The 144,179-nt window shown below is 38.8% G+C and overlaps 3 protein-coding genes and 1 long non-coding RNA gene across 23 annotated transcripts; 1 reads left to right on the forward strand and 3 right to left on the reverse strand.

The window, feature by feature from the left end:
- Positions 1-2,141: 2,141 nt before the first annotated feature.
- Kyat3 (kynurenine aminotransferase 3) lies at positions 2,142-61,287 on the reverse strand. 19 transcript variants are annotated; one of them, XM_087213049.1, is made up of 16 exons: positions 61,013-61,244; positions 55,333-55,367; positions 45,835-45,893; positions 44,916-45,060; positions 41,026-41,154; positions 40,134-40,283; positions 36,672-36,758; positions 36,145-36,270; positions 35,934-36,054; positions 29,953-30,029; positions 28,075-28,164; positions 24,899-25,085; positions 17,160-17,233; positions 16,246-16,332; positions 8,472-8,502; positions 2,142-2,690 (listed from the first exon to the last, which is right to left on the reverse strand). In XM_087213049.1, the coding sequence occupies exons 3-15, from the start codon at positions 45,888-45,890 to the stop codon at positions 8,485-8,487; spliced, it is 1,347 nt and encodes a 448-aa protein (XP_087069175.1). In that variant the 5' UTR covers positions 45,891-45,893; positions 55,333-55,367; positions 61,013-61,244; the 3' UTR covers positions 2,142-2,690; positions 8,472-8,484. The 19 variants fall into 19 exon arrangements, with proteins under 19 accessions (XP_087069175.1, XP_087069174.1, XP_012926359.1 ...); XM_087213048.1 differs by having other exon boundaries at positions 8,472-8,547; XM_013070905.3 differs by lacking the exon at positions 8,472-8,502 and adding an exon at positions 54,766-55,000 and having other exon boundaries at positions 55,268-55,367; positions 61,013-61,068.
- Positions 61,288-61,315: 28 nt separating this feature from the next.
- LOC147827643 (uncharacterized) lies at positions 61,316-72,094 on the forward strand. Of its 2 annotated transcripts, XR_015451967.1 has the most exons (5): positions 61,316-61,696; positions 62,854-62,975; positions 64,555-64,671; positions 69,895-70,070; positions 71,848-72,094. It is a non-coding gene; the product is annotated as an uncharacterized LOC147827643 (long non-coding RNA). The 2 variants fall into 2 exon arrangements; XR_015451966.1 differs by lacking the exon at positions 64,555-64,671.
- On the reverse strand, positions 65,122-77,500 carry LOC101700852 (guanylate-binding protein 1). The gene is made up of 10 exons (XM_004841317.3): positions 77,311-77,500; positions 73,891-74,018; positions 73,095-73,204; positions 72,644-72,840; positions 70,946-71,188; positions 69,816-70,096; positions 68,902-69,114; positions 68,039-68,141; positions 67,610-67,803; positions 65,122-66,499 (listed from the first exon to the last, which is right to left on the reverse strand). The coding sequence occupies exons 1-10, from the start codon at positions 77,498-77,500 to the stop codon at positions 66,383-66,385; spliced, it is 1,776 nt and encodes a 591-aa protein (XP_004841374.2). The 3' UTR covers positions 65,122-66,382.
- Positions 77,501-96,208: 18,708 nt separating this feature from the next.
- Positions 96,209-114,439, reverse strand: LOC101699770 (guanylate-binding protein 2). The gene is made up of 10 exons (XM_021255417.2): positions 114,250-114,439; positions 109,821-109,948; positions 108,632-108,741; positions 108,169-108,365; positions 107,229-107,471; positions 106,099-106,379; positions 105,291-105,503; positions 104,612-104,714; positions 104,209-104,402; positions 96,209-97,422 (listed from the first exon to the last, which is right to left on the reverse strand). The coding sequence occupies exons 1-10, from the start codon at positions 114,437-114,439 to the stop codon at positions 97,306-97,308; spliced, it is 1,776 nt and encodes a 591-aa protein (XP_021111076.1). The 3' UTR covers positions 96,209-97,305.
- Positions 114,440-144,179: the final 29,740 nt, after the last annotated feature.

A 144,179-nucleotide genomic window follows, 5' to 3' on the forward strand; every position in this document is an offset into this window, starting at 1 on the left:
AAAAAAGTTCGAAGCCCCACACCTGGGACTAATCAGAAAATGCTATTTTCAATTCTTCTGGCACAAAATCAAGCAAGTTTTTGACAGGATGGCCTAGATCTGACATCAACTTGAGGAGTGAGTGGAAGATACAAAAGACTATGGCCTTGTGGCCACTGTATGTTCTTTCAGAAGCCTGCTCTCACTTTGCAGAGCATATTTCTTTTTCTTCCTTTGATAAATGTAAACCTTTTTTTGTTTGTTTTGTCCAATTCTTTGTTCAGGACAACAAAAACCTGGAATCTCTAGAAGGAGCCCACAGCACCCCAGAACCCCAGTAACAGAAAGCCTGAAAGAGTAGGATTTCTGTTTTTTTGTTCATTTATAAAATGTGAACTCCTAGCTGTACCTGGCACATAGTAGGAGTTCAATGAATGCTTATGTAAGAGAGGAAGAAAGTAAAAGGGAGGGAGGGAGAAAACTAGGAAGGAAGAAATTGTGCCTGGAAGAAAAATAAATAATAAGATAATAGAATTCAGAAAAGGACTTTCGAAGATGGGAAAGATTTGAACATACCTCACTTCTAAGGAATCAGTGGAGGATGAAGACACAAGAGAATGAGTTGAACCAGTTTTCTGAGTGTGTGAGAAGAAATGGGATCCAGAGGACAGAGGGTAGGATTAGTTCAGGGTGGAAAAGTCCAAGGCTACAAAGACCAGCTTCAGAGCCTAGTGACAATCTCAATTCCTCAGCAAGGGTGCACAGGGTAAAACTTCACCATGGGGTTTGTATTACTATGCAAGAATTGGTTCCTGGGATTCTGAGCCTCTCTCTTGATGGCTAGGCTTGGTTTCGACCAACAGTACTCCCCACTGCCACCACCCCCAATTGTCTGCTTTGACAGGCTAATGGATGACCTGTGCAGCTGCAGGGAATGAAGAAAGGCTAGATGCTGATGCAGGTAAGTTACAGGCTTACTGGGAGGACCCCAGGAGGAAGTGCTGCTCTTGTAGCTTGTTTTTTACAGGAGCAGATAAGATCATCTGCTATGATTTAATTGTGCAGCTCATGGGGTGGATTTTGCGGGGGGCGGGGGAGAGCAGAGTTTGGATTTACTTTTATTATGGAAACTAGGAGAATATTAGGAATTGCTCTGTTGTAATAGCTGGTGAAAGCTTACTGAGGGTACACAGGATTGTGTCTAGTTTAGGTTAATGGTGAAAATTTATGGTTACTAGAACTTGCTCAGTTGTGTAATATGGCAACCTTTGGGGCAGGCATGGAGTTTCACCTCAGAGCTAAATTCTTTTCTTTGATCAGGTAGGTGAATTAGAATGATGGGGTGGTCATTCATGGCAGCAAAAGTATCCTGACTGACCAGATGGACAGTGAAATCTAAGCCAGCTGAGAAAAAGAGTGAAGATAGAAGAGAGCCAATAGGATACAATCAAGGGTTCTATGGACTACAGCAGGGCTAGATCCTGAATCACTATTCAGTCTAGGGTGAGGGCCAGAATCTCTCATTTTTAGCAAGGCTCCTAGTTGATTCTGATATAAAAGGGCCATGGAGAATTTTTTGAGAAATAGTGGATTTAAAGTGGTAGTAAATTGCCGTGTGTGGTGGCGCACACCTGTGATCCCAGCACCCAGGAGGCTGAGGCAGGAGGATTGCTGGGAGTTCGAGGGCAGCCTGGGCTACAGAGTAAGTTCAAGGTCAGCCTGAACTACACAATGAGACCCTGTCTCAAAAAAAAAAAAATGGTAGTAAGTTTAAAGAAATGATCTCTTGAAAGAACAAAAGGGAGAAAGAAGGAAAGAGTGTTCTTAGGCATGAGCTAGAAGGACATGTGGTTATAGCATGAGAAAATGACTTTATTACCTCCAAGATGACACAGCCCTGAATAATGCAGGCCCAAGGGAGTGGGTGATTGCAGTAGACTGGAGGTGAACATCACTAGGGCCAAGGGGGTCAAGGTCTAAGGTTGTTCCTGTGGACTTTGAAACCACTCAAATAATGGTAGTACTTGGAATAGAGAGGCAAAACCAAGAGCAAAATTCAAAGGCACTGGTAAATGAGGGGAAGGGATCTACATAGCTAAAGTGAAAAAATGGGACTGAGGGTTGTAACTGGTTATGAGTTTGCACACAGTGGAGGAAACGTGAAACTTTCAAGTGAGTGTTTATTGTTTACTAGGCTTTACAGAGATTAGGCCATTAATCCTCACAGACCACCTTCCTATGAAGAAGTGCTGTTTGCATTCCCCATTTGTAATTCAGAAACTGAATCACAGAGAGGTTAAGCTTCTCACAGTTCTTATCCACTACGCTATGCTGACTTACATAAAACAATAGAAGCATTTCATTTTTCCCCTGTGGTGTTGGGCATCTAACCCATGGTTTCAAGCACATTCACCCTTAAACTACATTGATATCTTAGGGGAAGCTGTTTTAATACACTTCAACTGAAAAAAAAAAATCAAATTTCCTGAAGACTGTTAGCAGTGAAGTGAATTAGAAAAACAACGGAGAGAGTTACTTAAATTTGTTTGTATTGAATTATTTGTTGCTCAACATCCAGCAGGTGGCAGCACTGAGTTATAGGGCCATACTAGGCCATCTAGTGGAAACAGTCACACATTCTGCCCACTTTGAGATCTCTGTCTATTCCAGGTCTTGATGATTTCCTCAGCAGCATCCAGTGTACTGTCTTTCTGTAAATCAATGAAACAATTGCAATCATTACATAGAACACAAATTCAAGATGAAGATTTACAGGCCATAATAACACTACATGAAGATTTAAGTGATCTTAGGTGAAGAAAAATTTTCAAAGTGCAAAAGGCAAATGCAGAAGCAAAAAAATTTAATAAAATCAATTATAGAAACAAGTCAAAGAGTACAGAAGAGGTTAAAGTGAAAAAGAAAAGCAATCTGCTCCAATCCTGGCATCATTCCCCATTAATCCCCTCATTTCCCAAGACCTTTTATGTCAATTTCCATCTAAAGAATGTACTCATGCTTCTACTTTATTTGTGAATTTCACAGATTAGTCACTGTACTTTGCTCTGTACAAGGAATATTTAGTTCATTTGAAACATTAGTCTGCCCTTTCCTATCAAAATTTCAATTAGTTATTGAAAAGTGATCTACTTAGTTTTTGAATAGGTAATGCATGCCTACGATATAAAGTTAATTAAACTGAAGGGTAAAGAATGAGAATCTAGCCTTGTGTTTTCCTCTTTTGTTTTATTTTTTTCTTTCTTTTCCCTGTCAAATGATTCAGTACGGAAGCCACTAGGTGTGGCTGAGCAAAGTACATGTCCAGGCGCAGAGGCTGCCTGGTGCAAGGTGTTGCAGTCCTAGTGGAGCAAAGATGCCCAATGTGGGTAGAAAACGCTGGGTGCACTTGTAATCACAGCACTGTGGAAGGCTGAGGCAGGAGGATCATAAGTTAGAGCCCAGTTTGAGCAATTTAGCAACTTAATGAGAACCTGTTTAAAAAAAAAAAGGCTGGGGATGTACCTCAACACAAAAGCCCTAGGTTCAAAGCCCATTCTGCCCCCCACCAAAAAAATAGAAAAAAATAAAGGTGGTAGAGGTGGCAAATGATGACACTGACTGGAAACAGTGTCAGAGCACAAGTATGTGACACAGCCGTGTGGTAGGGGGCCTCAGTCAGGGTACTGGACTCTGGCTTGTGCTGTCAGACCCCAAAAGGGGTGAGGTTTCTATGCAGCGAGAGGCAGAGGTGGCCTGGAGCGGGGTGCTGGGGACTCATGGGGGGGCACCACCACTGGAGGGTGAGAGCAGATAGGCATGGGGGGCGGAAGACAAGGCAGGGATAAACTATGGTCACATGGAGGTGGTGGAAGCAGTTTGGTTCAAACTGTCCAAGCCTGGGTGCAGGAAAAGGCATCCGCCCAGAGATTTGGGTGAGTGGGTGGGGAAGCACTGGCATCGATGGGAGATTGATCATATATAGAGAGAAGTAGTGATCAATTACATAATTAAATCATGGGCACCAGGCTTTCCACTGGTGAAGAAGGGAGTTACAAATATGGAAAGGGAAAAAGCTAAAATAAAACCTGTTGGTAGTTTTCAGTATATTTGGATACTGTCACATCAGAGGTGAGCAGCTAGCTGGAATTTGAAAACAGCACCAGTACTGAATTAGAGGGATGGAGTTTAAGAAAGGAAGAGGATTTATTTATAAGGAGAAAAAACCCTAAAAAACCAGAAGATAGAAACAAGCTGCCCTGGAGAGAGGGCAGGGGGGTCCAGAAAAAGATAGGGACCTTTCCTTCCAGGTGGATACTGGGAACTTATCCCAGTCTGATTGGTTCCCTGGGCTGTCTCTGGATGAGTCCCAGGCCTCAAGACTCAAACCCAGGCACTTTTGTCTACATGGATATTCCTTTTGGTGGGCTTTGTTTGACTTTCTCCTCCCCTTTTGTCCTTGTTAGGGCCTTACCTCTAGGATTTATAGGTTGATTAGGAGGAGACTTATAGAAAAGGCAGCTTAGAGCTATTGATTAAGTAGGGGATGCTTGGGCATCTAGTGCAGTAATAGTGACCCCAAAGTTAGGTACCCACTCCTTATTTCCTTTGCATTTTATTGAGGTCAGGGGTTATCCTGGTGTTGGGCTCCTGGCTTCCTTCATGCTCTGCCTATCAGCTCTTCCTCTGGTTAATCTCTCCATTAGAGAGCATTCCTTCCTTGGTTTTAAGTCCTTATGCTACTTGGGCTATCTGGTGCCTTTCTGTGTCTGGTTTCTTTCTTTCTCTCTACCTTTGTCCTTTCAATTGCTTCTAAAGGAATTCCTCAGTAAAGTATTATCTTCTTTAGCCAGGATTAGCCAGTGAATCTAACTGCATAGGCAAAAGCTGTTTTTAGTAAGATTTTCTACTAACTTCTTTTATAAAGTTTAATGAGGCCTTTATTCTATTTTTTCCCTCCTCCAGACCTTTCTCCCTACAGATACAAATAAATACAGAAGTAAATTTGTACACAATCAGTCTTCCAAGTCCACTGGTTCTGCATCTTAACCAACTGACAATTAGAAATGTTTGGAAAAAGAAATTATAGCTTGGCATGGTGATGCACATTTTTAATCCCAGCACTCAGGAGGCTGAGGCAAGAGGCTAGCCTGGGTTATGTGATAAGTTCAAGGCCATCCTGGATTACATAATGAGACCTTACCTCAAAAAACAACAACATTCTCAGCCAGGCAATGGTAGCGCATGCCTATAATCCCAGCTCTTGGGAGGCTGAGACAGGAGGATCTCCATGTGAGGCCAGCCTGAACTACATAATGAAACCCTGTCTCAAAAAATAAAAAACAAAACAAAACCCAACAAAAAATAAATTATGTCTGTACTGAACATGTACAGATTTTTTTCTTTGTTCTCTAAACAATACAGTAAAACAACTATTTGCATGGCATTTACATTGTATTAGATTATAAATAACCCAGAGATAATTTAGGTTTTATATGTAGATAAAGGACTTGAACATTCACAAATTATGGTATTGGGGTGATCCTGGACTCCTTGTATACAGAGGAATGACTGCAAGATCTTTAATGATGATGTGTCAACTTGACTTGATTAAGAAATTCCCAGGGGGTTGGTAAAGCACAAGTCTGGTTGTTTCTGGATGGGTCATGGGCAAGTGATCTCAGGGATTCTGTATGGTCCCTGGCCCCTTCCTCCCTGGTGCCTGCTTAGTGGCTGCCATGAACTAAGAAGCTTTCACCATGACATTCTTGCCTTGGAGCCAGCAACCATGGACTGAACCCTCCGAATCCATAAGTAAAAATAAACATTTTTTTCTTTATTTTATTTTATTTTATTTTTCTGGTTGCTTGAGACAAGGTCATGCTATGTAGTCCAGGCTGGCCTCAAACTCACAGTGATCCTCCTGCCTCAGGCTCCCAAGTGCTGGGATTATTGGCATGCACCACAACACTTGGCCATTTCCTCCATTAAATTGTGGGTATTGGGTATTGTGTTCCAGTGACAGAAAAGTTGCCTAATACAGGCTACATTACATATAAATGTTTGCATGCCTGGATATGCATTCCTATATTCCCCATCTCTGTCTACAGGGAGGGTCTGGGAAAGCAACATCCTAATAGCAGTGAGTGCTCTTACTGTTTAGATGTTGGTTTGTAAGCATCACTTGTATTACAAATGGCTGATTCTAATGAATAAAATAGGGATCAATGACTCATTACTGGTACTAATGAACAGGTAAAATGAATAAACTGGTTTATGTGACATGGAATATTTTCATAGTTTCAAAGTACTTTGCCACAAAATATCTAATATTTTTTAATGGAAAAAGTGTAACTTTACAGTCGAAAGGCCTATCAAATACCACTTGATCCATTTATACCAGTAAGAGCAAAACTGAAATCACGTATCCCCTGATGTAATAAAAAGAAGAAAGCGGTACCTCTGTGTTTTCCTGCCAAAGTGCATAACCTCCATTCAACCGTGGGAAAACACCAGACTTAAATTCAGGGGCTTTCTGAGTTGGCTGATAATTTTTAAAAAGTATCAAAATCACAAAAGTCAAATCAAACTGAAGAAACATTCTAGCTCCAAGGAGACACGATGACTGAATGCAATGCATAATTCTGGCCTGGATTGAGTGACTGACTTGATCCTGGCTTGGGTTGACTTATTTGTTATATAAAGGACATTATTGGACAATAAGTGAGAGTTGGACTGGATTTGAGGATTGACATGATAATAGCAAAGGAGTGTTAAGTTCATGATGTTAAGGGTTATACTGTGGCTTTGGAGGAGAATATCCTTGTTAATAAAGGACTTGGGGGGTGGGCATCCATGAATAATTAAATTGATGATTTACTCTGAAATGGTTTTTTTTTTGAGACACGGTCTTGCTATACAGCCCAGGATGGCCTTGAACTCACAGCAATCCTTCTGTCTCAGTCTCCTGAGTGCTGGGATTACAGGCATGTACCACCACACCTGGGTTGAAATGGTTTTTTTTCCTTTTTTATTTTGGTACCTGGGATCAAACTCAGATCCTTGCACTTGCGAGGCAGGCGGCAGAACCACTGAGCTAAATCCCCGGCCCTTGAAATGGTTTTTTAATTTAAATTTTTTGGTTCTGGGGATCAAACTCGGATCCTTGTGCCTACAAGGCAGGCAGCAGAACCACTGAGCGAAATCCCCGGCCCTTGAAATGGTTTTTTAAAAAGTTCTTGAAATTTTATATTGAAAGCATTTCAAAATGCCTTATAAACTGGGCATGGTGGCACCAGCCTGAACTACATAGCGAGACCCTGTTTCAAAAAACAAAAAATAAAAAAACAAAACAAAAAAACAAAATGCCTTTTAAAGTAGGTCAGCCTCCCATCTATGTCCCTCAGCTTTTCTCTCCAGAGATAACACTGGGAGCTTTTTTTCCCACCTAGGGCAGTCTTTTTTTTTTTTTTTTTTCCGGTAGCGGGGATCAAACAGGACCTTGCATTTTCGAGGCAGGCACGGCACCACTGAGCAAAATCCCCAGCCTGGGCAGTCTTTTAATTTTTTAAATTTTTCTTTTTTTTTTTTTTTTCAATACTAGGAATTGAACCAAAAGTCTTTGTACTGAGCTACATCTCCAACCCTTTTAAAAATTTTAGTTCATTTTTATTTTATTATGTTTTGGTACTGGGGATTGAAACCAAGGCCTTCACACTGAGCTACATCCCCAGGCTTTGAGAACTTTTTTTTTTTTAATTTTGAGATAGTCTCACTAAGTCACTATGTTGCCAAGACTGGGCTCAAACTTGCAATCCTCTTGCTTCAGCCTTTCAGAGTGCTGGGATTATAGGAGTGTGCCACCATGGCTGGCCTCAACACTGGGACTTTATGATATAATCTTGGTGAAATACTTCAGGTATTTGTAAGCATCTATTCATCACTTATCTATTGTTTCCTTTATACAAATAATAGTGTTCCATACGAACTCTTCTGTTCCTTGCTTATGGGCCATCATTACTTGGAAAGCTGATTCATTCTTTTTATTTTTTTGTGGAACTGAGGATCAAACTCAGGACCTTGCACTTGCCAGGCAGGCACTGATGCCACTCACTGAGCTAAATCTCTGGCCTGATTCATTCTTTTCTTGATGTGAATGTACTGTAATTTATTTATGCAGACTTCACCGCTAAATATTTTAGTTGTTTGCAATCATTTACTATTAAAAGCAATGCTTCCATGAAAAATCCTTGATCATTTCAAAATAAGCACGAAAGCATATCGGAGGGTAGAATTCTAGAAGTAGGTGCATTTACATTTTGATGGAAACTGTCAAACTAACCACAGTAGAGACTTCACAAATTATATTCCTACTCTCAGTGTGTGAATGTTTTATAGAACAATTTAGTTCTTTTAGTTGTTATCAATTGTATTAGTTCTGAGAGAACACTGTTCAAGACACCCACAACTTAAAGGAGATATTTAATTTAGCTCACAGTTTCAGGGTCTTCAGCCCATGGTCCGACTCTACGGCAGAAACATCATGGTGAAAGGGTGTGTGGACGAAAGATGCTTAGTTCATGGAGACCCGGAAGCAGCGTGGGGAACAGCACCAGAGAAGGGACAGGGACCAGATATAGACCTTAAAGTCACGTCTCCATGACTCGCCTAGACACACCCAGAAGCTCGCTTTACTAATCCCCAGAGCAAATGCCAAAGCCAGTCAGGTTGGCAATCCACCTTAACTGTCACACCAATCTAATAAATAAAATAAGATTTTATTCTGGTACTATTTTTTGTTTCTCTTATTAGGAGTGAGGGTGAGCATCCATTCATAAGTTTGACAGCAACTGAGGATTTTCTTTTTTTTTTTCCCCATTAACTTTATTGGTACATTTTATGTATAAAATACAGGTACATTCATCATTGAGATCTTGTACCATTACATGAGTCTCTTGGTTCTTATTTTTTTCCCCTTTCCTTGCCCTCCCTTCACCCCCTCCACACTTTCCTATTTGCAAAGACCTTGTTTCCTTTTTTTTCCTCTTCTCATATTTTTTCCTTTCCTTTTTTTCCCTTCCCCTACCCCTCCCAATTCCCCTGCTCTTTTAGACCTTTTCTTCCTGTCACACAATATCAGTTATACATTTTTTAAATTACAATATTGAGATCTAGGAGACATTACCACAGATTTTATGGAATTTAAAAGGATATAGATAGAAAGCATATTACAAAAATCTTTTTTGAAATAAATTTGACAACTTCTAAGAAGTAACTTAGAAGACAAATTAATGAAACTAACTCTGGAGGAAATATAAAATTTGAATAGCACCTATTAAAGAAAGTATATTCCTAGCTTGAAAACCTACCTATATGACAACAGCAGGCTCATAAACATTTTAACTGATAAATTATATCAAACAATTAAAGCAGAAAAAAGAAGGAACACTTCTCCCCTCATTTTAGGAACTCAACATTGTGCTAATCCTAAAATTAGATAAAGATAATAGAAGAAAAAAGTATGAACATAGATAGAAATTTGTTTAACAAAACAATTAGAAGTCAGATCTGGCAGTATGTAGAAAGTGGTTTTGTTATAGGGATGGCAGTGTTGATTCAGCTTTGGAAGATCTACCCCCAAAAGTCATCATTTTAACAGAGGAAAGGAAGAAGCCATATGATCCTGTCACTAGTTGGAGAAAAAGTATTGGACCAGATTCTACAGCTGTTCATGGTAAAAGCTATCAGGAGCCTAGAAGTAGAACAGAAACTTCTCAACAGATTAAAGACATGTACTCCATACTTCCAGCGAGAATGCCTTGTATGAATGGAGAAGATACAATGCTTTCTCCTTAAGGTGGGGAACAAGGGCAGATAGGCTTACTCTTTATCTGTCCATTAAACTTTGAAACCTAGTCCCCACCAAAATAGTCTGGCAATAAAATGATACAACTAGGATAGGATTGGCATGGCAGAAGCAAAATCTTTATATGTAGATGAAATGATCATCTACAGAGAAAATACTAAGAAATCTCTAGGAGTCCCTAGAACTTGTACTTGAATTTAGCAGGATTAGAAAACATAAGGTATATATAAAAATTCGGTCTGTGTATACTTGCTACAAATGAAGAACTGGATATTGAAATTTAAAAGTTATGTAGGAGTACAAAGGACCCAGAAAAGCCAAAAACAAAAACAAAAACACAAACAGTGCTGGAAGATGTTTAGCACCCAATTTTAAGACTTCTTCTAAAGCTACAGTAATCAAGGCAGTGTTGGTGTAAGGAAAGACATATAGATCATTTGAATAAAACAGAGAATCTAGAAATAGAACCACACATATATGGTCCACTGAGTTTTGAAAGATTATTTAACATTAGTATTTTGTAGAATATAAACTTGATTCAAGAGCCAAGGAAGAGATAGAGTCTTCAGCAAATGGCACTAGAACACCTGGTATCCATATATAAAAAATTAACCTCAACCCTTTTTTTCCATACATGAAAGTAACTTGAAGGGATCTATGAACCTAAATAAGAAAGCCTAAAAGTATAAAACTTTAAGAAGAAATTATAAGGGAAAATGTTTATGAATTCACGGTAGGCAAAAGACATAATGTATAAAAGAAAAAAATTGATAAATGAGATTCCATCAAAATTTAGAACTTTAAATGACATCATTAAGATGAAAAGTAGTCCTTAAACAGACCATATTTACAATGCATATAACCTATGACCAGAATATATAAAGAATTCTTAGAGCTCATTAATAGACAACCCAATTAAAATGTAGACATAAGAAGATGATAAATAGCCAGTATAGCCCAAGGAATGGTGTGCAACTCTAGAATTAGAAAAATACTAATCAGTACAATAATAAGATCGAATTATACACTCATTAGGGAGATGAAGTCAAAAGTTTTAAAAGCCTTGTCATGACTTTTTCTTTTTGTTGGATTCTCCCTCTTTGCGTTTAATTTGTCAGGCCCAATGGATTCATTCTGCTGGGCTTCCTGGGGTTGTGATCCTCATTGTCTTTTCCTAGGGTATTGTCTAAAATTTTTTGGAGTGCCGGTTTGGTATTCATGAAGTTCCTGAGGTGCTCTTTATCATGAAAGTATCTTATTTCTCCATCAATTTTGAAAGATAGTTTTGCAGGGTACATCAATCTGGGTTGGAGGCTGTTTTCCTTTAGGGCTTGCAATACATCACTCCAAGCTCTTCTTGCCTTCAGAAGTCTGCTGTGATTCTGATGGGCTTTCCTTTGTATGTGATTTGTTTCTTTTCTCTCACTGCTTGTAGAATTTTATTCTTCTGTTGGATTTCTGGAATCCTAACTATTATATGCCTATGTGTAGATTTCTTTTGATTAAGGCTAGCTGGAGTCCTATATGCCTCACTTATCTGTATGTCAAGTTCTTTTCCCCTCCTTGGGAAGTTTTCTGCCATCACTTCTGTGAACAGTTTTTTTATGTCGTCTGCACTCTCTCCTGTTCCCAATCAGTCTTATGTTATTCTTCTTTGCATCATCTAGCAGCTGCTGGATTGATTTCTCATGTTCCCTTACAATTTTAAAGCAATTTTTCTTTTCCTGGTTACTAATTGCAATCTTATCTTCTATATGTGAAATTCTATTCTCACATTGGTTCATTCTGCTGCACAGACTTTCCATGGAGTTTTTAATCTCCTGGAAATCTGTTTGTATCTGTTTTATGGATTCCATTTGTTTCCTATGTTGGGATTCCATCATATTCCTCAGATCCTCTATTTTTTTTTTTATCTGTGTCCTCTCTAGATTTATTAATCATGTCTTGCACCATGAGCAAAATCTTTGCTGTTATCTGAGTAATTATTTCTGATTTCATTTTTCCCAGATCCTCTTTTGTTGCCAGTTCAGAGAGTCCAGGTGGTTGAGTATCAGAGTGTTCCATCTCATTTCCCTTTGGAGTTGCTGTAGGTGATCCAGAAGTCTGTTTTTGAGGCTTGTTTATGTGTCTTCTCATTTCCACGGTGGTGGTGGGGGGTGCTTCTGGCACCCACGCAGCTTACCTTCTCTGCCCTAGGAGCTTGGGATGGCAGCAGGGGAGCTTCCTTCTGGGTGCTGGGACTGGCTCACCTTCTCTGCCCTAGGAGCTTGGGATGGCAGCAGGGGAGCTTCCTTCTGGGTGCTGGGACCAGCTGAGCTTCACTGCCCTAGGAGCCTGGGATGGAGGTGGGGAGCTTCCTTCCGGGTGCTGGGACCGGCTCAGTATTTTCATAGACAACATCATGAAATGCTGCTTTTTGCCTTATTATGTTCATCTTTTTGTCCTGAATTCAAGCTGTTTTCTCTAGATTTCCACTTTCTTGTCATTCTTTTGCCATCCTTTTATTTTTCAGTTTTTCTGAGAGGTCAAGTTGGGTATGTTATCTTTCCTAAGGATGTCCAGCTACTGCTATGCTATCTTCCAGTTTCAGATGTTGATGTAAGAGACCTTCCTATCCTGGCCCTCAGCAAGGTTTTGATTTTTTTGTCTAGGTGCCCAAAGGAGGATTATTTCTTCATCTCTGAAGTCAACATATCAAACAAGATATAGGCCTGTGCTAATTGTTCTGTTACAGATTTTTCCAAGACAAGGAGTTGCCTTTTAATCTTAAGGTTTGTATTCTCTCTCTTTCTCTCTCTGTCTCTCTCAATACAAAGCATTCTGAAAATAATGTTATATTTTTTTCTGGGTTCCATTTGTCCTACTTTTTTTTTCAGGGATTCTATATATTTCATTTTTCTTTTGCTTCCATAATTTTTCTAATATTATAAAATTCTGTCTTCCTTTCTACTTTATTTTCCTCAATTCCTAATACGCCCACAGAAGTATTTAGTGTCCTTGGTACTGTTTCCAAAGCCACCATAATTTACAATAGCCTTAGTTAACCCTTCAATTTCTTACTTGAGCTTTGACATGTCCTGTTTCATCTTTTTATATTATCTTACCTACCTTCCCTGAACTTTAAAAACTTCTGTTTTAATCTATTATTTGAGAAGCTTGGAATTCCAAATATCACAATTTTTATTTGTTCCATGGCAAGATTTTTTTTCAGTGAATATTCTCTGACATCTGTCTCTCCCTACATCTTTCTCTTTTCCTTGTAGTTTCCTTTTAAAGGTTCATAGGCAGTTCTTTTTTTATTATTAATCTTTTTTTTTGGTACTGGGGATTGAACTCAGGACTTGTGTTTGCAAGGCAGGTGGTGGAACCACTGAGCTAAATCCCTAGCCCCTTATTAATCATTTTAAAAAAAGTAATTCCCTTTGTAAACCTGTTCCTCTTATTCTGGGCAAGGAACAAGCTGCTTACTGGCTCTTTGATTTGAAGATGTATAAGGAAGGAGTTGGGCAGCACTAGAAGACAGCGGAAGTTCTCCCTGGCTCTCAGTCAGGTTCAACACAATTGAAGCAATTAGATTTTATTTCTTTCGGACTCATTAAATGCACTATACCCAACTGGATGTGTCTCCTCTACATTTCCCCAACACAATGGTCGGCAACAGTGGCACGGGTGAGTGAAGAAGTCTATAGCCCAAGCAGTGTCTGCTTTCCACTCCGCCTTACAGATGGTTTAGATGACATGACTGTATACTTCTACCATTTCTTTCTCGAATCTAGAGAAGTCTTCACTGCCAGGGTGTTCCCACTGTTCTTGGTAAAGAGCAGGCGACCTGCTGGATTTGTCCATGATTTCAAGATGTACAAGTAGGATCCTTTTTAGGCATCTTCCCTCTACCACAGCCTTCAATGTAACTGGCAGCCCTTCCTCATACCCTGGGAGAATTTGTGAATTAGTTTGCCATTCTACAGGTTGTTTGTAAATAATTTCCAAGAAGAGAATACAGTGAGTCTATGTTTAGCATTTTAAAACTCAAGTCTTATGTTACTTGTTACTTCTGTGGTTCTGTTTATAGTTTCAAATCACTTACTTATAAAAATGGTCCCTGGGGCTGGCGATTTAGCTCAGTGGTTCCGCCACCTGCCTCACAAGCTCAAGGTCCAGAGTTCAATCCCTGGTACCAAATAAATAAATAATAATTTAAAAAATGGTCCCTGACTTGGAGTAGCTCGACTTACAATTTTTTGAATTTATGATGGTGCAAGAGCAACAAGCCTTCAGTAGAAACCGTACTTTAATTTTGCTCTTTCCCTGGCCAGTGAAGTATGGTGAGATACTCCTCCAGTGTGGGCTACAGCAGTGAGCCCTAGCTCCCAGTCAGCCACATGATCATAGGGTAAACAGCAGGCGCTCCGCAGTGTGGTGTGTTGCTAAGCTACGCCAGTCAGTAGGTTAAGATATATTAATGCACGTTCAATATATGATATTTTCAGCCAGGTTTATTTGGAAAGAACCCCATTGTGAGTGAAGAAGCACTAGTATCACTATTTCTAGATCCACTGTAAGATAATATCATTAGCCTTACTTTTTCTTCTGAATTTAAACTGATTGAATACTCAACATTGCCAGGTTGTTAACATGTATATTCTATTCCGAGTAGGCCTTCCCTAGTTTGTTTATAAATTATTTCTAAATGTGAAAATAGTGTTCACATTATTCTGACAAGGTTTTTGGAAGAACAAGTTGGTGTTGAGAGTGCCTTTATCTCAGAAAGACTGTTTTTAGTGTCAGTAACATCTTAAAAATGGCAATAAGATCTTCAGAATCTTTTTAAATACAGGTCTGGTGGTGATGGGTTCTCTCAGCTTTTGCTTGTCAGGGATGTCATTTATTTTCACTCTTAAAGAATACTGTCACAGCAAGAGAATAGTAGAGACTGATACAGCTTTTTTATGTCTGTGCTTTGAACATGCTTTTTCATCATATTCTTGTCTCTTTTGTTTCTGATAAGAAGTCAGTTAACATTCCTGTCTTTGTTCCTGTGCACAGGATGTGTAGTTTTTCCTCTAGTTGCTTTAACAATCTTCTCTTTACAAAGATTTCAGCAATGCAGTTATGCTGGGCCTAGAGTTTTTTTTTTTAAAGACAGGGTCTCATTCTGTAGTTCAGGCTGGCCTGGAACTCATGGTCCTCCTTGTAAGTGCTGAGAGCCACCACCATCTCCAAATTTTCTTTCTTTTTAAAATCCTGTTATAGTTTACTAAGCTTTTGAGATCTTTAAGTTGCTTTTCAGCATATATGAGAAAATTTTGTCCATTATTTCTTTTCTTTTTTCTTTTTGAATTTCTTTTAGGGGGAGGGAATTTAAGACAGGGAGTTGTTGTGTAGTACAAGGTGGCCTTGAACTCTCTATGTGGCCCAGGCTGAGCCTGAATTTGCGATCCTCCTGCCTCGGCTCTCCAAATGTTGGGATTACAGACTTGCACCACCATAGCTGACTATTTCTTAAAATAATATTTCTGCCATATTTCTTCGTTTGTTATTTTTTTTAAACAAAGTTTTAAAGTTAAGAAAAGAAACAGGGCTGGGGATTTAGCTCAGTGGCACCATGCCTGCCTTGCAACCACAAGGTCTGAGTTCCATCCCTGATACCAAAAAATAGAAAAAAAAGAAAAGAAACAGGCTCTGCAGAGTGAATCTGGGCTGAGTAAAAGTATGAAAAGAAGTGCAGTCTACAGAGTGAGGGTGAGCCACCATGCAGGATTGAACACAGCGGTCCCTTTGTTATTTTTTATTTTTGGTACTCCAAGGGCATGCATTTCATCACCACTTGATATTATCTCTATTTTGAAAAAAATTCTCTTTCATTTTTTTCAGATCAGACAATTTCTATAGATCTACATTCAAGTTGACCCCCTTTTTCCCTGATAGCTTTAATTCTTTGTTAAGTCTGATAAATATTGCATATTATGTATTATATCTTTGAGCTTGGAGTTTCTCCCTATTTTTTAATAGCTTTAATTCCTCTGTCACTTGACCATATTTTCCTTAAATTTATTGAACATAGTAATAATATCTATTTTAAAGCCCTTTTCTGCTAATTCCTACTTCTGTGTCCCCTTTAGGTATATTTTTATTGAATACTTCTTTCTTTAAATATAGGTCACATTTTCTTGTGTTTTTAGATGTCTAATAATTTTTTATTGTATGCTGGACATCATTACATGGTAAAGTATCTAGATAATGTTGTCTCCCCTGAAAGAGGTTCAGTTAATTTCAAGGCAGCAAACCAAAATTTAGAAACTGCATATGAGGTTCTAATTTTTAGCAGTAGAAAGAAAACGGTGCTTTATAAATCAGAAGGAAGGATATTATAAATGAGTTTATGAGTGGATCAGGGAACTTACTTTAATGAAGCAAAACCTCACAAACTTCTCAAATTGTGATTTGGTCTCTGAGTTACAGAATGCTGACACAGGGATGGCTGCTAGTTTCTGAAAAAATAAATAGAATTAAATAATAACCAAACCACTTATATTTAAAACACTAATTTTGAGGCAACAGACATTACATTTTTTTTTTTTCTTTCTGTTTTGAGGATTGAACTCAGAGGCACTATATCCCCAGCACATTTTTTATTTTGAGATAGGGTCTTGATAAGTCACTAAGTTCTCCAGGCTGGGCTTAACCTTGAAATCCTCCCACCTCAGCCTCCCAAAGTGCTGAGATTACAGGTGTGTGCTGGATTGCCTAGCTTGATATTTTTAAATATGTGCAACCATTTCTAAAATAAAAAATGTTTTTAAAATCCCCCCAAAAGTCACAAGTGGAGTATCATGTAACAAAGCTACAATCAATGTTGTTCAAAGTGAAGGACCCTAGTTAGCAAGACAGGCTCCATATTGCTGCTGAACGACCCACCTGCCTGCCCTTTAGATGAACTCAAAAGGTGGAAGCTTAGAAACCTCCTCCCCTTAGAGAGCCTCTTAGAAACAACAATTAATCAATTATTGTTTTACAAATGTTCTAAGACAGGACGTTCTGCTTCTGTACCTTTTGCTTGCTTTGCTAGTTCTATCCCATAGGGGGGCCTAGAAACTGCTGGCCTCAAAGGTGTATAAAACATGTTAATCTCCCCCAGTCAGGGCTCGAGTCAGATGCTCGGCTCTGGTCCCGGCTGGTAATAAACTCCTGTGTGGATTTAATATCGGTCTATGGTTGGTTCTTTCTCACTGGGTGCAACACAAAGCACGTGAGCAAGTTTCCTTCATAAATCAACTACAAAATATAAAACAATAATGCAAAGGCCAATAAACATTACCTTATTTTTAGTCATCCATTTCACAAATTTATAGTCATAAGGCTCATTGTTCATCATGTCAGAGAGGTCAGCATCTAAAACAACAATGAAAATTGGGTTGCTTTTGAGTTATATCTTTTTTTGTTGTTTTCTTTTGGGTACCGGGGATCAAACTCGGGTCCTTGCACTTGCAAGGCAGGCGGCAGAACCACTGAGCTAAATCCCCGGCCCTCTTCTGAGTTATATCTGAGATGACACATATTTCAGTTAAGTCCATCGAGATTCAAAATTTTCTCCTGATTTAATCTGACATAGCTTAGAATTTTCTTGGAGGATGTTTGCAACATGCTGGAGTCTCACATTGTATTGCACAGGGAGGCATTCCCAGGAGAGGTATTGATACCCATGGTGATGCTCACACATACACAGACATGCCTGGCCAAGCATGCAGAGGGAGCTGCTAGCACAGGAAGAGGCTAGGAAAGGGGAGGAAAGAGCGAGTGTTGCCTCCCCCTCCAGGAAAAAGGGCTCCATGAGGATTATTAAGGAAATAACAAGTACATCTGTATTTTTCAGGAATAATTACGTTTCTTAGACATTTTAACCTCCATGAGGGTAAAGTGTTTAGTTTGCAACCTATTGCATCCCCAACTCAGGTCAGCAAGTAATAAAAAGCATATATGTTGAATGAATAAAGTAATACTATTTATTTTTTATAAACAGAGAATGTTTATATCTTTCAAATGTTATACTTGTTGTTTAACTGCTGCTTCCATATACTATGATGTTTTAACAATTTTTTTTATTTTGGGAAAAAGCTGCAAATATATATTTCCATTATTATCATTTTCATCAGTCTTGCTTTAAAGTCTTGGCAGGATATTTTTCTGGCATTTACTTTCAACAATCTATATTTCATATTGTTTGAAATTCATTGGCTTGTGCTCTTATATTTTTTTAGAATGTCCCCAAATACCCAATGTTGATGGTTACTGTAATCAGTGAAGTTTGTAATTTATTGCTCAGAACAAATTAAGGCAGATATCTCCCTTCTTTGACTAAATACTAGTGGGTGCTCTTCAAACTAATCTTTTAAAAGCCTTGACACTGAAGATATATATATATATATATATATATATATATATTATCATTATATATTTTCTCTCCAGTCTCTCCATACTTTATGGAGAAGGTAAAATTTCCATATAATAACACTAATACTACCACTTTTTGAGTATTTCCTATTTGTTAAGAGTGTTGCATGGTTCTCTCATTTAGTTGTCCCAACAATTTTGAGATATAGCTACAATTCTCTTTATAGATGAGGAAGTTAAATTACTATTTCAAGATATATGTATGTATGTGTGCTTAATTCAAGTTTGGCACTAACAAAATAATAGCTTAATAGTATTAGAATCTAATTGTAAATTGTGTAAGAACTCCATGTGACAAGTACACCATAGTAGTGAATTCAAAATATAAAGATAGCCCAGGGAAAGGCATGATTACCTATGGGTGTAGAAGTCAGAACAAGAGGTTACTAACTGTAACTGACACACTGCACTACTCATTTATTCATTTTTAAGCATTTTTATAGTACATCTTTGTGATAGCTTAGAAAAAAGGAATTGATTGCCATACCGCTGAAAAGGAAGGGAATAAATACAATTATAAAGGCTTTGTAGTTAGAAGGAAGTTGGAATCTATTTCTTTTGAAGTGACTCAGCTAGAGGCACTTAAGGGAATGAAACAAAGTCATTCTTTGTTGAAAGTGAGAGTTTAAACCAAACGCATTAGCATATTTAAGCAGTCAATGAAAATCTAACTTGGCTTTTGAATTTCCACTGCCCTGAATGCTAATTATCCCAGCAGACAAAAGTAATCGGCTACTTATTTATCATCTTTCCTTCTAATCAAATGTTCCTCCTTTTAGTTCTAGGATGAAACTCATGGGTCTGGAAAAGATTCTTAGCAGACAACAAATTAAGTTCACTGGTCAGGGCATAGGTGTCTGGGCTCAGAGCCAACCAAGTTCTGGGGCTGATTAGTTGGTTAACTTCAGTAACGTACTTGATTCTCTGCTCTTACCCATCAACCAATGGGGCACAGAACCTATCTCATGATTTTCTTGAGAATGTGATATTTGCAAAGGTCCTAATATAATACTTACTATATCACAAATGCTCCATACATATTAACCAGTGCACCACTATTAGTTTATAAAGGGAAATAATTACTATGTTCACAAATGTTATGGTTTATTTTTATTCTGAAGCTAACATCAAGCCGAAGCTTTTCTTTTTATCTTTAAGAATGGATACCAACAACCTTTAGTAAATGAAAAAATACAGAGACTGCAAATTAATAGAAACAGACAAAACAGTAAAATAAAAGTTTTCTTCCTGTGTTAGTGGGATTTTACAGAGATGAATATTTTTCTCCATGGGGGAAAAAAGACATAAAGAAGGAACATTTTCCCTACCCCATCCTCATCATCAAAAAAGGTTTTCTAACACATGTCTTTTCTGTACCTATTCAACCAAGATCTAAAATCTAAACTAGTACTGTATAAAGGATGAATTGACTGAGGAAGGAATAGGAAGTGAATTAAGATCTTAATGCAGTAATTCAAGTTGGATCACTGTCCTGTTTTGTTTTTTTACTATCCTTTTGATAATGAGTATCACAGTGTGATAAATCCTTTTTAGAATTTACTATCTGGAAAATTTTAGACCCAAAATGAATTGGTTTTATGTAAAAAGCTGTTAAACTTCCTTTTTCCATGAATTATTTAACAAATTCCCATTTTTCTATTTGTATTTGCTGTCATGAAAGTCTCAAGCTAATGCTAATCATAAAACTACATAAACCTAGGTAACTAAAATATTGTTCATTTACTTCTTGTGTGGCATGATTTTTATTTATATATAGTTATTTCTATTTATATATTATAGCATAGAAGACCACCCCACCCCACCCCCGCCACTAGGGACTGAATCCAGGAACTTTGGATTGAACTACATTCCTAGGTCTTTTTATTTTATTTTTTTAAATTTGAGACAGGATCTTGCTAAGTCTCTATGTTGCCTAGGTTAGACTCAAATTTGCCATTCTCCTGCCTCAACCTCCCAGAGTGCTGGACTTATAGGTATGCAACAAGACGTTTGGCTCATAGAGGATTAGATTTTTTTGGAAACATATGAAGAGTAAATCATTTTCTTTTCAAATGATTCAAAGAGACCAAGAGATGGGGGGAGAGGAGGGGTATGTAAAAAGAATTAACGTGTTGTGTACATGTGCCAACTCCTATCGTGAATGTAACCATTATATACTGCACATATGTTCTGATAAAAACAAAAAATTTAAAAAAAGAACTTTAAAATGATTCATGTGGAAAATCTTGTGGACTTGTGATTCAAAGGCAAAATATCAGTGACGAAAACTGTCTCAGTCACTTTCCTGTCACGGGGACACAATACCCAACAATCACAACTCAGAGGAGGAGTGGTTTATTTTAGTTCAGTTTCAGCCACGGCTGACTGGCTCCGAGGCAAAAACAGGATGTCAGAAGGGATGGCGGATAAAAAGATGCTCTGCTCATGGTGGCTCGGAAGCCAGGAGGGAAGGGAGGGGCCAGAGAGATGCACCCTTCTAGGGCTCCCCCCCCCCCCCCCGCGACCAGTCTCTAAGCAGGGCCCCTGCTAACAGCATGCTCAGCTGCTGAACTGGTTAGCTGCTAAATCCACTGATGGGTGCAGGGCCCATGACCCTCCCCATCACCTTCCAAAGCCCTGCACATGAGCGTTTAGGGTGACATCCCAGATCTAAACCACAACACTGTGCCTTATCATCTCATAAAATGAGGGGCACGTTTAGATCAGATGTAGAGAAAATGCTTTTCAAACCTCAGGGTATAGAATACCTTGCTTCTTTTTTGTTTTTTGATGGTGTAGAGTGTTTTAAGGGATTTTACATGCGTGAAACTTGGGCCTGGTGTGGTGGCGCAATGCTCTTGAAATCCTAGCTTTCAGGGGGCTGAGGCAGGAGAATCACAGGGAGTTTGAGGCCAGTCTGGGCTATGCATTGAGACCTTGCTTCAAAACAAAACCAAACAGGGCCAGGGATTTAGCTCAGTGGTTTCGCCACCTGCTGCGCAAGCGCAAGGACCTGAGTTCGATCCCTGGTACCAAAAAAAAAAAAAACCAAACAAACAAACAAACAAAAAAACCCAAAAACAAACAAAAGAGTTGGACTTGGGATTTTGGCAAATACAATACTTGGGCAGTAGGACTGGAAGAACAGCCACTTCCTGTAGCCTGTTCTCTCATAACAAATTAAGAAATGTAAGAGAGAAGCTGGCTTCAGTTTAAATCAAACTTTACGTAATAAACTCTTGTAATTTTATGCTGCTTCAGTGTCTTTACAGGGATTAGTCACCCTTGTAGGAGAAAGAGGTCTGTAGGCAGAGAGAAAAATAGGATAAGGGCCTCATTAGTTTTTCTAGCTAACCCTGACTAGAAGTTAAAATTTTACTAGAGAAATTCCCCTCGGAACAATGTCAAGGAGGCGGGTAGAAAAAGAGAAAATGAGATAAAGAAAGACATCAAATGGCCTTGGGACTTGCACCAAAAGACCAGAGAAAGAGCTCACAGGCAGAGTACAGAGAGAGCCAAATGCATGAAGCCAAGTTGAGGCAGTCGTCCCTCCCCATCTCCAACAGAATCCAGGGGAAGCAGAGGCGGGGGGACCTACTAACGTTGGGGACAGCTCTTATTCAGTATGTACTCACACTTATGCACTAACACATATACATATACACATGTATTCACTCTAGGGTCACTATATCATCTGCTCTAGGGTATGTTACCACAACAGATATCCACACAGCCCCTCACTAGGCAGCCCCTCGCCAACCAGCTGCCCACCCTGGAGAGAAGTCCCCGCCAAGGACAAATAAACAAACACAGAAAGAAGTTACACCTAGACCACCAGGAGAAATGACATGGCCAAGTGGTCCCACTCTAATCCAAAGAGCCCAGGAAACCAATCAGGTCATGGCAAGTTCCATGTGGGGGACACAGACCAGGAGCAAAGGGTCCTTGACAGGTCCTGAATCTTTCTGGAGCCTCCTACCCTGATTCTTACCAGGGTAGCTATTTAGCTTCTCCTTTATCTTCCTTTCCAATAAAGTCTCTTCCTTTCTAAATTTTGCATCTTTAATTCCTTACTGGTACTGAGTTTAGAATCATGGCGAGCTGCTCACCTCAGTGGAACAGTGGCACTCATCCCCAGGCTGCGACACCCTGGACAGTTTCTAGCTCTTTGCCTCCTTGGTTCCCCTTAGATGTATTTTTCAATCGACCATCTCGTGGTGACCACCTTCCTATGGGACAGCCGGATACACTTACTTAATTTGCTCCAGTGACCCCACATGCCTCAGGGGCTGCAGAGACATGCCACACTGACCACCTCTTATAAAAACCCTTCTCCACAGAGCTTGCACCTGCTTGCTCCAAACCCACCCGTCAGGTCTGTCTATGGACACCTGTGTGGGTGATGCCCTGGAACCTCATAAGGCTTTGGCTCCCTTGTTCTCTCTCTCTCTCTCTCTCTCTCTCTCTCTCTCTGTCTCTCTCGTTCCCCAGGCCCTGGTTAGGTGTCATTACCCAGAGGACTCCTTCCTTCCTGTTAGCCCTATCAGGCCTGCTGCCCTCTTCTCTCTGGGATCTGCCAGTAACACAATGCTCTCATCCCGGTGTTTTGTTGTCCTGGCTCTGCTGTGCCTCACCTGACCAATACAGCCGAACCCGGCACTCCTGGGCAGAGACGAGAACCACCAGGGAGTGACAGTGCAAATGTTTCCCGGGAGAGGGACGCCTGGTCATGGGCAGCAAGCTGGTCACTGGGGTAAGGAAGAATTATGGGAAGGCACACAGTGAACACTACAGCCACCTCCCCTGCAGCCTGTTAAGACTCTAGAGCCTCTCCAGAGAGACTTCAGGACAAAAGGACATGCAAGTCAGGACATTTCCTTTCCCGAGATCTGTGAGGGGGGTCGTAAAATACTGTAAGAAGTAGAAACTGTTATGTCAAATGCTTGTGTATTAGAAAAGTAAAAACATATCCACTGTTTTGTTATAACAATTGATTTTTTTTTTTAACTCTTCCCAGTTATAGAAAGTTTGGTATAAATAAAAAACTCTAGCTTTTCCAGTGACATATTTGATTTATAGTAAATCAAATTTTAAAACTATATTTAGAATGGCTGTTACTTGTCAATAAATATGCTGTAAAGTTTATTATTATAAATAGTACACATACACACACACACATATATATAAACCATTATCACACTTCTAACTTCTAGATTGTTGGTGGCATGTCAGAATTACATCCATCAGGGCCAGGGATTTAGCTCAGTGGTTCTGCCGCCTGCCTTGAAAGCTCAAGGACCTGAGTTTGGTCCCCGGTACAAAAAAAAAAAAAGCCAATGAATTACATCCATCAGCTTTAAGTAAGATAAGACCATGGCTTTTTGGAGACAGAACTATTTAGAATCTAGCTGTGTGACTTTGGGTAGGCTATTTTTTTTTTGGTACCGGGGATCAAACTCGGGTCCTTGCGCTTGTGAGGCAGGCAGCGGAACCACTGAGCTAAATCCCCGGCCTTGGGTAGGCTATTTAACACTTCTAAGTCTTCTTGTCTGAGAAGATGGTGCTAACACAGCTTTTTCAAAAGAGAATTTGAGTGTTTGGTATATAGTAGACTTTCAATACCTGTCATCTATCTTGTTTATTTCATTTCAGTGTGTTCCCAAAGGGCATCATTTCTTGATGGGTTCAACATTTCTAGAAATCTTGTAACAAAACAATGTAATTTTTTTTGTTAAGCAAAAAGGAAATTAAAATTTTACCAAATGAACACAGGGCATATGTATTATTTCATTTTTAAAATATATGCCAGAACAGAATGACTGCAATTCAGTGTTTAAGAGAACAGCTACACAGCATCGACTCCACAATAATTTAACAACAGCCACATTTCAGGTAGAAATCCTGAGAGTAATAATTGTAGAAAATGTTGATTGTTGAAATCTACCCTTTTTTACAGAAAAAGGCTGTGATGGCTGTGATACTAACCTTTCCTGCATAATTCTGTTATAACTTTACACAAGTTTGTGTATATTTGAAATAATTAAAAACCCTTGTTTTGCAAAAACACTCATAGAGCATGTTGGTATGAAAAATCTGAAGTCCTGGGCTAGTGTGAATTGGGGTGCTATTATTCTTTCGAGCCTTCTACAAAGTACTGACCAAGAAGTTGCAAATAAAGTCAAAGCTGGACTGAAGAGTTTGATTCCCACATTGGAAAAAATAAAAACATCAGAAAAGGAATAGAAACTCTACTTGAAAAACTGGCTGCATAGGTGGAAACAGTTAAGAATGGAATGGAAAAAAAAAAAAGAATGGAATGGAAGCAGGCCCGGGACTCAGCTCAGTGGTTTCCGCCACCTGCCTTGAAAGCGCAAGGACCTGAGTTTGATCCCCGGTACCAAAGAAAAGAAAGAATGGAATGGAATCATTTTTCCCATTCTCTGTACTCTTTTCCCACTGCAGAAAAGAAGGGTAAAGGTCCACCTCATTGGTAATTTGGGAGCTCTGTACATTTCTTCTTTTCATAAGAATCCATTTACACACACACACACACACACACACACACACACATATATATATTATATATAAAACAAAACCTTTACAAACCTATTGAAGACACATCAGCAATGATGAAGTATCCTCCATCAGGAACTATGGGTTTCAGGCCAACACTTTCAAGTAAATGTACTATCCGATCTCTTTTTACTTCCAATTCTTTTGGCAAAGAATTAAAGTAACACTCTGGGTCATCCATGCGCTTGATGTCAATCCAGAGAGCTTGAGCCAAGGCTTCCTGTATATTAAGATTGAAAATGTGGAAAAGAAATGTGGTAATATCAGTCATTGCTTAGTTTATTGGTATAATAAATAAAGATCATTTCAGTTAAATTTTGGGCAAAAAGGTCGCTCAAGAAATTACAGCTGCATTCCTGTAAACCTATATCAAACCTCACAGATTAATGGAGGGACCAGTCACACATACACGATTAAATCTAATGTGATGAGCTGAAAATGAGTCATGAAAATCCAAATGCAAAAGAGGAATTATATAAAGATGACTTACTTGGTAACAAAAAAACACTAAGTTGGTTTTTACTGAGGTAAGCTGTAGAATGACTCGCTAAAGCTAACTGTAGAAAGTGACCAGAGGAATCATGAATAGTCAGCCTTCCCCACTGCCTTGGTGGATAGAATGAGAAGCAAATGCACCTCCCTCCCTCGCCCGAGGGCACAAATCCTTGCTATAATCGTTCATATCCCAGGAAGGTGGACGGAGAAATAGGAGGACATAGTGAAAAGGTGCAAAGGAAGCAGGCCATCCTGACATGGAATCTGCCAGTGCTTCATCTGGGATTCCCAGCCTGCAGAACTGTGAGAAATGTATTGCTCTTGTTCACAGGCCACATCATCTAGGATTCCTTAGCAGAGCCTGGGCAGACAAAAACATTAAGAATCAGGGAGGTGCCTGGGAAGGTGAAAGATCAGAATCAGGGCGAGCACAGAGAACAGAGATCTGCACAAGCATGGGGGCAGAAGCTGGGCAGGCAGTGGACACAGGGATGACCTGAAACAATGGTAGCAGGGCAAAGTAGGAGAGACCCAGGCAAATAACTGAGAACTTGGAATGAGAGACAGAGGGAAAGGGCAGACTGGTCAGACTTAAAGAAATTGATGAGAAGTGAGAGATGTCAAGAAGTGAAGGAAAAACTGATTTACTCAGTAAGTCCACACTGAGTACCCATGTTAAGCCTGCCCTTCAGAAGAAGAGCCAGAAATAAAACAATTAAAAGGCAGATGTGGGCTAGGGATTTAGCTCAGTGGCACTGTGCCTGCCTCACAAGCACAAGGTCCTGAGTTCGATCCCCGGTACCGCAAAAAAAAGAAACCTTCGTGGAGCTTATTGAAGGGGGCGGTGAAAGAGAGAAAGACAAATGCGAAGGGCCGGATATAATTTATTCTGCTGGAAGAAATGAGAGGAGTCCAGAGTGGCTGATGAGGAGCGAGAGACACAGCGTGTCAAGAGATGAGACAGAGGCCAAAGGGGCAACACAACACAGAAGACTTCATGGCAGAAAAATTCTGCAATAAACCAGAATTAATAGTTTCCCATTCTAGGAAACCAAGGGCCAATTTCCAAATGTGGTTGTCTGAGGTCAAAACAGGGCATCTTGCTGAAACAGAGAGTAAGATGGTTCAGAAAAGATCTTCTAGCTTTCCAGTTGTATTATTATTATTATTTTACCAACTTGTTCACTCACTATAGCAATGTTCAGCTTGCTGCTCAGAAGCGACAGTCTCAGTGAGGCTTCCGAAGGTTATCCTATGTAACATCACATATTCTCCCCTCGGCACTTTATATCCTTCTATTTTTCTTCTTTATATCTATTAACATCTGATATATTATATTTTAAAATATTATTTGTGTCCTGCAATGAGGTGCTAAGCTACCCAACCAAGTGCAGGCATTTCTGTATGCTGTATCTCCAACACTCAGTATTGTGAAATAAATAAATGAATTTATTTGGAGAGGACAAAATGAATTTAATATGTAATAAAATACATTAAAAAAATCAAGTGTCAGAACTAGCCTTTATCACGGTATTACTTTAGAGTAGAAATTTTTATCCTATTAGGTAGGTATTCTTTTTTTGTTTTTGTTTTTTGAGACAGGGTCTTGCTTTGTAGCCTGGGCTACATACCCTCTCAAGCCTCTTGAGTCATGCATCACCATGCCTAGCTCTAGGTAAGTATTCTTAATAGGAAACGAAAAATCAAGTTCAGTGTAGCCAATACACTTTACTCTTTTATCCTATTAACTGCCTTTTCAGTATTTTGGTTATTCACAGAATGGTGATAAATAGATCCTGCTTCTATAAATACATACATGAATAGAAACAATTTGTCTCTTCATATCAGTAATTATAGAATTTTCTTATTCCTTTTCTATTTTCTTTCCTTTTAAACAGCCCCTGTGGTAGAATATCTTAAAACTCATAACCTGTAAACACATTAGCTTGCATGGTAAAAGAAATTTGCAGATGTGATTTAAATTAAAGATCTTGATTTCCGGAGGTTATCCAGTGGGCCCAATATAATCACAAGGGTCCGTGTAAGCAAAAAAGGGAGACAGCTGACTTGGAGTCACCGAGAGGAGCTATATTTAGAAAGCAGAGGTTGGAATGATTTGACTATCAGCCAAGGGATGTTGGCAACCTCCAGCAGCTAGTAAAGGCAAGGAGCCTCTGGAAGCAGTGCAGGAAGCCTCAGGGACCAGTTCTGGACTTCCAACATGCAGCTCTGTAAGGTAAGTTTGTGTTGCTTTAAGGCATTAGATTTGTGGGAATCTGTTACAGAGCAGTAGGCAACCAATACAATCATAATATTTCAGTACTTGGCTAGATCATGGTTTATTTAACCAACTGTCTAGAGATGGGTAGCAGGCCATACTCAGTAGTCTGCAGCAAATGGCCACATACATAAGTAACTTCTTACACTGCACGTATTAAAACTAAACAAGACTTCTAGATACAGTGAACATGTGTCTGCTCCTAAATTCCCAGTTGTTTTAGAAGGCCTTTCTCAAGAAAGACATGAAGGGAGGAACTAAATTCAAATCCATGATATAAAAGTGACACTGCTGGGCTGGGGATTTAGCTCAGTGGTTTCGCTGCCTACTGCGCAAGCGCAAGGACCCATGTTTGATCCCCAGTACCAAAAAAAAAAAAAAAGTGACACCGTTACCAACACATCATGCTCCCATCTCAAGTCACTAGATCACCTACCTGTAAGGGAGTTGCACAAGTATAAATAGTGTTTTGTTGAACGGTCTGTAAATGTTTTATCAAATGGTGAGGACCAATGCTCCAGCCGAGCTGGGAAAGAAAGAGATAAAAACACATTTCAAAACTAAATGTAATAAAAAAACCTAAATGTAATAGTATAGCAGATCTGAGGGAGTAGTTAATATAATTGTTAAATATAGGCAGTTCAGAAATGCTCACTTTATGAAAGCGGTGCGATGTTAGTGTTAGAATCTCAATGCTATTCTCTTTCGTGGAGAAGTGGAGTCCACTAACTCAGCCTTTATCACTAAGCTCTGTCTCTGGAAGGTGAACAAAATCTGCAATCATTATAAGCCTTTCCTCCCTCCTAATTTTCTAGTTCTCCTATTCTGGAGGAAGAAGAGCCAGTAGCAAAGCTGGTTTCAGTTGCAGACAGAGGTGACTCTGAATGAAGGCGCACCGTAGAACTCTTCAGAAATTAAAACATCTAGACTTGGATTCCGCAGGCCACCTTCTGATGCTCCCTCACGTTAGCCATGTTCAGTAGAGGTGAGGCTGGAATAGGATTCAGTTTCCACTGAGCAGATTGTTACTGTAATAAACAGTACAGTGACCAAGTGCGTGGATTCTGAACCCACGCTACTATTCTGGCTTGAATTTAATAGCAGTGTACACTCAGGCAAAACACTCAATTTTTCTGTTTTAGTTTTTTTTTGGTACTGTGGATCGAACTTGGGACCTTGCACTTGCACGGCAGGCACCGGAACCACTGAGCTAAATCCCTGGCCCCTTCTGTTTTAGTTTTATCATCTGCAAACAGGGATAATAATTGTACCCACATGATGATATGGTAATGAGAATGAAAAGAGTTAGCAGTATATGTAAAACATTTCGAGAATGGCAAATAGTTAAGGGCCAAAATATTAGCTATTATTATTTTTCTTTTTATACTATTATGCAGTAATCTGAACCTTTGTAAAATAAAAGGACAATTAGTCAATCACTTATAAAATGAAAACATTAGCTGGGTGTGGTGATGCACACCTGTGATCCCAGCAGTTGGGAGGCTGAGGCAGAAGGACCATTGTGAGTTTGAGGCCAGCCTGGGCTACATAGTGAGCTCATGGTAGCATGAATTACATAGCAAGATCCTGTCTCAGAAAAACAAAACAAATCACCAGACATGGTGGTGCATGTTTGTAATCTCAGCACTTGAGAGGCTGGGGCAGGAGGATCACCATGAATTCAAGAACAGACTGGGCTACATAGTGAGACCCCATCTCAGAAAACCAAAACAAACAAACAAACAAAACAAACAAAAAGTAAACAAAATGAAAAAATTACCTAGCCTTTCTTCCTTTTTTGTTTTTTGAGACAGAGTCTTGCTATTCCAGGTTGGTTTTCAACTCACTATGTAGCCCAGGCTATTCTCAAACTTGTGGTGATCCTGCCTCAGCCAACCAAGTGCTGGGACTACAGGTGTGCACTACCACACCTGGCTAACTTTCCTTACTTTTCAAGAAATAATTAAATCTCAAAAAAGATGAAGCTCAACATGAAAGCTGTATAAGTCAATAATTAAAAGATGCAGATCTGTGTAAACTAAGTATGTATGCATTTATTTTTATCTATCTATCTATCTATCTTTTGCAACAGTCCCATTATCTAGTCTAGGTTGCCCTTGGACTTGTGCTGAGTATATACACATTTAAAACACAAAACATTCTACAAAAACAAACAAAAACACCATCCTATTTTTAAGCAAACTTTTTCTTCCTTTTTGATTACACCCAGGCCTTATCTGTGCTAAGCACAGGGTCTCTCCACTCCCTACCACTGAGCTACACCCAGCCACGACTGAATTCCTAGTCCTCTTACCTTCCAGCCAGTCACACTGAAAGTCTTCCCGGCACTTCCTATGGTTACTGTTCTCTCCCACATACCTGGGAAAGTGGCTGAAAAGGGGGGGAGGGTGTTAAGTAATTGTTTTCCAATCAATCTATATTAGTATAATCTAAAACCATAACAAATGTTATATGAATGCAATGAAAATAAATATATTAATCATAGTACATTTAGTATGAATATTTCAATAGTTAGCCAAGGCCTTCATACTGAGCTATATACCCAGCCTTTAAATTTTTTTTTTTTTTTTTAAATTTTGAGACAGGGTCTCACTAAGTTGCCCAGGCTGGGTTTGAAGTTGCGATTTTCCTGCCTTAGCCTCTCAGAGTGCTGCAATTATAGATTTGCTCCACCACACCTGGCTTCAATAGGTTTTTTTTAAAAAAACAATATAACTGTAAGCCCAAACTTAGCTGAAAATGCTGCAATGTTTTAAAACACTGCAATGTTTTACCAAAACAATATATGAATAGATTTAATAATTCTAAGTGAAAAAATTGTCTGCAAGGTCAGGACTGGCCGTGGTATCGGCAGGCAGCATTCCAGGCTGGTTCCAGTGGTAGGAGTCACGCTCGCTGTGCTTCCAGTGTTCAGCGCCGTGGTGTCGGTACAGACAATGATCCCGTGGCAGGGTTTTGGTTGTGGTCCTGATGACTGCGAAGCACCCCACCCCTTTATCCTGCCCCCTTTGTGAATCTGTTTCTCCAAGCTTCCTTCCTAGAGCAGTGGTTTTTAATATGTCAGCAACATCAGCAACACTTAGGAACATGTAAGAAAGGGAAGAGTTGGGCCTCATCCCAGACCTACTGAATCAGAACCTTGGTGGCAGGCCTACTAATTTATATGTGTGATGTTTTGCTACAACTTTATTGATATATATCCCAAATCTTGTAATTCACCCATTAAATGCAGTGGTTTTTAGTATACCCACAGAGTTTTGGGACCATTACTACAATTTTGGATCATCTTATCCACCCTAAAAGGAGCCCTGTACTGTAGGCTTCATCTCCTAACATCCCCTAGTAAGCTGTAGCTGCATGAAGCTGAAACACAGACACATTCTCTGAGGGACATGTGGTAGCCTTCCTGTGCTCAGGAGCACAAGCACACTTCAGCACTGGGCCTGGGGCTGTTCTAAATGGCCAAATCACCAGGAATCACAGCCTTACAGTTGGAGCTAAAGAAGTGGAGTGTTGGGCTGGGGACTTAGTTCGGCGGCATTGTGCCTGCCTTGCAAGCACAAAGTCCTGAAGTTGATCTCTGGTACCAAAACAAACAAACAAACGAAGTGGAGTGTGTTCACCCTCAACTGGGTGCATGTGTAGGGTCAGCCAGAGTTTCTGCTCCTCTTTCAGGTACCATGAGCACTGATTTTGAGGTCACAATCATATTTTAGGGACCTGATGCATTTGCAGATGTGGAATCTATAAGAAGTGAAAATCAACTGTACAAAGGTTGTCAAGTTGATTGGCATCTTTAAAAGTCATTCATTTCATTCATTCACTCATCCATCAAATACTTATTAGCAACAACCAAGGGCCAGGGACTAAATTAGATCTAGAAGAAATAGAGGTGTGTAAGAAATAGTTTCTGCCTCCAAAGAACTTAATTCTAGCATGGGGGATGAGATCCAAAGAACTGTAACCCAGTGTGATGAGCGCTGGAATAGCTATAGTCATGGACAGTTTGGAAGGATGGAAGAGGGGGTTGCGGATAGCTTCTTGTGGGCCTGAAGCTGGGATGATATGGAAGATCTTTTAGCCTTAGCCAGGCAGACAAGGGGAGGAAAGGTGTTTGCTGCTCAGGGAATGAAGGTGGCAAAGGTCTGGAGGTGTGAAACTGAAGAGTTTATGAATTCTGATGGGAGACCGGTATAATGAGAAAATGACTGACCTGTGAACCTGCTGAGGACACCACTGTAACACCGAGGCTGGATTCTTCAAGTATTTTAGCTGTTAGTTTCTTATCATGCAACCTCACAAGTTCTTCCACTTGTTTTTAGAAGGGGGACTTTTATACTGCTTTAAGAGTGGTAGCACACACAAAGGGAAAATATTCATTTCTGGGGGCCTGAACATCTGATTTTTTAAAGTAATTTGCTCATAAGCAAGTATCTTCTTACTGAAATGTAAGGCAGCTAGAGAAGTTTTCAAAATGATGCATAAGCAATTTCAATCTATTGTGAAATATCTGCCAATATTTTAACAGTAGGAAAACTATATAAATCATGTTATAATTATAGCCTTTGTGGAATATAACAAAATCCAAAAAGATAAATGAGGAAAATATTTAGAAGGTCTGTTTGAAGAAGGATTATTCTAATATTTGATAAAACTATATCCTCTGAGATATTCTTTTCTTTCCAAAGTATTCTGGAAGAAAACTATGACACATGCTCCACTCTTATTTTACTAGAGGTTAAGTCTAACCTATGTATAATGCAGAGGATTACTTCCTTTAATATAATAATGTACAAGTATATCTCAAATCAGGAAAGCCTATGAATAAGAACACTATGTAGAAAAATTCTTTGAAATAAGAACTATCCAGAGAAATTAATAGAACTCTTACATGCTTTTACTATACATTATATATAAGGGAAACCAAAACTACTACTTTAATATCAGACATAAATTTCATTCACAAAATATCAAATCTAGTCATAGTATTTAGAAGCAGAGCTATATTATCGATGACTATTTTAGCCATATAAAAAGTGGATTTCTTCCTCCCCTTTTAAGACAGTAAGCTGATCAGCTGAATAGCTTATGAAGGATTTTTAATTAATTTTGCAAATATCAGTGTCTTTATATAAGTTGAGGCAAGGGAAGAAGTTTTCTGATGTTGACTGAAATGTCACTTTCCCAGTCAGGAAATATCATTTGAATCAAGAATCTGATCCAAAAAGAGCAAATTTTACCATTTTATAAAAAAAGAACCTTAAGTAACGTTAAAATATCTAGAAGCTCATGTTCCCTCCACCTCAAGAGATTTGGGGACATGGAAGTACATGTAGATATACAGGCAAAAGAGATGAACACAGTTTGGCAGATGAATGTGGTAATTCAAAGACAAAACAAAACAAAACAAACAAACATAAAATCTTCAAACCAAAAAACTCTAAAACTTTCCAGGTCTGATGATTTTGGAAAAGTAAATTATAGTTTAAGTTCAGATTGAAGTTATAGCTGAAAGGAAACTAGTCTTTGTACTTCCATCATTGACAAATAATGCTTAATTTAGCCAAAGTGGCTCTGTTATTCGTAGATGATTTAGACTTTAACGGAAGTCAGATAAAGATTAGAGAAGCAACAAAGAAGCTGTATCAGGGAAAACTGCCTCCATAGCAACACGCAGATGCTGCTCATGTCATGATGTGTCGCTAAAGGGCCTCAGTGTGTTATGCAGGAAACAACTGCAGCACTTTGCAAACTGATGTGAGAGCTATTTTGCATGTTTCATGAACAGATTATGACAGTTAATAGACTTCCTATGTTTCAGTAATGAAATTGTGCTTTCTAAGTAATTAGTAAACTTATTTTGTTCTTTTTAAACTACATAGGCAGTTACAAGTGAAAAATAAAATCTCAGTTTAAAATATGTATCCTGCATATCTTTAGCAAATAGTGCTACTACACTTTACCGTGGTGAGCTTGTAATTCTTAAGTCTAAATGATACATTTCAAGATCATTTAAAGTGATCAGGAATATTATTACACTGAGTTAACTGCCAAACAATTCATTGTTCATGTTGGACTGACTTTTTGAGTGGGGAATAGTCCAAATGATCTGAGACCCAGGTCATCAACAAAATGGGCAATGATGGACTCTGATGTAATGTGGACACATAATATTCTCCTTGAGAAAATTTATTCTTTACTATGGTCCACCTTCCACCAAGATTTTGATGACTGCCAAAAAAATATGCCTTTGTACTCTGATCCTGATCCTTAGGCCTAATAAGTCTACTTACCTCCAGGTATCACCTCCTCTATGGCTCAGTGACACTCAAACTTAAGAAGAGTTTACACCATGAGAAGTAGGAGTGGCCTTGGCTGAACTCCTGCCCGCAGACCTGCTCCTCCTTTCCCTATTGCCCCTGGGTAAGAGTTTTATCACTGCCCAGCAATCCAGGCCACAGATCCCACAATCAGAATTACTTGTCTCCTTCCCACCCACAGATGCTGTGCTAGATGCCCTACAGCTCCTAATTCTAAAGCACTCCACATATCAGTTCCCCTGCCAGGGCACATGATCTGCTAAAGATGAGGATCTGCACCTGGCTCTTCATAAAAAAAAAAAAAAAAAAAAAAAAAATCAATCATGGAGACAACTCTCCTGCCTTGTCTCTTCTTTGCAGTAGTTCCCAAAGTGTAGCACTGGCACTCCAGTGACCAAATTCACATACAGAATTTAAAAAAAAATCAATTCTGAGTTTTTTTCCACACAATTTTCTGAAGCTTCTGGCAATTGCTGCCACTTATCTGCCAGTGAATGCTATGCACTGTGAAACAAATGAGTCATGACTAAATGAATATTAATGGAAATCAGAAAAATTCAAATGTGTTTCTTTCGATTGCTCTTTGTTACAGACAAGTATGAATAGAATTATGATTTTTACACTGATTTTGAACTGTCAGATATCTCAGGAAAAACTGCTTCTAATTTTGGGATAGAACTGCTTCTAGTTTCATTACGTCACTATTTCATGATGGAGAATATTGTGGATTCAAGATGCTCTATTCAGCAAGTTTCAGAACCACTGACCACTGCAACAAAGTATATATCCTTTGTTCTCATATACAAAGTCCTTCAGAACCCCCCTGCTTTCTCATCCTCATTGGTATCGGTTACTCCAACACACTCTTCCAAAGCAAACCACTTATCTTTCTTAGGTAAGTGCCTCCATACCTAAGTACTTGCTAGCTTATTTGATAGGAATGTAGTTTGCATTTCTCTGCCTATCATTCCATCTTTTGCCTACTGCTTTTCTGATGCCCTCAACCAGTTGCTTTCTCCTCCTATTTCTACAGGCATTTGTAATGTACTACAAGAACAATTATGGTTCATGCAGCAAGTATATGTATACATGCACTAATTTTTAATTTTATCTCCTCTGCCACAATTCTTTACCATCCTTCCCTGTCTATTTCATATTTCTGACTCATTTATTCAACAACTGGTTTTCTGACCCTATTCTGGAAAATGAGGATTCGGAGGAGACCAGAAAAAAATGATTTCTACTTTTTGTAGTTTAAAAGTGAAATGCATAGATTCTAATATTTACTATAAAGGGGAAAACAAAACAAACAGAAAAAAAGACCAAGCAAATAGTGCCTGGAGGAAGAGGTGTAACTATTTTAAAGTGGTGGTCATGAAAAATGACACAGGAACAAGGCCTAAAGGAGGTGAGGGACCAGGCCAGGTGAGTACTTGGGGAAAAAGTGTTTCTAGACAAAGGAACGACAGGTGCAAAGGCTCAAAGTTTCCAGCCCAGATGATAATTCTGCTAGTCAATACAAGTTCAGGCCACCCCAGAAGATGCTGGCATTTGTCCGATGGCCCACTAGTAATGACAAAATCCCAGACAAGGACTGAGTGGCAGTATCTGTTCAGCACTGTCTAGTCCAGAACCTCTTCGGGAACAATTACACTATCTGTATTTCATGTACCAAGAAATACCAGGATTCTTACTAAGAGTCCAAAGAGACAGGCAAATGTAGAATTCCCCTGGTTTCACAGTTTCAGAGTGTGAGCTGAAATCTCTCTCCCTAAGTTTGTAATATTTGTCTTTCAAGCTGTTCATCAATCCCAATGCAAGCATCATTCATTCAAATATTATTAAGTGCTCACGCACATACCGATTATAAAGACTATTTTAAAGCTAGTCTGGGATCATTTCTAATCAGTTGTTCCACATGTGCCCAAACACACTTAGATTTGTGACTCAGTACCTATTTTTAAATGCTTATTTCCGGTGTATACAAGCCACTCATAAACCTCGTCACTGATACAGAGTGTGTCATATTTGATGCAAAGGTGAGCAATGAGTTGGAGCTCTTCTTTCGTATACACCTACACAGATGGAAGGAAAGAACACAGCCAGTTACTATTCAACATGTGAGCAGACAACAGGCCAAAACCTGCATAAAGAGACTCGCTTACCTTGCCAAGGGGGTTGTGTGGTGTATTTAGTATGATGGCTTTGGTTTTAGAATTAAATTTGCTTTCGAGTTCCTGAGGATCTAACGTCCAGTCAGAACTTGACCATTTTTTTCCACAAACAGCTTTCTAAGCATGAAGAATGAAGATGGGATTTAAAGAAATTAATTCGTGTTTGTTAGCTTACAAATAAATGACAAGAATAAAATAAAGGCATGGCAGGGGTCACTGAATAAATGACTAACAAAGTACTTGAACAGAAATGACTAGGCCTTGAGTGCCGTAATGCCAATTGCTCTACTCACACTGTTAAAGGGAAAATGAACCCTGTCCACAGGGACAGCTGTTAAAGTGCCTGTCTTCCCTCCCAGGACCCTGCTCTAAGTATGGTTAGAAGAAGGCGAATAGAAGATTCTGTGATTCACCTTAGTATGTTAATTATTTTGAAAAGATTTAGAACCTTTATTGGTGACAAAGCAATTTGTATTTTTAAAGATTCTTACAGTGTATGAATTGACTGACAAACTTACAGATCTTAGGGGGATAAAAACAGGTGTTGCTCCGGCCATTCTCATCATGGGCTCATAGCAGTCGTAAAAAGGCACTATTATTATAACCTAAAATAAAAGCAATTAAGGACACAGCACATAAATCATTAATTTATTTCACAAATATTGTGTACTTCCTATGTGCAAGGATGTCTCTAAGTTGAGGTGCCACGGTGAGAAAGCAGCCCTCTTTTTCATGTATGAATGTAAGAGACCCTCGAATCAAACTTGTCCAGAGTTTAAGTTGGAAATTCCTGGGCTTTTTAGAGATCTATGGATGAGCTTGCAGTGGGTGTGCTTGAAGTGATAAAATTTTACCTGTGCATAGGTAGATGTATTTGGGGAGAGGGGCTATACCTTTCATTATATTTTCAAAGGGATGTTTAACCAGAATCATAATTTATTTTTATTTCAAGTTAGAAGACATAATGTACAATACATGGTATATTAGACAGTGACAGGAGCGGCACTGTATGGAAAGAGAATGTTGCAGTGCTCTGACACAGAGCACTAATTTACAAGCATTATCCTGAGAGTAAAGATGTTTCTCCTCAAAACACCTCATAGCGAAGAGTGGATGTAGGAAGACAGGTTGGAATGCCTTTGTTCTTGCCTAATACCCATGACTGCCTTCCACCTGCCCATCATCTGGAGCCTGTCGTTTCCCCTAGTGTTCTGGGTATACTCCATGTCCCTCTGGCCCTGCACGCTCTCTTCCAGCACCTGCTGGCAGGCCTTCAGGTGAGGACCTGTCCAACTGGCCCAGCCACTACCACTCCCAACCCACCAACCTCATCTAGTACCCCTGATTTTGCTTTTTTATAGGGGGAATTTGAACACATAATTTACAGCCATCATATACATTCAATTTTTCTTTCTACTTTTTAAAAACCTAATAACCCATGACATTTCCAGGCTATTATATTTTCATATTTATTACTTTAGAGGCTGGAGATTTAGCTCAGTGGCACTGTGCCTGCCTTGGAAGCACAAGGTCCGAGTTCGATCCCCGGTACCAAAATAAAAAATCACCCCCATATTTATTACTTTATTGGCCAGGAGAGTCTACTGAATTTTAGAATACTTTTCTTATAGTTCACTTATATAAATAACAGTGTTGTGTTTGTGTGTGAGCATGTAGTTCTCTATTTTTAAAATAACTTGTTAAATAAATTCACAAGATTGCTATCTCTAAATTATAGGATATAAACATAGGGTCTCACTATGAAGTTCAGGCTGGCCTTGAACTCACTATATAGCCCAGGCTGGCCTTGAACTTGGAGGCAATCCTCCTGCCTCAGCCTCCCAAGTGCTAGGATTACAGGTATGTGCCACTGTTGATTCAGTTTATTAGTAAACATTTGCTGCTTTAAATGTCACTTGCTACTGTTTGTGCTTCTTACATGTAAAATACCTGGTCAGTGTCTTTCTCCTGGGAGGCATTCATCCTAAAAGTCCCTTTGTACTAAGCGTTCCACTCAGACTGAGGCCGAAGTACAATATTTCAAGTTTAGAGTCAGGAACGTGGAGGATAAAACAATGAACCAGAAATGGGTCCTCACCTCAAGCAGACAGGAAGGTCTTCATCTGTGAGGTTCTTAGGGACTAAGAGGACCTGCCTGTTTAACTTGCTGGAGACACAGAGCCCAGATAAAGTAAGAGCTCAGTACAGGAAAATAACCTGGAAAAACAGTAGAAAGAACCCAGCTGATGCCCTTCACCTTAAACCCTTTACTTTTGTTGTGGGAATAATTCCCCTCTTTTTTTTGAAGAGTGCTTTTTGAACACTTATTATTTAGGTGCTGGCAGGATAGCACTAAACAAGTTCTCAGCCAGGTGTGATGGTGCTCACCTGTAATCCCAACAGTCTGAGAGGCTGCAGCAGGATGATTGCAAGTTCAAGCTCAACAACTTAGTGAGACCCTGTTTCCAAATTTAAAAAGAGCCAGGGATATAGTTCAGTGCGAAGGTCCTGGGTTCAATTTCCAGTACCACCAAAGCAAAAAACTCCCCAAAACAAAAAAGCCAAAATTCTCCTGGATCTTATATCTTAAAGATTTATGGTGAATGAGAAAACAAGTCAGTAAAGCAGATTTCAGATAGTAATGTGCTATGAAGAAAATAAAACAGGACGGTGTAAAAAAAAAAATGACATGCAAGCAGTTTCAAAATGTTAAAGTGCTCAGGGAAGAAAGACTAGAGAAAAGAAGGCAAGAGCTGAACCTTGGGACATTTCAACAGAGCACAGTGGAGAAGAAGCACAAGATTAACAGGAAAAGGGCTGGAGATTTAGCTCAGTGGTTCTGGCGCCTGTCTCCAAGCGCAAGGTGCCAAGTTCAATCCCCAGTACCGAAAAAAAAAAAAGATTAACAGGAAAATATGAGGAGCTTTCAACTATGTTACAGGATTAAAAAAGATTATGTATATGAAAGTGCAACTGCAGTCCTTCAGATGTTTCCTGAAAAAAGCTTTTTGTCTGGTACAGTGGAAGGAATTACAGATGCAAAGGAGTAACAACGTAAAGTAGGTGGTGGTAGCTTTTATAAGAATAACATGATAAAGAATTATAAGAGTTCAAAGTAAGTTAACAGTATAGATCAAGATAAATAGTCTCACTTCACACACAGCTTAACCAATGCCTCTTTGCAAATCTATCTTCTCTATGAGATAAGGAACCCCTTCCACATAGAAACTATTTTTTAAAAACCTTCTCTCTCACAGTGCCTTGTATACCGGAGATCCTTAGTAAATTCTGGGTAAATGAAAGAGACCAGGAAATATTAAAGCAGGGGTATTAGAAGGGGTAGATGTGTGAGATGAGTGCCAGTGTTGGTCCTGCATCACAGTGCTGTGTGGCAGGAATGGCTTGGCCTTTCAGTTACATCTGCACTGCTAACATGATACTGGCACGAAAAGATGCCAGAAGACCCAGTACTTGCTGCCTGAGTTCAGATTAAAGGTTACTTTAGCAATGAAGACAAAGGACCTTGCTAGCCTACTTCCACCTACTCTTATCTAAGTAGGCTATAAAAATAAGAACAAACTAATGCAATAAAATGGTTGACACTAATAGGTAGTATAATGATAAATGAAAGAAGCCAGATTCAAAAGTATATACTGTATGATTCTATTTATGTCAAATAACAGAGCAGTAAGAACAAAGCTGTGGTGATAGGAGACAGAAGAGTGGATACCTCTGGGTGAACACAGGCTAAGACGGGAAGCAAAAGGAGCCTCTCTGGATGCCGAAAATGTACAATATCTTTATCCGGGTTATAGTTACATGGGATTTTACCCAGCTGTCCATTTAGGATTTGTTAACTTTATAGAATATGCATCAGAATCCTAAGATACTTTGAAATAAAAAAAAAATACAAAAGAAGATTCAAAGGCAGCATGAATGATAATGATTAACATAGATAATAATAATGTTAATGTACTTACTTCATCTCCTTCATCAATTAATCCTTGAATGGCATTAAAAAGAGATCCATATGCTCCTACTGTCACAAGGATTTCTTTATTTGGGTCAATTTGGTTTTGATAAAATTTTTCATATAGGCAGGACAGAGCTTTGACAAGTGATGGATGCCCCTGTTGGATTAAAAAATAAGAAATAAGCCCCTTGGATCTGATTATGGAACTGGTTTCTTGCAGGTAATATGGATCTAAAATTTAATAATTTTAAAAATTTGTATTTGATATTTGTAATTATTCAAAGAAAAAGTTTTTTTTTTTTTACCAAGAGAGATTATGTAAAGGTGCAAATTTCCAATGATGAATGCCATTATACTGTATACCTAAAATGTACCAATAAAATTAATTTTTAAAAACAACTTTTTTGAGATGTCTTCTTTATATTTTTTCCAGGCTGCTCTCAAAACTCGATCTTCCTGCCTCACCCTCTAGATTACAGGTGTGTGTTACCATATCCAGCAGAAAATTTGTATTTTTAAGTGGAAATCAATCAAAAAATGCTTTTCCTAACTCCCTATATGAAGTTATGAAGACTTGCTAATGATGAAAACTTACTTCAAAACAAAGGGTCTGAGAATACATAATTATAAAATATTTGATTTGAATAGAAATGAACTTCTAGCATATTTTTATTTTTAAATTTTTTTTATATCTAGTATATTTTTAACAGTAAGTTTGTTCCTCAGCTAAAATAAGTAAAAAAAAAAAAAGTGCTAACTATAGTGTCCTGAATCTGATCCTCCCAATTGCTGTAGAGGTCACGCCAATCAACAGACTAAGAAAGAGGGAAACAAATTCGCCAAAGATGCGCTACTGTTGATGCGACAGCAACGACAGGAGGAAGCGGAACATTACTCACACTGACGGTTAAGACAGCAGTAGTTACAGAGGAGAGACAGCTACTTTCAAGAGAGAAAGGACAGGGCCGGGGATTTAGCTCAGTGGTTTTGCCGTCTGCTGCGCAAGGGCAAGGACCCAAGTCCGATCCCTGGTACCAAAAAAAAAAAAAAAAGAGAGAGAGAAAGGATTACATAAATGTGCAAAATCAGAGTGGGGATTCTCTTATGCAAAATATTCTCTTTGGGCTGCGGATATAACTCAGTGGCAGAGTGCTTGCCCAGCATGTGCAAGGCTGTGGTTCAATCTTCCACAATAAATAAAGCTTTCTCCTTTTAATCAGTATGTAATAATTGGACATACTTGTGGGATAGAAAGTGATATCTCAATACCTGTATACAATGTGTACTGAAAAAATCAGGGTAATTCTCATTTCCATCTCATTATCCTTTCTTTTGAGGTTTCAAGTTCCTTCTTCCAGTTCTTCATAAAATATGCGAGTTTATTGTGAACTGTACTCCCCATGCTGTGCTGCACAACACTCACATTTATTCCTCCTATTTGTACTTTGGTATGTGCCTCCCTTCACCCTCCCCTTCCTTGCCCTTTAATAGTTACTATTATGCTTTCTTCTACTTTGAGATCAACTTTTTTAGCTTCCACATGGGGCAGAACAAATACTATTTGTCTTTCTATGTCTGTCTTACTTTACTTAATATAATGTTCATCAGTTCCGTCCAATTTGGTGAAAGTGTCAAGATTTCAGCTGAGCATGGTGGCACGTGCCTTTAACTCCAACTACCAGGGAGGCTGAGGCAGGAGCACCTCAAGTTCAAGGCCAGGCGGAGCAACTTAGCAAGGCCTTGTTTCAAAATAAAAATAAAAAGTGCTGGGGATGTAGCCCAGCACTCCTTGGATTCAATATCCAATACTGCAAAATAAGAACAACAAACCAAACCAAACCAAGCCAAGCCAAACAAAATAAAACAAAACACACACAAAAACAGCCAAACAAACAAATAACCAAAAGGAAAACAAGACAAACAAAAACAAAACCTACAAAATTTTATTCTTTCTTTATGGCTGAATAATATTCTACTTGAGAAATATAACACATTTTCCTTACCCATTCATCTGTTGATGGATGTCTTGACTATGGTGAAGAGGGTTGCAGTAAACATAGGTGTGCTTGTACCTCGTTGATATGCTGATTTAATTTCCTTTAGATATATATCCAGGAGTGAGATAGTTGGATCATGTTAGGTCTAATTTTAATTTTATTATTTTATTTTATTTCTCACTATGTAGTTCAGGCTGGCCTTGAACTCACTATGTAGCCAGGCTGGCCTTGAACTCATGTAGTCCTTCTGTGTCAGTCTCCTCAGTGCTGGGGTTCCAGGTGTACATTACACTAGGTTCATTTTTATTTCATTTTTTGAGACCCCTACTGTTTTTCTAAGTGCTGCACTAATTTACATTACCATTAACAGCATCTAAGAGTTATTTTTTTCTCCTCATCCTTGCCAGCATTTGTTATTTTTGCTTTTCTGGTAATAGCCATTATGACTGTGGTGAGGTGATTTCTCATTATGGTTTTGTTTGCCATTTTTCTGATGACACTGAGCATTTTGCCATATATGTACACGTACTTATTGACCATTTCTTTTTCTTAGAAATGTCTGTTGAGCCAGGAGTGGTGGCACAGGCCTGGAATCCCCACATTTGGGAGGCTGGGAGATAGGAGGATTGATTGCCGTGAGTTCAAGGCCAGCCTGGACTACATAGTGAGACCTTCTCTCAAAAAAAGAAAAAGAAATGTCTATTCAGACTATTTTTAAATTGGATTGTATTCTTAGTTGGTTACTTTCTCTCAGTAATGTTTTGTGGTTTCAGTGTACCTACCTTGAACATACATATTTTAAAAACTTAGTCCTAAATATTTAGATGCTCTTATAAATGGTATTTTAAAAATTTTACTTTCCGACTATTCATTTTCAGTACATGGAAATATAATTGGTTTTTGTATATAGGTCTTGTATCCTGCACAATTCATTGAGTAGTTATACTAATTTTGTAGAATCCTTAAGATATTTTATGTACTATACATGATGTTTTCAGCATATAGGTTTCAGTTTTCTTCATTCTATTCACACATCTTTCTTTCTTTAGGACTTCTAGACAATTCTGAATAACAATGGTGAGCTTCTTTTGTCCCCCTCTCTTTTTTTTTTACATTATGTGGTCTGTAGATATTATCTGTAGGTTTCTCACAGATTTGCTTTAACTGATTGGCAAAGTTCCATTCTACAGTATTCCTGAGTAGTTGAAGGTTTTTATTATAAAGGAGAGATGAGGGAGGGAGGAAAAGGTGTTGAAAATGGAATTAAGATGCATTACATACATGGACCAACTTCCCACAAGGAATGTAATCATGATGTACTGCAAACATGTACTAATAAAAAAAAAGGAGGGATGAATTTTGTCAAGTGTACTTTTTGTGTATGCTAAGGAGATCATGTAGTTTTTCTTTTTCATTACATTAATATGCTGAATTGCAATCATTGATTTTTGGATATTAAACCTGCATCCCTGTGGTAAATGATACTTGATCAGTATGTGTTACTTTTTACATCATACTCACAAATATACATACATATATACATGCATATACATTTCTGAATTTGATTTGCTAAAGTTTTAGAATTTTCATTCTTATATTCATGAAGGAGATTGGACTGCATTATCTTTTTCTTATCTTATTTTGTATCAGAGTAATGCTGGCCTCATAAAATGCATTGGCAAGTTTTTCATCCTGCTGTATTTTCTGAATGAATTTGTGTAGGATTGGTATTACTTATTCTTTAAATGCTTAACAGAAAATTATTTATCATGTTGTTATTACTGTTTTACTGTCTGTATGATCTGTAATTAATTTTTTTCCATTTCTCATGTTGTACTTTTTTTCATTTTCTACTGATAAATCTAGCTAAAGTTTTACTTATTGATTTCAATGAACCAGATTCTGGTTCTATTTTCTCTACTGTTTGTTCACTTTTGGATTTTTATCATGGAGTTGAACATGGCTGGGAGGGAAGTAGGTGGAGTAGGTCCGAGATGGGGGTCTGGATATGAACCTTGTTTTTGGTGGTGCTGGGGTCCAAACCTAGGACCTCACACATTCTAGACATGTGTGCTACCATTGAGCTACCCTCCCAGCCCTGAGATGGGGGTCTAGAGGGTAGATGAAGGAGTGAGATTCCATGGGAAGCAGGGATTCCCACCCTGTTAAGCCCTGGGATATGGTGAGTCTCACTGCTTTTTCCAATTCTCTCATTCCCAATGTTAAGGCTGCCTATGGATTTTTGCACTTAGACTAGCAAGGACAAAAAATAAGACTCCCTCCTTCCTTCTTTCCATTTCCCAAGCTATCACGAAAGGAAAGACAAACACTGAGCCATATGACAAATGTATGGCTTTTAGGCATAACAGATACAATGCTGCAGTTAAAAAGTATATCTCCTTCTAAGAAATGAGGCATCTCATCACAGAAGGATGAAGAAGGGGGCTGAGGTGGGTGAGAGAAGAAAAAAGTAACTTGTTGGAAAGCATATGAAGAGGTCAGTGCTGAGGCTGCCTGATCATTAATGAGATAGAAAAGACATCTTTCAAGAGAGTATTTCTCCTTCCTTGCTGCCCTAAGATCACACTTTGAACAATAGTAAAGTAAGAATGAAAACAGATCTATGGAGGGGTTGAAGGTTGGGGAAGACTCGTCCTAGAGACAGGGCAGGGGGGATAGTTCTGTAGTCATCAGGCTGGGACTCTTGATTCCATGTAAGGAATAGTAACATGCATGCACACAACACAACATAAACTCTAAGCTCATGACCCTTATGTTCTGGATACACTTACAAAGCCCCGCGTGTACTGATTCAGGTTATCAACTAATGCAATCTTTGATAATTCTTCTTTTACATATGTTGGAGGCGATATATCTGGAAGGCCTTGGCCAAGATTCACCACAGAGGGATCTGCAGCCAACTTGGTAAATTCAACCCTAATATTAAGAAAAACAGAGACAAAACCAAAAAAACTCAAAAAGCTGGTATTGATAAGTACTACACTTACAAAGTTTGGTGTTTATGTCACACAGTCTTACCACAAAATTTAAAAAATAGAAACTTAGTTTGGTTTTAGATTAAAAGAGTTCCCAATAAAAAGTCATACTATCCACGCCTGTGATCCCAGCACTCTGGGAGGCTGAGGCAGGAGGACTGTGAGTTCAAGCCCAGCATGGGCAACTAGGCAAGACCCTGTCTAAAAATAAAAAATGATAAAGGGATGAATATAGCTTAGTGCAAAGGCACTGGGTTCGATCCCCATTCTGAAGAAAAAGAATCACCATCAATAAAATAAATTTATCTAATAGAATGATGGCTGAATTAATGAACCTAATGATCCTTTACACACCTCAATTTCATGATACCCATATTTAACCACATGCCCCACTTAACCATTTCCTATCTGCTGCTATGTTCTCTTGTCAACTGTTAGAGAGCAAAACTAATGAGAAAAGTCCATGGATTATGAGGTAAGTTCCAAACCAAACTTGTTTTTTCTCTGCTACATATCCAGCTGGAGCACAGGGCATGGCATACTTGGGAATTGAATAAATCAGTATCTGGGCAGCTGTCTTCCTTTCGTTAGCATTTAATGGAGGAATTAGATAAATGGCTTTAGTTTTAGACTATGAATGAGGCTACAAATTCCCAACTAAGGAAACAAAAATATATAGGAAAATTTCACCATGTTATTGTTTTAAGATACTCACCAGACATTGCTGTCAAGTCCTTCGATGCGTTTTGCATTTTTTAATTTCGAAGACATTTTCTGAAAAATGTAAATATTGAAAGAGTTTTAGAAATTCTTTAATCAAAATCTGAAAGATCAGTAAGTCATGGGTCATTCTTCCTTTCCCTATCGACACCATAATGATAGGAGCACCACGGAAGTAAGTCCTAGAGTCCAGCACAGAAACCTGAGGAAGAGTCCACCTCCCAGCAGCTGTTCTAAGGAATGATTTTTGCTCATGTTCTCACCAAAGGACAAAAATGTCTTAGCATAAAGAGGTAATCATTTCAGAGGCTTGAAATGTACTAAAGAGAACAGGTATAATACTTTTAAAAAGTCAGTTTAAAAAATATCTTGAGCTCTGCTCTGAAGAAAGTTAAGATATACTGAGAGTTTCACATGAAAGTTCCTTTCATGGCATACAGGAATCACTCAACAAATGGTTTTAATTTTCATTTTATTTAAAATTTTGGTTTTTTGAGACAGGGTCTTGGTATCAAGTTCAGGCTGGCCTTGAACTCACTATATAGACTGGCCTTGAGCTTTCGGGCAATCCTTCTGTCTCAGCCTCCCGAGTGCTGGCATTACAGGCGTGTACCACCATGCCTGGCAACAAATGGTTTAAAAATGACTGACTAAGGGGTTCCAAGTAATAGTAGCTAATATAATAGCATAGTAATTACATACCAGACACTGTTCTCTGTGCTTCACATAATTTACTCAGTTAATCTCCTTCTTGTCAACCCTATACTGTAGCTCTGCTATGAGCCACTTTGACACATTAACAAAGTGAGACACAGGGAGGACGAGACCACACAACTTTTCATATCTTCCCAAGTTCTTAAAAGTGGTAACATTAAAATCCAAACAGTTTTATCCAGGATTTGAATCCTCGGACTGACCATAGAACCCATGCACGTAACTACTGTTATCTGCTCTCTTACAAAACAAGATCTTCTAAAAACCTGACCAGAAGATTGCCTCTTAAAAGTAGAGTAGGAATTTAGGTCAGGTCTACTCACACCAAGCAAGCTAAGACTGTGGTAGAAAAATATTAGAAGTTATAATTATCATACAGCATACAACTTTTTTTTTTTTTTTTGGTACCAGGGATCGAACTCGGGACCTTGTGCTTGTGAGACAGGCAGCGGAACCACTGAGCTAAATCCCCGGCCCCAGCATACAACCTTTAATTCTTCAGATTCTAAAATTAAGAATGTACTCTCTTTCAGAAGTATTGAATTAGTTTTGAGTTCATTACTAACAAGCTGGTGAAAATAAGAAAATGATGAACAGCATTTTTACAAGGAATTTTATAATAGAATATTAAAGCAACTTTAATGCAATCTGGGAGGAATATAATGCTAATAGTTATTAAATAGACTACTGTTGTCATTCTAGTCCCAATACTAGGACAAAAAATTGCCTTTTCAGTTTCCTATTTTTAATCTTCAAAATGCCAGTGAAGTGAATCACACACATACTCTCTAGGGGTTAAAGTGCCTTCTAGAATAGCATCACGATTAAGTCCCTCCTGAATACAATACTATCCAGAGACAGTCAAAAACTACAGAGTTCCAGCAAGACAGAGAGAAAAAGATATTTTAACAAAGGCTGTTTACTATCTCTAAAACAATACTTAGCAGTTAATGATTCAGTGTGGATTGCAAACGCAAAGTATGGACTCATTAAAAAAAAAGCCAGATAATCAGACAAGTACAGTTTCACTTAACATTCAGATGGATAAGGTCAAAACGCAGTTTCAGATTTACTTTCTGTAAAGTTTGTCTCCAGACCAGCCTCTTGTTTCTGCTGCCCCTGCCTCCCCGTTCATCCCAATTCCTTGTCTCAACCCCTCGACTTTTTCAAATAGTCTTTCTGGCCTCTCACTTCTGTGTGATTTGTCCTCTGCCCAAATAGCCTATCTCTGCACATTTCTCAACCTCCTTTTCATCATTGCTTCTGTAAGGGGCATCTTCACACGTTTTTTCCCCGAATTATCAAGTTTTGTAAGGTTTTAGCTTCAAATAATAGGTTTGAGCTTCAAATGGTCATAAAATATTGTAAGGGCTAATATTTATTTCCCCTGCTAAGCACTCATTTTCTCTTCCTTGGGGGTGATAATGCATCTGTTGAGATTTTTTGTTGTTGTTGTTTTGAGACAGGGTCTCGCTGTGTAGTCCAAGCTGGCCTTGAACTTTCGGTGATCCTCCTGCCTCAGCCTCCCGAGTGCTGGGATCACAGGTGTGTGTTACCACACCAGGCTGAGAATGTGTATTTTCTATTCAACCATCACCCTGGCCCTGCACTTGGCTAAAGCTGGTTTCACTTGCCACCTTCAATTCTCGAGTTAGATGTCATTTCCTGCAATCGTCCTTGACTCCCCAAATCAAAGTAAACATAGTACTTTCTAAAGTTCCATACATAGTGGAAGTTTCTGTTTATTTCTCTCTGCCCTGAAAATGTGAAAATAGCTTACTTTATTGACATGTGTCACTAGTAGGGTTCTCCAGAGAAACAGAATCAATAGGATGAGTGAGAGATTTATTTTAAGGAATTGGCTCATGCAATTGTAGGGACTGGCAAGTGTGAAATCTGCAGAGCAGGCTACAGACTGGAGACTTGGGAAAGAACTGTTGTAGCTTGAGTCTCAGGGAGAATCCTCTACCTGGGATAGGGTGGGGGTGGGCAGGCAGAGCCACCTCCCTCCCAGGTCTTCAAATGAACACGGTCCAACTATAGTATGATAGATAATCTATTTTCCTCAGAGTCTACTGATTTAAATGTTAATCTCACCTAAAAATACCTTCACAGCAACTCCTAGACTGGTGAGTGACTAAATATCTAGGTACGGCGGCCTGGCCAGTACACCACAGTGCCCAACATATGGGTTCTATGCCTAGCACATGGTGAGCTTTCAATGAATATTTGATGAATGAGTTAACAAAAACCCTTCCTATTAGTAGGGAAGTTTTGATATCATCCAATTTAAATCCGGTAGTTTTTGCGTCAGTTAGCTTATGTTATGTTTTGTTATGTTATGTTATATGTTTGGCAGCTCTATGCTGCCAAAACAATGATACCCTGAGAGCTTCAAATCATAAAGGCTTACTCTTTGCTCATAGTACATAGCCACCAAAGCTTGGCTCTGCTCTGTTCATGCCACTGTCATTCTGAGACACAGGCTGATGAAACAGCCTGTCTATAATTCAGCCTATATTAAGGAGAAAAGCTCTTAAAAAGTTTCTGCTTGGAGATACCCACATCATTTCTACTAATATTTTACTGATGAAAGTGATTTCAAGGCTAAGCCATGGGACAGGCATATGTAACCATCCAGCAGGGAGAAGCAAAGCCTGAATGTGTAATCAGATGGGTGGTCGTTATGGGTTGAACTGTATCACCCAATTCCATACACTGAAGTCCTAATTCTCAGTGCCTCAGAATGTGGCCTTGTTTGGAATTGGTGTCGCTGGAGATGGAATGAGTTAAGATGAGGTCATTAGAGTGGCCTCAGCCATTATAACTCGTGTCCTTATCTGAAGGGGAAGTCTTGGCACCAGGACACACAGAACATTACACGAAGGAAAGACAGACATTGGTGTGATGCTTTCACAAGCCAAGGAATGCCCAGGATTGCCAGGACATCACCAGAAGACAGGGCACAGGGAGCAGACAGTCTTTCTGGCAGCTCTCAGTAGGAACTGACTCTGCTTTCACTTTGATCTCAGGATTTTAGCCTCTAAAACTGTGAGACAATAAATGTTTGTTGTTTAAGCAATTTAGTTTGTGATATTTTGTTAAAGAAACCCAGGCAAACTAATTCACTGCTGAAAGTTACAAGACACCTTACAAAGTCCAAAGAGACCCAGATTCAGCAGTAGGTGTAAATGCTTACTGTATAAAAACTACTTCCCAGCATAGACCAGGAAATCAAACACACCTGGAATTCTATTGAGACCTGGGCACTAGTCCCAGGTATATAAAGAAACATCTGTAAGGTTTGTATAATTTTTTGGACCCAGCTAACTGTAAGAGGTGACTTTTGCTATAGGCTACAGGCCTGACACGGCATATAATGTCCTGCTGTATTATCAACATATAACTAGTGAAATCATAAGCAGCTTCATCCTTTGTTAGCTTGAAGAGGAAGGATGCAGTTCTAAAGATCCACCACAAGATGGCACACACGACAGATAAGAAAAATCCTATTAAAGCTTTACAATGTTTGCAGCAAACGTGCTAAAACAAGTTTGGAAATTTGAAAAAAGAACATCATGATTCTAAGGATCTAGAATGCCAAAATTTAAACCGTATCTCTCTCTTTTTCTTTGGTATTTTGAGACAGGGTCTCGGCATGCAGTTCAGACTGGCATTGAACTATGTAGCTCAGGCTGGCCTCTAACTTGTGGTGGTCCTCCTGCCTCAGTCTCCAGAGTGCCAACACACCCAGCTAAATTGTATCTGTTTTAAGGAAGCTGTGTATAACACCTGATGCAGGTAGGTGGGGTGGGACAGATGTTGAAAAAATTTTCCTTAATGGTGTGGTCAAGCTAGGGAAATCAAAGATATTTGTATCTATATATTATGACTATCAATCAAGTCTTTACCAATGAAACCAAGATCATAGCCGAAAAAGATAACTGTAATAATACACAGCAAGAAAGGGCCAGAGGTGGAATCAGGAAAACTATACACAGAGTGTGTGTGTGTCCATGTGTGTGCGTGCGTGTGTGTGAGTGTGTGTGTGTATGTATTTTGATGTTTCAACAACCATTGTGATAAGTAGTATTCCTTCATTCTTTAGCATTTCCTAAATGTCTCTTTTGTTTCAAATGTAGATTTAGTTTGAAAAGAAACTTGGTTCTGCCCTTCCTGCTCTGCGTTGTTTCTGTGGTGGAGCAGGACTCTGTTTGCAGCTCGTGTATGCAGGACAGCAGGTGACTTCTCAGCACTGTGACTTTGCTGAGGCACAGGTGCACCCCAGTTGGACACTGGGGAAGAGACAAGCATGTAAGGGCTGCCTTTGAAGTTTCAAAGCCACATTCATTGCATCTCTTAGCTGAACAAGACAGAAACTCAACTGGAAATAGCTCGAGTAAAAAGGGGAATTTATTAGAAAGCTCATGTTGCCATGGCAAGGGTAGAGGTGCAGCCAGGCCAAAAGGTAACTGACATCAGGAACTTGAACCTCCTACAGTTTTCCTACAGCTCCATTTCTACCCACTCCGTCTGTCTGTCTGTCACCGTAGGCTTCTTAACAGTCACAGCTCCCAACTTCACCATCACACAGGGACTGAGAGTTGAACACTTAAAAATGTTAATAATTATTACTGCTGACATATTCAGTGAACTCAAATATACCTTAAGTTTCCTGTTGAGCCACAGGAGAGAAAATACTAACAAACATAGCTTACACAGGACTTTTATAAAGAATATGTAAACTTGTAAAAATATAAACAATTTCGACAGCTCAGTAAGAAGATAATTCAACTTGAAATGGGCAAAAGATTAGGCAGCCTCTTTGTGGATGATGTAACTAGCTAAAAAAGCACATTGAAAGATGTTCAAAATCATTAGTTACTGGGAAAATGGAAATTGAAACCACAGTGAGATAGCACAAGACACTCATCAGAACGGCGGTAGATAGCAAATCTTGGCAAAGATAAAGGGCACACAGAATTCTATATAACTCTGATGGGAATGGAAAATAGTACAACCTCTTTAGAAAATGATTTGGCAGGCATTTAAAAATTAAACATAAATCAACCACACAATGCAGGCATTCCACTGTTGGTATTTACCCAAGACAGTGAGAACCTATGTCTGTACAATGGCCTATATCAAATGCTCATACCTGGACATAATCCAAAAGTCAATCAACAGCTAAACAGAAAAGCAATAAAGAGATAATACTAATAAAAGGAAAAAAAGCTACTGGTACAGTACCATACAGATGAATTTCAAAATCATTATATGTGGAAAACATAAAAGAGCATATTACACTATCCCATTTATACAAAACACAAAAAAAGGTGCAAGCTAATCTACAGCAGCGATAAAGAGCCAATCAGTAGAGTGAGGGACAGACATTAGGAACACAAGGACTCTTTAGTGCCAGATGCCCTGCCTGTTGACTGTGGCAGGGATTTCAGGGTCTACACATCTGGCATATGATCACTGAGTTAAATTCTAAATGGATGCAGTTTATTGTGCCTTGATAAAGATGATTTTTAAAAGCTGCTAGGAGATTCTGAAATTGTGCTCTCATTCTTCCTCTGATCAAAATGCTGCTCAAGAAACAAGAATATCTCATGGATTTTAGATGTTTGCTAGGGTCTGACTATTCCATTAAAACCCAGACAAATAACTTTGTTTGGCCACTAGATGGCACAGCAAAATAACAGAATGTTCCTGTGACAGTGGACGAACTGAAGGTAAAACTCAGGATTGGAAATGCATGATGGGGAAAGATGACGTGAAGGCACACAAAGAAAAAATTAATTATAATAAACTCAGAGGAGCACTTATTTCACTCAATATTTAAGTTGCTTTATTATATAAGAACTATGCACTGCCTGTAGCACCCCTTACAGGACTGGAGGCTGTTGTGGAGTTATTTTGTACATTTGTAAATCAAAGGTAAGCAGTCCTACAAACTGTCATTCTAGAGGTTTGACTGACTTCCCTCCATGCTGTGGGGAAACCCGTTTTTGCCTTTGTGATTCAATTCCTTTACTTCATATACTTTTTGACTTTTCCTTTCAACTCATCCTCACTTCTATTTTCCTATTTTAGGCCTTTAATATCTAGGTGTTGAAATAGAGGTTTGAGAGTGTTTTGCTTTTTTCTTTTCTTTCTTTTTTGGTGTTTTGAGACTGGACCTCACTAGTTGCCTTGAACTCACTACGTGGCCCAAGCAGGCCTCGAACTCTCAGTAATCCTCCTGCCTCAGCCTTCTGTGGGGTGGGATTATAGGGGTGTGCCACCATACCCAACTGAGAGTAACTTTCACCTAGGTTCCTCTTGTTTTCTCTTCTTGCTATATGGCAATATTTTTTTCTTCAGCATTCAAAACATTATTTACTTGACATTACAAAAGTAATAAATGTTTTTGGAAAATAAGAAAATAAGACAGAAAAGCATAGCCTATCTGTTATGGTTTGAATCTCTAATGTCCCCCAGAATGTCTGGTGCTATGGCAGGTGGGTAACCTGTAGGACGTGGGACTCAGGTAGGGGCAGCAGGTCACTGGGTGGGCCTTGAAGGCGACCCTAGAAAGTGAAAATCTTATACCTAAATAATAGCCGAGAGATTAGAATTATGTTGAACAACATGGGATTGCTAATATTCTATGGTTTTTGACTCATGAAAATGTCAGTTTGAAATGATTTAAACTCATAAAACACTCAGCTACATACACCTAGATTCAGTAATTTTTAAGTTTTTGCTTTACTTGCTTATCTCTCTTTTCCTTTTTCTTTTCTTTAATTTTAAAGCAAGGCCTATACCTTAACTCATTGGATCCCTACATATGTGACAAATATCTCTAAAAATGATTGCCCTTTCCTTGTATAATTGCAATGGCATTACCATACCCAGTCACTAATTCTTTGGGATTATCTCATACCAGGTTGACAAGCATATTTGTCCTTTTACATTGTTAAATAAAAATTATAGGAAGTCATTGTTTTGGATTAAAGCTCTCAACAGAGAAGGCTAAAAAATCAAAATGGAGGGCCGGGTTTTAGCTCAGTGGTTCCAGCGCCTGCCTTGAAGCATAAGGTCCCGAGTTCGATCCCTGGTACCAAAAAAACCCCCCAAAACTCAAAATGGAATCACTCATCCTAAACTCCTACATCAGCAGTTATCTGACCTTCAAGAAATCAGGGTCAGTCAGTAGCCAGATGTCCCAATTTTGACTGGCATGATGATGAAATTCCCTCTGTCCAATTATTTCATGCAAAAAGCCGTCTGAACGTTAACTGAATACTTATTTTCCAGTTGTTCTGTCTCTCTGCTCCTATCCCAGGAAAGTAGCTTTGCAATGACCATCCTGCTTTGGTTTCTTGTGTCTGCTTTCTTTTGCCTTTTTCTGTCTGTAAAATAACCTCCAGCCTGGCCTGGTGGTGCACAACTATAATCTCAGCTATGGGAGGGTGAAGGAGAAGCACCACAAGTTTGAAACCAGCCTGGGAAATGTAGGGAGGCCCTGTCTTAGGGGGAAAAATCCTTTTCTCAGTTCAACACAACACTTGCAGTTTGACAGTAACTGGGCAAACAGGGGCAAGTGCTTTGGGCCATGCATTATACTTGGTGGTTATAGCTCTTAAACCTCTTGTCTTTCCAGTGCAGTCTCTTGACAATGCCCCTCCTCCTTGATTTCTTGCCACTGATAACAGAAAAAACTGGGTCATGTATCTACCCTGTGTTCTAACCCACATTCTTGATTTGTTTGCCTTTCCATGACAACACCTCACCTGCTCCTTAATCAGCCGTATTTTCTATAAACTGAATAGAGGACATAGAACCAATATTTTTAGCCACTATAATAGCCTTTGGTGAGTAGGAAGATGGTGCTCTTTAGTGCACCAGAGCAAAACAGGGTGACTGTGGTATTTTGGTTATACATTTCACACTATGACCTTGGGCAAATTACTGAAACTACCTCAGCCTCCATTCTCTTATTTGGAAAGTATGAATATAATAATTCACATTAAAGGGGTTTATGAGAATGAGATAGCCGGGTGTGGTAGTGCACGGCTATGATCCTAGTACTCAGGAGGCCGGGGCAGGAGGATGGCCACAAGTCCTAGGCCAGCCTGGACTACATAATGAGTTTAAGGTCAGACTGATTTGCAGAGTGAGACCTTGTCTCAAACAAAAAAAAAAGCCCCCCCAAACAACTCACAAAAACAGGATATGAGGGCCATCTGGCTGCGATATCTGTCACCCATTGATCACCAGGGTTGATTCGGCTGATCTGGCTGGCTAGGCAGGTCCTCCTCCTCCTCACCACTCCAGGTGCGTCCCTCCCGAAGCTGCACGCTAGGTCCAAAAGGACGCCCACCCCCAATACAGGAGGCTAGAGAAGGACCATGTCCTCTGTCGAGGGTATATGAGTAGCTGCGCTCCTGTGGTGGAACCTCCAAAACAAAAACAAAAACAAAAACAAACAACAAAAAGAAAATGAGATAATGAATATATATAATGACCATCACACTGTCTGATCCGCAGACAGGAAGCAGCTGCTCAGTGAATGTCAGTTCTGGTCAGAGATAGAAATATCTTCAACTTTTACAAAGAAACACTCCAAAAATATGCTTATAAAAAGTACCTGAAAAATTACATTTTTACTTTGATGTTGCAGAAAATGTACCATAATTTGTCTGTATGTCATAAGCAATACCTACACTGTAAGTAGAGAATCCAAGGATTTTTGAAGAACAAATTGTCTTTAGAAATTCTGTTTTATTACCAAGGAAGCAGAATCTCCTCTGGGCCAAAAACATGCTATAGGAGAGAAGAAAAATTGGAAAAGGGAGTAAATATACAATAATTGCATCACTCTCTGACAACAATATTCTTTTTATGATGCTCTCTATCATTCTTATAACAAACTTAGTACTTCGTTTATTTATAGTGTGGAAGAAATGTAGAAATTATCAGAATCAAAATGGAGTCAATTGTGTCAACCCTAACAAACAAAAGGCACTTCTAACCTGGGTGTGGTGGTGCACACCTGTAATCCCAGCACTTGAGAGGTGAGGCAGGAGGACCACCCCAGGCCAGCCTGGGCTACAGAGCAAGACCCTAACAGCAAGACCCTGTCTAAAAACAAACTAAGTAACAAATAAAAACACCAAAAATGAAAAAGTGAATGATAAAAATCCAGCTTTCTAAAAACATTCAGGCAAAGAGAAATTTCACTTATGATTTTATACTATGAAAAGTTGAAAGTATGAAAGGTTACTGTACCAGTAGAGACAGATACTACCACTCTAACAATTATAATCAAACCCTAGACAGGAAATTCACTCAATGGACTCAAAGAGTCTACTGATACTAGTACCTATGAACCCCCTAATTTGTCAAAATGTTAAGGCTGCAGGAAACTTTAGCTGTGAAAAATAATACAGAGGATGTTTCTTAAAATGTAGCAGGCTGGGGCCAGGGATTTAGCTCAGTGGTTCCACCGCCTGCCTCACAAGCGGAAGGACCCGAGTTCGATCCCTGGTACTAAAAAAAAAAAATGTAGCAGGCTGGGAGTATTACACCCTGGGAGAGCCTCTGCTTAGCATGGGCAAAATGGTGGGCTCCATCCCCAGCACCAAAAAAAAAAAAAAGAGCAAAATATAACATACTGATCCTGTCAATAAAATCTCAGCTCAAGTGACTGCTCCTGAAAAGTCCTGCCCTGATCATGGAAGCTATAATAGCCTCTCAGCTACTCCATGTGACACCAACCTCTGCTAAGCACTCTTTTTCTTTTTCCTCCAAAGACAGAGTTTCGCTATATATTCCAGGCTGGAACTCACCATGACCCCATGACCTTGAATTTATGATCCTGAGTTCTGAGATTACAGATGCCGCACCTCCCCTCTTGGAGAGTATTTTTTTGCGGTTTGTTTACTTGGCTGGTTCCTCATTGGTTAATTTATAACATAAATTCCATTAGGAGAAACCTTGTGTATTAAGTTTCTCTGGCACATAGTAGGTATTCAATTACATAAATGTTGAATGACTAAATGAATACATAAAATCACATTAAAATGTTTTAAGTGGGCTATATTTAAGAAGAATCCTTTTGTGAGAGAGTGACTTTTTGTAAATAGTTGCCCCTTATGCCCATTTAAATTCAGCATAATTTAAACACAGGATAAGAAAAGTGCTTTCTTTCAAGTAATCAAGTGAGAGAAATATCTTTTAACTTCTTGAAATAAACTAGGGAAAAAAACGATGAGTCAGAAGGCCTGGCTTCTAGTCTTCATCTGTAAAAAAGGTTTCTATCTTTGGACAAAGCCACTAACTTCCTGCACTTGATGCTCGGTCAATGAATTCCTGGCTTGAAGATAATCTCAATCACTGCTGAGTCACTGGCCTGGCACTTGTGAGCTTACACTGTGGTGTCGGGGTGTGGGGAGGTTTCACCCCACTCTGCCTGAGCCCTGCCCTTAGCCACCAGGCTTTGGCAGAGTTGCCAGGGAAGCTGCTCATTGCCTTCTGGAAATCCCCAAAGCTAAGTTCAGTGCCCTCCAGTATCTGTCTTCTACAACATTTCACCTCCAAAACACACTGTTCTTGCTAGTAACTCACCTGACTTCATTTCTCATCCACTTTCCCAACCTTCCACTGTGTCCTCTGGCATAGGCTCACCACTGTCCGCCAATTCCATTTTATCTTTGTTTTCAGAGTTGCTTCTACCTCAATTCTCATTGTTCCCGGAATCTGCCACTTCTGACTTCCTCAGTGTTGGCTTGCGTTCTTATAAGCTCCACATATATTGTTTTTACACTATCTGAAATACTTTTCAGTTATTTGTGGCAAAAATACCTGAAACCAGCTTTCTCGGCAATTTTCAAATTTACATTATTGCTAACCATAGTTGCCATTTGATAGGTCTCCCACCACCTCAGCAGCTATTATGTATAGTAGCTGCCCTCTTCTTATGGTGCCTTGTCCCCTCCCCTGTGTGACATCATGCCAAGATGGTTGCTCCCACCAAACAATAAACCCTTCTTCCCAGCATGCCCCTGTTCCCGCCTAGAAAGTAACCTAATACTCGCTCACCTCCTACCACCTAATGACATCATGGGCTCCTCCATTCCCTAGTCACTACCTCACTCAACCCCACCTCTGGCCCTACAAACCCCACCCCAGTCTCTATAAAAGACTCTCCTTGCCCCGGCCATATTGCTTTTGTCTCTCCTTTGTTCAGAGACAGCCCAGCAGATCTGTTCCCCTAATAAAGGCTTGTTAAGGCCTGGTCTGGTCTTGGTCTTCGGCCCTTTTACCTGACACCATTGTTATCAGCAAACTTTTTCCTGCTGTCTAATTTGCTATTGCTCAACCATTACTTCTCTCCTGTGCTCCACTCACTATCTCCTGACCTGCACTGACTCCCTATTAGGGATTAAGGAACTCTTAGGAAAGTTTTCTTCTCAACCCCAAGTACTGTGATCATTCTAGGTCATTGTGATGCCTTCAGCCAGACCCATCAAACAGCTGTTACTCCCTCATCCACTGCTCTCATCCTCCATTTGGCTTCGGTCCCTCTTTCCCATAATCACACCTCATACCTTGCCATTATCCCAAACTGGTCTGATCCCAAGATAACAAAAAAGGCAAGCAACAGAGCTTCTTGTCCTTGTACTGTACCTCATGTTACTAGCTGTCTCCTTTTGCTCAAGCTGGTGCAATCTATTTTTGTACCCATTACTTCCAGAGGAAGTGTGCTGGCTAAGTCAGTTTTGATCCCACAAAGCCTAAAATATTGCTGATCAATCCCTGACTCCTCCCAGATACACCCTTATTCCCCTGGCTTTGACATTAAATATAGCCCTCATTTTCCTCTTGCCTTTCTCCCATACACAATTAAATGATAGAATTCTTCAAACCCAGAATCAGGCTCTTTACCTGTCATGTGTCACTCCCTCAGCAGGTAATCTTGTGGAAGGAACTCTGGGCACTTTGATGGAAATTGCCTCAAGAAATCTAAGCAGGCTAGCTGGGCCTGATGGTGCAAGCCTGGAATCTCAGCGCTCCAGGGGATGGAGAGTTTGAGCCCTGCCTGGTGATTTAGTGAGACCCTGTCTCAAAATAAAAAATAAAAAAAAGGCTGGGAATGTAGGTCAGTGTGAAGGTCCTGGGTTCAGTCTCCGGCACCGAAAACAAAAACACACAACCACTAAAACAAAAATGAACTCTAAGCAGACTGATTAAACAGATTTTTTAGGTGTTTGGAGGTTTTTAGCAGCAAGAGGAGAAAAGCTGGTTTGTTTGAAATAAAATCCTCCAGAGAAAACTGCAAGTAACAGCAAACATCACTGAGTTGCTCTGATTTACTCTTTAGGTGACCTCCACTAAACCGCTCAGAATACTGACATCCGGCCCTGAAGCTTCCGTTCCCTCTGCCTCAGGTGCTCAGCAAAGGGCCCGCTTGCACAAGTCAGGAAGAACCTTTCATATATGAACACCTCCAAATGCCGCCAATAAAAGCCCCCTTTGGGGAGACACTACTTTGAGAGTGAACTCCAGTGTGCTCCTTCCTGGAAGTAACAAGCCTTCCTTCACTTCTTTATCTCCTGGTTGTGTTTTTGAGCTTTGCCCTCATCAAGGGGCAAATCCACAGCATTGGGAGCCTTTAAAACAAGTTTTCTTTATAAAATATTTTTATGCTGGGGATTTAGCTCAGTGGTTTCGCCGCCTGCTGCACAAGCGCAAGGATCCAGTTCGATCCCTGGTACCATATATATATATTTTTTTTTTTTCTTTTTTTTAAAAGAAAAACATTTATTGGTACATTTTAGACATACATAATGATATCATTCATCATAAGGAATTTGAAGTAAGCTTTTTCTTCTGCATTTTAAAGAAAAATGCTTTGAACAGTATTTTCTTTTTTTTTTTTTTGGTACCAGGGATCGAACTTGGGTCCTTGCGCTTGCGCAGCAGGTGGCGAAACCACTGAGCTAAATCCCCGGCCCCTGAACAGTATTTTCTAATGCAATTAATATTGCATGTATAACTTGTTTGTATATATATTCATCAACAAAGTAAATAAATTGATAAATTTGGGTGTCATGGAAAATTGGAAAAAAATCAAAAGGTATCTAGCTTTTAACTCTAAGCTGTATTTTCATTGCATTTTTCTAATTTCTCCCCAAAAGAATGCTTGGTTAAGGCAACGAGGCAAATGTGAATCGGGGTGTTCCAGTCAATCTAATCATGGGATGGCAATAGACTTCATGTTCAAAGGCATACAATCAATGGAAAATTAAACTGAGTTGTCCCCATCACTGGAGTAGACCCTTTAAGACAAAAATTCAGAAGGTGTGCTTGGCAGATTTTGGGGTGACCTGAACCTGAGAAGGCTGGTCAACTGTTGGAAGCAGAATTCAAAACTCAAATGTAGAGGAAGGAGTCAAAATGACTTTTTTAAATTTAAAAAGTCAAAGATTAACGCTGTCGACTTGCTTTCAAGTTATCAAGTTATAAACATTTTCCATATGCAGTAAATATGCATATGAGGTAGATAGGACGAGATTTGGTTAATTTGCTCAAGTCAAGAACATAGGTTAACTACAAGCTCAAGGAAGATTAACCGAAGCGGTTGCAAAAAGGGCTAGTGCTAGTGGACAGCTCAGACTGTCAGAAAGGTCTGGCTAAGTAGATTATTTTTCCTTCTTGCTTTACCTGTTAGTTCACTCCCAGAATGCTTATAAGGTTCACTGATCACAACAGAGGGTACCTAGGAGAAGAACTAGGTGCAGGTTGAGGGAAGTACACTGGGAAGGACAAACTTCAAAGCCATGTCATCAGAGCAGAAGTAGAAAAAAATTAGCCAAAGTTAGTCGGCACAAAATTAAAGGGCACCAACCAGAAACTGCTGAAATGTTGCTAGGTAAAATTGGACCTGTCTCCCCGCGGTGCCGGATTTTGAACCCAGGGACTTAACTTGCTAGGTAAGCGCTCTACCACTAAACCACAGCTACACCGCCAGCTCTCGCTCGGCTGGTTAACAGTCTTTGCTTCCTTTTGCAAAATTAAGAGCTCGGCTAAGAAATGAACTGGAGTCAGCAATCCCTTCACAGACTGCTTTCTAAAAGCGCAAAAGCAAACCGGCAAGACAGACTGGCATGCAAGGATTGCGTCCTGGGAGGCCAGTGATCTGGGCGCCGAAACTTTTAAGCCCAAGGTAGATCCCCTGCACCCGCCCTATAGATCTGCCAGGTATCAGTCCCCGGGCTCCATCAGCCAGCTGGTTTCTCAGCTCAGGACACCTAGGTCGATGCACGTGCAGATCGGCCTTTTTCCCAGTCTCGCAAGGTTTTCGGTGGCCTCCGCCTCGTGCTCCGTCCCACAAACCCAGCCAACTCCGCACGCGGAGGACCGCAATCCTCGTGCACCCGGATGAGCAGGATCCCACAAACACCCACCTGGTCTCCAGGGGCTCCGGTCCCTATCCGGGTTGGGGGGCTGGTGGGCGTGATCTTGTCCTGGGGGAGTAGCCTGGATGAGATTGACTCTGAGTTCTAGATGCTGATTGGCTGGCAGGTTAGGTAGGGTTCGCGGATTGGATACGGCTGGCTGACGGTAAAGGGGCGAGCGGGGCCGCAGGGAGTAAGGAGGCGGGCCTGGATGTGGCCGGGGATTGGCTCTGGGGTCTGGGCTAAAGGTACGGAGTGCGATCGCAAGCGAAGAGGAGAGGGTGGAAGTTCCGAACCTGAGATAGGGGCGGGAGAGGGGCGTGGACATGGAGGTGCATGACGATTGGCTATGGAATTTTAACCTGAGGCTCGGATTGGATGTGTGTGAATGATCGGGGTGGGTTATTCGACAAGGCTGGGTTAGGGTGGAGGACGCTCTCTCCAGTCACGGCCTTGGAAAAAACGTGGGTTGACGTTGGGATAATTTAGGTGCCAGGAAGAGGACACGCCTGAAGTGAGTGTGAAAGAGGCTTGTGCAAGTATTTGTCACCTGTGACGGGGGAAAAAAAGCGGACAGAAACTTTCCCTCCCTGAACAGTAGTGAATTTGATCAGAGAACCGTGAATGAAAGCGGGATGCGAGACTGAAGGAGGAAGATATGCGATACTTCAACAACAACAACAAAAAACAAAAGTAAGGACAGAAAATGGAGGAAAAAGAACACCGTGCTTCACTCCTTTGGGGAGGGCGGTGTTAGTGAATGGCAAGTTTCTGATAAGAATTCGTGTTGATTCACTTGTATTTTACGGAGATGAGAGGATAAAGACATTTTATGAGAGCAGTATTAACATTGTTATTCAGACCTACAGGAAAGAGCAAAACCAAATTTTGAAGGAACATACTGTAGTTGACACAGTGACCTTTTTTTCTGTCTTTATGCAAGATTATTAAATGATTTTGTCGCTTCATCATGCTTAAGAATGACTTTATTTGACATTGCTATGTTTTATTTTATTTTGTGATAGTGCAGATTGAAAGCAGGCAGCACTGAGCTAAATCCTCAGCCCTTTTTCTATTTTATTCTAAGACAGGGTCTCCCTGAGTTGCCCATGGTGGCCTTGAACTTGCCTTTCTTCCGCCTCAAACTCCTTAGTAGCTGGGATTACAGTCGCGAACCACCATGCTGGGCTGATTGTGAAAAGTTTTAATGGGGGAACATCACGGCCAGTTCTTGACAACAGAAGGTGAAGTGTCCTGTACAGTTCCCAGTGCCGGGGGCTGCTTTTCTTCATCTCACTTTACACAAAGTGAAAGCCAGTCGTGGCCAAACAGTTGTCATCCTATGCACTTGGGAAGCTGTTATGGTTTAGAGGTGATTGGATCATGAGGGCTCTGTACTCCTCAGTGGACTCATCCATTGACTCAGAAGCTGAATATGGGTGACTGGGGCGTTGGCCTGGGAAGGTGCATCCCTACCCCCTTCTCTGTCGGCTTCCTGGGTGCCAAAGGATGAACAGATGTTCTCAGCCAGTCCTTTCCACCATTTCATTTCTGCTTTGGAACCAGCCAGTTTCGGACTGAACCTACTGGGAAATGTGTGCCAAATAAACTACTCTCCCTTTAAGCTGTGGGTGTCAGGTATTTTGTCCCAGAGATGGAAAGTGACTAATACAGAAGCCCACGCAGGAGCATTTGCAAGTTTAAGGGCACACTGGGTAACATAGTGAGAACTTGCCTCAAAAACCAAAACAAGCCAAAACCAAAAATAAATCTGAATTATGTACTGAGCATGATACTGAGGCATCATGCTTTGCTGGAAGTGTTTTATTTATTTATTTATTTGGTAACAGGGATCGAACTCGGGTTCTTGTGCTTGCGCAGCAGGTGGCGAAATCGCTGAGCTAAATCCCCGGCGTGCTGGAAGTGTTTTAAATCTTACATACTTGTAGGGAGAAAGAGAGGCAATAAACAGGTAAATAAGAAAAATGACTTCACAGGGTAAGTGCTGTAATAAGCAGCCCTTCTATCCCTCCCTCTTTCCCTCCCTCCCTTCCTTCCTTCCTCAGCTTTCTTTCCTTGTATAATTAATTTTGGGTTTTCTGAAAATGGAACCCAGAAACTTTCCCATGCTAGAAACATGCTCTTCCCCCTTCCACTGAGCTCCATCCCTCACCTAAGAGGGGAAGTGCAATGAAAGAAGCAAGGGATGGTGACAATAGTAGAGACTGTAAACAGCGTGGTGGGGAAATGCTCTTTTAAGAGAGGGATTTGAACTCCGAAGTGAATGATAAGGTGGCAACCTTTCCAAAAAATGATTCTGGAAAGGAAAGCGGCAGCTGAAAAAGCCCTGAGTGTGGGCAGTGTACTACAAGCAACTCTCTAAAGTAAAAGTTAATAGGTGTATTACTTTTATCCCTTTGGCTTCTTTGTTTTCTGAATAAAAAATATGTGCCTTATGTAGATAAATCCTAGTCCGACTCATCATACAGGTGTGTCCAACATGTGGCCTGCTTCCCTGCCTTAAGTGACACAACTTCCTTCACTTTAAACATTTTTCACTAAAAAGCAAAAAGAAGCCAAAGAAAGACAGAAAATGTCAACAGCAACATCTAACTAGGCAGGCCACAGATCGAACACAACCCAGGACAAAATATATCCTGAAACATAGCACACAGAAGGCAGTAACTGTAGTTTATTTGATTAATTGATTGATTTTTAGTAAGGGTAGTTTATAAGCCAGATTATTTATCCCAGCTCTACGACTTAGAATGGTGCTCAAGTTTTAGTAAGTATAGAAACATTCCTTTAAAAAAAGGGAAAGAGAATCATTAGGATGAGCTGCTGGTTATTCTCCACTGGTTAGTATTCCTTTCCTCTCTCAAGAAGGAATAAAGCCCCTGTCACTGTTAATCGTGTCAACTTGACTCAAGAAAGAAATACCCAGGGGATCAGTAAAGCACACTTCCCGGGGTGTCTTGGTGGGTCATAAGGGGTGGCCTTGGGTACTATATATGGTCCCTGCCCTGTTCCTCTCTGGCATCTCTGTTCTGCTTCCCAGATGCTGTGAACTAAGCAGCTTTGCTTGGCTGTGCCTTTCCAGCATGATGTTCTTGCCTTGGAGCTATGGGATCATGGACTAAATTCCCTGACAATGTGAACTAAATTCAGCCTCTCCTCCTTTAAGTTGTGGTTGTCGCGTTCCAGTGATGGGAAAGCTGACTAATACAGACCACTAAGTTTTGCTAAGGATATAGTACATGAAGACTGTATCTTTAATCTCTTATGACTAGGTCAGCCACAGGACCATATTCTGCCCAATGGGGCTATAAACGGAAGCTGTATGTGCAGCTTTTATGTGATGTCTTGGAAGAATACCAGGCCCTTCTTCCCATGGTTTGTGGTTTCCCTGCCAGTTTAAATCCAGTTATTGATTTGATTGACTTATTGATTGATTGTACTGGGTGTCTTAGTTACTTTCTTTGTTGCTGAGACAGTACCTGACACCCATGACTTAAACATTTTGGCTCATGTTTCACTCCATGTTTGGCCAGCTCCAAGGAAGAAACAGCATGACAGAGGGTGAAGAGTTGGTCACCTCATGACAGCCAGGAGCAGAGATGGACCAGGAGGAGCTGGGAAAGGAGTTGTGTCCTTCTGGTCAGCCCCTAGTGAGTCACCTCTTTGGACAAGGCCCCACCTTCTAACAGCAAGTCAGCTGTAAGCCCCTGTCCAGTCACCTTCCAAAAGTCCCACCTATGAACACATAAGACTCTTGGGGGACAACTAGATATAAATCATAACAGGGGATTGAACGTAGGGCCTTTGCACTGAGCTAAACCCCCACCTCTTATTAAAAATATTTTTTATTTTGAGATAGGGTCTCCTTAAGTTGCTAAGTTACCCAGGTTGTGCTCTGCTAGGATTACAGGCCTGGTTCCCATGCCTGAGTTGAGTGCAGTCTTGATGGCTACAGCCCTCGAATTACTGTGTGGAATCTGCAAGTTGAAGTTTTACAGAACAATACAGTGAGAGAGGAGTCCGAGTTCTGACATCATGGAGCCCTTATTCCAGCCCTATAGCAACCATCTGCATTCACATGAAAGAAGAACCTACTTCAATTTTGTTTGACTATTTTATGCTTTAGTATTATGAACAAATCACTAAGTCAATTGTGCTTTTTAACACATTATCCATTTCATTTAATGCCCATCTTTGCAAATTATACATTGCTACTACATAGTCACAATGTGTAATTTTTATGTTACTGTGTAATCCATTTTTAACTCTCTAAAGTTATAAAATGTCTCTTTAAAGTTGTGTCTGGATGAATTTAGCAAGAAGGAAAATTTAGTCCGTTAGCCCGTTTGTTTATGACTCAGACTCCTTTTCATAATGGTGGCTTCATCCATCTCCTTGTGGAAATTATATGGAGACTGTAGATCTCTATACAAGGAAGCATGCTTCACCTTGGACCCATGAGCATCCAGAAATCCCATTATTGCTCATTGATTGGGAAGCTTTGATATAATGAACTATACATTATCTCCAGTAAGAAACTAGGATGTCTGTCCCTGACATTAGAGTGCATTGTACACTTGGCCAGTTGGTGCCCAACTGTGTGGTGAGATTTTGACCTAAGACTGTGTTCGGTGTCCATTTATATACTGGTGGTCAGCTGGAAGAAGAAACACTTGAATGACGGAAGTGTTATCTTCTTTAGTGGTACAGTGGTAAGACGCATCCTTGGTGCACAATTTACAATCTTTTAAGAAGGTTGTTTTTTTTTTTTTTGGTGGGAAATAAGGTTGAACCCAGAGCCTCACAAGCTAGGCAAGTGGTCTACCACTTAGCTGCGACCCTAGGCCATGATTTCAATTGTACTGAATGTCTTAGAAGATTTTTGGTATTGTCATGCAAAACCTAATTATTACTAAGTGAAGTGACACTTGCTTTGTCTTCTAAAATTGCTTGAGTTATGCCTTGAGGAAGAATGATAGGAAAGGAAGGTCTATTCTTTCTTTAAATTTTTTAAAGTTTTTTATTAGTACATGTTTGCAGTACCTAATGTTTACCTTTATCTTAGGGAATGGGTACATATATTGAATGTATCTTGATTCTTTTTACTTCCCTTCCTCTCCCCTCCCTCCTCCCTCCTTCCATTTCTAGATTTCCTTCTCTCATTTTAATTTTTAAAATTCCCATTTGTGACACATAATGATCATGGGTAGTTGGTACATGTACGTGACACATCTTAGATCTTTCTATATCCTCTTCCCCTCCTTCCCTCCAGTGCTCCTTTTCTTGGTCTTTTCCCACTTGCAAAAGGTCTATTTCCCTGTTTCCTTTTATTAATCTCTTATTTTGCTCTTCTTCAGGTCCTTAGTTTATGACACATCTTTTCTTTCGCCTATTTGCACTTGTCCTGAGATTCTGTATCTCATTCTGAAGTCTTCTGCTCTCATTCTGGAATCCCTCCCTTAGTAGTTGCTCCTGTTCCTAAAAAAAGAGACAGAAACCCAATAAACCATAGCACTGAGTAAATTCCTATATTCTGTCTAGTTTGCATATCCATTGATTATTTAGTATTCAATTTCCCAGTGAAAATTTCTCTACCCCTAATTTTCTTTCTTTTCTTTTTTCTACCCCTAATTTTCATCATACTTATTCTTGGGCAGTTGAGCTCTATAGTTACTTCTTCAGCATGTTTTTTAGCTAAGAAGTAGTTTCAATTATATTTCCTAAAATAATGACCCTAAATTATCAGTCAAAGTATTCTCGAAATCTGATAGAATGTCTGCAACTTAGGTTAGGATATTTGATCTAAGGGCACTAGATATTATTAGCAGGGGTGGCAGAAGGTATGTTAGAAAATTAGAGTTGCAGACTGACCATACTGAATGTGGCACACAGCTCACAACTAAACACAAATTGGGCCCAAGTACAGAAAGCAAATGGAGCAATTATCACAAATGTGAGGGTTGAGGGATCCTTCTGCCCATTTAGGTCCCTTAGAGCTGAGATCATACCAGGCGTGATTTAAAACAAAAAATCATTGTAGATTCCACTGTGTGGTAAAGACAGCTCAGCTATTTTACCTCTGTATGACTATATAAAAGTTATTTAATCTTTTCTGAGCCTATGTTTTTCTCTTAAGAAATATGGATGTAATTCTTGCTTCACATAGTTTTAAGCAAGAGATATAGATAAGACATATTTCATGCTGCTTAAAATATAGTAGCTGCTTGAGAGCTGGTGATTTAGTTCAGTGCTTCCGCCGCCTGCCTTGCAGGCGCAAGATCCTGATTTCAATCCCCAATATCTATCTATCTATCTATCTATCTATCTATCTATCTATCTATCTATCTATAGTGGCTGCTAATTGAAAGATATACTACTGACAAAAGACTGAATGTAACTCAATTGCAAGCAAAGACTTAATGACCAGACATGGGCAGTAGACTAGTCAGGCAGATACATAGGAATCAAAAACTACAAATAGCAGGCAAGGTCATTTTTGGGGCTTCATGTTTTGCTTGCCACACTAAATTTTTGGGATCGGGGGAATGGAAAAGAAAACAGAAACCTCAGGGTAGTGCAGTGGAATACCTGGAGTTTAAGAGCTATAATCCTCTCATTCTCTTGCATCATCTTGACCCTATCTGTGTCCATCTTCTCAGTCAACTGTTTGATATGTTCCTGATAACTCTTCTCTTTCTCTTGCATCATCTGCTCCTTTTCCCTGTTCATGTCCTCCAACATTTTTGCAGTAGCCCGTGCAGATTCAGCTTTCACACGTTCCACTGAAGAGAGACAGAAAGAAGAAAAATGTAAATGGGGTTACCATGTTACCTCATTTTTCTTCCTACTCGTACTTGTTACTGCTGATGGTGTAGGCTCTACTCAAATGTGCTGTTGGGAACCGAGGCACATCTTTCTTTGTCTTGTTCTAATTTTAGGATCCCAGATTTACTTAGTCAAATTATGTAAACTTTTAAGAGTTTTTGAGACCAATTAGCCTCTTGACTCACTTCTCACCTTCAATCTGCCTTTCCTTTTCTGTGAGAGTCTGGTCTGTCTGTAGAATGGCATTAGTCACATCTTCCTTGGATTGCAAGTATTTCTGCAGAACCTCTTCAGCCTTAGAGACCAGAGAATGTAGAGTTAACAGTAGGGAGTGACTGTGAGAATTTGTTTCTGTCTGTCTCCCACCACTTTATCCTCTAGGAATTGCCCCTCTTGGCTCTAATGTTGCTGGTGGCCAAGATTCCTCATCACAGGAATGGGCACATTCTTCAGGCTGGCCAGACAGAGCTCCCACTAAGCAATGTTCCTTACAGGGGGTTAGTTGGGGAAAGAGATTCCTTTGAGGTCTCAAAATTGAGAGGTAAGGATGATGTTCTCTGTATGGGCTGAGCATCCTGAAGAGTGGAAGCTGTCCTGGAGAAAGCAGATCAGAGCAAGAAGTGGAGAGAGAAAGAAAGGCAGGGAAGTATGGGCTTATGAGAGCAATGGAAAGACTGACAGATGATGACATCATTTGAAATCTTGCATCCAGTTGTCATTTAAAAGTAGTTTGAATCTGATAAATTATCATTTTTGTTTAAGGCACAGTTATTTTCTGTCCCCTATAGTGGAAAAACGTCCAGCTGTAATAATGGATAATAGTAACATTCTGTGGTTATTCTGATAATTTAATTTATAACTGGATTGTTAATTGAGTGCATTCTGATGAGTATCTAGGACATGCTTAGTGTAATGGACTCCATGTAAATGTTGTTGAATGAAAGTGTGACTGTTATGATGACATCAAGGCACATACCTGAGCAATTACTTTGGTCACACTGGTGTTTAAAACAGCCTCAGCAGCTTCCCGGAATGCACAGATAAATGTTAGTTACCTGTATCCCCTTCCTGGGTTCCTCTTGGTACTTTTTCTTCAGATCTTCTACCTTCTGAATAAGGAGACGGTAGCCCCCTGGTTTAGAATAAACACCTTGTTTCACCTCTTCTTCTAGAGGACTGAAAATGTCTTGAAGTAAAGCTGAACAACGATCTGAAGATGCTTTCATATTCTGTTTGTAGAAGTCATCTCTTTTTTTTTCTAGCTGGGCCTTTAATATAAAGATAGAGAAAGAGTAATGGGAAAAGATGTTAGCTTATCTCAGAATTTCTGGAAATGGTTTTTGAAAAAGAGTCTATGACCCCCTAGAAAAACTGACAGGGGACCTCAACAGGACTATCCTTCCTACTGACCCTCCTTTCTACAGCTGTCTGTGTCTCCTTGGAGTAGAAGTTCAGAGTAGAGGTTGCTAGATTTTTATTTTTTATTTTCTGGTGGTTCTGATGACTGAACCATCGCCTTGCACATACTGGGCTCTACCACTGAGCTATATCTCTAGCCCAAATTGCTAGCATTATGCCACATCTCAGATGTAAACTTTCACCTTTTCAGACTGGACTGATGATTGCATGTGGAACAAATTTGGCTCAAATAAACCTGTTTCTTTGCTTTTGGGTTCAATATCAAATCAATTTGACACCATGGGCATATAATTTGATCAGAAGCACGGATCAGAAATTATATGCATTAATTAAATTAAGGGGGAGATTATTAATGTAATCATGAGACGAAAGTATTTCAAAACTTTGAGTCCATAATAATAAAAGTGTTTTTTCTTATTATGATTATTCATAGGTACTTGTCACAATTTTGAAATCAAGTAATACTTAATTCTCGCAATGTACACACTCATTTCCTCATAGATCTTTGCCTTCAGAAATCCAAATCCATAGAAACATAAGAAAAAACTACCGCTAATTCCTTTTGAAATATTTGGTCAACATCTTTGAAGGAATGTTTGATGAAGATCTCAATGGCTTCCCTCTCACAGGCCCTGTGCAGCTCCAGCAGCTCCTGGAGGTTGTCTGTGGGCAGCTGCACCTTCTGGCCCATCTGCTGGTCATAGTGGGCCAAGGCCTTCTGCACTGCAGCTGAGTTCTCTATCTGGGCCAGGGCCAGGACTGCGTTCTCCATGCAGGGCAGATCCCCACTGCTGATGGCACTGAGGTAGGTCAGCACAAGGGTCTCCAGACCTGCATATAAACAGCAGGTGATGATGCTTGTTATAACATGAGTGAAGAAAAGCCTCTTATTCTGTGTGATTCAGCATGTCAGTTATCTTGTTCTGCTGAAGAATCAGTGTTCTCAGCATCACCCCGCAATTTGCTAGAAATGAAACATTTCAACCTCTGTGCCAGATTTATAGAATTAGAACTTCGTCTTTGGCAGGATCCCCAGGTGATATGTATGCATGCCAAGGATCAAGAATCCTGGTTCTAAATCACGTAGATTTCTGTTTATTAAATGTTTTCATGTATTTTAAACACAAGTACCATTAGAACTAAAAGCATAACTCCTCCATTTGTGCCTGTGTCATCATCCCTGTCCACAGTAAGCCTTTGGTCACTATTTATGGAAGAACAGATGCGATTCCAATTAAAAGGAACCACCATTTGGTTGATTAGAATAAACAACATTATCCAAGAGAACTCTCTTTGTGTGCTGAAGCAATAGTGACTAGCCACATGGGCATATGAGCCCTTGAAATATAGCCATATGATCTCCATTTTAAATTTTCTTTCAGTTAGATTGATTTACCTTTAAATTTAAATAGCCACAGTTGCCTAGTGGCTAACATATTGCAGAATGAGGTCCAGTTTAATGAGGTGATTTTTAGAAATAAAGCCTTTTTTCCCTTTTGACCTTTCCTATCTTTTTCCATTAAGAAATATGATTAATGAAATTTATTATAAAATTTGGTACCATCTAAAATTTAACACAACAGGAGCAATAGTTGGCAGTTTTCAAAGCTGAATCTAGGTTCATTTTATTTCTTATTTTTTGTCTTATTAATAAGTGAAAATCTTGGGAAAGGTACTTACGAGGCCCATTGACCTCGATGCCTCCTGGAAGAGTTTTAATCTTGGAAGAGCTAAAAATGTAAGAACAGAATTCTGTAACTTGTTGCACGAATTCAGAGTCCAGCTCATCATCATGCAGCATCTCCAGCTTGGCCAGCTTCTTTTGATGAGAGGGTCTATTGAAGACAAAACATTTCTTCTCTGGGAAGAACTTCCGGATACAGAGTCGAGGCAGATTAAAATTTTTCTCTTTCTGACTGGTACCTGCAGGATGATAAAAAAGAGATTTGCCTACTGTAAGGATTTGAACATTTTGATAAAATGCCAAATAGCATATATTTTTAGCTTTTTAGGCCAGGTAGCCTCTTTCCCATGTGCTCAATTCAGTTACTGTAGAATGACAGAATCTGTAGACAATAAATCAACGAGGCCAACATTCTTCCAATAGCATTTATTTCAGCAGGAGGCAGGGCTTCACTGGCCATCATGTGTCTGTGAACTATACTTTTCCAACACTTGGACTAGAAGACTATTCATGCTTCCCCCCACCCCCTTTTTTTTTTGAGATGGGATCTTGCTATGCAGTCCAGGCTGGCCTCAAATTTGTGGCAATCTTCCTACCTCAGCTTCCTGAGTGCTGTGATAACAGACATGTACCACCAGGCCCAGCTTACCACACTTTAATCTATTTCCTACAAATATGTATCTATTGCATTTCATAGTCTGATTGAATACAGAGGCACATATCTTAAGCAGGAAGATAAAATTAACCTAATCATAGCAAAAGGAAAGGTGAAAGAAAATAGAAACATGTTCTTCATCTGCTGATGAGCATCTAGGTTTTTTCCAGAGCTTAGCTATTGTGAATTGTACTCCTGAAAACATGAGTATATACTATAATATGATGACTTTAACTCTTTCAGGAATATACCATGAAGAGGCATAGCTGATATGACCATCTGCAGATGGATGGGTGAAGAAAATGTGGCATATATACACAATAGAATTTTGTTTAGCCATAAGGAAGAATGAATTTGTATCATTTGCAGAGAAATGGATGGCTCTTGAGACTCTAATATTAAATGAAATAAGCCAGAAACAGAAAGCTCAATATTGCATGGTTTCTCTTATATAAGAAATCCAAAATATAATAAATTAAAGAATAAAATAGCTTGGGAGGGGGGGAAATGGGATAAAATAAAATTTATTTTAAATGAAATGAGAAAAGAGAATAAGATAAAAGAGAGATGATAGGAAATAGGGAGAAAGACTTGGGGGTGGGCAAAGATCAAGAGAAGAGTTGAAAGGGCCGTGTGTGTGTGGGGGGGAAGATCTAAAATGAAAAAGATGAGAGATATATATGTGTGTATATATATCTCCCCAATGTAAATAAAACATACAACCAACATACCAATAAAAAATAAACCAGGGCCGGGGATTTAGCTCAGTGCTTCCGCCGCCTGCCTCGCAAGCTCAAGGGCCCAAGTTCGATCCCCGGTACCGAAAAAAACCCACAAAAAACAAAACCTATTCCTCAAACAAGGAAGAAAATATTTTTAAATGAAATCTATTAATTCAGATATTAAACATTAATTTCTGAGAGCAGCTAGGTGGAAGCAATAGAAAATTATTGACGTAAAAAAGTATAAATAGAAAATTAAAAGATGATAATTTCTAGTGTTTTGATATCTCTTTTCACCAATTATACATCCCTGCTACCTTGCTTCAGCTTCAGGGAGTTCTCCAGGTAGGCATCTGCAGAGATGGTTTGTCCATCCAGCTCCAGTTCCAGGCAGAAATCTCTCAGCGTCCACACAAAGTCTGGAAAGAAGCTCACAAAATCAGCTGAGTCTTCATCCTCATTTGTGTCGGGTGAGGATTTGGCTCTGATCAGATCTGTCAGCTCTGTGACATAGCTGAGGAGCTAAGGAAAACTGGCAAAAATAACAGGACTACGCCCCCATGCCATATTTATTCCGCAAATTCCCAAACCTTCATTTACCTTTGTTCTTAACATAAATGGCACTTCTTTTGTATATAAGTGATTCTTTCCTATACTTAAGGTACTATTTATGTGTTCTGCTTTTGAGGATCCAGAGTTGGGTGGCTGGTTTGCTAACACAAGTCTCTTGTCTGCTTTTCCTGGTGTTGTGGACCACAAAAAGGATACTGCAGTCGGTCCATTGCCTCTTTATCAATGATTCCCGTGCTGTTGTACACAAAGGTGCTACTTAGAAGTATGGCCAGGGCAAAGATCCAGGAGTCGTTCTGGAGGTCACTCTGGAAGCCAGGACACATTTGGGTCACGAGTAGTTTTTATTCCTATGTCACTTTAAAAATCAGCAGTGGTAAAATTATGCTCATTTATTGATAGATTTCTAGACTAATTATATAGAAAAGGAACCCAGTTCCAAAAAAAAAAATCTTGTCTGTGTGACGTGAACATTAAGTATTTTTTTGGTTAGTGTTTGGTTTACACTGATTCTCACTGGGCCCTCTTATGATTATTGACAAATAACTGAAAAAACAGTCAAGGTTGTGAAAATTTTAAGGTCTTAAAGAAAATTTGAATTTAAAAAATTCCCTCTCTCTCTCTCTCTCTCTCAACAGTAAAATTTACTTAGAAGAGATTTAGAGCTGGGTGTCATGGTCTATGCTTGTAATTACATCCACATAAGATGCCAAGGCAGGAGGATTTGCAAGTTCAAGGCCAGCCTGCACAATTTATAGAGACCCTACCTAAAAAAAAAAGAGAAAAAGGCAGTGGCCTAGGGACATAAGTCAGTGATAGAGTGCCCAACATTTAAATTCCCAGTACTGACCTCAGGATGCTAAACTTCATCTCATGTAAGAAAAAAATGAAAATATATGCTATGGGTAAGTGCAAATTCTTAAGTGAAAATTGCATATTTCAGAGACTGTTCAAAGATAAGGAGCTACTCCAAAGTAGAATCCGCAATCCTTACTTTCTCAACATCTCCCAGGCCTTCAGTGTCAAGCAGAACTAGAGTCTGGTTTGGCTTCTTGGGATGAGGCACACACCACATCCAGATTCCTTTGGTGTGAGCCTGCACTGTGGAGCCCAGAGAGAAGCCTGTAAAACACAGATGAAATAAGATGTCTGAGTTTTAATAGCAGGTGTATCTGAAATTGAGATGAAAGTTAGTATAATCAATGTTAGGAGTGAGTACTGAAATTACTGCAAGTATTGATCTCAATTAAAATCAGAAATTATAACAATAGATTACTCATTAGAAGGAAAAACTCCAATACATTTATGATAGAAAGCACTCATCAGCCCAGTATGATGGGGCTTTGCCCCTGTGATCCCAGCTATATATGAGACTGAGGCAGGAGGATCGCCACTTCAAACTCAGCATAATCAACACCTTGTCTCAAAACAAAAATTTAAAAAGGCCCAGGAATATAGCTCAGTACTAGGGTGTTTTCTAACATATTTGAAGCTCTAGGTTCAGTTCCCAGTACCACAAAAACAAACACAAGTAATCACAGATAAACACACACACACAAACACAGGTTGGAGATAGCTCAGTCCTTCCAGGGTTGAGTACCTAGTATTGTAAAAATATTCAACAAACCAGAAGTAGAAGGAAACTACCTTAATTCAATGAAGTCCATGTATGAAAATCCCCAGCCATTGTTATACTCAATGGTAAAAGACTGAAAGCTTTTCCTCTAAGATCAAAAACAAGAAAATGGTGTCTACTTTGGCCATTTGTGTTTAACATTGTTCTGGAAGGCCTATTCAAAATAGGCGAGAAAAAGAAGTAGAAACCACCAAAATTTTGAAAGAATAAGTAAAATTATCTTTGTAAACGGATGACATGGTTTCATATATAAAAAACATTAATTATTCCAAATCCTGTTAATATAAACATCAACATTCAGAAATCATTTATGTTTCTGTACACTAAAAGTGAACAATCTGAGTAGGAAATTAAGAAAACAGTCCCATTTATGAGCACATCTAAAGAATAAACCACTTCAGAATAAAGAATACCAATTATAACCTTAAAACTTAGATACTGAAAAATACAGAACATTGATGGACAAACTGAAGAAGACACAAATAATTAGAAAAACATCCCATGTTAATGGAAAAGAAGAACTTTCTTGAGTCAGGGTCAGGCTGGCCTTGAACTCTCTTGTAGCCTGAGCTGGGCTTGAATTCACAACAATTTTCCTGCTTCAGCCTCCCTGTGCTGGGATTAGAGGTGTGTACCACCATGTGCAGCTCTGATTTAATATTTTTAATATGTTATTACTATCCAAAGTGATATATAGATTTAATGAATCCCTATCAGAAGTCCCAAGGAACTTTTGTAGAAGTAGAAAAAATTCAACCTAATTTTTGCACAACATCTCTAGATACTCCAAAGTAGCAAAAAAAATCTTTAAAAGGAACTACAAATTTGGAGGATTTGCACTTTCATTATTCTCATTACTGCAAAACTGGTGATCAAACAGTGTGGAACCAGCACGAAGACTGACATACAGACCAGTAAAATACCATGAAGAGCCCAGGAATTAGCTTTTACATTGGGGCAAATGATCTTTAGTAACACGATCATTCAATGAAGAAAGCGTAGTCTTGGCAGCAAAAGATACTGAGGAAACTGGATATTCACGGGCTGGAGAAGAAGGTGAAGGAGGAGGAGGAAGAACAGTAGCGAGAGCAAGAAGGGGAAAAATAGGTAGGGGAAGAACAAGACCAAGGGTGAGGGAAGAAGGAGGAAGACAGAAAAAATGTTGGGCTGTTGCTATACACCATACAGAAATTAATTCAAAATAGATGAAAGATAATAAATGTTAGAGCACAAACTAGAAAACCTAAAGGGGAAGAATCTTCATGACATTGGATTTGGCAGTGACTTCATAGTGTAACATGAAAAAGATACAAAACAAATGAAAAAACAGGGAGACTGGACTTCATCAATTTGGAAACTTTTGTGCATCAAAATACATTATGGAGTAGAAAGACAACCTATGGAACTGGAGACAATATTTGCCAGACACATATCTGATAAAGGGTTGATATCCAGAGCATATCAAGAATTCCTACAATGAAACACAAACAACCAGCTTAAAAAATGAACAAAGTACTTGAGAAGACATTCCTACAGAGAAGATACACAAATGGTCAATAAGCACATGAAAAGATGCTGAACATCAGTAGTCATTTAGAGAAGTAGAAATTGAAACCACAAGATACTGCTTCACCTACATCAGAATGGCCACTATACCAACAAACAAATGAGCAAACAAAACCAAACAGGAAATAACAAATATTTGCAGGATGTGGAGAAATTAGAACATCTGTGCATTTCTGGTAGGAACATAAAATGATACAAGCAATAAGAAAAATGGGATAGTGATTCCTCAAAAACTTAAATACAATTACCATTTGAGCCATCAATACCACCCCAAACATAACATAATTCCCCCAAATCTAAAGCACAGACTTGAACCTATATTTTTATTCCCATGTGAATATCAGCATTATTCCAACAGCCAAAAGGTAGAAGAAAGTCACGTGTCCATCTATGAATGAGTAGATAAGCAAATTGATACACAGTTACTGAGTTTTAAAAACAAAGGACATTTTGACACATGCCACAACATTGATGAACTTGTTAAGTGAAAGAAGTCAGTCATGAAATGACAAATTTTGGATGATCCCACTTATATGCTATTTGTAGAATAGTTAAATTCGTAGAGATGGAGAGTAGAATGGTGGTGAGGGACAAGGGTATAAGGAGTTGTTGTTTAATAGATACAGAGCTTTTCTTGGAGAAGAACATTCTAGAGATAGATGGAGGTGATAGCTACACAAAAATGTGAATTTACGTCATGATACAGAAACATACTCTTAAAATGTTTAAAAGGGTAAATTGTACATTAGGTAAATTTTAAATCATAAATATGAATATGTAATACAAATTGGGCTTTTTTGCTTTTGGTGGTGGTGGTGCTGCGGACTGAACCTAAGGCTTCAAAGCATACAAGGCAAGCACTCTGCCACTGAGCTACATCCCAGCCCCAAAACATTTTTTAACCTTAAAAGTCCATGGAAACTTGAACTTACTACACAAACATTTTAATAACAGTCTCATAGTATATTACTGTGTAAATTAATTATTCATATTACTACCTTCCTCCTTCTGGAAAAGGATTATGATTTCTAAAAGGAATTTAGGGCACAGTGGGGAGAGCTGATGAGTTGACTTTTATCCCCTGGACAGAGAGTGGCAGATTAGCATTCAGTATTCCTCCCTGGCTCTTTTGTTTCCTCCCCAACCCCATGCAGGATGCTGGGCAGTGTGGGTGGACAGAGGGCTCAGCAGATCTTTGCTGGTAGCACTCACCTTTTTCCTTCCCAGCCAGCTTGTTCATCAGGTAGGATTTGCCTGTTCGGTAAAGACCCACAATAGCCACCACCACGACGGGCTGGGTGATGGCAGACAGGATCTTCAGAGCTTCCTGATTCACTGTCAGTTGCTCTTTCACATTCTCAACGAGGCACACTGGGCCTGGCATGTGGGTCTCTGAGGCCATGTCCAGCGTGTGCCCTGTTTGCAAGGGCAGAGGTGGAGTGAGTCAGCATATCAAGTCTCTTGCACTCAAGGTGGATTCATAAAATCGCCGGTCATGAACAAAACATTTTGCGTTCATCAACAAAATAGATGAGGGAAAACTCATATGATGTTGGGAATTTTTGAAAATATTACTAAAGTAGTTCATTTTTTTAAAGTTGTTATAACAGATACGACATCAATATTCCACTGCTCTCAAAACCCAGATCTTCCACTTAATTTATTGTGAAAAAATTTCCTTTTGGATTCTGATTAAAAATTTACACAAGACATGAAATGGAAGACAGAATAGGATTTCGAGAATTTCTTTTTCATCCTGAGTATATGTAAAAAATTGAGCAAACATTTACTCATTAGTTAATTCTTATAATGAATAAAGATCCTCATGAATAAATGGTTCACTGCTTGATGTGTACCCTTTGGACAGTTTCCAGGGATTTTAAATGTGTTCCTTCTTCCCACCCCAGCAGCTATGCACGTTTCACTGGAATGAGGATCCACAGAATTTCTTACACTGCCTTCCCAGAAGGGAAACAAATACGAGTTACTTCTGCAAAGTTTATGAAAATACCTGACCATGGGTGCACACAAATAGGGACCCTTGCAGGACTTGGAGGGCCATAGGCAAGGTCAGTCCTGACACTAGGACTACCTGAGCTTCTCATTGAGTGAGCGTGAACTCAGTGAGGTGTGAGTGCACAATCCAAAGCTCTGGAAGATGCTAAAAATGACAACGAAATAAGGATTAGGAAGGCAGGAAGCTGATAGAGTTAGCTAGGTAAGGAGTTCTTCAAAGAAAATATATTTCCTGTAATATACATTTAGGTTTCTGCTTTTTTGCCCCCTATGTAGTAGAGAAGAAGAAGGAGAACTAGGAAGAGGAGGAACAGAAGGAGTGGAGGAGGTGGATGAAATGGAGCTGTCAACAGGAGAGAAAATTTAGACAAGAGGTGATGAATGAGGCCAGAGTCCACCCAGGCATTGAGGGGAGGAGTTTCCTGAAGGCAGGAATATTTGTCTGGGGTCATGGGAATGCCTAGGCAGGCCAGGAAGCCACCCTTGGCTCGGCACTACAGGAGATTCTATTAGAGGAAGCTCTGAGGTAAAGTACAGGGCTCCGATTCTGCTGGTGAGAAGTAAGCAGTGAGTTTGCCCTAAGAAATCAGTGAGTCCGGCGGGGGATTTAGCTCAGTGGTGCCGCCACCTGCCTCGTCAGTACAATGTCCTAAATTCAATGATCCCTGGTACAAAAAAAAAAAGAAAAAAAGAAAGAAATTGGTGAGTCTACATCTTTTCTGATGGAAGAAATCCAGTTTGAAATCAAGTCCAGATGTATAATTAGGAAGTAAGTTGCTTTCATCATCTTCACTTTTCCACCTGCTTCTCATTCCTGTGTTTTCCTCTCCTGCAGACAGTCGGAGCCCACGGGCAGCCCTGTCGCTTCCTTAGCTGCAGCGGGAGCAGTTCTGAGCAAGCCCATCTGTGACCTTGGTAATTTAATTGTGTCCCCAGTCAACAAAGACAAAGTCAAAAAAGAGGAAGGCAATCTCAGTTCAGACCCCTATGTGCTGGTGCGTAACTCCAGACAAGCCCAGCAGTGGCCCTAGGGACCTGCTTCTCTGATAAAATCTGGATTCCATCTGATCCCCTGTCCCATCTCAGGTTCAGCTGCAGTCTTTCACCATTTTGGTGGTTTTTAAGAAGAGTTTTAAAAAGTCACTGCATTTTCAAACCCCTTCACCCCAGGGTTAGGGTCCACTTGTACCTGACCAGAGTTCCTTCAAAGCTGGAGAGGCTGCTGGGAGGGAAGCCAGCGTCTTACCTGCTCTTCCACTGGTGTAGGCAGAGTGGCTTCTGACTTCTCAGTCTCTTGGTCGCTGAGTTTTTATTGCCTCCTCCAGTGTTGTGAGATTTCCTGGATTTTTTTGAGTCAGCAAATAGTGATAACCGTAAGAGCCGTTGTAAGAGGATTTAGAGTCCTGACGCTCAGTACACAGCCAGGAACGGGCTCCTTACGTCACACGGGAGTTCCAGGCCCACTGCCAACCTATTTGCATGGATCGTACACCCTAAATCTCATAGTAAACACTTCCCCATAATTTTATAGAATCATGAGCACAGACAGGCTTTGTCAGTTGTCTCAAATCATAGCACTGTGAGTAAAATGAATCTAAGTAGCAACCTTCCCCTCCCCTCCCTCCCCTTCTCTTCCTCCTCCTCTTCCTTATTTCTGTAGTACGGAGGATTAAACCTAGTACTTTTGTACAGAGCCACATCCCCGGCCCTGTTTAACTTTTAAAATTAATTTTATTGGTACATTTTAGATATAGTGATCACATTCATCATAGGGAGTTTGTACCTGTATATGATAGATCTTGATTCTTTTTTCCCCCAATCCCGGCCCCTCCTTTCAAGCCCTCTTCCCCTCCTTATTTACAAAAGCTTGGTTTCCATTTTTTCTTCTATTCTCTTTTTTCTTTTTCCTTTCTTCCTTTTCCCCTCCCTCCTCCCTTGTTCCCTTTCCTGTTGTGAACATTTTCTTCCTATTTTACAATATTTATTATACATTTTAGTCTTTATTTACCTTTTGGTTTCTCACACCTGAGAAACAATGCAATATTTAAACATGTTCAACTAATTTCACTTAAGAGTATGGTGTCAAGATGCATCCATTTACCTACAAATGTCTCAAGTTTATCCTTCTTTATGGCAGAGTAGTACTCCATTGTAGAAAAAAACCACATCTTTTTTGTCCATTCATTGGTTGATCGACATTTAGGCTGTTTCCAAGATTTAGCTATTACAAACTGTGCTACTAGAAACATGGGTGTGCATATATCACTGTGCTATAATGCTTTTAATTATTATTATTATTATTATTATTATTATTTTCCAGTACCTGGGGTTGAACTCAGGACCTTGCACTTGTGGGGAAGGCACGGTGCCACTGAGCTACATCCCTGGCCCCCATGCTTTTAATTCTTTTGGGAAGATACCAAGAAGGGGAAGAGCTGGGCCAAATGGAACCTCTAGTTTTAGTTTTTTGAGGAAATCTCCACACTGATTTCCACAGTGAATTTTTGGAGAAAATTCTTGCTAAGTTGCTAAGTTGTTCAGGCTGAGCTCAAACCAGCAACCCTTCTTCTTGAATGAGCTTATTACACTGTCTATATGTTGCTGAGTGAAATACAGAAAAAAATTGTTTTATTTGTACAATATTTTGTAAGAACGTATGTTATGTGTAAGTTCATTCCTGACTACAATCATGCAAAGTAAGTGGTAATTTCTCTTTTACAGTTGGAAATAGCAATAGCATGGTGCTATGGCTTAGATATGGTTTGCATGTGTCCCTTGCGAATTCATTTGCTGTGAGCTTCATCCACAGTGTGGTGAGACTGAAAGGTGGTGCAGCCTTTAAGGAGTGGGACCTGGGGGAAGCGATTGGCATTTAAGAGGGGTTAATACTTTTCTTGAGGCACTGTGTTATGGCTTTTGTGGAAAGTTCCAGGAGAGTGTCTTGTTTAAAGAAATGGGCTTGACCCCTTTTTCTATCTCACCATGTGATGTCTTTCTCCCTCACTGCAGGCCTTCTTGACATGGTGGCATCCACTATGTTGTGACATATCAAAGAGTCCCTTACCAGAGGCTGAACAGGTGGGGCCAGACTATCATGGCCTTTCTCCTTCCACAAGTGTGAACTAAATAAGTCTTTTCTTTCGTGTAAAATACAGGAAAGGTGTTTTTTCTTTCATTTTTTAAAAAAAATAGCAGCACAAAACTGACAGAGCTTAAGTATATTCCGCCTAAGTTTCCTAAGCAAGTCACAGTAGTGGGATGCACATTTTAAGCTCTTTAACTTTAAACTCAGTGCTATTTTTTCTTCTTCTCATTCATTCTGTAAGGAAAGAAATAAGAGAAAAGGAAGGGAGAGATTTACAAAATTCTCTATTGTCCTCATCAAACTATATTTCTCCATGCCCAGAAGCCAGGACCTAAAATTTAAAGAATAGAGATAGATTCTCACTTTTCATTTCCCTTATTACTGTGATCTTTTAAAATATTTCTGAAGCCTGGTATGGTGGCACCTGCCTATAATGCCAGGACTCCAGAGGGTGAAGCAGGAGGATTGCTATGAGTTTGAGGCCAGCCTGGGCTGCATAGTGAGACCTCTGTTTGAAAAAAGTAAATAAATAAAAATAAAATATTTCTGGGCAAGTAGCATTTTAATTTTCTCTAAAAGTTAAGTTCATCTGAGCCTTTCGGTTGCTGGAACACAACCAGGTTCTTTACGTCCACAGAATTTTGCTTCTGAATCTTGCCTGCCTCCATCTTGGCGAGATTGTCTGTTTCTTGTACTTGAGGTCTCCACAAATTGGCATGTTCTCAGAAAAGTCTACCATGACTTTTTCTCAATCTCCACTTAATTTAATTTTTTTTCATTTCCTTTTTGACTACCTGAAATTGAAACTCATGCTACCAGGAGCTTCACGTATCCACAGATGCATCCCCCCGTGTGGCATAATATGGAAGTTTGGTGGATACCACATGTGGCTGAGTAAAAGATGACCCTGAATATGAAACCAACCCCACATTTGTGCCAATTTGAATATAAAAAATTTGAAGCATAGAGAAACTAGTGAAATCTCTATGTAAAGTATTTATTTGTTAACTCAGTCATACACATAACATATACCACATGTAAATATAATTACAATATACTGATTTTATTATACTTTGAAAAATAATTTTATTCCTACTGTTTATTTTCTTCTACATTTTCTTTGTCCATTCATTTGTTTTGTTTTTTTTTTTGGTACCAGGAATTGAACTCGGGTCCTTGCGCTTGCGCAGCAGGCCGCGAAACCACTGAGCTAAATCCCCGGCCCTGTCCATTCATTTGTTAATGGGCATAGAGGCTTCTTCCAAGATTTAGCTATTGTAAATTGTCCTGCTATACACATGGGTATGGATGAATGACTGCAATATTATGTCTTTAAGTCTTTCCGGAAGATACCCAGGAAGTGTTGAATGGATTTAATGTCTAAGTGTAAAGTTAATTAAAATGAGGTGACCTTTTTCCTGTGCACATACCATTCCCACTAGGGGAGAGGTCACAATTATTGTAAAAGGCAGTTGTCAGGAAACTGTAAAACAGAGACTGGGATGATTGCAAACAAACATAACACAGAGATCTTTAAGAAACAAGACTCTGATGAGTCATCTTTTTAGAGTCAAGGTCCAAGATGCTAGGGAACTAGCTGACCAAGGTAAGATGTTCATAGCCCCTGGTGGAGAACTGGCATTTCTTGGGACTAATGAACTATTCTGGCACCCACTCACCTGAGACAAGTACAAGCCTTCAGTAAACATTCATCGATTGAGTGAATCAAAACTGTGGCAGTGAACACATGGTTTAAAGTTTATGCTCTTTTGTTTGATACTTTTTTTTTTTTTTTTGGTACCGGGGATCGAACTCTGGACGAAGGCAGGCGGTGGGACCACTGAGCTAAATCCCCAGCCCAGATTATGCTCTTTGGAAAGAATTTTGAGACATATGAAATTTGCTTTAGAAAATATTTGCTGTCCCTCCCCCACCTCCCAGTGTTCACCGGGCTTTTCAGTCTGCCTTCACTGCTCCACTGAGGCGGGCAGCAGTGACACCCATTAAAAGGCAAGTTTTGATTCCTCTTGGGAAAGCTCATGTATTTACAGTCATTTTCACTACATTTACATCTCAATACTTGGCTACTTTCAGGCAAAGAAGCCAGAGTGTGTGTGATAAGAAGTAAAATGCCTGTGGGATCTACTATTGGCAGCAGTGTATTACATTACAAGTGTTATTAATGAATTTTTCTTTTGCATGTGCTTATGATGTAGGTGTCATTATTTGCATTTTTTCTGGAACAGTATATACAGTTTAAAAATGTGTAGTGTATCAGATGTGTAAATACCGAATAGTTTCTCTGGTGTGAGAAACTGAAAGTGTAAATAAGGACTAAATGTATAATAGGTCATGTGAAATAGGAAGAAAAGGGGCAAAGGGGAAGGAAGTGGGAGGGCTAGGGGAAAGGATAGAAGGGAATGGGATTAATATGAGAAAATGGAAAAATAGAAACAAAATTTTTGTAAATAGGGAGGGCTGGAGGGGTTGAAGGGAGGGCTGGGCAAAGGTGAAAAACAAGAACCAAGAGAGACTATGTAAAGGTGCAAATTTCCAATGATGAATGTCATTATATTGTATACCTAAAATGTACCAATGATTAGAATGAATAATTGATAATGTAGAATAGGAATAAAAGGTCCAAAGGGGTAGGGGTAGTGGGAGGGGCAGGGGAAAGGAAAGAAGGGAAAGGAAAAAATGATGGGAAATGGAAAAAAATGGAAATAAAGTCTTTGTAAATAGGGAAGGGTAGAGGGCGTGAAGGGAGGGCTAGGAAAAAATAAGAACCAAGATGCATTATATAAAGGTACAGTTCCCAATGAGAAATGTAATTGTGTTGTATACCTACAATGTACCAATAAAAGAATTTAATACAAAAAAAAAATGTGTAGTGTATATTTCATAGCTGCCTGTCACCTGCTTGTCCTGACAGTAAGTTGATTTGAGGTTTCCTGAAGGATGAGTGAGTGTGTTACAAGTTCAGGTGAGGTTCCTTTGTGGCTCTGTTTTCCAAAGTGAACTGAATTGTTTTGCTAATCTATGTCTCCCTTTATGTTCCTTAAGTTTGAAGTCTGAGTAGTCTTCCAGTAAATGAGAAATCTCAGGCCTTCTCCATTTTTACTCCCAAATAAAGGGTTTTTGGTGTCTGTTCAGGATGGCTTGAAACTAGCTTCCTTTTGAATAGAAAGTGAAAGCATGGTGAGCGCTTCATTTCTTGGAAATCTATGAGATTTTAGAGTAACAGATCCTTTCCTACCACAATGAATCAGCAGGAGGCTTGTTGGTTCTGTTTGTACTTCAGGCTGCTGAAAAGTTTTCTGGGGATTTTTTTTTTTCAAAGTAGGGATGAGGTAGCTTCGCAGGACTGAGGAAGGTACATTTCCTCCCTTTCCTGTTGACAAAGTCTGTAGTGTATAGAATCTTTGTAACATTCCATCAGATAGTCCCAAATCAAGTCAATTCATTATTTAGTATGTTTTGTGGTTTCAAAGATTGTTACAAATATTAGCATTCCAATGAATTCCCTGTGTGGATTTCTTTTCTTTTCTTTTCCTTTTTTTGTACTGGGCTTTAAACCTAGGGCCTCAGCACTGAGCTACACCCCCAGACTCCACCCACCCCCACTTTATTTGTTTATTTATTTTTCTGGTACCGGGGATCAAACTTGGGACCTTGAGCTTGCAAGGCAGGTGCTGGAACCACGGAACTAAATCCCCGGCCCCTATTTTTTTATTTTGAAAAAAGGTCTCACTAAATTGCCCAGGCTGTGCCTCAAACTTTCAGGCCTTCCCAGAGTGCTGGGATTAAGGATGTGCAGTACACCACACCTGCTTGAGATGTCTTCAGAATTATCTGGTTTTCATGTAAAGAATTCCATGCAGGTGCTCCAGAACACAAAGCAGCGGGGACCCACTCATTTATCTGGAATCACTGAGTCCCATTACTGTAGATATAGATATCTTGTAGGCCTTTAGACAGGGGCCCCTCAGGGCGTCAGCCCTCAAGGCCCCAGTCCTCAAGGTGCCAACCCAGCAAGGAGCCAACATGGAGAACACTAGAGGCACATTCACTGGTTAGCATTATAAAAAAAAAAGAGGCACTACTTCCCCTAGAGATAGGTAGCAGTGATTGATATTCTAAATGGGAAATTCCTTATATGTGACTCGTTTTCCCATTTGATCCCCATTTAACCAATATTACCTGGGTAACTGTACTTGTAATCTTATTGGTTGGTCATGGTTTTGTCCCACCTCATGCTCACCTTGTTAATTTCCATTGGGTCTTATAGTTTTGTCCCACTTTGTACCGCCCCACCACATAGCTTTGCTGTATAAAACATCTTTGAAAAGTGGGGTAGGTGGGCAACCCACTTTCCAGTCCCCCTTCTGTCTCTCTTAGACAGAAGCTTTCTTTCTCTCAATAAACTTTCCTACTCTTAACCCCCGTTGTTCCTAGAATTCATTCTTTGATTTTAGAGAATATGAACTTGTGTTTCAGATGTGTAGTAGGTTTGGCAGTGACATCTAGTCCCCCTATATCAGCATCTAGAATGGAGGCAAGACCTCAGTGTGAGAAAGACAAACCACAGTGTGTGTGTGTGTGTGTGTGTGTGTGTGTGTGGCAGATGCTCTGTGTGCATAGCACTGCGCTAATGCTGAGTGTGAGGGCTCACAGACACAGTCCCTGCCCTGACACTGGTGTAGGGGGAGTAGATAAAATAGATAAATAGGTAAAATAATTAATAGATAAATAATAGATAAAATAGTTTTTATCTATTTCTTTTAATTGTTCAAAAAGCACGTATCACTTACCATCATACCTATCTTATGCATATATTTCAGTAGTTTTTTTTTTTGGTACCAGGGATCGAACTCAGGTCCTTGCACTTGCAAGACAGGTGGTAGAACCACTAAGCTAAATCTCTGGCCCACTTTTTCTTTTTTTTTTGGGTACCTGGGATTGAATTTGGGTCCTTCCACTCAGGAGGCAGGCGGCAGAACCATTGAGCTAAATCCCTGGCCCTTATTTCAGTAATGTTAAGATTGTTCACATTTTAGGGCAACCTAGTATAGAACTTTTTGCAAAATGGAAACCTTGGGTCTGTTGAACAATAGCTCATTCTCCTATTCCCTTGTCCCTGGTAACTAGCATCCTACTTGTTTCTAAGAGTGTGACTATTTTAGTTACATCTTTGTGGTGATTAAACTTAGAGATCATGTTGACTAGATTAAGGAAACTTTGGGGACTGGTAAAGTATTATCTTTGGGTGTGTCTCTCAGACTGGCATTTGAATTAGTGAACCCAGGAGACAAGGTCCACCTTCCGTTTGTCAGGAACCAACAAGTCAGCTGGGGCCTGCAGAGAAGACAAGATTTTAGGCATCTTTCTCCTAGAGATGGGATATTCTTTTCCTTTGCTTTTGGACACCAGAAATGCTGGTGGTCAGGCCTTGGGACTTGGACAGAGCCACGCTCCTGGCATTGTAAAATCTGTAGCTTGCTGAAGGCATCTCATGAGACTTCTCAGCCTCCATAAGCACAGGAACCACTTCCCCTGGTAAACCTCATGTCATAAATCTCTTTCTGTATTCTATTGGCTCCTTGTCAATGGAGAATCCTGACTAATAAATGAGTAATGGACTATTTGTCTTTCTGTGACTGACTTATTGCTCTTGTTATAAAGTACTGTATTCATGGCTGGGCATGGTGTCCCACACCTGTAATCCCAGCACTCAGGAGGCTGAAGCAGGAGGACTGCAGCAAGTTTGATGCCAGCCTGGGCTATGTAGTGATTTCAATGCCAGTTTGAATTATAGAGTGAGACCCTGTCTCAAATAACCAAAAAAGTTAAAGTATTCTTCTTTGTATTACTCAGATTTACATTTCTTTTTTTTTTTATTGAATTCTTTTATTGGTACATTGTAGGTATACAACACAATTACATTTCTCGTTGGGAATTGTACCTTTACATAATGCATCTTGGTTCTTATTTTTTCCCATTCCTAGCCCTCCCTTCACGCCCTCTACCCTTCCCTATTTACAAAGATTTTATTTCCATTTTTTCCATTTCTCAGCATTTTCCCTTTCCCTTCTTTCCTTTCCCCTGCCCCTCCCACTACCCCTACCCCTTTGGACCTTTTATTCCTATTCTACATTATCAATTATTCATTCTAATCATTGGTACATTTTAGGTATACAATATAATGACATTCATCATTGGAAATTTGCACCTTTACATAGTCTCTCTTGGTTCTCGTTTTTCACCCTTGCCCAGCCCTCCCTTCAACCCCTCCAGCCCTCCCTATTTACAAAGATTTTGTTCCTAGTTTTCCATTTTCTCATATTAAGCCCATTCCCTTTTATCCTTTCCTCTAGCCCTCCCACTTCCTTCCCCTTTGCCCCTTTTCTTCCTATTTCACATGACCTATTATACATTTAGTCCTTATTTACACTTTCAGTTTCTCACACCAGAGAAGCTATTTGGTATTTATACATGTGTGTCCTATTTATTTCACTTAAGAGTATCACCTCAATGTGCATCCACTTAGCTATAAATGTCTCTAATTTCTCATTTTTTATGGCTGAGTAGTACTCCATTTTATAAAAAAAACACGTTTTCTTTATCCAGTCTCCAGTTGATGGGCATTTGGGCTGTTTCCAAGTTTTAGGTACTACAAACTGTGCTGCTATGAACATGGGTGCACATATATCACTGTGGTATGATTCTTTTAATTCTTTGGGGAAGATCCCCAGCAGTGGAATAGAGGGGTCAAATGGGACTTCCAGTCCTAGTTCTTTGAGGTATCTCCATACTGATTTCCACAGTGCTTGCACCAGTCTACACTCCCACCAGCAGTGGAGCAGGGTTCCTCTTTCCCCACAGCCCAGCCAGCATTTGTTAGTGGTTGATTTCATGATAGCAGCCATTCTTTCTGGAGTGAAGTGGAAGCTCAGCATTGTTTTCATTTGCATCTCTCAAAGGACCAGTGATGTTGAACATTTCTTCATGTACTTATTTGCTATTTCTACTTCTTTGTGTGAGAAATGTCTGTTCATTTCAGATGCCCATTTTTGGATTGGGTCTTTAAATTTGGGAGGTCTGGTCTTTTGAAGTTCTTTATAGATTCGAGATAGTAGACCTTTGTCTGAGGAAGAGCAGGTGAAGATTTTTTTCCCACATCGTGGGTTGTCTCTTCACCCTGCTGGTGGTTTCTCTTGCTGTGCAGAAGCCTTTTAATAAGAAGAGATCCCACTTGTTGATTGTTTGTGCTAGTTCACAGGCAACTGAGGTTTTGTTCATAAACTCTTTTCCTACACCGATGTCTTCAAGGGTTCTACCTAACCTCTGTTCCAACTGGTTCAGAGTTTCTATTTTAATATTTAGATCTTTAATCCATTTTGATTTTAGTTTAGTGCATGGTGAGAGATACAGGTTTAGTTTGAATCTTTGGCAAGTTGAAGCCCAATTTTTCCAGCCCCATTTATTAAAGAGGCTATCTTTCCTCCAGTGAGGGTGTTTGGCTCCTTTATCAAAGATGACATGGCTGAGTGTGTCTGGCATTGTTTCTGCATCTTCTAATCTGTTGCACTGGTCCTCAGATCTGTTTCTTTGCCAGTACCATGCTGTTTTTATCACAGTAGCTTTGTAGTAGAGTTGCAGGTTGGGGATTGTGATACCCCCTGCCATGTCTCTGTTACCTAGAATTGCTTTTGCTATTCTGGGTCTCTTCTTGTTCCAAATGAATTTTTAGATTCTTTTCTCAAGGTCTATGAAGTATGCTGCTGGGATCTCAAATGGAATTGCATTAAATCTATAGAGCAGTTTTGGAAGTATGGCCATTTTCACTATATTAATCCTTCCTACCCAGGAGCAGAGGATGTCTGTCCATTTTCTGATATCATCTTCAATCTCTCTTTTCAGAGTGCCATAGTTTTCAGAGAAGAGGTCTTTGATTTCTTTCATTAGGTTGATTCCTAGGTATTTCAGTTTTTTGGATGCTATTGTGAAAGGAATTATTTGCCCTATTTCCCTCTCAGTGAGTCTGTCATTGGTGTAGAGGAAAGCTATTGATTTTTGTGGGTTGACCTTATAACCAGCTACTTGACTGAATTTGGTTATTAAGTCTAGAAAATTTTTGATGGAGTTCTTGGGGTCTTCTATATAGAGTATCATGTCATCTGCAAATAATGACCATTTGACTTCTTCATTTCCTATCTTTATTCCTTTTATTTCTTTCTCTTGTCTAATTGCCATGGCTAATGTCTCCAGAACTATATTGAACAAGAGTGGTGATAGTGGACATCCTTGTCTTGTTCCTGATTTTAGTGTGAAGGATTTCAGTTTTTAACCATTTAGTATGACACTGGCTGTTGGTTTTTCATAGATGGCTTCTATCAGTTTAAGGTAGAGACCATCTATTCCAATATTTTGTAGGGTTTTTAATCATAAATGCATGTTGGATTTTGTCAAATGCTTTTTCTGGGTCTATGGAGATAATCATATGGTTTTTGTCCTTGGCTCTATTGATATAGTGTATTACATTGATTTATTTGCGTATATTGAACCATCCCTGCATCCCTGGGATGAATCCCACTTGATCAGGGTGTATTATCTTCTTGATGATTTTCTGCATTCTATTTGCCATTATCTTATTAAGGATTTTTGCATCTATGTTCATTAGTGAGATTGGCCTATAGTTCTCTTTTTCAGTTGGGTCTTTCTCTGCTTTGGGGATCAAGGTGATGCTTGCTTCCAGGAATGAATTTGGGAGTATTACTTTCCTTTCGGTTTCATTGAAGAGTTTAAACAGTAGTGGCAGCAGTTCCTCTCTAAATGTCTTGTAGAATTCAGCCATGAAGCCATCAGGTCCCGGGCTTTTCTTAGTTGCTAAGTTTTTAATTACATTTTCAATTTCATTGGTTGATATTGGGTTGTTCAGAATTTTTAGGTCTTCTTCGTTCAACTTTGGTAATTCATATGTATCTAGGAATCTGTCCATTTCTTCTGTGTTTTCCTTGTTCTTGGCGTATAGGTTCTGGAAGTAGGTATTGATGATCCTCTGGATTTCTGCTGGGTCTGTTGTCATTTCACCCTTTTCATTCCTAATTGCATGGATTTGGGCCTTTCCTTTCCTTTTTCTGACAAGGTTGGCTAGAGGTTTGTCAATTTTGTTGATTCTTTCGAAGAACCAACTCTTGGCTTCATTGATTTTTTTGTATCATTCTCTTAGTCTCCATTGCATTGATTTCTCCTCTGATCTTTATAATTTCCTCCCTTGTATGAGCTTTGGGGTTGTCCTGCTCTTCTTTTTCTAGAAGCTTGAGGTTCAGCATCAGGTTGTTTAATTGGGTTCATTCTGTTTTCCTAATATGCATATTCACTGCTATGAATTTCCCTTGTAGGACTGCTTTCATTGTGTCCCATAGATTCCAATATGTTGTATTGTCATTGTCATTTAATTGAAGGAACTGTCTGATTTCTTCTTTAATTTCCTCTGTGACCCATTGGTTATTCAGAAGTGTGTTGTTCAATTTCCATGTGTTTATGACATTTTTTGAGTTTCTTTTGCTGTGGATCTCCAATTTCATCGCACTGTGGTCTGATAATATACAGGGGATAATTTCAATTCCTTTGCACTTACTTAAACATGTTCTATGTGTGAGTATGTGGTCTATTTTGGAGAATGACCCATGTGCAGCTGAGAAGAATGTGTATTCTGATTTTGTGGGGTGGAAGACTCTGTAAACATCTGTGAAGTTCATGTGTTCAAGAGTTCAATTGAGTTCTAGTATTTCATTACTTATTTTTAGTCTAGTTGATCTATCTATTTGTGACAGTGGGGTGTTGAGGTCCCCCACTACAATTGTATTAGTGCATATATGACTTTTCATGTCCCTTAGTATTTGTTTTATGTAGTTGGGCACACTAGCATTTGGTGCATAGATATTTATGATTGTCATCTCTTCCTCTTGGATTCTTCCCTTTACAAGGATGTAGTGTCCTTCTTCATCTCTCTTAATCAGTGTTGGTCTGAAATCTACTTGATCTGCAAAGAGGATAGCTACTCCTCCTTTTTTTCCGGTTCCTGTCTCATGGAGTATTGTTTTCCACCCTTTAACTTTCAGTCTATGAGTTTCCTTTTGAACGAAGTGTGTTTCTTGTATGCAGCATATTGTTGGATTTTGCTTCTTGACCCATTCTGCCAGTCTATTTCTTTTGATTGGTGAATTGAGACCATTAACATTGATGGTTATAACTGAAACGCATTGACTTGTCATTGCCATGACTTTTTCTTTTTGTTGGGTTCTCCCCCCTTTACATTTAATTTCTTGTCATGCCAGATGGGTTCATTCTGGTTTGCTTCCTGGGGTTATGATCCTCAATGTCCGTTCCTAGGATATTGTGTAAAATTCTTTGGAGTGCTGGTTTGGTATTCACGAAGTTCGTAAGGTGCTCTTTGTCATGAAAGTATCTTATTTCTCCATCCATTTTGAAAGATAGTTTTGCAGGGTACATCAATCTGGGTTGGAGGCTGTTTTCTTTGAGGGCTTGGAATATGTCACTCCAAGCTCTCCTTGCCTTGATGGTTTGTGTTGAGAAGTCTGCTGTGATTCTGATGGGCTTTCCTTTGTATGTGATTTGTTTCTTTTCTCTGACTGCTTGGAGAACTTTGTTCTTCTGTTGTGTTTCTGGAATCTTAACAATTATATGCCTATGTGTAGATTTTTTTTTGATCAAGGCTATTTGGAGTCCTATATGCCTCACTTATCTGTATGTCAAGCTCTTTCCCCCTGCTTGGGAAGTTTTCTGCCATTATTTCTGTGAAGAGATTTTTTATGTCATCTCCACTCTCCTGTTTCTTCATTGAGCCCAATCAGTCTTATATTATTCTTCTTTGCATCATCTAGCACCTGCTCGATTGATTTCTCATGTTCCCTTATAATTTTGAAGCAATTTTTCTTTTCCTGGTCACTAATTGCAACCTTATCTTCTATGTCTGAAATTCTGTCCTCACACTGGCTCATTCTGCTGTGTAGACTTTCAATGGAGTTTTTCATGTCCTGGAAATCTATTTGCATCTGTTTTATAGATTCCATTTGTTTGTTATGTTGGGATTCCATCATGTTCCTGAGCTCCTCTCTAGATTTATTAATCATGTCTTGCACTAGGGGCACAATTTCTCCTGTTATCTGAGAAATTATTTCTGATTTCATTTTTTCCAGATCCCCTTTTGTTGCCAGTTCAGTGGGTCCAGGTGGTTGAGTATCAGAGTGTTCCATCTCATTTCCCTTTGGGGTTGCTGTAGGTGATCTGGAAGTCTGGTTTTGAGACTTACTTATGTGTTTTCTCATTTCGACTGGGGCGGGGGGCTGTTAGCGCCTGCACAGATTACCTCCTCTGAGCTGGGAGAGGTGGGACAGGGGCCGGGAGCAGCGGTAGGGATGGTGACCCAAAAGCCCTTTCCTGTGGGCTGGGAGCAGCGGGAGGGATGGTGGCCGGGAAGCCCCTTTCTCTGGACCAGGAGCAGTGGGATGGCGGGTCAGAAGCCCCTCCCTCTGGGCCGGGAGCGGTGGGAGGGATGGTGGCCCAAAATCCCATTCCTCTGGGCTGGGAGCAGCAGGACAGAAGGTGGCCCAAGAACCCTTTCCTCTGGGCTGGGAACAGCGGGAGGAATGGTGACCGGGAAGCCCCTTCCTCTAGACCAGGAGCAGTGGGAAGGCAGCTCAGAAGCCCCTACCTCTGGGCCGGGAGCAGCGGGACTCAGTACCTTGGTCTGGTGGTCTGGTGTCCTCTGGGTCTTTGTAGTGTGGAACCAGGTGGCTGCCTGTCTGCAGCGGGGTGATTCGGCGTGTTCTGTGCAACTCAGGACCTCGGTAGGGCGTGGGCAGACCTGCCTGTCTGCAGCGGGGTGTTTCGGCGTCTTCTGCGCTGCTTTATTTCTTTCTCTTGTGTGATTGCTTTGGGTAATATTTAAATATTATGTTCAATGGGAGTGCTAATAAAGGAAATTCTTGTCCCTGATTTTAGATAGAAAGCTTTCATTTTTTACCCCATTTAATATGATGTTGCCTGGTTTGTCATTAATAGCTTTTAGCAGATTCAGTGAAGGTCATTCTATACCTATTTTCTTCAGAGTTGTTTTTTTTTTAATCATGTAAGGAAGTTGGATTCTTCAAAAGCTTTGTTTTGATTACGTAATTTTTGTTCTGGCTTCTGTTTATGTGGTGTATTACAGTTATTGATATGCATGTGTTTAATCATCTCTGCATGCCTGGGGATGAAGCATATTTGGTAATGATGTATGATATTTTTGATGATTTGTTGCATTCTGTTTGCCAATATCCTGTCAAGGATTTTTACATCTATGTTTATTAAAGAAATTGGCCTATATGTTTCTTCTTTAAGTTGAGTCCTTGTCTAGTTTTGGAATCAAGGCAAAGCTAGCTTCCAGCAAAGAGTTTGGAAGTACTTCTTCCTTTTGAATTTCTTTAAAGAGTTTGAAGTATGTTGGTGTTATATTTCCCCTGAAGGTCTTGTAGAATTCCGCAGTGAATTCATCAGGTTTCAAGCTTTTCTTAATTGGTAGGTTTTAAATAACCATTTCAATTTAATTGCCTGTTGTTGGATTTTTTTAGTTTTGATAACTTCTTGCTTCAGTTTTGGCAAATCATATGTTCTAGGTATCTGTACATTTCTTTAAGATTTACTCATTTGTTGGAGTACAATTTCTTATGGTAGTTACTAATGATCTTCTGGATTTCAGTGGTTTCTGTTGTGATTTTGGCTTTTTCATTGCTAATTGCATAATCTTTCTTTCAGGAAATTTGGCTGGTAAATTTGGCTAAGGGTTTGTATATTTTATTCTTCTAAAGAATCACTCTTCAATTCATTGATTTTTTTGTCTTGTTTTCTTAGCGTCCATTTCATTAATTTCTGCTCTGATCTCCATGATTTCCCTCCTTATAGTTGTACATCCTAGGTTTGGGTTTGGACTGTTCTTGTTTTTCTAGTATCTTGGGATGCAGTATCAGTTTATTTATTTGAGATCACTGTTTTTCTAATGTGAGTGTTCACAGTAATAAATTTCCCTGTTAGGGTCGCTTTTTTTGTGTGTCCCATATGTTTGGATATGTTGTACTGGCATTATTATTTTCCATTTGCCACATGGGGAAGCAGTAAGCTAGTCCTCCACCTTCCAACTCTCTCCCTCTCTCAGTTGACCAGAAAAGCCAAAGAATTTGAGTTCTTGGACAGATGAAAGACTTCAGGGAGGGGACAGGGACGAGAAGGGAACTGGAGTTTCCCCAAGTGAGAGAGCGAGAAAAAGCCTCATTGAGCATAAAAATGAATAATTTTCATTATGTTCAGTTTTATCAATCAGTTTTCTCAGTCAATTTTGTCTTTGTTAAGGCCTGTCATCTTGGATGGTAGCTAAAACTTAGTTGGTGGAATGGTGAATGGGTAACTTTAATAATTTTCCATTTTTTCAAGAATAAGTCTTCACATAATAATTTGCAAAATTGTTTCCATTTAATCCACATGTGGTGGGACATATGTGTCATTTCAGCTATCTTGAAAGTTGAAGCAGGATATTTTCAAATTTATGGCTAACCTGGCCAAGTTAATGAGACCCTGTGTTAAAATAAAAATTATAAAAAAGTTCTGGGGATATAGCTCAGTGGTAAGCCCTTGTCTAGATTGCTAGACAAGTACTTTCCTAGTGCCAGAAAAAAATATTGTCTTTATTTCCCTTTTGAAAGTAGAGTTCTCTTATTAGATCATAAGAGACAATATAATATTTTAATCATGATGTATATTCTGTTTTGGGCTTGGAAAGTGAAGTAAAGCATAGTATTATGAAGTAGAAAAAAAATCCTAAAATGGTCAAAGGACTGTCTATAGTCAAAGGACTCTGATTAGCTAAGTGATCTTCAGGAAACAAAACTCAGAATTACACTTGTTGATTTTGAAACATAGTTTAGAGGTATAGTAATCTAAACAATATGATCCTGTCATAGAGACAGACATAAAGACAAATGGTACAGAAGAGAAAGCTCAGAAACAAATGGTCACATATTGAGTTAATGGTGATTTGAAATACATGCCAAGGATGCATAATGAGGAAAGGACAATTTCTTCACTAAGGGTTATTAGTAAGGTGGATATTTTCACTCAACAGAATGAAACTAGACACTTATAATATACCTTACACCAAATGAATTCTAACTGGATGTAAGATTTAAACCTTAGACCTAAGCCTGTATTATAGCTAGAATAAAATAAGAAATAGCTTTGTGACTGCTATTTTGATTGGATATAATTTAAGTGGCTTTCAGTGCTTCATATGTTGAAATTTCATCCCCATTGTAAGCTACTGAGAGAATGAAAACATAATCTGACTATACTGTTTAGAGATAGATGAAAATAATCAATCTGAAAGGCCCTAAGATCCTAAGAGTTGAGTTGTAGTGATTGAATCCCAATAGCTTCACAAGAAAAGGGAGAGAAAAAACACACAAATGCATATGCATAATCCCTGTCTCTTGTTATGCGATACTCTGTGTCATCCTGGGACTCTTCCAACAATAAGATCACCACCAGATGTGAGTGCTTGAACCTTCAGAACTGTAAGCTAAGTAAACCTTTCTTCATAACTCACACAATCTGTGTTATAGTTAAATCAGTCACAAAAAATTTACTAATACAATGGCACTAGTGTTTGCTGTGGTTTCTAAGATAAAAGGTAAATAGTACAGACAATGAAAGCATAAAGAAACAAAAAGGACTATATGAAATCTTAAAAATGTCAGCACAGCAAAGTAAGCAGTTAACAGAGTGAATAGGGAGTCAACTAAACCAGAGACAATATTTACACACACTGTCTGACAAGGGGTTAATAGTCAAACATATAAGTAACTCCTACAACCAGTACCAGAAAGCACAATCTGATTAAAAACTTAAAGGACTCAAATAGATATTTCTACAAAGAAGACAGAAATGTCAAACAAGTATATCAAAAGATGCTTAACTTTATTAATCATCATCGAGAAAATGCAAATTATAACACAATGATATATCAAAGTATTCTCATTTGGATAAGGATTACTAAAAAAATTAAAATGCAAGTATTCGTGAGGATGTGGAGAAACTGGAACTTTTGTGTACTGTTGTTCAAAATGTAAAATTGTGTAGCTTCTCTGGTAAAATGTATGAAGGTTCTTATAAAAGTTTTGCAGAGAAGTACCATATGAATTACCTACTGCACTTATTTATATTTACCTAAAACAATTAAAAATCAGGATTTTGAAGAACTATCTGCAACAGTTTCTACTTTAAATCTTGTCTGTTTTGGGCTGGGGATTTAGCTCAGTGGTTCCACCGCCTGCCTCACAAGTGCAAGGTCCTGAGTTCGATCCCTGGTACAAAAAAAAAATCCTGTCCATTTTAAGACAAAAAGCTCTTAAAATCTTCTGCTTGGATATACGTACATCTGCTCTATTCATATTTTGGTGGGCCAAAATGATTTCAAGGTTAAGCCACCAATAAAAGGATATCCGGTAAAAAAAAAAAAAGGCTAAAGCCATAGGACAGGGACAAGCATCTGTCCAGAAGGAAGGAGCTACACATGATAGTGCAAAACAATGTGGCATTTATAGTCACTCCCTTAAGAAAAAGGGAAGAAGAGGGAAGTATAAGGGAGACTAATGGAGATACAGGTATGATCAGGCTAAATTATATGCATGTATACAAATATCACACTGAAACTCAATATTTTGTAAAATTGTACAGAGGTAAAATCTATTCTTGGTACAAAAAATTTACAATCTTTTAAGGAAGATGAACATGACTCCAAGTATTGTACTTCATGTCTTTGCAGGGTTTTGTGGTTATAAGACTTAAGTAACATTAACTGAAGGACCACTTATTCTAAAATCTAAAATTGCTTTATCTATGCCTCAAAGAGTAAGGGTATGGGGCCAGGGATTTAGCTCAGTGGTTCCGGCGTCTGCCTCGCAAGCGCAAGGTCCCGAGTTCGATCCCTGGTACCAATAAAAAAAAACCCAAAAAAGAGTAAGGGTGATAGGAAAGTTTGCTTTGTTAGATCTTTAGAGTATGACACATCCACCACCTGTGTTTTCTAACTTTTCGTTGAGAAGATTTATTTCATTCTGAAGTTGTCGGCTCTCATTTTGGAATCCCTCTCTTAGTAGATTGGCTTGTTCCTAAAAAATACAAATGGAATGTGAATAATTTTTAACAAAGTAGATTTCAAACCAAAACAGGTCAGAAGAGACAAAAGTCACCACATATTGGTAAATGGAACAATTCACCAGGAAATGAGAACAGTTGTAAATATGCATACACCGAATACTGGTGCATCTAAATCGGTAAAGTAAAAACTACTTGACAGAAAGGGGCAGGAAGATAGCAGTACAAATATTTTGGGAAACGTCAATAGCCCACCTTCACAAATAGGGAAGAAAAACAGTCAAAAAGTTAATAAAGAACTATGAGAGCCTACCTACACCACAGAACAAACGGATTTACAGATAGCTATAGAAAGTCTCAACCAATGGTAGCAGAACACACATTCTTCTCAGAAGTCCATAGAACTTTCTTTAATATAAACCATATTTTAGGCCTGAAAGCATGTCTCCATTAACACAAAAGAATGGTAATAATCTCCTGTATCTTATCAGATTACAATGGAATGAAACTAGAAAACAGCGAAAGAAATCATAGAAACTATCCAAACACAAGAAAATTGAATAATACACACTTGAGTAATCAATGGGTCACAGAAATAAACCAGAGAAGAAATTTAAAAATTCCTAGTCAAATGATAATGTAAATCTAACATAGCAGAATCTGTGAAGTACAATCGAAGCAGATTTAAAAAAGAAGTTCATAGCTATGAGTGCCTACATTAGAAAAACAGAGATTACCAATAAATAACCCAAGGCTATCTCAAGATCTTAGAAAACAAAAACAATTAAACTCCAAAAGTAGTAAAAGAAAAGAAATGATGAAAATTAGAGTGGAAATGAATTTGGGACAGAGAAAATACAAAGGATTAATGAATCAGAGTTTTCTTTGAAAAGATAAATAAGATCAATAAATCCTTAGCTGAAATTAAGAAAGAAGACCAACATCAATACAATGAGAAATGAGAAAGATACAACAAACACTACTGATATCCAGAGGTTTGTTAGAAACTATTTTGAAAACTTATATTCCAGTGAATTGGAGAATCTGGAAGAAATAGACAAATTTCTAGACACATATGACCTACCAAAATTGATTCAATATACACACAGTGAAATATTTTTCCACTATAATGAAGTCATATCATTTGCAGGAAAATGGATGGAACTTCAGACCATAATACTAAGTGAAATATATATCTCATTGTTTCTCTTATATGGGAAACTTAAAATATAAATAGATGAATGAATGAAATAAAGGAGAGATAGTAGGAAACAAGAAGGCAGATCATTTGGAGATGGGAAAGGGGATCAAGGGGGAGGGAGAGGTAAAGGAGAGTGGGGAAGATGTATCAAAAATGATCAAGATATATGCATGTACCAGCTTCCTAAAATTAATATAAGTACTATGTATTGCAAACATATACTTTTAAAAATGCCAATGCCTGGACCTAATCTGAGGCCAACTAAATGAGAATATTTGGGATTGAATCTAAAAATCAACATTTTTCTGAAAAATCCCCTCTTCATTCTGAAGCCCTTTGAGGACTGAGGAACACCCCACTGGTGATGAGCCTGAGTAGTCCTTTCAATAGCTATGTGAATGTGAGGCATGCTGGAGATGTTACAAACATAGATGATTCCAAAGTGTGAGTTCTGAGTGATGGAAAAAATTGTTTGGGTACACAAGGAGAGTACACCGGGAGAGGTCAGACCAGAGGAGCTGAAAGAAATGACTATGTGGGACATATTGGGTTTGACATCCACTGGATAGGTTCATGGAGATCACCCAAGTGCATTTACACCCAGATAGGAAGCCAGGGGTTCTCTGGATGCACATATTTTCTGCTTATCATTGACAAAGTCCTGATTCAGAGAAGATGTGTGGATAATCCCATGAGAAGACTAGAAAGGAATCCCAGGGTAATGAGACTCAGGAGCTGGTGCAAAGATGAGAAACCAAGAAAAATCATTTTCAGGAAGTGTTTAAGATCTAAAAGTTAAGTTTAAATAGACAATAAAACTTGCCTGAGTGAAGACGGTCATGTTAGCCAGGGTATGAGAAGAAATGAGGTAAGTAGATAAGAGGTTACCAAATAATTATGGGACTTTTAGGCTGATCCATGATGCAAAAGTTTCACTGGGGAGGGATGAAATATTAAACAAATATTTACTGGGTGCTCAGTGTATCAGTCACCAACAAATGGATAACATGCCTGCCGTCATGTGATTCACTTCCCAGCAAGTGGAGACTGACTCTACACATACAAATTAGGTAAATAGAGCTTTAAACAGTCATATGCTAATGTGGCAGGGGGCAAATAAAGGGCCAAGGATTGATGATGTTGATGGGAAAGGTATAACAACATTATCAAAGTGTTCCTTGAAGATTGCCCTAAACAGTTGGCATTGGAGTAAAGAATTCCAGATTGAGGTGGAGATCTTGTAGCTGTAGGGGGAAATAATTCTAATGACTCCACCCTCATTCTAAGTAGGCAGGTAGTTGTTTCTCAGCAGGATTTTATTTTGCTTTTCACAAATGGCTGGTAATATTGATCATATTTCCATTACTTATATGACCTCCATCTATTTCCTTTGGTGAAATGCCTACTCAATTCTTTTATCCATTTCTAAATTGGGATTTTGTTTGTTTCCTTACTGTGAAATCTTCAGAATCTTTATGTTTTCTGTATGTAAGTCCTTTGTTAGATACGTGATCTGAAAATATTTTTCTTCAGTCTGTGGTATATCTTTTTTGTTATCTTAACGATGTCTTTTATAGAGTAAAATTTGTCACTTGTGATGAAATCTAATTTATTAAATTTTTCTTTATGACTCAAAAGTACTTTTTTTTTTTGTACTGGGGGTTGAACTCAGGGCCTTGTGCTTCCACAGCAGGCACCGGAACCACTGAGCTAAATCCCCAGCATGACTCCAAATTACTTTTAAAAATACTGGCTAAACTTTGTTGAATGCTCTATTTAAAACTGAATAAAGTTTTGCCCCTTACCCTGCTCCAAATTACAGTAACACCTCAAAGTGGGCTTGAGTTAAGTGTCTTTGAAATTATGCTTGGTTGACCCTTTCTATCCTCTATAGCAGGTGCCACTGAGTCTTTCCATTGAGTAGCAAGCAGTACAGACCTTAAAGTCTGGCAACAGCATGACAAATTAGAATCTTAGTTGATAAATAGACATTAACTCTCATAGTCTGTATTCAAAATTTTTGGAATTCTATTGTGTATATCTAAGAAATTCTAAAGATAAAGTCACTATGAATAGAACAAAGACAAATGCATCTTAATTACTAAACTCTGTTTCTTGGTATTTTGTATGATTAAAATTCCAGAGGCCTACATTTTAGAAAAGAACTGGAACTTTTGAGCCTAATTCCTAACATGCTTATATGGCTTATATCTATATGCCTCCCAAAGCCTCATATGCTCACAGGTGACACTTTTGGGAGGTGATTGGATCATGGGTGTGTGATACTAGAATAAAGGTGTCATAAGTAGAATAGTCTACTGATTAGTTTAGCATAGCTCTGGATGTGGATAATGGGAAGGCCTAACCTGAGTGTGAAGAGCACCAACCAATAGGCTTGTAGCCTGAGTGGAATAAAAATGGGAAAAGGCTGCTACTTGTTGCTTCCTGCCTACCCTTCCATGGACTGTTTCATCACTGTGATGCTCCTTGGCCATGCCATCTTGCCTTGGAGCCAGATAATTATGGATGGAAACTTCCACAAACTGTGAAACTGAAATAAACTTTTCCTCCTTTAACTTGTGAGTGTAGGGTATTTTGTCCCAGCAATGAGAAAGTAAATAAGACACATGATGATGATGTTCTACTTGGTTTTTACAATGTGTTAGCAAGAAACAAAAACAAACAAAACAACAAAAAATCCCAAACCAAACCAAACCAAAAAGACCAAAGAAAAACATGCAAAAGGATGGGTTTTTTGCCCAAATGCTAATTCATCTTGGCTTGTACAACAAAGACTCTTAAGAATTCTCTTACATACAATATTCTGTCAGAACTAAATTTATTTCACAGACAAAATGGTTTGATTTGATATCCTAAGGAAAAAAATTGGTAGAACTAAAAAATATTACATTTCTTAATTCAAATCTAACATACAAGCAGTATTTGCTTTCCTCTTACATTTTCCTTCTAAAGTTTGTAACTATTGTTTGTCAAAAGTCTGTATTCTATGAGGTTGTCACCTACAGCCTCATAAACTTAACCATGGACTCCAATAAAACTTAATCTAAAGAGTAATCTTTCTAAACCATTTTGTAGATCAAATTTGGCTAAACAGTTTTTTTCTCATTACTAGGGATTAAATGCTGGGCCTTCTCATTGCACTATATCTGTGGCCCTTTCTAAAATTTTTTGTTTTGAGATAGGATCTCATTAAGTGACTATGTTGTTGTGCCCAGATCGCAGAGTCCCAAAGACCACCAGGAGGCCGATTCTGATGTAAGCACACGAGGGTCATTTATTCAAGCTCGAGCAGGGGCTCTCAACTGTCACCGATGCAGCCGGTCAAGATTGAGAGCCCTGAGTTTCAAATTAGCAGGGTTTTTATAGACGTTACATCAAGGTTAGGGGTTTCTACTTAGCAGCTATATGATTGGTTAACATTTTAGCAAGCATGAAGTGTATATTTTTGATTGGCTAGGTCTATAGGGGGTCGAGGGGGATTACGTATAGGTTTTTGCAAGGGAGAAAGGGGCAAAGGTTAATGGCCGACTGTCACATACTGATGGTTAGCAGACCCACTGACTAATGGTCACGTCTATCTTGTGTGGATAGTCAGTCCATTAACTGCTTATCTTATAGATAGTGTGCCTGGGATGCTCTTTCTCTGGATACACAGATGGCTGGGTAGTAAACTTAGGAATTTGGCCTTGTTTTAGATCGTGTCTTTTTGTCCCTGAGCAAGCACATTTTAACCCTTAGCTTACAAGAACAATAGAGACGAGGAGAATGGTGAATTCTAGCAAGATGGAGTCACTGTGGGCCTCACAATGTCACTACACTTTCCAAGCTAGGCTTGAATTTTCAATCCTTGTGACCTCTCAGAGTGCTGGGACTACAGGCATGCTCAACCACACACAGATTTTTAAAAGGTTTAAACATTTATTTTAATTATCTATCATTTTTTCTCCAATATGGGACCTGACTGACTAGCAGGACAGAAACAAAGAAAGCAAAAAATTCTATCTCAACAGCAAGGCATCCAATCACACTTGGTTAATCAGTTTCACATTCAGAAAGAAAAAAGTGCATGTAGTGACAAGGGGAGAAACTGTCAAGTTCAATATGGAGTCACTTATGTTTACCGGAGTCACAGTAAACAGCCACAGACAAGTAAAAGGGCTTTGTCATGCTTACTTGAAAGCAAAAATCTTTCCAGTAGGTGGAGGTATTGACTATTTTCTGACTTTGGCTCACTCTTGTGTTTGATTCTACAATCATTAATGGTATTTTTAAGATTAAGGGAAAGAGCAGACCAGGGGGAAGTTGAAAGAGGATATTGAAATGGAGTTTCAAAATTAGAATCTTAAAACTAAGCTCTTTCTCCAGCTTTCTCATTCTCAGTTCTGGCACCAAGAAGGCTTCAGTAGAGCCCGACTTCTAACATTTTTCTACATTTTTCTGTACCCACTGGTAGCCCATGGCATAGCTGTAGGTAACATGCATTTGGGCTTTTGTTATATCCCTTTGATAAAGCAATTCTGTACACTGGTTAAAAGCAGGCTAGCTCTCCTGTCAATTTAGCCAAATTGTAAATACACTCATCTTCCCAGTTTTATTGGTGTTCTTGTGCTCTCAATGGTGAATGGTGAAATGTTACTTTTTTTTTTTTTGGTACTGGGGATCCAACTCAGGACCTTGTGCTTGCAAGGCAGGAGGCTGCACCACTGAGCTAAATCCCCGGCCCATAGCTAAATCCCTGGGCCAGTGAGTGGTGAAATGAATCCAGATAGTTGAGGCTCAGATTCAAAACTCTGGCCAGGTCCCCAGTAACATATATACATAAAACAGAAATAAATTATTCACAAAATCTGATGAAGGTCTGGATCTTAGTTTAGGACATGTGAGCTAAGCTTCCACAACTTGGTAGCAGGAGTGACAGAATATAGGTAAGCAAATCAGAGTTCCAGATTATTTCTGCACTTAACTCCCAAATGCACAGAAACTGGGACCAAGTAGAAAAAATAGGTAGGAGTGGTGTGAAGGTTAAAGAGTTTTTTTGCTCACAAAGATCCTTGTAGAGTTAAATCAAAATAGATTGGACCAAAAAAAAAAAATCATGTTGTAAAGACAGCTAGATATTTCACCAACTGGGTGATCTAAAGAAAGCTATTTAATCTTTCTTTTGGTACTGGGGATCGAACTGGGGTCCTTGTGCTTGCAGGGCAGGCGGCGGAAGCACTGAGCTAAATCCTCAGCCCCAGTATTTAATCTTTTTTGAACCTGCTTTTCTGAACTTGTGTTTTTCATAAGAGGGACAAAGTTCTTTTTTCATATTCCTATGCAAGAGGTACAGATGAAATATTTTTATGATGCTTAGCGGAGAAGGCTAAATCGAGGGATATACTTAGTGATGTGACAGCATTGGAAATAAAAAATGTAATAATCAGACAGGGAATGCAGACGGGTCAGGCAGGCACACAGGGGTCAATATGTACAAGATCTTTTTCGAGACTTCATGGTCTACTTGCCAATTTTTGTGATCAGGGAGAACGGAGAGAAAAAGGAAAAAAGGAAAGTTCAAGATGATGTAGCTGAATACCTGGAGTTTAAGAGCTAGAATCTTCTCTTGCTCTTCTATCAACTGTTTCCTGTCCGTCTCCATCTTCTCAGTCAACTGTTTGATATGCTCCTGATAACTCCTCTCTTTCTGTTCCAGCATCTCCTGATTCTTCTTTTGCATTTCCTCCAACATTTTGGTGGCAGCCTCTGCAGATTCAGCTTTCACACGTTCCACTGAAACCAATGAGAGAAATGTCTGTGGGTTACCATGTTGCCTCACCTCCTTTGTCCTCCTCTGTTTACTTACTGTTGCTGCTGATTGCATTGGAAAATAAAATACATCTTCGCTCTTCTTGTTCTAGTTTAAGAATATCAGGTTTACTTAGACAAATTAAACTTTTGAGAGCTTTTGAGGTCATGTAGCCTCTTGACTTATTCCTCACCTTCGATCTCCTTTTCTTTCTCTGTGAGAGTCTGGTCTGTCTGTAGAATGGCATTAATCATATCCTCCTTGAACTGCAAGTATTTCTGCAGAACCTCTTCAGCCTTCCAAACCAAAGAACACAGAGTTAACAGTAGGAAGTGACTAAGCATTTGTTTCTGTCTTTTGTCCATCAACTTTTCCTCTAGGAACTGTTTCTTTCAGTCTTGGGGATGCTGGTGGCCAAGATGCCCTGTTAACAAGAATGCGCACATGATGCGGGCTGGCTGGTAAGACCCTCAAAGAATCAGTGTTCTTTCATGGAAAAAGAGATTCTGTGTCATTTAAGATGGAAGGTGCTAAATTTAAAGTTAATGCTACTGTAGTCTCTACAAGCAGAGCATGCTAAAGAAGGAAGCCTTCATGGAGCCAGTAGACCAGAGAAGGAAATGGACGGAGTAAGAAAATTAAGGAAATGTGAGTTAGGAAGGTAACAGACAGTGAAAAAGATGACAACTCAGTTGTTAATTGCATGTGCTCTCTGTGATGAGTACCTAGGGCAGATCTAGTATAACAGGCTTCTTGTGGGTGTTAGTGGACAAAAGTGTGAATATAGTGCAGACAGTAGGCACATCTCTGAGTAATTATGCTTGGTCACACTGATGTTGGAAACTGGCACAATACGGGTAAATGTTGCTTACCTGTAATCCTTTCTTGGGTGTCTCATAGTACTTTTTCTTCAGGTCTTGTACTTTCTGAAGAAGGAGACGGTAGCCCCCTGGTTTAGAATAAATTCCTTGTTTCACCTCTTCTTCTAGGGGACTAAAAATATCCTGAAGTAAAGCTGAACAACGATCTGAAGATGCTTTCATATTCCGTTTACAAAAGTTATCTCGCTTTTTTTCTAGCTTGGCCTTTAATGCAAAAATAAGAAATAAAAAGAATAGCCAGGGTAAAAAAGAAAAAGAAATAAAGAATAGCCAGGGAGAGATAATAATATGTGGTCAGAGTTTATGAGAACACTTCTCAAAAAGATGATCCCAACTTTTTACTAAAATTCCTTTTTCTTTGGAGGTGAATTTCTGAGCAGAGATTATTAGCATTATGCCACACTTCAGAACATTACTAATTTTTCAGATTAGACCAATAATTGCACAGGAAATAAATATACCTCAACATAAGCCTTCATTAGATAACTTAGAATAATATTCTCTTTGCTTTTGTCTTGACTATCAAACCAATATGATAACAGATCTGATTACTCATTATATGCATTTAGTTCTAATAGGAGGAAGATTATTAGGTAATCATGCAAGAAAAAATGTTTTGAAACTTTGATTGCATACTAATAAAATTGTTTCTTCTTAGTATTATGATTTTCCATAGGTAGGTAACACCATTTTGAAATCTAGGAATAATTTCAGTTCTCAAAATGAATACTTATTTCATTTCCTTGTAGTACTTTGCTGTTTCTAATCCAAATCAATATACATTTGACATAAAAATTACCGCCAATTCCTTTTGAAAATGTTGCTGAACATCTTTGAAGGAATGTTTCATGAAGATTTCAATGGCGTCCTTCTCACAGGCCCTGTGCAGCTCCAGCAGCTCCTGGAGGGTTTCTGTGGGCAGCTGCACCTTCTGGCCCATCTGCTGGTCATAGTGGGCCAAGGCCTTCTGCACTGCAGCTGAGTTCTCTATCTGGGCCAAGGCCAGGACTGCGTTCTCCATGCAGGGCAGATCCCCACTGCTGATGGCACTGAGGTAGGTCAGCACAAGGGTCTCCAGACCTGCATATAAACAGCAGGTGATGATGCTTGTTATAGTGAGAGTGCAAAAAAGTCTCCATTGTATGTAATTCTGAGCATGTCAATTACCACCTATTTGCCTCAAATTGTCATTGGTGTAATTACCAGTGTACTTGGTAATTTGCTAGAAATGCAGCACCACAGCCTTTGCCCAGACCTATTGAATTTGACCTTCCTCTTCAGGAAGACCCCCACATGATGTGTATGTACACTAAAGATTGAGATTCCTGAATATATATTACACAGGACTTTAATTAGAGTGTTCCATCCATTTAAACTCTCTAGGTGCCATTAGGACTAGAATTATATCTCTTTCATTTATATCCGTATCATCATCTCTGTTAACAGTAGGTATTTAATCACTATTTACAGACCAAAAGATGTTATCCCAATCAAAAGCTGTTGCCATTTGGTTTATTAAAATGAATATCATTATTCGAAAGATCTTTGTGCATTGCTAATATAGTAGTCACTAGGCACATGGGACTATGTCCCCTTGAAATATAACCATAAGATCTATTTAAAATTTTTTTCATTTAAATTAATTTACCTTTAAACTTAAGCAACCACACTTTTCTAGTGGCTTCCACATTACAGACTGCATGTCTAGTTTTACCTAAGGAATTTTTAAGCAGTGACCTTTTCTTCCCTTTTGGCTTTTTCTCTTTTCCCATCAAGGAATGTGATGAACAAAATCTATTAGAAAGGTTGCGCCATCTAAATTTCAATGTACCAGTGGTACATTCACAAACCTGAAACTGAAACTAGATTCATTTCGTTTCTTACTCCTTACTCTTATGAATGAGTGAAAATAATGAGAAGGATACTCACGAGGTCCATTGACCTCAATGCCTCCGGGAAGAGTTTTAGTCCTAGAAGAGCTGAAGATGTAAGAACAGAACTCTGCAACTTGGTCCACGAATTCAGAGTCGAGCTCATCATCATGCAGTGTCTCGAGCTTGGTCAACTTCTTCCGATGAGTTGGTCTATCGAAGATAAAGCATTTCTTCCTTGGGAAGAACTTCCGGATGCAGAGTCGGGGGAGATTAAAATTTTTATCTTTCTGACTGGTACCTGTAGGAAGATAAAAAGGGACTTAACCACTGTAAGAATTTGCAAACAGGGCCGGGGATTTAGCTTAGTGGTTCCGCCACTTGCCTCGCAAGCACAAGGCCCCTGGTACAAACAACAACAACAACAACAACAAACAAACAAAAAAGAATTTGCAAACACTTTTGTAAAGGACCAAATAGTACATATTTTCAGATTTTCAGGACAGCCTCTTTCCTCCGCATTTACCTCTTTTACTGTAGCATGGCATCATCTCTAGACAATATATAAATAAATGAGCTCAACATTTTCCCCAAAACATCTATTTCAAGACAGGAGGCAGGGTTTCATTAGCCTCATTTGTCTGTGGGCCATACTTTTCCAACACTTGAGCTACTACACTGCTTTAATCTATTTTCTTCAAATATACATTCATTGTACTTTACATTCCTTGGTTAAATGCACAATCACAAATAATAAGCACTAAGATAAATTTAAACTAAGCATAGCAAAGGTGAAAGAAAAAACTTGTTCTTTGAACAAGGGAGAAAATATTTTAAAATTGAATCTGTTAATTCAGATATTAAGCATTAATTTCCAGGTGTAAGTAGGTAGAAGTAATAGAAAGCTGTAAATGTACAAAAAGTATAAATAGAAAAGTACAGACTGATAATTTCTAGTATTTTGGTGTTCCCATTTATTAATTATCCGTCCATATTACCTTGCTTTAGCTTCAGGGAATTCTCCAGGTAGGCATCTGGAGAGATGGAATTTCCATCTAATTCTAATTCTAGGGAGAAATCTCTCAGTGTCCACACAAAGTCTGGGAAGAAGCTCATGAAGTCAGCTGAGTCTTCAACTTTATTCGTGCTGGGTGAGGATTTTGCTCTGATTCGATCTGTCAGTTCAGTCACATAGCTGAGGCACTAACTAAGGAAAACTAGCAAAAGTAACTGGCCCCTTCATCCCATATTAATTTGACAAATCCACAAACATTTATTTTATCTTTGTTCTTAACCTAAGTGTCATTTCTTCAGAAAGTACATGAATGTTTCCTGTTCTTGAATTATTGTGCATGTTTTCTCTTTGATTTGGCTCTACCAGGGTCTAGAGCCATGTGGCTGGTTTACTCACACAGGTCTCTCCTCTGACTTTTGTGCTGAACTAGAATACAAAAAGGATACTGCAGTTGGTCCATGGCCTGCTGGTTGATGGTTCCCATGCTGTTGTACACAAAGGTGCTGCTCAGAAGTATAGCTAGGGCGAAGATCCAGGAGTCATTCTGGTTGTCACCCTGGAAGTCAGAACATATTTGGGTCACAGGTATGTTTTATTCTTGTGTCAATTTACAGATCAGCAGTGGTAAAAGTATCATCACTTAATTAGAGTTTTTAGAATAATTACATAGGATCCTAAATCCAAATAAAAATGTCTATAGGACTTAAAATTTGAATATATTTTTGATTTGTAGTTGATTTACACTGATCTCTATAGAGCCTCTTATGATTATTGGAAGATAACTGAAAAACAGTTTAGCTTCTTAGGCTTTAAAGAAAATTTAAATTTAAAAATTCCTCCTTTTTAATAGCACGATTTACTTACAAGAGATTTAGACCCTGGTATAATGGTGCATGGTTTTAATCCTATCTGCTTGGGAGGCTGAGACAGGAGGATTCTAACTCAAAGACAGTCTAGGCAATTTAGTGAGACCCTTCCTCAAAAAAAAAATGGTAAGTAAATAGGGGCTATGGACATAAGTTAGTGTTAGAGTGACCAACTTTTCAATCCCTGGGACTGTGTAAATAAATAAATAAATAAATAAATAAATAAAATAGGTTTATAACACTTGTAGCTCCGTTATAGCAATTATTATATACCAGAAATGTTATTTATCTTATTAAATATTTAAAACAATACTATGAGGCTTATGTAAAGCTATTACATCTGTTGAACACATCAGAAACCTGAGGCTAAAAGAAGTCAAGTTGTTTGCTTCAGTGTACTGAGTTAGAACTTGAGTTTTAAGTTAAACACAAAGTCATGAGGCTTCAACACCTAAATCTTTAAATTTCACGGTAGGATAAGACTGTGTCACTAAGTAAATTTGTGTTCTATTTTTGTGTACAGGATAACTTTATTCATTTATAGATTGTTGATACTTAGAACATGGTACTGACCATGTTGCTTTTGTGCTAGGATTCTGTCCTGTGAATATTTTCCTGATTTCTGTTTGCTAAACTTAGTCTCTGAAATGTAAGCAAAAATTAAAAAGTAGATTATATTTAAGTAAATATCTTATGTAAGTAAAACTGGTTATTGTGGAGAATATTCAAAGATAGGGAGCGAATCTAAAATTGTATCTTAAGTCCTTACTTTCTCAACATCTCCCAGGCCCTCAGTGTCAAGCAGAACTAGAGTCTGGTTTGGCTTCTTGGGATGTGGCACACACCACATCCAGATTCCTTTGGTGTGAGACTGCACTGTGGAGCCCAGCGAGAAGCCTGCAAAGCATAGAGGAGATGAGACAGGTGGAGTTTTAATAGCAAGTGTTCCTGAAACTGAGATAAAAGTTATTATAATAAATGTTAGGAGACAGAACTAAAACCACAGCCAGTACTGATCTTACTTACAATAAGAGAAATAATAAACATTAGGTTATCTGATATAAGAAAAAGTCGAAGAGTTTCATGATAAAAAAAAAACCCCTTCATCATGTCAGCATATGGTACCAACCTCTAATACCAGCTACAGAGGAGGCTCACCACTTTAAGGTCATCCTAGTCAACCTAGTGAGGCTCTGTCTCAAAATATAATGTAAGAAAGGGTTGGATATGTAGCTCCATGGCAGAGCTCTTTTGAAGCATGCTTGAGATTCTAGGTTCAATCTTCAGTACCACATACACACAAGAAAAGGCCAATGATATAGGGATGTAGCTTAGTTCTTGCAGGGTTCTCTCCCCAGTACTGCAAAAACATTCAAGAAACTTGAAATAAAAGCAAATTATCTTAGCACAACAATGGTCATATATGAAAATTCATAGGCAACATCTCAGTCAATGGCAAAAAAGTGAAATCTTCTCTAGGATCAGAAACAAAAAAGAGGTGTCTGGCTGCTTGTGTTCAACATTGATCTGAAAGTCTTATCAAATGTAATTGGACAAGATAAAGAAATAGAAGGTACTAACACTGGAAAGAAAAAAGTAAAAGCTTAGGTAGCAAATGAAAAATATAGAGAGCTTAGACTTTTTCAAAACTGAAAAATTTGTGCATCAAAGTTCACCTTCATAGAATAAAAAAGCAATACATGGAACTATGGAACTGGAGAAGATATTTGACAGACATGTATCTAATAAAGGGTTGATATCAAAAATATATCAAAAGTTCCTACAATGATACACAACCAGATTAAAAAATGAACAAAATATTTGAGTAGGCATTTATAAAAAGACGATATTGAAATGGTCAATAAGCACACAAAAAGATGCTTAACATTAGTAGTCATTTAGGGAAATGTAAATTGAAACCACAAGAGACTACTTCATAACCACCCAAATGGCCACTATCAAAACAAATAACTGAACAAAACCAAACAGAAAATAATAAATAACTGCAGAATGTGGAGAAATTAGTACACTTGTGCATTTCTGCTGGGAACATAAAATGATGCAGGCAATATGAAAAATGGATAGTGATTATTCAAGAAATTAAATGGAAGTACTATATGATCCAGTAATATCATTGTGGGTATACACACAGAAAAATTTAGAGCATAGAGTTGAACCAATATTTTTATAGGTCCCAGCTGGGGCCCCACCCCAACCCCAGCAGCTTAGACTCACAGGCCCCAGCCAAAGGCCCACCTGGAAAAGAGGTGCATAGGCACACAAGCAACAGACAGAGGCCCACCCAGATACCATTGCTAAGTCCATGCAGACCCCAGCCAGAAACCTGCTCAGACACCGGGGACTGGGGTGCACATCCCAGCCGAAGGCCCTCCCAGACAACAGCTACACAGTGGGGCAGGCCCCAGCCAGAGGCATACCCAGATGCCATCCTGTGTGCTTAGGCCCCTGCCAGAACCCCACCCAAACAACAGGGCAGCACAGGGATCCAGAAGGTCATCATTGTGAACCCAGGAAGTGGCACAGTGCTGAGCAGCCGAGAGAAGGCCTCTATGAGGCTTGCTGAGAAGCCCACTGGGAGAACAAAAAGCTCAATAAAGGCACAGCAGACTGCATTGGTTAAAATGAGAAGACACCTAAACAAGTCTCAAAACCAGACTTCCAGATCATCAAAGGCCACTCCAAGGGACAACAAGATGGAACAATCTGAAACTCAACCATCTGGTCTCCCTGAACTAGCAATGAAAGAAGATCTGGGAAAAATAAAATCAGAAACAATTTCTCAGATAACAACAGAGATTGTGTCCATAGTGAAAGACACAGAAAAAAAAATGAGGAGCTGAGAAACATGATGGAATTCCAGCATAGGATACAAATGGAATCCATAAAACAGATGCAAACAAATATCCAGAAGATTAAAAACTCCATTGAAAGTTTATGCAGCAGAATGAGCCAATGTGAGGACAGAATTTCAGATATAGAAGACAGGATTTTGATTAGTGACCAGGAAAAGAAAAATTTCTTAAAAATAGCAAGGGACCACAAGAAATCAATCCAGCAGCTTCTAGATAATGCAAAGAAGAATAACGTAACACTGATCAGAGTCAACGAAGAAACAGGAGAACATTCAAATGACATAAAAAAACTGTTCACAGAAGTAATGGCAGAAAACTTCCCAAGCAGGGAAAAAGAATTTGACATACAGATAAGTGAGGCACATAGGACTCCAACTAGTCATGATAAAAAAAACAACAAATCTACACCTAGGCATATAATAGTCAAGATTCCAGAAACCCAAAAGAAGAACAAAATTCTACAAGCAGTTAAAGAAAAGAAACAAATCACATACAAAGGAAAGCCCATCAAAATCACAGTAGACTTCTCAACACAAAGCCTCAAGGCGTGAAGAGCCTGGAGTGAAGTATTTCAACCCCTAAAAGAAAACAACCTCCAACCCATATTGATGTACCCTGCAGAACTATCTTTCAAAATTGAAGGAGAAATAAGATACTTTCATGACAAAGAGCACCTTAGGAACTTCGTGAATACCAAATCAGCACCCCCCAAAATTTTAATATCCTAGGAAATGACAAGGAGGATCACAACCCCAGGAAGCACAGCAGAATGAATCCATCAGGCACAACAAGAAATTAAATGCAAAGGGGGAGAATTCAACAAAAAGAAAAGGTCATGACAAAGATAAGTCAATTCATGTCAGTTATAACCATCAATGTCAATGGTCTCAATTCACCAATCGAAAGAAATAGACTGGCAGAATGGGTCAAGAAGAAAGATCCAACAATATACTGCATATAAGAAACATACTTAATTCAAAAAGAAACTCATAGACTGAAAATTAAAGGGTAGAAAACAGTACTCCATGTACCAGGAACCCAAAAAAAAGCAGGAGTACCTATTTTCTTTGCAGATCAAGTGGATTTCAAACTAACACTGATTAAGAGAGACAAAGAAGGACACTACATCCTTGTAAAAGGAACAATCCAAGAGGAAGAGATGACAATCATAAATATATGCGCACCAAATACTAGTGCATCCAACTATATAAAACAAATATTAACAGACATGAAAAATCAAATAAACACTAATACAATAGTAGTGGGGACCTCAAAACCCCACTGTCATAAATACATAAATCACCTAGACAAAAAATCAACAATGAAATACTAGAACTCAACCAAACTCTTGAACAAATGGACTTAACAGATGTTTACAGTGTGTTTCACCCCACAAAATCAGAACACACATTCTTTTTAGCTGCACACGTGTCATTCTCCAAAATAGACCATATACTTGCTCATATAACATGTTTAAGTAAGTGCAAAGGAATTGAAGTTATCCCCTGTATATTATCAGATAACAGTGCTATAAAATTGGAGATCAATAAAATTCTTCTTAGGAAAATGTTAACAAAAACTGGAAAAAAGCCACCTCTCCATGTACACATGAATGGATGAACAAATTGGAATACGGTATTGATAAGTGATTAGGCCTTAAACGGCGGGAAATTTTGACAAATGGGACATTGTGGAAACTTAAAAACATCACACTAAGTGAAAAAAACCAGTCATGAAAGGACAAATCTCGTCTGATTCTACTTGTATAGTGCTTGGAGAATAGTCAAATTCATAGCGATGGAGTGTAGAATGGTAGTGGGGGATGGGTGCATAGGGAGTCACTGTTTAATGGACACAGAGTTTCTCTGGGAAGGAGGAGGGTTTTTTTTGGAAAGGGAAGTAAATGAACACCTAATGCTTAAAAGGGCAAACTGTATATTATGTTAAAATTTGAAGAATAGAAAAAGTAATACAAATGAAACACTTTTAAACCTCAAAATCAGCGGAAACTGGCTCTTACTCTATTAACATCTTAGTAAGAGTCTTAGAGTTTATTACCATGTAAATTAATTATTCATATTACTGTCTTCCTTTTTTAGGAAAGGACCAATTTACACTTTCGAAGGGGAAGCTAAGGCATAGCAGGGCAAGCTGGTGAGCTGACTCTCATCCCCTAGAACAGAGTGAAGATATAAAGCCCACCAGTGAGCAGAAGATTAGCTAATTATCTTCCCTGGCTCTTTTGTCTCCTCCCCAACCCCATGCAGGATGCTGGGCAGTGTGGGTGGACAGAGGGCTCAGTAGAGCTTTGTTGGTAGCACTCACCCTTTTTCTTCCCAGCCAGCTTGTTCATCAGGTAGGATTTGCCTGTGCGGTAAAGGCCCACGATAGCCACCACCACAACGGGCTGGGTGATGGCAGACAGGATCTTCAGAGCTTCCTGATTCACCCTCAGTTGCCCTTTCACATTTTCAATGAGGCACAGTGGGCCTGACATGTGGATCTCTGAGGCCATGTCCAGCGTGTGCTCTGGTCTGCAAGGGCAAAGTTGGAATGAATGCATATCAATTTCAATTTCCAGGGATTTTTAAGTGTCTCCCTTCTTCCCACCCCAGCAGCTATGCACATTTCACTGGAATGAGGATCCAAAGAATTTCTTGCACTGCCTTCCCAGAAAGGAAACAAATACAAGTTACTTCTGCAAATTTTATGAAAATACATAAGTATGGACCCTTGCAGGACTTGGAGGAGCATAAGGCAAGGGCAGTGCCTGACACTGGGACTACCTGAGCTTCACAGTGAGTGAGTGTGAATTCAGTGAGGTGTGAGCACACAGTGGCAAATACTGGATTTTGCTAAAAATTTCTATGAAATAAGGCTTATGAAATCAGGCAACAGATCAAGAGGACTAGAAAGGGAGTTGTTCTAAGATATGTTTTCTGCAATCTGCTTTTAGGTCTTATACTTGCTTTTTTGTTTTCTTTTGGTAGAGGAAAAGGAGGAATACAAAGGGAGGAAGAAAGAGTGGAGGGAACAGAGGGTAAGTAGCTGAGGAGGAGAGAAACCCTTAGACAACTGGTGAGAAATGAGGCTAGCACCTGCCAAGGAAGTCAGGGGAAGAGTTCCCCGAAGGCAGGAAAATTTGTCTGAGGTCACTATTGGAAGCAAAAACTCCTCCCTGAGTGCTGCACTAGGTGAGATTTTTCTAGAGGAAGCACTTTAGTAAAGTACAGGGCCTGAATTCTGCTGGTGTGAGTAGGGAGAGCCCTAAGAAATCACTGATTCTGCAGCCCTGCTGAAGGAAGACATTCAGCTTGAAACAAAGTTCAAATGCATGATTAGGACTTAGGCTGCTTTTGTGATCTTCCTCTTTTATTCTGAGTATTTTTCTCTCTTTGCCTTCAACAGTGAAAATAGCTGTTCAGCTCCGTCTCATTTCTGTGCTTTCCTTCTGCAAACAAACAGCCCACTTGTAACTTCCATAGATACGGCAGGAGCAGCTCTGAGGGTGAGCCCATCAGGGACCACAGCAGTCTGTGTTCTCAGTCCATACAATCAACAAACAGTCATTTCCCTGTCTGTGAGTACACGCAACACAAGCTCAGCAATGGCACAAGGGGACCTGCTGCCGTGATAAAATCTGGATTTCATTTGACTCCTTGTCCCAACTAAGTCTCAGTTGCAACCTTTCACAGTTCTGATAGTTTTTAAGAAAAATAACTGGCCCTTATAAGCCCCTTCCCTTCCCTGCATTGGACTTAGAAGCTTCTAGTCCCTGAGCAGAGGTCTTTCAGAGCTGGAGAAGCTGCTGGAAGGGAAATCAGCCTCTTACCCGATCTTCTCCTGTGTAGGTGCTTTGGTTTCTCTGTTCTCTGGCTGTATGTTCGGCTTTTATTTCACCCTCCAATGTTGACAGGCTTCTGTACTTGCCTGAGTGGACAAATAATGAAACACAGAAAGCTTTGTGATGGATTTAGAGGAATGTGAAACTGAAAGTACTTAGCTTGCACAAAGATGCAACAACCATAAAAGGGATTTTTCTAGCTGTGCCAGAGAGAAGGTTAAAGAAGACTTATCATCCTGTATCTTCAAATTTTTTGTTGGAAGAAATCTTAGAAACCATTTGCTGTTTTTAAAATGTCTTTTAGGTGTGAAATATAATGGAATATCTCTCAAGATTGGGGGTCAGTTTGAGCACACTGGAGTGAGGAAACATCACATTATTTTTAAAGTATAATTTCCAAAAATAACAGATCCTCTCATAGTGGAATTGGTTATTGAGAAATGCAGTAAGAGAAAGGGCATGTAATACTCTCATGAGCACACAGCGCTGGGTTCTGATGCTCACTACAGTCAGGGGGGGCTCCCTTCACTGTGCTGGTGCTCCAGGGGCAGGGCTCAGGGGTCTACATGGATTGCACATCTTAAATCTCATAACAAACATTTCCCATGATTTTATAGAAAATGAGGCACAGACAGGCTGTATCAATTGTCTCAAATCATAGGACTATAAGTAATCTGAATCCAAGCAGCTTCTATCCCAAACCTTAAGCCATCTTACTATGCTGCCTATTTCCTGACCGAATAATTCTAAAAGTAGTTGCTTTTCCTTGTTAATTATTTTGTAAAATTTCCTGTGTTTTGTGTAAAATCAGTTCTGACTTCAGCCATTTAAAAGAGACTATATTGTCTCTATTTTGCAATGGAAACAAGAAGTCATGGGGAGAGTACTATGGTTTAGATATAACATGGTGTGTCCCCCAAAAGTTCATTTTCTGTGCGCCTTGAACTCAGTGTGGTGATATTCAGATGTGCTGCAACCTTTAAGAGGTGGTATCTGTGAGAAGTGATTATTTATTTTACTTATGAAAAAATTTTTTTAAAATTTTATACAATCTGGGCATGATGGTGCAAGCTTGTAATCCCTGCATGCTGGGAGGCTAAGGCAGGAGAATCACAAGTTAGAAGCCATCCTGGACAACTTAGTGACTTAGAACTTGTTCAAAACAAAAACTAATAAAAGAGCAAAGAATCTAGCTCATTGGCAAGATTCTGGGTTCAAACCCTAGCACTGGAAAAATATGGAAGTCAAAACAAGTTAATCAAAATTAGTAATGTGTACAAATTGAATTGTTAAGTAAATAAACTAGACTTCAAATAGTACTCTATTATTTAGATTTTTCCAGATTAGACAATTACTTATCAAATGACAGTTATTTAGAGCAGAAATTACCATAGAAAACCTTGGAGAAATCAAGTATAGCCCAAGAATAACTTGCATGATATAAAAAAGAACTGAACATGAACATACCTGCTCCAGAGCACCACAGGTCCGAGGAAAGTTAATAAATGAAAAGTGCTAAGTCTTCACTTTAATTCATGAGTGGAAGAGCTCTGGGGTGATTCGGGACAACTTGAAAGTATCTTCGTGTTGGACACAGGCCAGATGGAGAGTGAAAGTAGGATAAGCTCTTAGTTTCTGGGAAATAGACTGGATAGTAATAAACAGGCCTTTTCCTAAGACCGTGAGTCAGGAGTGCTGGGATTACAGGTGTGTGCCACCACAGCTGGCTTTCAAAGCTGTTTCAAAATTTAATGTCATTATTCTGAAAAGTTTTCTACATTTCCATTCAAATTCAAATTTTGTGATCGGTTTATTGATACCTTAATTTTTCACTATCTTTAAAGTTGTGAAAAAGCCACATAACATTCACGATCATAACCACCATATATGAACTGTATGAACCATATATAGACCCTATACGCATATTTAAATACTGTTAAGTACTTTCACAGTTTAGTGCAATGGAAGTTAGATTTTTTTTCTCCCACAACATAGAAGCTCTCTACCTCTTGACTAACTGCACATTTCCCTACTCCCTGATTCATGACAACCTCCATTCTGCTTTGTTTCTAGGGTTTGTTTGACTATTTTATTTATATCATCCCGATAGTAAGTTCTGAACCCTTCTGAGCTACTCAGTCAGGTAATCACAGTCATGACTCCACTTCTGTGGTATCAGTATCAATCTCAGTTACTTTTCTCATAACTGAGACAAAATACCTGACACCTGCAACTTAAAAGAGCTTATTTTGGCTCATATCTGGCCTGTGTCCAACAGTAAGATACTTTCAGGTTTTCTTGAATTACCCCAGAACACTTCCACTCGTGAATAAAAGTGAAGACTTGGCACTTTTCATGTATTAGAGGACTATGCAGACTTCAAACATAGGAAAATAAAGGAAGAAACACATTAGCAGAGAACTTTAGTTCATTTTGGAAAATATAAAGCCATTTAAGAAACCTAATTAAACTTATTTTAACACACTGCCTGATTGATCACTTCAGAAAATCTTAAATCAGTGGTTTACAAGCTGCTGTTAAAACAATATTGAGCATCTTTAAACTGTATTTACTGGTCTGGAAAAGCAGATAATCACTTATATGATACATCACACACAAAAGATAATTAATACCACTTTAAAGAATATTTAGCACACAGCCAGCCACAGAGTAGATACCAAGAACATTTTACTTCTTACCCCCTTTACTTTTGCTTCCTTGCCTCAAACTAGCTAATTCAGTATGAAATGTAAATTTGGTGAAAATAATTTACATAAATACATATTATTTGTTCTTAGAATTAAAACTTGCCTATTAGAGAGTGTCCTTTTTCCCTGTCCTGTGAACTGAGGGTCAAGTCATGTTTCCTCCTATTGGGACAACGTAGAAAAGCCCAATAAACACTGGGAGGAATGGGAAAGACAGAAAATATTTCCTGTAGTAAATTTCATTATAATCTCAAAAATCTTTAAAAAGTGTACAATGTTCAATCAACACAGTTACTATCACAACTTTGATTCAGTCAATCAAGAAATACTTACTCAGGTCTTGTTACTTTCTCAGGCAGATGGAAGCCGGTGTAGTGCATTAGACTTGGTAAGTGGTCATTTCTTGAACATGAGTTTTAAGCACATTGTCTTGGTCTAAAAGTCCTTCAGCAATCTGAAGTTACAATCAATCAGAGACTTGTTCATTGCATTTGTTTACCACACACAGTCTCTGGTTTACATTTTCCTGTCAAGTGCCTTTTAGTTGTGATCTTTTCTAAAACCTGGGAATGGGGCAGACACATTGAAAAGGTCAGTGAATTTTAACTAAATGCATACTTAGTCATTAAGATCTGGAGTAGAGTATAGGGAGAAAACAAACAAATGTAGGAAAAGAGAAAAAACTGGTGAGTACATCTTCAATTGATGCCTAGGAATTTGTTCGTTTCGTGGACAATTTGATAAGATACAGGTGTTTGTGTATGACCTTGTACCCCTTTTATTTCTGTAACACTGATAGTAATGTCCATTTTTTCATTTTCCATTTTTAGTAATTTGAGTCTTCTGAGTTTTTTTTTTCCTTTTCTTGTGATTTTGGTTTTATTGTTGTTATTTGTCTTTTGCCAGCATAGTTAAGAGCATGTCAATTTTGTGAAACTTTTCAAACAGACCATTATCTTCCAGTGGATGAGCCATCCATCCTTAAATTAAGATGAAGACTATAGAGTAAAAAATTCCACAGATTTTTTACAACCTAAACAGCATGAAAATTCCCAGCTCCAAACTATGATGCATCTCATTTTTCTGAACACTCATACTCCACTCTTAAATGTGTACTTACATTTAACTTCTACCTAATAAAACTTTACCTTGCCTCTTACTGATATATCTTGAAAATTCTTTTTCCATGATGAGAGTCAGCAAAACTGCAAACCTATTTATGGGTTGGGTGGGTTAGGTTCCTTATTTTAACTTCAGGAACCTCCTGGGACCTTGTCCTGTAACAAGTATTAATCCCTCTTAAAATCCTCTACTTCCACTAGCCCCAACTCTTAAAGGGCCCAGCACATTTCAATATCACTGAGTTCCAAACTACAGTACATGAACCTGAGGAGCAATGATCAAATCATAACTAAACCATAGTCCTCTTTCCCAGACTTCTTGTTTCCATTGTAAAATATAGACAATACAATTTATTTGCATGATTATAGTCAGGACTACATTTACACATAATATAAGAAGTAATTACAAAATAATATACAAATAAACCAATTATTTTTACAATCATTCACTCTGCAAACACAGACGCAACATAGTGAAGTGGTTCAAAAAATTTTGGGATCAAGGTTGCTTGTGTTCATGTTAGCACTAAGATTTAAGGCAATTGATAATGCCTGCCTGTGCATCAATTTCTATAAAAGAACGGGAAAAGTTTGTTATGAGATTTAGGATGTGCACTGTATGGGAAGCAGTCAGTACTGGGCCTAAAACATCTGTACAAAGCAGGCAATGCCCTCCAGAATATATAGTAAATGTAAGTATCACATATAGAGTGATCTTCAAAGTGCAAGATGTGTCCTTTCCATCATTTACTATATCTCAAAAAAGAAAATCCAGCTCTACTCTGAGTGTGTCTATTATTTTACAACATAGGATTTAAAAAATAACATGTTACTCCCTCATTCTAGGATGCTCAATCTGATGCCCAGTCTTAAGAACCATTCCAGTATATTCTATATGGAAAAAGTCCTATTTTTCCTACTCCAAGTAGAAATCAGAGAATTCAAAATTTCAATTTGCCCCATCTGTGTATAAAGAAGTTCTTTCCACTAAAGAAATGCTTTATTGTAGAGTCACCCTCTCATAAGAAGCTTTTCCAGCTTGAAATGCTGCATGATGAGCTGCATCCTAAATTTGTGCAACAAGTTGCAGAATTCTGTTCCTACATTTTCAGCCACTCTGAGGTCAAGACTCTTCCAGAAGGCATATGGACCTTGTATCTATTTATGTAATTTCCGTCAACTCAACTGAAAGTATAAGAAACACATGAGTCTCATTGTAGTACCAATGTTGACAAATGTGTAAGTAAGTAACTACCACTGAGAAAATCATATGCCACATGTTTATAAAGTTATAGTGAATTTAGAACATAATTCTTGTGTTCAATTTTTAGTAATGCCTTCACAGATACATACAATAGAAACAAAACCAAGAGAAGTAAAGTTAAATGAATTTTATGCATGTGTTTCATTGTTGAAGTAGACTAATTCTCATTGATCGCCAGTATGTTTTAAAAAATACATTGAATTCTTATTATGTGTTGCAAACTTTGATAGGCACAGATGGGCAAGACACAAATGTTTCAGTAGAAATAACTCTGTTGATACAAAGGTGAACAAAGGCTCAAATTGTCTAGATCCTTGAAAGATAACAAAGAAGGCTTTTTGGTCTTTTTTCTAAGAAATCTGTAAATAATTGCTAGATTACAGAGGGAAGTTGAGTTCATGTTTACAGAGGTGTAAAGCAGAGAATTTCCAAAAAAGTATAAGAAAAACCTGGTCCAAAATTAATTAAATTATCTTTCACCAGAGGAGGGTATTTCTCATACCAGCTTTACTAGAATAAAGTAAATGGGAAAAGGCAATCCTGAAAAACATGGAAAACTGAAGAATGAAAGAAAGGGAAGGTTAACTACAGAGGCAAAAGCCTAGAGCATTGTAATGAATTATGCAGGACTCCTATCTAATCACCTCCTTCTTTCTCCAAGGAGAATGATGCCATGTAATCACATACATCTTGAGATTTTCTGCTTTTTCTTCTTTGATCATAGTTTCATTTCCCAAAGAAGGAATGACCTGGTTTCTTAATCACATAATTTCCCAAAGGAAGTCATCTGGGCCACTTGAGTATTGATCAAAATGGTGAAAATTTTAAGACAATGAATTGCTAAGCTGTCATTCTCATAATTACAAATCATATATCACAGATTCTTTCTACACAAATAATGGAAACATCTTTGCCCTCTGTGATGGTCTAGAGATCCTGACATAGACCTATGTCAATGAGATCAATAGTGGGTGTCTGGTCTGCATGGAGAAAGCAGTCCTGGCCTTGGTTCAAAGAGAAAATTCAGCTGCAATGCAAATGGCCTTGGCCCACTATGAGGAGCAGATGGACCAAAAGGAGCAGCTGCCCACAGACACCCTCCAGGAGCTGCTGGGCCTGCACAGAGCCTGTGAGAGGGAGGCCATTTTAACTTTCAGGAAGAACTCTTTCAAAGATGAGGACCAAAGTTTCTTGCAAGAATTATACATAATTATCATTATTCTGATTATGGTTATTATTATTGTTGTTGCTACTGTTATTTGTTGTTGTTCTAGTTCATTGGCTTTTATGTTAATAGAAGAAAACTGCTGGAGATGGCAATATTGATTACAGCCAAAGCAGGCTGTAAGCAGTGCAGGCTATAAAGAGTTAACCCCACAACTGGTTTGTTTATAGAAATGAGTCCAGCCGAAGCCTACATGCCAAAGTCAGAGTGACTCATACCCAAATTCGGTTCCCAGAATTAAAACCTTCTAACTACAAGGACAGTGTTCTAATTGCAACCATATATTTTGTCTACTGTATTCCTAATTCAAGAATGCTTTGTCTTGTCCTTTAGAGCTTTATTTACATTAATTTTCATAGAAACTGCAGCACTGCATATACTCACATGTAGTACTGCCCTTGCACATAGCTTGCCTTTACCCCAGTTGACGACTAATAAAAATCAGGGGCTTGGACTGGCCAGCACCTTTGTTGGTTGCACTGGCATTGGTCGTCCCGGCACCCTGCTTTATGTCTCTCTTAGTCTTTCCTTTAGTAGTTTTTCTCAGGCCTGTGCTGTACACTGGGCAGGAGATGGGAGCCTATGGCAGAGGTTTCCAGTAAGGTTTCAGGGGTCTGCAATACATAAGGCATTGCTATTGTAGGGAAAGGGGGCAGGAAAATAATAGGATGCAGGATTCAGTAAGCTTTCTGGCAAATACTGACCATAAAACGTTAAGCCCTTGCTAGAGGGACCAATTAAGAGGAGATGCCAGAGAGCTCAGAAGCAGCATGGCTCTGCCAAAGGCCCCAGCTAAAGTTAATTGCCCCTCCCCACCATCCAGTAAAATACAAAGAAGACAAAAGGGGAGGGGGCTACATTACAGAAAACTCAGGATATTTACTCATACCTAGGGACACACACACACGTATTTTCTCACTATGATTTTCTTTAATTGATTGTCAACTCAACCTTCTATGTAAGGTCCTTTTAAGATGATATTTTAAAAGACACAGTCATTGAAGGAAGGGAGGAAGTGAGATCCAGGAACAAAGAGAGTTGGTGTATAGCGCTCTCATTTGCGGAAGAGCTTGTGTGTTGTGAGCTGAGGTAGTGAGGTGAGAGGAGGGGCGGGGAGGAATCAGAGTGAGTGAGATCCTGCACACCATGGTACAGGGACTGAACTTTACCCTAACTGCAGTAAAAAACCTTAAGCACCATGACTGAATTACTGTTTCCGTGGCTGTTTTGTTTTTTAAATTCACTGTTACTACTTCATACAGAAAAAATAAGAAATGACAAAAATATGACTCATGCCCATGACATGGGGTCGATTATATATCTGTTTACATGCAGCTTCTTATATCGACCAAACTACTTGCAGAAACTTTAAAAGTCTACTGCAATTTTTTTTTTTAAAAATGACCATGAGATTTGCTGGAACATTCAATATGATATTGCTTCTGTTGATTCCTTCAAATTGCACACATCTTCTGTCAAGTTTTAACATGACTTAGTACAAAGGCTAGAAAAGCAATCCCTTAGCTCATGCAAGGCTGACTGAAATGCCACTTCCTGTAAACAGTTTAGATGGAAACTGAAACCAACAAGAGGTTTTTCTGTAATGTGCTTATTTCCAGGAAATCAGCTGCTTTCATGTTCTATGTTGAATAGGCCAGAAATACTTCTTGGCAAGTGCAGTTGTCTGGGATGGGAACTTTCAAAGCTCCTGAGGCCTTCAAATATGTTATTGAATTACACTTGGATGTCACTGCCCTCCTGTTCAAGTTTTAACATGACTTAGTACAAAGGCTAGAAAAGCAATCCCTTAGCTCATGCAAGGCTGACTGAAATGCCACTTCCTGTAAACAGTTTAGATGGAAACTGAAACCAACAAGAGGTTTTTCTGTAATGTGCTTATTTCCAGGAAATCAGCTGCTTTCATGTTCTATGTTGAATAGGCCAGAAATACTTCTTGGCAAGTGCAGTTGTCTGGGATGGGAACTTTCAAAGCTCCTGAGGCCTTCAAATATGTTATTGAATTACACTTGGATGTCACTGCCCTCCTGTTCTACATTTTGCCATAGAATTTCCAAAGCAAGGATGGCTGAGCTCTGTTTAATTCTGTTATTTGCACACAGGGTCTTATCTCTTACAATAAAATGACTATTGTAACATTATGAAAAATTAAAAGAAAGTTTTACTACTTGCCTGTAACCTCTGCTTCTTCATAGGGAGATGAAGTTGTGTGTAAAAATTCAATGAAAGGACTATTGGACAAAGAAGGGAAAATAGCAAGATGTGTCACACTCCCGTGTAATACAAAATGATGCTAAATTGCTTTGATAGAGAAATTGTAATTGTTCTTGAAATCAAAGAAATGAGTCAAGAAGAGAAAATCAAATTGGGAAAGGAAGAGTGGAGTCAGGAAAATGGCAAATGGCTGGCTTCAGTGATGTGAAGATCTCTTGGATGCCTTCAAATCTGTGCTAGCTAGGCAATGAAGCCATAGCGGGGAAAAGACACCCTCTCCTATCTTCTGCAAATTCTACAAGACATGATCAATAAATATGCTAAATTTTTAAATTAAAAAAAAAAGTATGAAAGTAAAATACTCCATTAATCATCTTCCACGTATTCCCCTTTGTTTCAAACAAAATTACGCCATCGTTCCTGTAACTTTCACTTTGGTGCTGGACATCTCGTTCAGTGTCTAGTTGTGCTGTCATGGCAGCCTCAATGTCCTGAGCAAATTAAAAATATTTAATTTAATTGTTGATTCTATGTGGTAGTTCATGTGTGACTGAGGTTTTGTTCATGAAATCTTTTCCTATGGCAATGTCTTCAAGAGTTCTACCTAACCTCTCTTCCAGCTGGTTTAGTGTTTCTGTTTTAATATTTACATCTTTAATCCATTTTGATTTTAATTTAGTGGATGGTGAGAGACATAGGTCTAGTTTTAATCTTTGGCAAGTTCAAACCCAATTTTTCCAGCACCATTTATTAAAGAGGCTATCTTTCCTCCAATGAGGTTGTTTGGCTCCTTTGTCAAAGATGAGGGGGCTGCGTGTGTCTGGGGTTGTTTCTGCATCTTCTAGTATGTTTCACTGATCCTCTGGTCTGTTTCTTTGCCAGATCTTATTAAAAAGCTTCTGCACAGCAAGAGACACCAGCAACAGAATGAAGAGACAACCCACAATGTGGGAAAAAATTTTTACCAGCTGTTCCTCAGATAAAGGTCTACCATCTAGAATATATAGAGAACTTAAAATTAGGCCTCCCAAATTTAAAGACACAATCCAAACATGGGCATCTGAAATGGACAGACATTTCACAGACAAAGAAGTAGAAATAGCAAATAAATATATGAAACAGTGTTCAACATCACTGGTCATTAGAGAGATACAAATGAAAACAACAATGAGATTCCACCACCCTCCAGATAGAATGGTTGCTATCAAGAAATCAACCAATAACATGCTGGGAGGGTTGTGGGAGAAAAGGAATGCTTCTCCACTGTTGGTGGGAGTGTAGATTGGTGCAACTACTGTGGAAATCAGTATGGAGATACCTCAAAAAACTAGGATTAGAGGTTGCATTTGATCCAGCTATTCCCCTGCTAGGTATCTTCCCAAAAGAGTTACAAGAATCACACCTCAGTGATATATGCATAGCCATGTTCATAGCAGCACAGTTTGTAATAGCTAATACTCGGAAACAGCCCAATTGCCCATCAACTGGAGACTGGATAAAGAAGATGTGTGTGTGTGTTTTTTAAAAAAATAAAACAGGTACTACTTAGCCATAAAGAATTAAAAACTAGAGATATTTAGAGCTAAATGGATGCACATTGAGACCATACTCTTAAGTGAAATAAATAGGACGGACATATGTAAATACCAAATAGTTTCTCTGGTGTGAGAAACTGAAAGTGTAAATAAGGATCAAAATATATAATAGACAATGTGAAATAGGAAGAAAAGGGGCAAAGGGGAAGGGGAAATGGGAGGGGTAGGGGAAAGGAAAGAAGGGAATGGAATAAATATGAGAAAAGGAAAAAACACAAACAAAGTCTTTGTAAATAGGTAGCAGTGGAGAGGTTGAAGGGAGGGCAGGGGAATGGGGAAAAAAAATAAGAACCAAGATATATCATGCAAAGGTACAAATTCCCAATGATGAATGTCATCATATTGTATACTTAAAATGTACCAATAAGCTTAATAAAAAATATTTATCTTTCCCGATTGCAGAGGACTATAATATTGATTATGCCCAAAGCAGGCTATAAAAGAGTTAACCCCACAATTGGCTTCTTTTGAGAAGTGAGTCTGGCTGAAGCCTACATGCTGAGGTCAGAGTAACTTGCACCAAATGCTATTTCCACAACTAAAACCTTCTTATTAGAAGGACAATGTTCTAATTATGACTATATATTTTGTGTATTCTGTTCCTAATTTGACAATGTGAAATAGGAAGAAAAGGTCTAAAGGAGTAGGGGAAGTGGGAGGGGTAGTGGAAAGGAAAGAAGGGAAAAGAAAAAAATATGAGAAAAGGAAAAAACGGAAACAAAGTCTTTGTAAATAGGGAGGGGTGGAGAGGTTGAAGGGAGGGCAGGGGAAGGGGGAAAAATTAAGAGCCAAGATGGATTATGTCAAGGTGCGAGTTTCCAATGATGAATGTCATCATGCTGTATACCTTAAATGTAGCAATAAAATTATTAAATAGATTTAGCCATAGAGACCCTGTTTCTTCTCCTTTTTCTTCCTTCTTGCCTTCTTCTTGCCTTTCTTCTCATTCTCCCTCTTTTTTCTTTTTGAGACAGGGTCTTCTTATCTGGTCTGTGCAGGCTTGAAACTTGCAATCCGGCTTCACCCTACTGAGTGCCTGGATTTATAAGTGTGCACCACCTTAAACCACTCAAGACTATTTTCATGGTCCCTTTCACCAACTCCATTACACCTTCACATCTTAAGTAGTAGATCTGCCTCGCAAGAGCAAGGTCCTGAGTTTGATCCCTGGTACCAAAAAAAAAAAAAAAAGAAAGAAAGAAAAAGAATTATATGTAATTTTCATTATTATTATGATGATTATTATTGTTGCCATTGTTGTTACTGTTATTTGTTGTTGTTCTAGTTCATTGGCTTTAAAGTTAATAGAAGTAATTGCAATTGTAGAGAAAGAGGGTAGACAGACAGGCAGGAAAATAATAGGATGAAGGCTTCAGTAAGCTGTCTCAAGAATCCTGACTCCTTTGCTAGAGAGAGCAATTAAGAGGACAAGCCAGAGAGCTGATAAGCATCATGGCTCTGCCAGACTGCTCCAGCTAAAGTTAGTTTCCCCTCCCTATCATATAGTAAAGTACAAAGGAGACAAAAAGGGGAAGGGATTATGTAACAGAAAACTCAGGACATAAAACATATACTCATACCTGCACACACACATGTATTTTCACTGTGTCTCCTTTTACTTAATTGCCAACAAACCCATAAATTTCAGAGGGAGGGCTTGACAGGACAAAGGAAGCTCACATAGGAATTTGCATGTAGAGGATGGTACTCAAATTAAGGTCTTCGGGCCAATCAGGCTGTAACAAACTCCATGGTGAGTCTTTCTGCCACACTAACAAAAAGGGCTGAAGCCAAAGGCCCTCAGGCCTGCCATCCTTCCAGAGCCCCCTACTCTGATTTATCAGAGTAGCTATCTACCTTCTTCTTTTACCCCTTTCCTATAAAATGTCTTCTTTTCCTTAAATTTTGTGTCTCTAATCCTTTAGTGGTATGAAGTTTATAAATTCTGGTGAGCTGCCTGCCCACAGTGGAGCATCAGTGCTTGTCCTCCAGACATGACACTCTGAGTGGTAAAATAGGACTAACTAAGAAAACAATTTCTTAGGAATAGAAAATAAAGACAATCACTCATGTGTCCATGACATTACTTGTACTCTAAAAACACAGAAATATATAAATAGACCATTTAGATCTTGAATTTCTCACATGGTCACTTTTGCTATATCAAAGAACTAATTTTGGACTTCTTTAATTCCTTGAAAAGTTGTATTTGCAAAGTATTAACCTTATGATTTTATTAGTAAGACAAAATTGACATTTGTATGTACTAAAATTTGATGTATTTAGAATTGATAGGATAGGATGATACAATTTCAATTAATTATTCAACTTTTCCTTCTCTTTGAAGGGAATGTTTGAATGAACATGAATATCAAAAATGTTGGCTGGGGATTTAGCTCAGCAGTTCCACTATCTGCCTCGCAAGCACAGGGAGCTGAGTTCCATCCTCAGCAGCAAAAAAAAAAAAAAAAGTTGTAAAACAATAGGCTGAATTTAAAATTTGGGCATGATGCTAGGGGTAGAAGGTCATAAGGTCACATTTAAAGAAGAAATAATAAGAGACTATGGTTTCAGGTGTTTTATAATCCAAAAATGAATATTATTTTTTATATAGTATTATCGTCACAATTTTCTTGGTTTTTTGGGAAAGACATAGCCTTGCTTATGTCCCATTAAATTTCTACAAAAAATACAAATTCTTTTAAAAAATATTTTCTGGAAATACTAAATTGTTTTTAACATCTGTGGGGCTTTGTATTTTTAAAGACGCTATTAGATGGAAATTAGAAGACAACTGTAAGCAGAACAAGGAAGCCTCTTCAGAACATTGCCCAACTCTGAGGATATTTTTGACCCTTTGAAACAGGAAATGAAGCAGGGGTATATCACAAGGCAGGAGCCCTTGCTTATCTCTTTCTTCAGAAAATGGAAGCACTGAAGGCAAAATGCTATTAATAGCACAGGAAAGGAATACAGGTATCCCTAGTTTTATCTATTAATTATGAAAAATATGGGAGACCCTCTTTAAAAATCGTTGACAACAAGAGGAATTAGACACATGGAGGCCCAAAGATGAGGCTTATATCTGCCTAGTATTTATTGTTTCATTGAATGAGCATACATGGGAACATCATTTGCATTGGCAAGTTGCACAGCTATGGGATTAAAATGAACCATCACCAAAATCACCAGACTTTTGTTGCAACCATCAGTATTCATTACAACAAAGGGATCACTTTTGACTACACTAATTTTAGAAACTAATTTTAGAAAATATCAGTAATTTAATGGCTTATCTAAACGAAAATAAATATTAAAATTAGTTTCAAGTAGAGATATATGTATTGAAGAGTTCAAACAACATCATGAATTTTCCTTCTTTCCTTTTTCCTTCTTCCTTTTTCCTTTCCAACACCCTCCTTCATTTTTCTGTTCCAGTTTCCTGACTTTGCCTTTTTAACCAGGTTGACCCTACATGGCAACAAAGATTATACTAACAGTTGTAAATTTAACCTCTCCTTAGTGCCTTCAGTCTCAGAGGAGAGAGAGCATCCCAGCATCCATGTTATTCTTTTTGTAGCTGTATGTGGCAGTGGGATGAGAACCCAGGGCATTCAGTATGACAAAAATGCACACTGTTACTGAAAACTATTAATTACATACAAACTGTGTAAACCTGAGCTTAATGTCTCACAAAATTGAAGAATGAAATCATGGACAAAAGGAGGAAATCAGGAAACTTTTTATTGGAAATAAAAAGAAAAAAAAACTTTTGGATTTCCAGGAGGGACTTCTGAAAGTGGACTTCCAGAATGTTTTATTTGTACTGGTCTAATATGGATAAGCAGAGAGCAAAGGTCTTTGTAAAGCTTTAAAATGTCAATTACCCAGCTGGAAACAGGCGGAAAGAAAATTGTTTATTTTACATTTCTAATGTTCTTCCAAGCCTAGCCAGGAGGTAGGGAGGAGCTCTCAACTAGTTTAGCATATTCTGCCTAAGAAGCTTTTTCCTGGGAGAAAGAAGGGTCCTTAATTTTCTCATTCTTATCCTAACTTTTTATCTTTTTCCTTATGTTTGCTTTTACATTTCTAAGCTTAACTAACTGTATGGCTTGAATTAACTTTAACTTGGTGTATGTGCTTATTTTTTTATCCAGTGGACTCTGTCTTAGGGTGTTCCTACTGACTTCTTGGTCATAAACTAATTACTGGAAACGATTTGCTATTACCAAGCTACATGCTCAGTCCCACACTATTTTTTACTATAGGTTCCTGATACTAATCTCAGTAGTGTCAGGCCATATTTATTTTTAAATTTGTAGTTTTTGTTTGTATTTCTCTAATAATTTGTGATGTTGATCATCTTTTCATGTTCGCAATGATATTTGTATATTGTTTATGGAGAAATCTTAATTCTTTACCCATTTTGCCTCATTTTTGTTTTCCAGCATTTTATTTTGGGTAGACATCCTTATATAGATTTATGATTTGCAAATATTGTCTCCCATAGTCTGTATTTCATGCTTCACTTTATTTATTTTTCTTTTTTTATTATTTTAGTTTATTAGTGCATGTATAGTACATAATGTTTACATTCCTTTTGGGAAGTTGGCACATGTACATAACACATCTTTTTTTGGCGGTAGCAGGGACCAAACTCAGGACCTTGCACTGTACATAACACATCTTAATTCCTTTTTTCATCCCCTTTCCCTCTCCTCTCTCCCTGCTCCACCCATCCCTTTGTGTTATAGTTTCTTTTTGCACAATTCTTTTACCTTTTTATGGAGTATTTTAGCATGTTAATTTCCAAATATTTTCATATTTGATGCAATTATAAATTGAATTCCTCCTGTTTTCTTTCCAGTTTGGACATTGCTAATGTACATCTGTGCATTTCATTTTTGAGTGTTTATATTATATGCTGTGACTTTGGATATATTGTTTATTATTACTTCTAATATTCTTATGTAATTATTAGCATTTTCTGCTAGTAAAATTTTGTCATATGGAAAAAAACATGAATTTACTTCTTTCCTTTCATTTAAATGCCTTTTATTTCTGTTTCTTGTCTAACTTCTCTGGGTAGTACTTCAGGAATTAAGGTTAACAGAAGTGTCAAAAGATAGCATCCTTCCCCTTTTTGTTGGTACCGGGGATCGAACTCAGGAGCTTGAGCTTGCGAGACAGGCACAGCATTATTGAGCTAAAACCTCAGCCAATCCTTACCTTTTTAATGAAGTTAAAGGTGAAGCTTTCTATATTTCAAAATTGAAAGTGCTGTTTACTGTGAGCTTTTCATAAAAGGCTTTTACAGTGTTGAGGTAATTTCCTCCTATTCCTCATTTGTTCAGTGTTTTTGTCAAGAAAGAGAATTAGATTTTGTTGAATTACTTTTTTGTGTCAGTTGAGATATCATGTGATTTTATCCTTCATTCTGTTATCATGATGTATAGTGTGTACTGAATCTTGTCCACCCCTCCTCCCATCTCACACTGTCTCAGCTTCACCATATGGAATTTCACTCTGGACCAAACACATCATGTTCTCCTCAGGAATCTTGTACCAAAGTCTTCACTCTCTGAAACTTCTCTCATTGCTTTTGTTATTGTGATATCTGGAAAAATTAATCTTATCTGTCATTTCCTGAAGGATCAATGCCACACTAATCCAGTTGGAATCTATATTTCCTTTCTACACTTCTGTATACTCATGGCACCTAGTACTATCTCTTTTACCATGCTTATGAGAAATTCAAAAGTACATTTTTTTTGTATAATTTGTTTAGTATTTTATTTCTGAATTGGGACATGCATGAGCAGAGGAACTATGATTGTTATGAAGCCATATCTTTTTTTTTTTGTACCGGGGATCGAACTCAGGACCTTGCACTTTCGAGTCAGGCAGTGGCACCACTGAGCTAAATCCCTGGCCCGCCATATCTTCTTTATTACCTTCCCTGTGCAACAACACTTCCACAGTGCCAACAGCATGGCCTTTGGTCAGTAAGTACTTATTGAATAACTTAACATAATAAACATAATACTGTTTTTTATTAACTGGCTTTGAGCTCACTCAGGGCTGCATATAAATTTTTCTCTCTGCATTGTAAATATTTAAAATAAATATGAAAAATTAATACTCAAAATATGAATTAATGAATTGGAGTTCTTTTTTTGTATTGTATTTCTTGCTATGATCATTATTATCATTAACATTTTGTTAGCCTTTCCTTTATTGTTCTGATGCAAATGTAAAAGACGTCTCTAAGAGATAAAAATATGATACAAATGTGTGTTAACAGATTGTGTCAACGTGAGTAAGAAACATCGTCTAAATTGGATTAGCATAGTTCTGGTGTGGCTGAAGGGATTTACTGAAGATAGAAGACCCTTGGTAGACTTGTTGCCTGAATCACAGTAGCCACTATGCATACTTTATGTATCACATATCATCATGTATCATCAAATATACTCAGTAAAGTTTATTTAAAAAAATTTTACATATCATTGGCTAATTTTAGCAAAATCCTCCAGAATATAGTTTAAAAATGATCATGACTAGTCTGGAAAATCTTTGAACTAAAAGACTATATTTGATTTTCCAGTTTTCTGCCAATTTTTCAATGAATGTTTTCAGAAAGCAGACATAGAAAACAACACAAATGATGAGTGAATCAGAACCGATATTTTTCACAAGGTTTCTTTGTTTATACACATATAATTACAAATAATATGTACCTATTAATAAATTTATTTGAAACGATAGCATAATAAATATGTTGAATTAAAAGAAAGTTATGCTAACTATATAAAGTAAAATGAATGATGTCATGTGCATTACTTTTCTTTTTGCTGAAACAAAAAACCCAAAATCAAAGTTAAAGGGGAAAGGTTTATTTAGCTTACATTTTGTAGACATTTCAGTCCAACATTGGCTGGCTCCAAGGCAGAGTTGCACATGGCAGAGGGGGGTCACAGAAGAGAAACAGTTCATAGTGTCTACACCGTAGTAAAAGCGACAAGGGAATGTTACCAGTGCTTTTCTGCCCCTTTTATCTTATCCAGACTACTGGGATTAAGGGGGTGCCAAACCAATCAGTGTACCACATGAGTAACCACATGCCCTTAATCACACACTCTAGATTCAGCCACCTCTGAAAAAGCTACATATGACTGCATGAGGGCTTAGGGAGACATGTAGACCCAAACCATAATTCCATGTTAATTGTGATAATTAATTATGAAAAAGCATGATTAGAGAGCTAAATACTTTGGGTTTACTCAGCACATATAGTTATTTTTAGTTGTTCACTCTTAGAAAGCTTTATATCACTATTAGAATGTTAAATTCCTCCATGAAAAGGATAATATTTCAATGTATGAAATACACACACCCACACACACTTAGATGAGCTTTGAATTGGAATTTCTTGTAAAACAATTCTGGGATCCATTGTTCTCCTAAGGAGAGGAAAGGGTCACCAAAGCAGGGTACACTTGGTGCAATCTTTAGAAAGTTTTATTGTCCATTGTAATCTGGATGCTGAAGTTCAAATTTTGTAAATAACAAATTAGTTTTGAATAATTTCACTGTATTTCATGCTCTGCATCTGTTTTTTTGTGTGTTTTTGTGGTACCAAGGATTAAACTCTGGTCCATGTGCTTGTGAGGCAGGCGGTGGAACCACTGAGCTAAATCCCCAGCCCTCTGCGTCTGTTAAGTGAAGTTATAAGCCAAGTTTTAGAGCTTTTTACCTGTGTCCCAGTCACTATTTCTACAGACCTCCAGCCAGAGTCTGCACATCCACCCTACAGAAACTCCCCACCCAGTCTTTACTCTGGTGCTTGGAATTGGCTTTAAGGCATTCTCCAGGTATGGATCTGCTGTGATGGGCTGACCTTGCAAATTCAGCTCCAGAATGAAATCCCATACAGTCCAAATGAAGCTGGGAAAGAAACTCAAACTCTGTAGAATCTTTTACTCCCTCAGAATTTGAGGAGGACTTTGCACTGATAAGTTCTATGAGCTCTATCAAGCAACTAGAATTTGGCTAAGGAAAAGCAAATGTCTACCTATAATTCCCATGTTTCCCTTATTTAAAAATTATCATACAGAATGTCGTTGTGGTGTGAGCTCTGGAATGGTTGATATATATATAAGAGGCAAACTCGGGGAAATTCCTTATCATTGCTAAGAATTGATAAACTCTGGGAAGGTCAGTCCCTCTGATGTCAACAAAGCCACAAGATTTCAAAACAATAAATCAGAAACTAGAAAGCATGGTTATTCTGAAGTTCATCTTTTTGGTGGGCCACACATTCAAATGAAGATCTTAGCACAAGACATCCAAAACAGCTGAAGTAATCAGAAACAGTAGTACCTTATTTGGAGGCGCTATGGACCTGTAGCAATATTATGGAATGTCTTTAGGTTACTGGAGAAAGGCCTTCAAAGGGGACTTCATGTCCCCACCAATCAATCTCTTTTTCTATTTTCTGGCTCAAGATGTGAGGACTCACTCTGATGCCATACCTGTCATGATGTCTAAACAGATGGGGCTGTACAGTGTTGAATCCGAGCCTCTGAACATTGAGCGAAAGAAATCTTGTGTGTGTGTATGTGTGTTTATGTGTGTGTGTGTGTGTGTGTGTGTTTTGAGATAGGATCTCGCTATGTAGTTTGAGCTTGCATTGGAACTCACTATGTAGTCCAGGCTGGCCTCGAACTCACACCAATCCTCCTGCCTCAGCCTCCCAAGTGCTGAGATTACAGGCTTGTGCCACCACACCAGGCAAGAAACCTTATCTCTTTATGAGTTAATGGGCTCAGGTACTTTGTTTTTGAAATGCAAACCTGAATAATAGAAGGAGGAATCCTGAATACTTTATAACAAACAAAATCATCCAATCAGAGAATGACAAATATTACATGATTCACTTATATGAGTGTATGAGTTGGGGTTCTCCGTTGACACAGAGCCAATTCAGTAAATATAGAGATTTATGACATGGGATTTGCTAGGGAAAATGGCTCCTGTGCTCATGAAACCTGAGAAGTCTGCAGAGAGGCTTTCAGGAAGCTGCAGATCTTAGGATGCCAGGAGTTGGCTCCATCCAAATCCAAAGACCTGAACACTTGGATTTTTGGTGTCCAATGGCAGGGGAAGAGTATACCTTAGCTCCAGGTGAAAGACACCTAAATTTCTCTGCCTTGCTCTCTCCAGGCCACAGCTGACTCGATGGTCCATGTCCAACTGAGAGTGGACCTTCCTTACTCAGCTCACTGACTCAAATGCCAGTCACTCTGGATGCAAATTCAGAGATGCACCCAAAATAACGCTTTATTAGTTCTTTTCATACAGCTGCATACAGTCAACTTGATGACTAAATTGAACACCACAATGATAATATTCTTTTTATTAGTAAATGTTTGCAAAAATTTTATTAGTAAATAACTGCAAACATGGGGAGTTGGTACATGCACACGACACATTTTAACTTCATTTATTTTCATTCCCTTTCTCTTCTTTCGCTCCCCTCTCCATCTGTTGATCTCATTCCTTTTATTTTGTACATGTGTGCAGTACATAATCCTTACATTGCTGTGTGTAGTTGGTACATATACATAGCACATATTAATTTCGTTTTTAACCTCTTTCCCCTCTCCCTCCATGATCCTCTTCTTACTTGAGAAAGATCCATCCTTCTTCATATTGTCTGCTTTTAATTTGCTCTTTATTTATATTTTGGGTTTCTTATATAAGAGAAACCATGCACTATGTAAGCTGGTGTGTCTGATTTATTTCATGTATGTAACACTGTGGTCTAAAATGCATCCATTTTCCTACAAATGACTCATTTATCTTGCTTTATGGCAGAGTAGTACTCCACTGTACGTAGACAGCACATTTTCTTTATTCATCTATATAGGGAAAGGATAAGGGGACGTTGCCAGAGACCCCTGCAGTGGTCTTGGTCTCCTGCAAGCCAGTACGAAGTCTGCAAGATAGGAAAATGGGAATTAAAAGAAGCATACAGACAGAGATGAGAGAAACTGAGTCTTGGCTGATCTAAGCTGTTATGGGCAGCAAAGACAGCTCCCAGGACATCCTGTGCTTATTCATTACAAGTGTGGGAAGGGGGAAAGCTGGGCAGGCCTCGGGACACCTGTGATAACCAGTATCAAGCAGGTACGACTGTAGATGAGGGCACAAGCATATCTTTGCTGAAGAGAACAAACCATTAATTTAGAAGGGAGGAATTTAGCTGGAGTCAGTTGACCTTGACAGGGAGTGAACTCAGCTGATTGGACTACTTCCAATGTAACACAGCCGAATTATGGAGGGGCAAGAAGCTTTTGCCACTAGGGCCTGCTAATACTGGGCAGAGATGTCTGCTACACATCTGCACATGTAGGTTGCTTCTAAGATTTAGCTATTATGAATTGTGCTGCTATGAACATGGGTATGTAGGTATCACTATAATACGATGTCTTTAGCTCTTTTGGGAGGATACCTATAAATGGAATAGCTAGGTCAAATGGAATTTCTAGTTTCATTTTTTTTTTGGAATCTACATATTTATTTCCATAGTGGTTGTATTAGTTTACATCCCCACCAACAGTGCAGAAGGATTTTTTGTGACAAGCACCTTGATATAAAAAAACATTCCACACCTGAAGTTCATACTCAATCTGTCATTTACATGGCAGTATTTGGGACAATCTTTGAAACCAGCAAACATATATTAAATCGTGATTTAATCTGATCTGCAAGCATATATTAGAACTGTAAAAGGTTCCATGGACTGCAAATTAAGTCAGCAGGAAAATGAGGAAATGTAGCTTCTTTATAACCAGCTTAAAAAAAAAAACTGCTCCTAGATAATTTTTCTGTTGCCTAGCAGACAAACAGAACACACAATCCTCCTTCTAATTCTTGGTGTTAGGCAATGAACTGTTACCGTAATGTCAAGTTTATTTCCAAGTATTGTGCTTTCACTTTCCATCTGACTAAGTCCAACATGAAGATATGTGCAATTTGTCCTGAATTGACCCCAGAATTCTCATTCATGAGTAAATATGGAGAAGACCTGAGACTTTTACCAGAGGACTATTCAGACTTCAAACATAAGAAAAATAAAGGAGGAAACATACATTATCAGAAAATTTTAGTTCGTTTTGCAAAACATGGAGCCGTTAAAGAATCTAAGCTAAACATCTTTCAACACACTGACTGATCCTGTCAGGAAACCATAAATCAACTGCTACCAGGAAATTGTGATCTGACAAACTTCTGTTCAAACCACACTGAGCATCTTTCAGCTGGATTTACTGGTCCGGAAAATGCAGATGATAACACTGAATCAGAAGTACATACAGAAGAAAAATTAATAACACTTGTAAAGAATTTAGCATACCACTTACCATAGAGTAGACACCAGGGCCATTTTACTTCCTATTACTGCAATCACTTAGGCTTTCTTACCTCAAGGTATCTATTGTGTTGAGTTGGAAAGACAGTGAAAATTGTATAAACACATGTTCTTTTCCAATAGGAATCAAAATTTGCCATATTAAAATGGATCATTTAATTTGTCAGTTGAGCTAAGGTTTAAAGCATGTTTCCACTTGTTCCCAATACACCCTGGGAAGAGTGCAAGGCACTGAAATATTTCATGAAATATACTCCATAATATGTCTCCAAAATCATTAAAAACACCCTAACTTTTCATCAACATGTTTACTTCTACAATTTACTTCCTTTAATGCACAAATACTTATCAAGCTTGTTACTTGTCTCACGCAGATGGAAGCCAGTGTTGTCCATTAGGCTTGAAAAATGGTCACTTCTTGAATATTGTTTTTGGGCATCTGATCTTTGCAGAAGACCAGCTTGAAACCGCACCGAGCAGGTTTTAGATAGTATCAATTTGGCTTATGAGTATGGCTACTGATGAAGATTATGAGTCACTCCAAGGCCTAAGTGTGAATTGCTAATTGACCTTTTGTCTGGTGTTCAGAGATAGACTTCCCTATGCCAATGGTCACAGTTGAGGTCTCAATGATCAATGAGGTTGTGACATCTCTACAGCAAGAAAACACTGCAGCTGAGGAATTGTGACTGTGTAACCATTCTCTAAGATCAGACGTTAGCTAAATAATGGAGGTGGCTCATTAGCTATGACCTGCAAGATAGCATAGGTGCCTTGTTAACTGTGACCTGTCCTTCACAAGTATACATAATCACTGCCCTTTTTCCAAGCCTGGCTCATGAAGTGTATTAGTTCTCCTATCCCCTACATCTGCCTTCACATCACCTTGGTATGTTGTATAATCATAAATACTGACTAATCCAGTGCCTGTGGTCTTAGCCAAGACAGAACTAAGATCAGGTGGTCTTTAGCCAGGAGAGAGCTAAAGACCAGTTCCCAGCACCCCCAAAGTAATAAACTATTGTTCATTCTTTATTCATAATTTCTTGTTCCTTGTATATTATTCTTTCATTCCCTGTTATACTCTCATTCAGGTGACTGGGCATCCCCTAGTGACTGGCCAGGATATGAACTTGACAACTGGTCAGGGTATGAAGTGTGGTAGGTCTTCATCCAGAAGTCCCTAGCAACTGGACCTGAAATCTAAGAAAACATAACTGATCAGAATCCTATTGAAACTCTTGCAATTGGTTTGTCATCACAAACAGTGTCTGTTCTATATTTTCCTGACTATTTACTACCTTTTAAATGTGACCTCTCCTGTAACCTAGGAATGGAGGATGCACAGGGAAATGGTTGGTGCATTTTAACTAACTTCACAGTTACTCATTACAATCTAGACCAGGGAGCAAGGAGAAAGCAAGCTGAAAGGAAAGAAAAGAGAGGAAAACCTTTTAACTTTGGGTGCACTTTTAGGTTATGTCCTAGGAATTTGTCCATGTCGTGTAATTTAATTAGTTTGGCTACAGTTGTTTGTAGATGTAATCCTTTTTATTTCTGTAAAGCAGCAGTCATGTCTGTTGTTTCATTCCTCATTTTAACAACTTTTGTCTTCTGAGTATTTTTTTGTTTTTGTTTTGATTTTTGTTTTGCTGTTGTTTTTCTTTGTCTTTTGCCAGCAGTTAAGAGATTGTGAATTTTGTCAAACCTTTCAAATGACCAACTTATGTTTAATTTCAATGCTTTTCTCTATTTAGCATTCTCTATCTCATTAATTTTCTTTCCATGAATAAAAAAAGTATTATTTTCTTCCTTCTGCTTCCATTTCCTTCAGATTTACTTTGCTCTTCTTTTACCAGTATCAGAAGTTGAAATGGTACAGCATTGATTTAACATCTATTATTTTCCATATATATATGTATATATTAGAAAGAAGTTAGAATATACTCAAATTTATGATAATTTCAGTACTATACAGAATTATTAATCATCCAACTGTATAACTCTATTGACTTTTCTTTCTTTTTGTGCTAATACTGTCATATATATTAAACCTATAGGCTTTAAAACCCATTAACATTACTATGAGTTTATATAACTTTATGTCTTTTTTTGTCATTAAACTCTTTTATTGGTATATTTTAGGTATACAACACAATTACATTTCTCATTGGGAATTGTACCTTTACATAATGCATCTTGGTTCTTCTTTTTTCCCCATTCCTAGCGCTCCCTTCATCCCCTTCACCCTTCCCTATTTACAAAGATTTTATTTCCATTTTTTCCATTTCTCAGCATTTTTCCTTTCCCTTCTTTCCTTTCTCCTGCCCTTCCCACTACCCCTACCCCTTTGGACCTTTTCTTCCTATTTTGCATTATCGATTATTCATTCTAATCATTGGTACATTTTAGGTATACAATATAATGACATTCATCATTGGAAATTTGCACCTTTACATTATCTCTCTTGGTTCTTATTTTTCACCCTTGCCCAGCCCTCCCTTCAACCCCTCCAGTCCTCCCTATTTACAAAGATTTTGTTCCTAGTTTTCCATTTTCTCATATTAATCCCATTCCCTTCTATCCTTTCCCCTAGCCCTCCCACTTCCTTCCCCTTTGCCCCTTTTCTTCCTATTTCACATTGCCTATTATACATTTTAGTCCTTATTTACACTTTCAGTTTCTCACACCAGAGAAACTATTTGGTATTTATACATGTGTGTCCTATTTATTTCACTTAAGAGTATCACCTCAATGTGCATCCACTTAGCTATAAATGTCTCTAATTTCTCATTTTTTATGGCTGAGTAGTACTCCATTTTATAAAAAACCCCACATTTTCTTTATCCAGTCTCCAGTTGATGGGCATTTGGGCTGTTTCCAAGTTTTAGGTACTACAAACTGTGCTGCTATGAACATGGGTGCACATATGTCACTGTGGTATGATTCTTTTAATTCTTTGGGGAAGATCCCCAGCAGGGGAATAGCGGGGTCATATGGGACTTCCAGTCCTAGTTCTTTGAGGTATCTCCATACTGATTTCCACAGTGCTTGCACCAGTCTACACTCCCACCAGCAGTGGAGCAGGGTTCCCCTTTCCCCACAGACCCACCATCATTTGTTATTGGTTGATTTCATGGTAGCAGCCATTCTTTCTGGAGTGAGGTGGAATCTCAGCATTGTTTTCATTTGCATCTCTCGAATGACCAGTGATGTTGAACATTTTTTCATGTATTTATTTGCTATTTATACTACTTTGGCTGAGAAATGTCTGCTCATTTCAAATGCCCATTTTCAGATTAGGTCTTTCAATATGGGAGGTCTGATCTTTTGAAGTTCTTTATAGATTCGAGATAGTAGACCTTTGTCTGAGGCAGAGCAGGTGAAGAATTTTTCCCACATTGTGGGTTGTCTCTTCACCCTGCTGGTGGTTTCTCTTGCTGTGCAGAAGCCTTTTAACAAGAAGAGATCCCACTTCTTGATTGTTTGTGCTAGTTCACGGGCAACTGAGGTTTTGTTCATAAAATCTTTTCCTACACTGATGTCTTCAAGGGTTCTACCTAACCTCTGTTCCAACTGGTTCAGAGTTTCTATTTTAATATTTAGATCTTTAATCCATTTTGATTTTAGTTTAGTGAATGGTGAGAGATATAGGCCTAGTTTTAATCTTTGGCAAGTTGAAGCCCAATTTTTCCAGCACCATTTATTAAAGAGGCTATCTTTCCTCCAGTGAGGGTGTTTGGCTCCTTTATCAAAGACGAGATGGCTGAGTGTGTCTGGCATTGTTTCTGCATCTTCTAATCTGTTCCACTGGTCCTCAGGTCTGTTTCTTTGACAGTACCATGTTGTTTTTATCACAGTAGCTTTGTAGTAGAGTTGCAGGTTGGGGATTGTGATACCCCCTGCTGTATCTCTGTTACCTAGAATTGCTTTTGCTATTCTGGGCCTCTTCTTGTTCCAAATGAATTTTTGGATTGTTTTCTTGAGGTCCATGAAGTATGGTGCTGGGATCTCAATTGGAATTGCATTAGATCTATATAGCAGTTTTGGAAGTATGGCCATTTTCACTATATTAATCCTTCCTACCCAGGGGCAGGGCGTGTCTGTCCATTTTCTGATATCATCTTCAATCTCTCTTTTCAGAGTGCCATAGTTTTCAGAGAAGAGGTCTTTGATTTCTTTCATTAGGTTGATTCCTAGGTATTTCAGTTTTTTGGATGCTATTGTGAAAGGAATTGTTTGCCCTATTTCTCTCTCAGTGAGTCTGTTGTTCGTGTAGAGGAAAGCTATTGATTTCTGTGTGTTTACCTTGTATCCAGCTACTTTACTGAATTTGGTTATTAAGTCTAGAAGACTTTTAGTGGAGTTCTTGGGGTCTTCTATATAGAGTATCCTGTCATCTGCAAATAATGACAATTTGACTTCTTCATTACCTATCTTTATTCCTTTTATTCCTTTCTCTTGTCTAATTGCCGTGGCTAGTGTTTCCACAACTATATTGAACAAGAGTGGTGATAGTGGACATCCTTGTCTTGTTCCTGATTTTAGTGTGAAGGATTTCAGTTTCTGACCATTTAGTATGATATTGGCTATTGTTTTTTCATAGATAGCTTTTGTCAATTTGAGGTAGAGACCATCTATTCCAATTTTTTGTAGGGTTTTTACCATAAATGCATGTTGGATTTTGTCAAATGCTTTTTCTGCGTCTATGGAGATCATCATATGGTTTTCATCCTTGGCTCTATTGATATAGTGTATTACATTGATTGATTTTCATATATTGAACCATCCCTGCATCCCTGGGATGAATCCCACTTGATCAGGGTGTATGATCTTCTTGATGAACTTCTGCATTCTGTTTGCCAGTATCTTATTGAGGATTTTTGCATCTATGTTCATTAGTGAGATTGGCCTATAGTTCTCTTTTTCAGTTGGGTCTTTCTCTGCTTTGGGGATCAAGGAGATGCTTGCTTCCAGGAATGAATTTGGGAGTATTGCTTCCCTTTCAATTTCATTGAAGAGTTTAAACAGTAGTGACAGCAGTTCCTCTCTAAATGTCTTATAGAATTCAGCAGTGAAGCCATCAGGGCCCAGGCTTTTCTCAGTTGATAAGTTTTTAATTACATTTTCAATTTCATTGGTTGATATTGGGTTGTTCAGCATTTTTAAGTCTTCTTCATTCAACTTTGGTAATCCATATGTATCTAGGAATCTGTCCATTTTTTCTGTGTTTTCCATCTTCTTGGCATATAGGTTCTGGAAATAGGTATTGATGATCCTCTGGATTTCTGCTGGGTCTGTTGTAATTTCACCCTTTTCATTCCTAATTGCATGGATTTGGCCCTTTTCTTTCCTTTTTCTGATAAGGTTGGCTAAGGGTTGGTCAATTTTGTTTATTCTTTCCAAGAACCAACTCTTGGCTTCATTGATTTTTTGTATTGTTCTCTTCATCTCCATTGAATCGATTTCTGCTCTGATCTTTATAATTTCCTCCCTTGTATGGGCTCTGGGGTTGTCCTGCTCTTCTTTTTCTAGAAGCTTGAGGTTCAGCATCTGGTTGTTTAATTGGGCTCGTTCTGTTTTCCTAATATGCATATTCACTGCTATGAATTTCCCTCATAAGACTACTTTCATTGTGTCCCATAGATTCCAATATGGTGTATTTTCATTGTCATTTAATTGAAGGAACTGTCTGATTTCTTCTTTAATTTCTTCTGTGACCCATTGGTTATTGAGAAGTGTGTTGTTCAATTTCCATGTGTTTATGAAATTTTTTGAGTTTCTTTTGCTATGGATCTCCAGTTTCATCGCACTGTGGTCTGATAATATACAGGGGATAACTTCAATTCCTTTGCACTTACTTAAACATGTTCTATGTGTGAGTATGTGGTCTATTTTGGAGAATGACCCATGTGCAGCTGAGAAGAATGTGTATTCTGATTTTGTGGGGTGGATGACTCTGTAAACATCTGTTAAGTTCATGTGTTCAGGAGTTCAATTGAGTTCTAGTATTTCATTACTTATTTTTAGTCTAGTTGATCTATCTATTTGTGACAGTGGGGTGTTGAGGTCCCCCACTACAATTGTATTAGTGCATATATGACTTTTCATGTCCCTTAGTATTTGTTTTATATAGTTGGGTGCACTAGTGTTTGGTGCATAGATATTTATGATTGTCATCTCTTCCTCTTGGATTCTTCCCTTTACAAGGATGTAGTGTCCTTCTTTGTCTCTCTTAATCAGTGTTGGTTTGAAATCTACTTGATCTGCCAAGAGGATAGCTACTCCTGCTTTTTTTCGGGTTCCTGTCACATGCAGTATTGTTTTCCACCCTTTCACTTTCAGTCTATGAGTTTCCTTTTGAATTAAGTGTGTTTCTTGTATGCAGCATATTGTTGGATCTTGCTTCTTGCCCCATTCTGCCAGTCTATTTCTTTTGATTGGTGAATTGAGACCATTAACGTTGATGGTTATAACTGAAACGTATTGACTTGTCATTGCCATGACTTTTTCTTTTTGTTGGGTTCTCCCCCCTTTACATTTAATTTCTTGTCATGCCAGATGGGTTCATTCTGGTTTGCTTCCTGGGGTTGTGATCCTCAATGTCTGTTTCTAGGATATTGTGTAAAATTCTTTGGAGTGCTGGTTTGGTATTCATGAAGTTCCTAAGGTGCTCTTTGTCATGAAAGCATCTTATTTCTCCATCCATTTGGAAAGATAGTTTTGCAGGGTACATCAATCTGGGTGGGAGGCTGTTTTCTTTGAGGGCTTGGAATATGTCACTCCAAGCTCTTCTTGCCTTGATGGTTTGTGTTGAGAAGTCTGCTGTGAT

This window comes from Heterocephalus glaber, unplaced genomic scaffold (assembly GCF_053883595.1).
Source record: "Heterocephalus glaber isolate CG9 unplaced genomic scaffold, H.glaber_assembly_v1.0 deba00001442, whole genome shotgun sequence".
Lineage (NCBI taxonomy): Eukaryota > Metazoa > Chordata > Mammalia > Rodentia > Bathyergidae > Heterocephalus > Heterocephalus glaber.

Bases quoted from the DNA above. Each gene is read 5' to 3' on its own strand.
- Kyat3 (XM_013070898.3), bottom strand. From the start codon at position 55,366: ATGTTTTTGGCCCAGAGGAGATTCTGCTTCCTTGGTAATAAAACAGAA. The intron at 45,894-55,267 runs GTAGGTATTGCT...TACATTTTTCAG, and splicing joins TTGGATTCTCTACTTACAGT to AAAATGTCTTCGAAATTAAA. The intron at 36,055-36,144 runs GTAAGCGAGTCT...CCATCTGTGTAG, and splicing joins CACACAACCCCCTTGGCAAG to GTGTATACGAAAGAAGAGCT.
- LOC101700852 (XM_004841317.3), bottom strand. From the start codon at position 77,500: ATGGCCTCAGAGACCCACATGCCAGGCCCAGTGTGCCTCGTTGAGAAT. The intron at 73,205-73,890 runs GTAAGGATTGCG...CCTGGCTTCCAG, and splicing joins GCCTGGGAGATGTTGAGAAA to AGTGACCTCCAGAACGACTC. The intron at 70,097-70,945 runs GTAAGTACCTTT...GTTTATATGCAG, and splicing joins CATCGAGGTCAATGGGCCTC to GTCTGGAGACCCTTGTGCTG.
- LOC101699770 (XM_021255417.2), bottom strand. From the start codon at position 114,439: ATGGCCTCAGAGATCCACATGTCAGGCCCACTGTGCCTCATTGAAAAT. The intron at 108,742-109,820 runs GTAAGGACTTAA...TCTGACTTCCAG, and splicing joins GCCTGGGAGATGTTGAGAAA to GGTGACAACCAGAATGACTC. The intron at 104,715-105,290 runs GTAAGCAACATT...TTGGTTTGGAAG, and splicing joins CACCCAAGAAAGGATTACAG to GCTGAAGAGGTTCTGCAGAA.